This window comes from Bufo bufo, chromosome 4 (genome assembly GCF_905171765.1).
Source record: "Bufo bufo chromosome 4, aBufBuf1.1, whole genome shotgun sequence".
NCBI classification, from domain to species: domain Eukaryota; kingdom Metazoa; phylum Chordata; class Amphibia; order Anura; family Bufonidae; genus Bufo; species Bufo bufo.
In genome coordinates, this window is record NC_053392.1 from 581759271 (window position 1) to 581903449 (window position 144179).

General features: G+C 44.4%; 2 protein-coding genes across 3 annotated transcripts; both read right to left on the reverse strand.

Moving 5' to 3' along the window:
• Positions 1 to 1145: 1145 nt before the first annotated feature.
• Positions 1146 to 66787, reverse strand: LOC120999480 (ring-infected erythrocyte surface antigen-like). 2 transcript variants are annotated; one of them, XM_040430392.1, is made up of 11 exons: positions 66545 to 66787; positions 50173 to 50211; positions 49908 to 49958; positions 3402 to 3464; positions 3005 to 3055; positions 2750 to 2809; positions 2423 to 2461; positions 2024 to 2072; positions 1824 to 1876; positions 1557 to 1668; positions 1146 to 1238 (listed from the first exon to the last, which is right to left on the reverse strand). In XM_040430392.1, the coding sequence occupies exons 1-8, from the start codon at positions 66757 to 66759 to the stop codon at positions 2027 to 2029; spliced, it is 564 nt and encodes a 187-aa protein (XP_040286326.1). In that variant the 5' UTR covers positions 66760 to 66787; the 3' UTR covers positions 1146 to 1238; positions 1557 to 1668; positions 1824 to 1876; positions 2024 to 2026. The 2 variants fall into 2 exon arrangements, with proteins under 2 accessions (XP_040286326.1, XP_040286327.1); XM_040430393.1 differs by lacking the exon at positions 66545 to 66787 and adding an exon at positions 50702 to 50823.
• A 30864-nt stretch (positions 66788 to 97651) lies between these two features.
• SLC30A1 (solute carrier family 30 member 1) lies at positions 97652 to 104875 on the reverse strand. Its single transcript, XM_040430386.1, has 2 exons — positions 103789 to 104875; positions 97652 to 99626 (listed from the first exon to the last, which is right to left on the reverse strand). The coding sequence occupies exons 1-2, from the start codon at positions 104390 to 104392 to the stop codon at positions 98746 to 98748; spliced, it is 1485 nt and encodes a 494-aa protein (XP_040286320.1). The 5' UTR covers positions 104393 to 104875; the 3' UTR covers positions 97652 to 98745.
• Between the last annotated feature and the right edge of the window lie 39304 nt (positions 104876 to 144179).

Genomic DNA, 144179 nt, shown 5'->3' on the forward strand with positions numbered 1-144179 from the left:
CGGCGGATGGCACGGTGGATTGTGTTCACTGACAATGGTTTCTGGAAGTATTCCTGAGCCCATTCTGTGATTTCCTTTACAGTAGCATTCCTGTTTGTGGTGCAGTGTCGTTTAGGGGCCCGGAGATCACGGGCATCCAGTATGGTTTTACGGCCTTGACCCTTACGCACAGAGATTGTTCCAGATTCTCTGAATCTTCGGATGATGTTATGCACAGTTGATGATGATAGATGCAAAGTCTTTGCAATTTTTCGCTGGGTAACACCTTTCTGATATTGCTCCACTATCTTTCTGCGCAACATTGTGGGAATTGGTGATGCTCTACCCATCTTGGCTTCTGAGAGACACTGCTACTCTGAGAAGCTCTTTTTATACCCAATCATGTTGCCAATTGACCTAATTAGTGTTAATTGGTCTTCCAGCTCTTCGTTATGCTCAAATTTACTTTTTCCAGCCTCTTATTGCTACTTGTCCCAACTTTTTTGGGATTTGTTGACACCGTGAAAATTGGAATCAACGTATTTTTCCTTTAAAATGATACATTTACTCGGATTAAACGTTTGATCTGTCATCTACGTTCTATTACAAATAAAATATTGACATTTGCCATCTCCACATCATTGCATTCAGTTTTTATTCACAATTTGTTTAGTGTCCCAACTTTTTTGGAATCCGGTTTGTATTTTTCTTCATGTTTTGATTTGGAATAGAATGTGTAGTGTTCCCAATGCATTTGTGTGTATGGAAATAAAAGCTATTAGAAGGATTTTGAGCTTTATTCACTTTTTTAAACACAACTGTAGGTAGGTGGTGTGAAATAGCACATGAATGCCAGGATCCAAGGTTTCCAGCAGAACATTGCCCAGAGCATTATACTGTCTCTCCCAGCTTGTCTTTTTCCTATATTGCATCCTGGTGCCATCTCTTCTCCAGGTAAGTGACCCACACGCACTCGGCCATTCACATAATTAAGATTTTTTTTAAAAGTGATTAATCGAACCCACTCAGTATATTTTTAATATGTGTAAATAAAGATTGTCAAATTAATGGGGTGTTAGGAGGAAGGGTGGATCACGAGTTGGACTTCTTGCCCCCTTATTTCTTTGTTGCCTGCTCTGGTTCAGTCCATATTGCTCAGGATCCTCCTTATCTATACTGTCGCAGGTCCGGAGTCTCTCTTGTCAATGTTCATTATGATGCTCCATTCTTAAAGATCTTGCATGTTGTTGGTGTTGGTTCTGTGAAAAATCATGTTGATAATAACATGTCATTCTATACCCGGTGGTCCCCCATGTCCCCCTTACTAGAACCACCAGTCAATACTTTAAGCAAACTGGAATTACCCTGTGACAGCCGTGCTTTGCTTTCTATTCCCTCTTTCTATCCCAGGCATCCTCAAACTGCGGCCCTCCAGCTGTTGCAAAACTACAACTCCCAGCATGCCCGAACAGCCTACAGGTATCAGCCTACAGCAGGGCATTGTGGAAGTTGTAGTTTTACAACAGCTGAAGGGCCGCAGTTTGAGGATGCCTGTTCTATCCTATGGCCTCTCTTACCCGTTTCCCCTCTTTTCCTCCTCTGCTGGGTGGGTTTCTTCTAATCACTTTTTATTGATAGTTTGTGACATGTCCAATCATTGATCTTCTTTAAATCTTGATGTTATGATCTCTAAAAGAAAATGGAAGCAGATGAATTACATTTTTGCTTACACATAATCTGTACTTTCACGGGATGACGTTTATCACAAGGGTGGATCTAACAGATACAAGTCTGGGATTGGGGGATGCTCCTAGCGGGCGGATTAGGGGCTCATGAATACTTACATCTCATTTTGATGTTATAATTTTTTCAGTTGTTTTGAACTTGATGTTAAAGTCTGGAAAACAAAGGAAGCAGATAAGGAAATTGCTGGAAATATACAACCTGCACCCAGCACCTACACATCTACACAAAGCCCAAAGGCGGCCATGGCACTATTGAAAGTGTAGGGTGTCCCTGTCTGGAGAGGGTCTCATATACTCACGTTTTATTCTGATGTCTTCCCAAAGCAGCCAAAAATTGTTCTAAAGAATCTAAAAAAAAAAAAAACAAGTGTGAGACTCACATGAGAAGAGACCAGTCTGATGATGACAGTGGTGATTAGTGATTAACGTTAAAATTGGAGAATTCAGGATAAGGTGGAAACCAAGGGATGGGGAGACCTTCCAGTCCCAGGACCCATCTCACTCTCTCTCACACATCCTCACATGGTGGTTGCATGGTCTCCACTCTTCCTCAGTCTCCAGTCACTCCTTTGCCCTCTTCCACAGACAGGAGTGTAACTTTAAAAAGAGGTAAGTGTGTCATTTGTAGTTCACCTCCTTACATGAGTCTATGAGCCCTCGGTGGAACGAAGAATAAAGAAAAAACATTTTCTACCTACCTGGATGCGCGTCTCCCCTCTGCACGGTCTCTGCTTCTGCTGTTGGAGAAAAATATGAATTTAGCACAAATATTACTTCAGTCCAGGAAATAATATACAGATCTTAAGTCATGAGAACAAGGGCAATCATCTTTACAAATCCAAAAAGTAGTAAAGTGAGGGCTCCATGGCAATGTGTGGAATCTTTGCAAAATTTGTGCACCATTTTGCCTAACATACCGTAGATCCTGAAACTCAAGAATTTACAGTGACCAAACATCACCTTGGACTCATGGCCTACATGTCGTATAATTAGAATTGGTTTTTTTTTTCGTGTTTATTACTCACATGTTTTTGCCATTGCTCCTCCTCTGCAGGTATTTTGGCATCCACCATTGTCTGGTAGGTCTAAGGAAAAGATCCAGAAACATAGACTCAGATGCATGAAATGAGTAGTAACTGTTCACATTATCAGTTTTATCCATAGATTTTGTCCTATGTAATGTCCTGGAAACACGGAATGAGGCGTCGCTCAAAGCGGCAAAGGTTGTGATGAGTCTATGGGCACCAGTCATATAAATCCTGATCATTCTATAAACTTACTTGATGGGATCTTGAGTTGTCAATACCAGTTTAGCCTGAGCTGTTATAGGCCTATAACAGAATATAAAGCTCCAGTTAGAACCAGTGGGAAACTCACATATGAAAATATAACAGCTTCCATAGCAAAATTTATATTTCTTAGTAGATGGGTACAAAAATAAAGCTTCATCTAGAGTCATTCATACTTTGACCAACTGGAAATCTACATAGAACATGTCTCTCCGATAATACAAGGGTCCATATACTAATAAATGCTACACAATTGTCATCTGTCCATGGTAGTTATGTTCTTAGCTGGATATACATGCGGCCATGTTTTATAAAATCATCAGCAATGTTCACATATAATGTAATGTTTCTATATAATGTTCTTATTGTATATGGATGTTTTACTTACGCTTCCTTCCTCTCAATGATGTTCTCCTTCTTTGTCTCCTCTTCCATGGTCTCATCCTTCTCACTATTGGACATTAAACATCTTATAAATAAATCTTTTTATAATGATAACTAGTGTTGAGCGCGAATATTCGAATAGAGAATATTATTCGCGAATATCGCAACTTCGAAAATTTGCGAATATTTCGAATATAGTGCTATATATTCGTTATAGAGAATATTCGCCATTTTTTCCCATCTGAACAGTGAACACATGATTCCCCCCTGCTTCTTGCTTGTGGGCCAATGAGTCATTGGCCCGCAAGCAACTTAAGCAGGGAGGAATCATGATGACTTTAGATGGGAAAAAAATGACGAATATTCAAAAAAACGAATATATAGCACTATAGCACTATATATTCGTTTTTTAGAATAGTCGTCTTTTTTTTATCCGGTACAGTTGTTTTGGCATACTCCTCCCCAACAAGCGTCCCCGTCACCATGGGAATGCCTGGTGGTTACAATATACCATTGGATCTGAGTTTTCACGATCTGAGTGAGATTGTGAAAACTCAGATCCGATGGTATATTCTAACCCCCCCAAGCGTTCCCATGGTGAAGGGGACGCTTGTCGGGGAGGAGTATGCGAATATAATGAGGCCGTAAGGTGCCCAGAGGGGTGCTATTTTCATTCAAAAGGTGGCCAGGAACGCCCTCGAGTGCCCAGGTCCGCCCCCCTACAGAGCCCAAGCATGCCTCTCTCTCCTCTCATACACTACGCCCCCAGCCTTGCCATTACTCCTCCCCGACAAGCGCCCCTGTCAACATGGAAACGCCTGGGGGGTTAGAATATACCATTGGATCTGAGTTTTCACGATCTCACTCAGATGAAAACTCAGATCCGATGGTATATTCTAACCACCAGTCGTTCCCATGGTGACGGGGACGCTTGTCGGGGAGGAGTATGCCGGAACAACTGTACAGGATTAAAAAAAAGATGAATATTCTAAAAAAGAATATATTCGCTATAGTGCTATATATGAGTTTTTTCGAATATTCGTCATTTTTTTCTACCTGTACAGTTGTTTCACTTCGACATACTCCTCCCTGACAAGCGTCCCCGTCACCATGGGAACGCCTGGGGGTTAGAATATACCATCGGATCTGAGTTTTCACGATCTCACTCAGATCGTGAAAACTCAGATCCGATGGTATATTCTAACCATCAGGCGTTCCCATGGTGCTGTACAAAATGACGAATATTTGAAAAAACGAATATATAGCACAAATATATAGCACTATATCGAATATAGTGCTATATATTTGTTTTTAGAATATTCGCAAATATAACGAATATTCTACAAAAAAAATCGCGAAATATCGTGACTACGGCCCCTGCCGCTCATCACTAATGATAACCAATATGGAGAGAGGATAATAAAAAGACTAGGGTGAGATGTTCATAAAGACACAACACAATAGAGATGACAGGAGACAAATTCTATGTACTACCAGATAAGTCAATTACAAAAAGCTAAATAATGGTTGAGTCTAGCACTGTCACATCAGCCATGATTATCCTCTATACTTACAAGATTGTATACAGTCCCGGCCATTCTGACACTTCTCCGAATCTTCCAGGTCTATAATATAAAATACAGCTCCTGTTCATTGTCATTGACAAAATATAATTTATTCTTTTCCACTTTCTATTATATTATTATAGATTATCCTCATTGGTGTCTGTTATTTAGACATGATGCCACCCACACCGGAGTCTACTCCTATATCAATCTACAAGAACGACTCATATCCTGACACTAGAGGAATAAGGCGACTTCTGAATAAGACATATACCTTAATACATGCTTAGCCTCCGCCACCATCCTCTTCCATCTGTGGGAGAAAACACAAAGAAATGTCCAATCAGATCACTGCTTGTCATATACAGTATGGGGCCGTGTATGACATATATGATGACCTAGACTATTGGGCCCCTGTGTCATATGTCATTAATTATATTATCAGATATATATATTTCTGAATTTTTATTGTTTATCCTTTAGAGGATTTCACACTATATTTTTAAATCATTAAATTCCAGTATTAAAGGGAGTTTATTATCAGATTATAAAATACATATATATGATTCTTAGATGTTGAGGAGCTTTGTCTCCTGGGAGATTATATGGTAACTATAGGTTCTCAATTATAACAACAGTCTCATAGATCAACTGTTCTAGTTGCCAATAGCAACCATTCCAAGTGCAGAATTCTATTAGGTTGCTATGGACAACAACAATTTTTTTGTTAGACAGCTTCTGATAAATGAGGTACTTGTTAGGGCAAGCAGTCAATATTCTACACAATGTCTTACATCATCAGATCTTCTTCCTCATCCTTCTTCTCCACCTCCTCCTTGATGTTATTCTCTGCCTCCTTCTCCTCCACCTCCTCTATGTTGTTCTCTTCTGCCTCCTTCTCCCCTTTCTCCTCCATGTTGTTATCCTCCACATTGTTCTTCTTTACTTCCTCCACCTCTATCTCCTCCATGATGTTCTTCTCCACCTCATTCACCACTTCCTCCATGCTGCTCTTCTCCACGATGTTCTTCTCCTTCATCACCTCCTCCACAATGTTTTTCTTCACCACCTCCTTCTCTACCACCTCCTCCGCCTCCTTCTCTATTCTGTTAGAGAATAAAGAGGACCAATGAGAATCAAGAACAAGATATATCACTGAACAACAATCTGTAACTCATCTTCCATACAGGCTTCATTTACACTGGACTAATGGATCTGTCTAGTTTACACGACCCTTAAACCCAATATCTACTGATCAATACTAATAGTTAATCTATAGCCTATAAAGACTTGTATACGTACCCAAAACCTACATTACCCACACAATGATACCAATACCCAACCGGCCCCTTTTTCCTAAGATGGGGGTCACACACACAAAGACCACTCATTGGTTTCCAAATTACAACACAATCTCGCAGCCTCACACAATTTCCACTGACTTTTACGGGGTGAATAAATGAGTATTTTAGGGCGTCACAGGTTCAACAGACAGAACATTTATAATAAAGATATGTTTACCTCGCACTAAAATATAAACTCGCCAACACTAATTCTAGAAGAGAGAAAAACATAAAACATTTTACATAGAATACATAACTATTTCCATATTTTATAGGATGGATTAATTAAAGATCTGAGGAAGGTTAGGGCAGGGAACCTCAGACATCTGCACGTTACATGGGGGAAAATAACAAAAAATTATGAACACAACTGGGCCTAAAACACAGTGTACCTACCTCCAACAACAACTACAAACCCTCAACGGAATGTCAGCTCTGCAGCTCCTTATATAATGTGCATGAGGTCATAATGGGCCTGACCGCCGTGGATTCTGTGACATCACAAGCAACAGACAAGACTGGGCAGCCAATCAAATTCAAGATTACTAAAACCTTGTACAAGGGATCACAATGTCATTATTTCTATACAGTAAAGCACAATAGTATATTAATATGACAGAACATAATAGTATATGTATTGTATGGAGGGAGGGAGGGATGGATATTCAGGTATACAGATCAGCACATTATACTGGATATAATACTACTTACTGTACACGATATGGACCCGGCGCTTTATCCCTCTGATATTCACCAGATAAACTACAGGATGAATACATTATTTTCCATATAAATCTGTATCCAGAAGAAAGTGTCATTGTATAAATGATGGGGGTGTTAGTTGGGTGATAGTCTGTATATACAGGATACAGAGTCGGAGCCAGGACCTCTATTATGTGGCTGGTAGCATTGATCATCAGGGCGGCCTGTCTCCGGCAGAGAGACCTGATGGCCATAGCTTCCAGCGGTGTGATCGAGGTCTTGGCTCCAATTGTGGATCCTCATGAAGTGAACACAGGCAATCCTGTATATAGACACAGAGCCACAGGTTCTCTGCCCCATACTGCTCCTCAGCTTCCTGCTATCTCTCATTATGTGAAGTGGAAGGGGCTCTAAGGAATTAAAAAGATTATCCAACCCTGATTGATGACATATCAGCGCTGAGGCCAGTATTTGGCTGCAGCGGTACACATGACCACAGATGGGACGTCACCCTTCAATGTTTAGTAGATGAGAGTCCGATAACCACAGCCGCCTCCTCTACTGCTGATGACGGAGCTGAGGCAGGAGGAGGGAGCGCCCCTGTGGATAGTTGTGGTAAAAATTACTTAACCTGATCAGGGACTGTCTCCATTCCATCAATACATCTACTGACTGTATGTGTATTGTCTACACTATGATTTAGTTTTTCTAATGCATCTCATTTATGTAAGCAGGATATATCCACTGCACAAGTGAGTGTGAATGTGCATGTGTCCCCTGTGTGAGCCGTGTTTTCGCCATGTGTCCTTTATGTGAGCTATGTGTGCGCCACTGCCATGTGTGCGCCACTGCCATGTGTGCGCCACTGCCATGTGTGCGCCACTGCCATGTGTGCGCCACTGCCATGTGTGCATTTTTGGATCTATGTTTCCTTGATTATTTATCTGCCAAACCCTGCAGGTGATTGAAGATCTGCTTCCAACAAGACTTTAATCATCTTTTGCCATAGCAGCCAGTAAAATAAATATCGGCCATGTATAGCAGCAACAAGATGTGGAACCACAGAGCTCAGCAGAGCCCATGCTCGCAGTACAGTCTGAAAATCCACACTTTAACAGGAACACTGCTATCTGGACACTACCGCTTCCATCAGAAGGCAAGTGCCGACAAATGGGGTGTGTATGCTGTGCACGGAGCGGTAAGTCTTAGGCACCTTTCACACGGGCGAGAATTCCGCAGGGGTGCAATGCCTGAGGTGAACGCATTGCACCCGCACTGAATCCGGACCCATTTACTTCAATGTGCAGATGAGCGGTGATTTTCATGCATCACTTGTGCGTTGCGTTAAAATCGCAGCATGTTCTATATTCTGCGTTTTTCACTTAACGCAGGCCCCATAGAAATGAATAGGGCTGCGTGAAAATCGCAAGCATCCGCAAGCAAGTGCAGATGCGGTGCGATTTTCACGCATGGCTGCTAGGAAATGATAGGGATGAGCAACCCCGGACCCCATTAAAGTCTATTCACTGTATTATTTTCCCTTATAACATGGTTATAAGGGAAAATAATAGCTTTCTTAATACAGAATGCTTAGTAAAATGTGCCTTGAGGGGTTAAAAAATAAAATAAATTAACTCACCTCATCCACTTGATCGCGCAGCCGGCATCGTCTTCTTTCTTCTTCTTTCAGGACCTGCAAAAGGACCTTTAATGACGTCATTAATGTCAATTGAGTGGATGAGGTGAGTTATGTTTTTATTATGTTTTAACCCTCAATGGACATTATACTTTGCATTCTGTATTAAAGAATGCTATTATTTTCCATTATTACCATGTTATAATGGAAAATAATAAAATCTACAAAACACCAAACCCAAACTTCAGTGAAGAAGTCCGGGTTCGGGTCTGGGTACTACTTTCAGTTTTATCTCATGCGCGTGCAAAACGTATTGCACTCGCGCGGAAAAAACTGAACATCGGAACGCAATCGCAGACAAAACTGACTGCAATTGCGTGCCTACTCGCGCGGGTTTTCCGCAATGCACCCTGAACGCATACAGCCCTCACCCGCGACGCCCGTGTGAAGGGGGTCTTACTCTACTTATATGCAGGAGATCGCACGTTTGAAGACATCTATTAAGTTAGAGTAAAAGAGCAACACTATCCATCATACTGCCATACATCAGCAAGGATCAGTATACTCAGGGAGATACCAGAGCCGCAATCAGGACAGGGGCAATCAACCGAATACATTGTTACAAACTGACTGACACAAAGTGTATCTTATCAATTCCACCTGGTAACATACTTAACTGTTATTGACTCACTGATTGGAATAACTGCGATCCATGCATTTATATTATCATTGGACATTATACCTAAAGAACTATCATAATCTTTATATTTTTACATTGAACTCTTGTTTATTATTGATCATATTATTTCTCATATTTGGACCTATTTATGTTACAATATTTGCTGGGCCCACAGCCTATATGGTTGTGGACTAATTATATATTTGTGCATATATTTTATATTTAGTATTTTATTGTATAATATTCCTGATTAATAAATATACATTATATATCCCTAGAGGAACTCACTATTTTTATTTAGTTATATTGAACCCTTTCTTTTTCTGTTGGCACCAGAAAAGTGAGAATCCTCAGTTTATATTTTTATTTAATATTTTTTTCATTTATCGCATATCCAAGATTTCCCAAGTGAGCCATTTTCCTTTACTCTGCCCATTGCCTAGCTATACACACCCAATCTGCCCAGTCTCCTTTGTGCCTCAACACATTAGTTATACCCCTGACGAAGCTTGACTGAGCGAAACCCGGGTTGGGTGATTGATCCTTTGTACATTGCTCGTTTTTACCTGTATATTGTGAGTATAATAAACCCTGTTTTACTCCAATTCATGTGACGGTACTTCACTATTGGCTGCATTCTTGGTGTTCCATAGAAGCCTGGAAGGGAGAGGAGGAAAGGCTTCGACTGGCCTGTTTGCTATCCCATGTCCGCGATTATTTGACTGGTTTCGAATGTGGAATTTCTGCTACTCCTGAGGCAGCGCGGTCCAACAAAAAGAACTGTATAGATTAAATTAAATGATCTGGACTGACATTCTGCTGTTTGGCCACAAGATGTCGCTGTTTCCAAAACACAGCTAACAGACTGCATATATTTTCATATTCATGAGAGGTGAAGTTTCAGAGCCTAGGGAAGAAAATGAAGCATCCATTTTAGAGGAAGCTGAGACTGAGAATGAGGAACTGTGTGAGCAGAGAATCCGACGGCATCCAGGTGTGAGAGCATCCCTCAGATACCAGAGCTGCAGCTAAGTGAAGCTGATCGTGTTTAAGACCCTGATCCTGTCCAGAGGAACTAGGATTGCTTCCAGAACGCTGATGAGAGCTGAGGAGCAAAGCTACATACACTGCGGTACCGCATACTTGTTGGAGAGGCATTTGTTCTGTTCAGAGTCACCAGCGGATGCAGAGCATTTTCCTCCCGCGTCCATAGGAGGGCGCCGTGCTGTGCAGCACAAGGGTCTCAGCCTTCGGGTTGGGTGTATGTAAATTGATTGTATGTTCCCAGCATTTTTTGGTTGTGTTTATTGCTACATTTAGGTAAAATTATGTTTTGGCAAAAGCTGGTGTTGGGGTTGCTTTCCTCATTCGTGACTTCACTGTATCCTGGGAAGCCCACCCCGGGACATGGCTAACAACTACTGTGAAGGGGGCATATGTGGGTATAACTACTGTGAAAGGCAGAATGTGGGAATTGCTACTGTGTGGTGGCATAAAGAAAGAACAATTACTATGTGGGTGCATTAAGAAGACTGAGTGGGATTGGGTATGTATAGTTATGTTTTTGGCGGAGTTAGAAGCGTGGCCTAGTATGAAAACGTTTGCCACAGCGTGCTACGTGAGTCAGACATGTTGTCCTTTTTTGTGAGTTTCAAAACTTGAAGGGACACTGACAGGCCCTATAAACATATTTCGATATTCCTATGCAGCCATAGGTCTATTAAAGTGTATTACAATCACATAAGAGTACCCCCTGTCCGCATTTTAAACCATGTAAAAACAACTTTATATTCATCTGTCAATCACATTCCTTTGTGCCCATGGGGCGTTTTTTCTCATACCTTCGTGCCCAGCCGCGCCCCAACTGTCGATTCCTACCGCCGTCCAGCTCATTATTATTCACTGCGCTGGGCAGCTCTTACATTGCCCGATCCTGTCAGATCCCGCACATGCCCGATAGAGACCTCCATCGGACCATCTGCGCATGCGCCGGATACCTGAATCCGGCACCCTCACAAGCCGGAAATTTAATGAGCCTGCGTCCCTTATTCTTCTATGCGGCTGCTCTCTGTGTCTCCTGCGCAAAGTGCCTTTTGCGCTGTGGCATTAGAAGAATTCTGATATCTCTGACTTTTAGTCTAACCAGACTGTCTATTATGGGGTCATGAAAAAACCGTTTTGTATGGATAAAAACACGTTTATTCAAACCATTAAGGTATAAAATCATAAACTTCACTACATATGGTGCGATGATCTGGCAATGCGATAATCTGGCGATATCTTGTGTGCCGTTATTCTAACAATGTCACATCAAAATATATGCAAAAATAGCAGCATTAAATATATAGAAAGATATATGGGAACAATAAAAATAGAAATGATAGCAGCATGAAATAACGAGATAGCAATTGCAGCTATGTTCTAGCGTGCCGGTGTTCTGGCGATGTGCCGGTATTCTAGCAATATCTCATCAAGATGATGACAATATAACAATGTCTATGCTAGTTGTAGCAATGTTCCAGTGACACTGTTTCAACAATGTCGGCACTGCTAGTAACAGTAGCAGCAGTAATAATAATAAAGTGCAATATGGTGCAACGCTGATATAGCCGCAATAGGATTTTTCCTTAATCTTCTATGTGCAGCGATATTTAAAGATAAAACCACGGCAGTTCCTCAATAATTACGGTTCCTCCGTAATTTCACTATTGCTGATGTATAAACCTTATTTGCTTTGCGAGAAAGTTCCTTTCTTATTTCACTTATAATGTGTAAAATGACTTACTCACGGTTTGTCTATCTCCGTACGTGGCGTCCCACACAGTTTTAGAGAACAGACTGACCCGTATCCCGTTGATTTTAGAACCTCCGATCGCAGCTGTCATCCAAACTTGGCGTCCCACGTGTTATGGCGGCGTCTCTGTGTTACTCCGGATTCTTCCGCTCGTCCGTGGATTAGTAGTGGGTTCGCCTCCTCAATGTGCTGCCGGTCTTCCACATGTAGCGAGCTGGGAATGGGGTCAGGTAGCTGTGAATATGTTTAAATTCTTCTTGGAGCGCTCCACCGATATTATTCTGAATAATGGTATACTTGTTCACCAGACATGTTTCGGAGCATGAACTTGCTCCTTCCTGAGTGGTCAAGTATACCAATCGCACAACAGTTATTTATCATGTCAAAATCGTCCGTAAAAATAGGAATGGAATCCTGGATCATCCCATTGAGGTTTTTGGTTTTTTTCATTATACTACTCCAAGTTGAAACGGCTATTCATTCCTACTGCATATCTCCAGTACATTTCATTCAATTATATTAAAATTTTATTATCATTCATTTTATTTATGTTTATAACAATGATATATAAAAATAATTTAAATATAATAAAAAAATATATATAATAAAAAAATATATAATAAAAATATGTGTATACAAATGTATAAAAATGTATATATATGAAAATCCTTCAAAAAGCTTCTTGAATATTTTATCAAAAGGTTTTTTGAAAGTCTTTTCAAAAGTTTTTTCAAAAACATAAACAAATCCTCTGAGAAAGTGTGTGGTTGTATAGGAGGCCCCTTGTCAAGGGAAGACGGGGGTGCTGATAACAAACAGAGACCCCCGTCGTCCGTCAGCCAGGGGCGTCCTATTTATAGAAAACCGAAGATTTTGAGTTCTGCATTCAAACCACTTGGTTGGATGGTATCAAACTCAAATATCCTCCTTGATTCTTGCCGGGACATCGTGGATATATGATCACCTCCCCTCCAATGTTTTGTCACCTTTTCAAATGCTATGAATGTTAAACTTGAGGGGTTCTGATTATGGTGGTGTTTAAAATGTCTGGATAGGGTATGTTTTTCGTAACCTTTCTTTATGTTTGAAACGTGTTCCGCTATTCTTGTTTTTAGTAATCTCTTGGTGCGTCCTATATACTGTTTGCCACAAGAGCATTGAATTATATACAGTACATTACTGGAATTGCACGTCAGAAGATCTTTTATTTCCATCTTAAAATTATTCTGAGTGGATTGCACTTCGGCGGTCTTTCTTTGGAAGGTGGTATGTTTACAATTAGAGCATTTCCCACACCTATAAAATCCTTTTAAATGATTCCAATGTTGTGAAATCCCTTTCTTTCTTATTAGATTAGTCGTCGGTGCTACCTTGCATCCTAAATTTTGGGCTTTTATATATACAAACTGAAGGTTTCTGGAAATCAGCGAACCTATAGATTTGTCATCTAGGATATGGTGCCAATATCGCTTGATAATTCGCTCCACTTTCTTATATTCAGAATTGAAGGGTAAGAGGATCCGTGGAGTTTCTTCTTTCAAATTTGTGACCCAATTTCTATTACTTTCATTCATATTAATATTTTCATTTCCATTTCTATTTTTAGATTTGAAGAAAGTGATTCTATCTTTCTCTCTTATTTTGGATAGAGGTTCCTCTATTATATGTGGGGGATAGTTTTTGTTTAAAAAACATACTTTCATGTCTTCGGCTTCCACTTAAAACTGTTCCTACTTAGTACAGTTCCGCTTTAGCCTGCCAAATTGTCCCGTCGGGATGTTCAGCAGCCATCTTGGAAGATGGCAACTGGTAAATAATATGTAACTATTTCTTGATGTTGGCTTTTGAAAAGTGCTACATATATATCTACCTTCTTCTTTCTTAATCAATAAATCCAGAAATTCGGTCTCTACATCGTTTATATTAGTAGTAAATTTTTAGTTCAGTGGGTTATTATTAATGGTCTCTAAAAAGGTCATAAGTTCCTTTTTTCCACTTTTCCAAATAAAGATAATATCATCTATAAATCTCCGCCAGAGCACCAGGTCCTCTCCCAGTCTTGGGCCTATGTAGATATCGTCCCAATTAGCCATAAATAAATTAGCATAACCGGGGGCAAACTTGATGCCCATGGCGGTCCCCCTTATTTGGCGAAAATATTCAGATCCAAAGAAAAAATGGTTATGTGACAATATAAATTTTACTCCTTCTTCCAAATAATCTATCTGTTCTGCACATAATGTACTGTTTTTTTTCCAATTGTGTTTTCATCGCTGCAACTCCCTGTTCATGGTTAATTACTGTGTATAGAGAGTTCACGTCCAGTGGCGTAACTACCGGCAGCGTGTGTGACAGTTTTCAAGTTAGTTAAATATGATCGATTCTTGTCTTAATGTTCAGGGCCCTTTCACAGCAGCAGCGGACCAGGCCCCCTCGCTAATGTGATCTAATATTACTGTCTCCTGACGTGTCTGGGATTCGAACCCACAACCTCCATGTACCATGTATCAGAGGCAAAGCATTTACCCACACAACCATAAGGGCTGCATTGCTACTGATTGAAAAAATATGAGACTTCTACTGTTATAGCTGGCTAAGTGTACATCTATACACATGATAGCTGCCCCAACACACCCAGCACTGCTATATCTCTATATGACAGCTGTCCCAGCACATTCAGCTCTGCTATATCTCTATATAAGATAGCTGCCCCAGCACACCCAGCTCTGCTACATCTATACACATGACAGCTGCCCAAGCACACATAGCACTGCTACATCTATACACATGACAGCTGCCCCAGCACACTCAGCTTTGCTATATCTCTATATATCTATTTACTGTATAGCAATACTTAGAGATATATAGATGTAGCAGAGCTGGGTGTGCTGGGGCAGCTGTCATATATAGAGATATAGTAGAGCTGAGTGTGCTGGTGCAGCTGTCATGTGTATTAGATGTAGCAGAGTTGGGTGTGCTGGGGCAGCTATCATATATAGAGATATAGCAGAGCTGAGTGTGCTGGGACAGCTGTCATATAGAGATATAGCAGTCCTGGGTGTGTTGTGTATAGATGTAGACTTAGCCAGCTATAACAGTAGAAGTCTCATATTTTTTCAGTCAGCAGCAAGGCAGCTCTTATGGCTGTGTGGTTAGGTGCTTTGCCTCTGATACAGAAGGTCGTGGGTTCGAATCCCAGCAGAAACTTTTCTGAAATACAAGCACTGACTCCATATATGGACATACAGGGCGGGACACAGGAAGAGGCTGCATCGCATCGCTGACATGGAGGTAAGTATAAGTGTTTATTATTATTTTTTTAATACCCGACTGTTACTGCCATGGGGGGAGCAGGAGGCACTTGATACTGGCACAGGGGGGTTGGCACCTGATACTGGCAAATGGGGGGGGTTGGCGCCTGATACTGGCACATGGGGGGGAGAGGGGTTGGCTGGCACCTGATACTGGCAAATGGGGGGGGGGAGAGGCACTTGATACTGGCACTTTTACATGGGGGGAGGAGAGAGGCACTTGATACTGGCACGTGGGAGGGGGGGTTTGGCACTTGATACTGGCACATGGGTGGGTTTGGCACTATAATACTGGCACATGGGGGGAGAGAGGCACTTGATACTGGCACTTTTTTGGGGGGGAGATGGCACTATGATACTGGGACATGGGGGGGAAGAGAGAGGCACTTGATACTGGCACGTGGGGGGGGGGTTTGACACTTGATACTTGCACATGGGTGGGTTTGGCACTATGATACTGGCACATGGGGGGGGAGGCACTTGATACTGCCACTTTTTTTGGGGGGGAGATGGCACTATGATACTGGGACATGTGGGGGGAGGAGAGAGGCACTTGATACTGGCACATGATGGGGGGGCATCTATGGGGACACTTACTGGCACATTATTGGGGGGTATTATGGGGGACACTAGGCCGGCAGCCTATCAGAGGCCGGACACTGAGGGGCATCTACTGGGGCACTATATATGGGGCATTTTATACTGGTACATTATGGGGGGCACTAGCAGGAAGGGTGGAGAGGAGCACTATGGGGGAATTTACTGGGGGCACTATATAGGGGTATTTTATACTGGGACATTATGGGGGCACTATGGGGACATTAGCTCAACTGGGGACATTACAAGGGGGTATTTTTGCACTGTCACATTATAAGGAGAATTATTTCTACTGGGGGGGGGGCATTATGGTGGGCTTTATTACTCCCCCATGGTATGAGCCCCTAGTAGCAGGACCAGCCTCTCCCTGCTCTGCTATCTCTCTGCCCCTTCTCCAAATCCTTATTATGAAATCTTTCTTATTAGGATAAAGCACAACATCAGCTCCGCCGAGCCCCCGACCAAAGTGTGGAAGTGGCGTCCGAGATCCCCAAGGGCCAAGTCAAGTAACTGTAAGTTTTCATATGAAATATGTTTATGTTATAGACATATAGCCTACACTGTGCCACACAATGTACAGTATACCGCTACACTGTGCCCCACAATATACAGTATACCGCTACACTGTGCCAAAGGAGTGGGATTTACACAGGAGGAGGGCGGTGCGAAGCGCGCTGGGGGGGCCCGTACAAATATTTGCTGTGGTGCCCAGTCACTTCTAGTTACGCCCCTGTTCACGTCTAACGTACCCATAATCCATTCTGGGTTACATTCCAGTTTCTCTAGAATTTCAATAATTTGGGTGGTATCTTTTATATATGAGGTGATTTTTTTCATATATTTCATATACTGTGACAAATTCGAAGTTAGTGACCCGATGCCTGAAATTATAGGGCGACCCTGAGGGTTTTGGGGATCTTTATGCACTTTGGGGAGGCAATAAAAAACTGGTAGTCTACGTTGAGTTTTGGAAATGAAGTCATATTCCCGTTTTAGTAGGATGTTTTTCTCTAATCCATTTTTGCAGTATTGTAGGAGTTCCTGATAAAATTGTTCATCTGGATCTCCTTTCAATTGCACATATGTTGTAATGTCCGCCAGTTGTCTCAAACACTCATTATTATATTGTTCTGCATTTATTACTACTATTGCCCCCCCCCCCCTCCCCCCTTTATCCGCTGGGCGTATTACCAAGTTCTCCTGTTCTTGGAGTTGTTTGATAGCATATTTCTCCTGTCTTGTTATATTGTTTTTTGGACCTAGCCCTTCGTTCAGGTTTCATATATCTGAGCTTACACACTGTCGGAAGGCTGCGATTTCATGGCTTATTTCCTGTCTAGGGAAGTTTTTTGAGGTTTCTTTTAATTCTGTAAAATCAAGATAAAGGACGGCTCTGCCTCCTGGTTTGAGATGGTAAGGTGCACCTATCTGATGTCGCACTCAAGGCACCAAAATATTATAACAATAGTAAAGATGGGCACTCTAATATCCAGAACCACCGAGTAGTTTGTTCATAATATTTAATCAGAATAAAACAAATAATAACAATATCATAAAATACAATCAATAAATCCAGTATCTAAAATAGGCCTACAAACAAAATATGAACAATCTTATAATTAATTCTAATAGCCGCTATAGATGGGGTAGATAAAACTGGTGATATGCTGCCACCAGAACAATCTCCGGTTACAATGGTTGAATAAGTCGGGCGGGTATTCAATAGGCACCTGCAGATAATCCCCAAGTGATGTGTTACACAAAGAAAAATATATAAACGTGAAGTGCAATATAATGCAATAATCCAAGTGCAATATAATACAAATAAAACCAAGAAAAGGGGGTAAAATAGAAATAAATAGATTATAGGATGCTGGTGATCACTATTTTCGTGAAAAAAGAGACAAAAAAGTCAATTTAAATTGTGCAATGTTGCTGTATATGAATAGGTGATAGTCAATCACTATTTAAATTGCATATGCTGCCCGTGTTCAACAAGATTTTGTAGTGGCAATTCCACAACTGTAGCTAATACCTCCGGGTATAGCTATTTTGTTCCAATGGTCTGGTCAGTGTTAAATGCTCTCCATGATCAACCAGAGAAAATGCAGAGAAAGTGCAATGTCAATTATTTAACAATCGCTGTGCCTTGTAGTAGTACTCACGCTTGATGATATAGTCCGATCTGTAGCGTGGCTGTAAGAAGGCTTACCTCACATATGATATAAGGAGGTACCTTGCTAGTATGTCTTGACTCTATGGTCCGCTTTCGCTGTTAACCGCAGTTGTCCAGAGCCGACCGTGGTTCCCAGGTTTCACTCTGGTTGAATCAAGGGCAGAATCTGGATGCGTCTGCACTGGGCGTTTCTCACTGCTCCATGTGGTTGGTTTAATTATTCCAGCTGATTTCTGCTATCCATGTGTTACCAGACTATGGCCAGTAGATCTGGTATTGATTTGGTGGAAGCGCTTTTTCTAGATATCAATCATCATATTGAAAATCTAGTTCTGCCGGTTTTCTGCCAGGATTAGTTTCTTATCCGTCCACGCCAGACGCGTTTCGAAGGTTGGACTACCTTCTTCCTCAGTGGCTTTTTCTGAGGAAGAAGGTAGTCCAACCTTCGAAACGCGTCTGGCGTGGACGGATAAGAAACTAATCCTGGCAGAAAACCGGCAGAACTAGATTTTCAATATGATGATTGATATCTAGAAAAAGCGCTTCCACCAAATCAATACCAGATCTACTGGCCATAGTCTGGTAACACATGGATAGCAGAAATCAGCTGGAATAATTAAACCAACCACATGGAGCAGTGAGAAACGCCCAGTGCAGACGCATCCAGATTCTGCCCTTGATTCAACCAGAGTGAAACCTGGGAACCACGGTCGGCTCTGGACAACTGCGGTTAACAGCGAAAGCGGACCATAGAGTCAAGACATACTAGCAAGGTACCTCCTTATATCATATGTGAGGTAAGCCTTCTTACAGCCACGCTACAGATCGGACTATATCATCAAGCGTGAGTACTACTACAAGGCACAGCGATTGTTAAATAATTGACATTGCACTTTCTCTGCATTTTCTCTGGTTGATCATGGAGAGCATTTAACACTGACCAGACCATTGGAACAAAATAGCTATACCCGGAGGTATTAGCTACAGTTGTGGAATTGCCACTACAAAATCTTGTTGAACACGGGCAGCATATGCAATTTAAATAGTGATTGACTATCACCTATTCATATACAGCAACATTGCACAATTTAAATTGACTTTTTTGTCTCTTTTTTCACGAAAATAGTGATCACCAGCATCCTATAATCTATTTATTTCTATTTTACACCCTTTTCTTGGTTTTATTTGTATTATATTGCACTTGGATTATTGCATTATATTGCACTTCACGTTTATATATTTTTCTTTGTGTAACACATCACTTGGGGATTATCTGCAGGTGCCTATTGAATACCCGCCCGACTTATTCAACCATTGTAACCAGAGATTGTTCTGGTGGCAGCATATCACCAGTTTTATCTACCCCATCTATAGCGGCTATTAGAATTAATTATAAGATTGTTCATATTTTGTTTGTCAGCCTATTTTAGATACTGGATTTATTGATTGTATTTTATGATATTGTTATTATTTGTTTTATTCTGATTAAATATTATGAACAAACTACTCGGTGGTTCTGGATATTAGAGTGCCCATCTTCTTTTAATTCTGTATGCACATATTTGTGATTTTTTTTTCTTCATATTGTGAGATTGGGTTTTTCAAAAAATATTTCTTTAAACACAATTTTCTAATTAATTTTTCCACTCCAATGTATGCTTCAAATTTACTCACCTTTGGGTTTGGGTTCAAATTTTAATCCTTTATTTAATACCCTAATTTGTGCATCTGATAATTTTATATCACTGAAATTAATAATGGTATCTTTCTTCTTTATACTCTGTGATAATTTTTTCCTCCGTCCTCTCCTCTCCGTGTCTTCTTCTGCCTTTCTCTTGTCTTTTCTCTCTGTGATATTGTCTCTCTAAATCCTGTTCTCGTATGGGTATCATCCATTGTGTATCTTGTGGGTATTGTGTTCTGTTTGGTTGGTGATTCCTGAAGTGCTGGTGTCTGTGTCGAAGATTATATTGGTGTCTCAGTGGTGAAGGTAAATGGTGTGTCCTGAATGGGGGTGAGTGTTGACGTTTCTGTGAGTCTTGTGATTTCTGTCGTGTCCTTGTTCCAATGTTGGTTGGAAAGTGCTTCATATTTATTTGTGACTGGTATATTATACCTATTCTGTTGAGTACTTTCTAGGATTTTTTCTTCTCTTTTCTGTGTATTTTCTTTAACCTCCGATTTTCCTTGCTCTTCCCTACGGAGATCTGCTCTCCTATTATTTTTATATTTTTTCATTTTTTTTGTTTAGAATTTCCTGTTCTGTTTTATCTAAACTTTTGCATAGTCTCTCTTGCCATTTGATAATCTCTTAATTTTTTTGAAATTTGTCTATTTTTACCTTTATTTGATTTATTTTTTCAGTTGTCTGTTCTAATATTTGGGTTCTTCTTCTCACTATCAGTTTTGTTAAAGATATTGATTGTGTTAGTAACAGGGTATCCCATTCTTCATTAAACTCGGTACAGCAAAGATCTTGAGCTCGAGTTTTAGCTAAAAGTAACCCTTTGGGGACTTTACCTATTTGTATGTATTGATTGAGTGTTTTGATTTCCCATCTCTGGCGTAGCTGTTTCTGTAGAAGATTTTCTACCTCCCTAAAAACCTCTGATTGCATCCCCATTGGTTAAATGTGAACTCTTCTACTTTGAGTCTTTTAGTTTCCACATGATCCCATATATCCATAGTACCTGTGGGAGCTCTGCCTTATGTGGGTGAAAAAATCTTAGAATAATGTATGTGTAAGGCAGCTTACCACTGGTATTTTTGGAAACAGGTCCTCTTGCCCAGGTTGACTCACCCTTGTCAATTGAATTTGTAAATAATGGTAGTAGTGACGGGCAGGCACTCTAATTATGGGGTCATTAAAAAAAAACGTTTTGTATGGATAAAAACACGTTTATTCAAACCATTAGGTATAAAATCATAAACTTCACTACATATGGTGCGATGATCTGGCAATGCGATAATCTGGCGATATCTTGTGTGCTGTTATTCTAACAATGTCACATCAAAATATAGGCAAAAAATGATCACAGATTATAAAGGAGAAAGATGCCATTATTAATTTCAGTGATATAAAATTATCAGATGCACAAATTAGGGTATTAAATAAAGGATTAAAATTTGCACCGACACCAAAAGTGAGTAAATTTGAAGCATACAATGGAGTGGAAAAATTCATTAGAAAATTGTGTTTAAAGAAATATTTTTTGAAAAACCCGATCTCACAATATGAAGAAAAAAAATCACAAATATGTGCATACAGAATTAAAAGAAACCTCAAAAAACTTCCCTAGACAGGAAATAAGCCATGAAATCGCAGCCTTCCGACAGTGTGCAAGCTCAGATATACGAAAACTGAACGAAGGGTTAGGTCGAAAAACAATATAACAAGACAGGAGAAATATGCTATCAAACAACTCCAAGAACAGGAGAACTTGGTAATACGCCCAGCGGATAAAGGGGGGGGGGGCAATAGTAGTAATGAATGCAAAACAATATAATAATGAGTGTTTGAGACAACTGGCGGACAGTACAACATATGTGAAATTGAAAGGAGATCCAGATGAACAATTTTATCAGGAACTCCTACAATACTGCAAAAATGGATTAGAGAAAAACATCCTTCTAAAACGGGAATATGACTTCCATTTCCAAAACTCAACGTAGATTTCCAGTTTTTTATTGCCTCCCCATAGTGCATAAAGATCCCCAAAACCCTCCGGGTCGCCCTATAATTTCAGGCATCGGGTCACTAACTTCAAATTTGTCACAGTATATAGATAGAATGTTACAGCCACCAGTGAAAAAAATCATCTCATAAATAAAAGATACCACCCAAATTATTGAAATTCTAGAGAAACTGGAATGTAACCCAGAATGGATTATGGGTACGTTAGACGTGAACTCTCTATACACAGTAATTAACCATGAACAGGGAGTTGCAGCGATGAAAACACAATTAGAAAAAAAAAACTACATTATGTGCAGAACAGATAGATTATTTGGAAGAAGGGGTAAAATTTATATTGTCACATAACCATTTTTTCTTTGGATCGGAATATTTTCTCCAAATAAGGGAGACCGCTATGGGCACCAGGTTTGCCCCTAGTTATGCTAATTTATTCATGGCTAATTGGGAAGATATCTACATAGGCCGGACCTGGTGCTCTGGTGGAGATTTATAGACAATATTATCTTCATTTGGAAAAGTGGAAAAGAGGAACTTATGACCTTTTTAGAGACCATTAATAATAACCCGCTGAACTTAAAATTTACTACTAATATAATTGATGTAGAGACCGAATTTCTGGATTTATTGATTAAGAAAGAAGAAGGTAGATATATATGTAGCACTTTTCAAAAGCCAACATCAAGAAATAGTTACATATTATTTACTAGTTGCCATCTTCCAAGATGGCTGCTAAACATCCCGAAGGAACAATTTGGCAGGCTAAAGCGGAACTGTACTAAGGAGGAACAATTTTAAGTGGAAGCCGAAGACATGAAAGTATGTTTTTTAAACAAAAACTATCCCACACATATAATAGAGGAATCTCTATCCAAAATAAGAGAGAAAGATAGAACCACTTTCTTCAAATCTAAAAATAGAAATGAAAATATTAATATAAATGAAAGTAATAGAAATGAGGTCACAAATTTGAAAGAAGAAACTCCACGGATTCTGAATATAAGAAAGTGGAGCGAATTATTAAGCGATATTGGCACCATATCCTCGATGACAAAACTATAGGTTTCGCTGATTTCCAGAAACTCTCAGTTTGTATATACAAAAGCCCAAAATTTAGGATGCAAGGTAGCACCGACGACTAATCTAATAAGAAAGAAAGGGATTTCGCAACATTGGAATCATTTAAAAGGATTTTATAGGTGTGGGAGATGCTCTAATTGTAAACATACCACCTACCAAAGAAAGACCGCCGAAGTGCAATCCACTCAGAATAATTTTAAGATGGAAATAAAAGATCTTCTCACGTGCAATTCCAGTAATGTACAGTCATGGCCAAAAGTTTTGAGAATGACACAAATATTAGTTTTCACAAAGTTTGCTGCTAAACTGCTTTTAGATCTTTGTTTCAGTTGTTTCTGTGATGTAGTGAAATATAATTACACGCACTTCATACGTTTCAAAGGCTTTTATCGACAATTACATGACATTTATGCAAAGAGTCAGTATTTGCAGTGTTGGCCCTTCTTTTTCAGGACCTCTGCAATTCGACTGGGCATGCTCTCAATCAATTTCTGGGCCAATTGCTGACTGATAGCAACCCATTCTTTCATAATCACTTCTTGGAGTTTGTCAGAATTAGTGGGTTTTTGTTTGTCCACCAGCCTCTTGAGGATTGACCACAAGTTCTCAATGGGATTAAGATCTGGGGAGTTTCTAGGCCATGGACCCAAAATGTCAACGTTTTGGTCCCCGAGCCACTTAGTTATCACCTTTGCCTTATGGCACGGTGCTCCATCGTGCTGGAAAATGCATTGTTCTTCACCAAACTGTTGTTGGATTGTTGGAAGAAGTTGCTGTTGGAGGGTGTTTTGGCACCATTCTTTATTCATGGCTGTGTTTTTGGGCAAAATTGTGAGTGAGCCCACTCCCTTGGATGAGAAGCAACCCCACACATGAATGGTCTCAGGATGCTTTACTGCTGCCATGACACAGGACTGATGGTAGCGCTCACCTTTTCTTCTCCGGACAAGCCTTTTTCCAGATGCTCCAAACAATCGGAAAGAGGCTTCATCGGAGAATATGACTTTGCCCCAGTCCTCAGCAGTCCATTCACCATACTTTCTGCAGAAGATCAATCTGTCCCTGATGTTTTTTTGGAGAGAAGTGGCTTCTTTGCTGCCCTTCTTGACACCAGGCCATCTTCCAAAAGTCTTCGCCTCACTGTGTGTGCAGATGCGCTCACACCTGCCTGCTGCCATTCCTGAGCAAGCTATGCACTGGTGACACTTCGATCCCGCAGCTGAATCCTCTTTAGAAGATGATCCTGGTACTTGCTGGACTTTCTTGGACGCCCTGAAGCCTTCTTAACAAGAATTGAACCTCTTTCCTTGAAGTTCTTGATGATCCTATAAATTGTCGATTGAGGTGCAATCTTAGTAGCCACAATATCCTAGCCTGTGAAGCCATTTTTATGCAACACAATCATGGCTGCACGCGTTTCTTTGCAGGTCACCATGGTTAACAATGGAAGAACAATGATTTCAAGCATCACCCTCCTTTTAACATGTCAAGTCTGCCATTTTAACCCAATCAGCCTGACATAATGATCTCCAGCCTTGTGCTCGTCAACATTTTCACCTGAGTTAACAAGACGATTACTGAAATGATCTCAGCAGGTCCTTTAATGACAGCAATGAAATAAAGTGGAAAGTTTCTTTTGGGATTAAGTTAATTTTCATGGCAAAGAAGGACTATGCAATTCATCTGTTCACTCTTCATAACATTCTGGAGTATATGCAAATTGCTATTATAAAAACTTAAGCAGCAACTTTTCCAATTTCCAATATTTATGTAATTCTCAAAACTTTTGGCCACGACTGTACTGTATATAATTCAATGCCCTTGTGGCAAACAGTATATAGAGATTACTAAAAACAAGAATAGCGGAACACGTTTCAAACATAAAGAAAGGTTACGAAAAACATACCCTATCCAGACATTTTAAACACCACCATAATCAGAACCCCTCAAGTTTAACATTCATAGCATTTGAAAAGGTGACAAAACATTGGAGGCGAGGTGATCATATATCCAGGATGTCCCGACAAGAATCAAGGAGGATATTTGAGTTTGATACCATCCAACCAAGTGGTTTAAATGCAGAACTCGAAATCTTCGATTTTCTATAAATAGGACGCCCCTGGCTGACGGATGACGGGGGTCTCTGTTTGTTATCAGCACCCCCGTCTTCACTTGACTAGGGGCCTCCTATACAACCACACACTTTCTCAGAGGATTTGTTTATGTTTTTGAAAAAACTTTTGAAAAGACTTTCAAAAAACCTTTTGAACAAATATTCAAGGAGATTTTTGAAGAATTTTCATATATATACATTTGTAACGGTCACGTACACACACAGGGGGGGAGGGAAGTGATCACTGCGCTCCACCCTTACCCCTGGCCCTGCCTACTTGCCTCGCGAGTCCTAATGACAGGGGACAACTGGACGGCAATCCCTAACTTGGAATAAGTGCAGGGATGACAAAGCTACAAAGTACAAAGGATTAAGCAAAGAATGGTCAGGAGAAGCCGGGGTCAAATACCAGGAGAGCAGAGAAGTACAAGAGGAGTCCTAAGAGAGTAGTCAGGTGGGAGCCGAGGTCACAATACCAGGACGGATGCGCAGTACAGGAGGATCAGGCAAAAGGATGGTCAAGGAACAGGATCAGGTAAGTATTCAGCAGTCCAACAGATAGCCAGGAACCTAGAAATTAACAGGCAACCTGTAGCCAGCAGGCTGCCTGTATTTATAGTGGGGAGTGAGGGTCATGTGACGTGGCCAGCGTCACATGACCGACAGACCAACCAGTCGAGCACCGAGTGATCAGCTCGGCGCTCAAGGCAGACTTAGGAGCAGGGAGCCACCCAGCTAGTAAAGCCGCCCTGGGAATGAGGTCAAACACAGATCCTCATTCCCAAAGCTAAGCAACAGGTCTGCGGGCGATGGGGGACCGAGTGCACCTTCAGAACCCCGTGACAGTACCCCCCCTTTTACGAGGGGCCACCGGACCCAAGACTTCAGGCGATGGCTTTTCAGGGTGTTCTAAATGAAATTTACGAACAAGTCTAGGAGCATGAACCTCCCTGGCAGGTACCCAAGATCTCTCTTCAGGTCCATACCCTTTCCAGTGAATCAGGTACTGCAAGGAATTACGCACCTTCCGGACATCCACTATTTTAGACACCACATACTCGACAGCATCATTAACAAGAAGCGGCGGAGGCGAGGCTTTTGATGGTACTACCGGTTCAAAATATTTTTTAAGCAGAGATTTATGGAACACATTATGAATGTGGAATGACTCGGGCAGCTCCAACCTAAAAGATACCGGGTTAATCACTTCCGTGATCTTATATGGTCCAATAAAACGAGGAGCAAATTTTTTAGAAGTTACCTTGAGAGATAGATTCTTGGAGGACAACCATACTTTATCCCCAACCTGAAAGTTTACCCTCCTTGAACGTCTCCTATCAGCCTTGAGTTTCTGAGAACATTGAGCCTTTTCTAGGTTCGATTGAACCCGGGCCCAAACTGTGCACAGTTCGGAGGAGAGTTTATCCGCTTCAGGGTTAGAGGAGGAGACGGACGACCCAGAATGAAAACGGGGATGAAAACCATGGTTACAAAAGAAAGGGGAGACCCCAGCGGAAGAATTGACACGGTTATTCAAAGCAAATTCAGCCAATGGAAGAAATTTCACCCATAATTGCTGGTCATCAGCAACATACGACCTCAAGAATTGTTTGACAGACTGATTAAGGCGTTCAGTCTGCCCATTACTCTCAGGGTGGTAGGCAGAGGAAAAAGACAATGAAATTTTACATTTTTGACAGAAGGCCCTCCAGAATTTGGACACAAACTGCACACCCCTGTCAGAAACAATATTTTCCGGGATACCATGCAATCGAACAATTTCTTTCACAAAAATAGACGCCAGGGTTTTGGCATTCGGGAGTTTAGACAGGGGAATGAAATGGACCATCTTGCTAAACCTATCCACCACTACCCACACTACAGTCTTACCCTCCGCCAGCGGTAGGTCAGTTATAAAGTCCATCGAGATATGGGACCAGGGTCTACTGGGAATGGGTAGGGGTCGTAGGTTACCAGCAGGGCGAGTCCTAGGTGTCTTGGACCTGGCACAAACCTCACAGGCTGACACATAGGACTTGACATCCCTAGTTAGAGTGGGCCACCAATAAGATCTAGAAACCAGATCCTTAGTGCCCTCAACACCCGGATGTCCACAAAAGGCAGAATCGTGACACTCACCCAACAGCTGGAGACGAAATTGTATGGGAACAAACAACTTATCTGTTGGGGTGGATACCGGTGCCAGATGTTGTTCCGACCTAATGCGAGCCGAGATATCCTGGGTAAGAGCTGCTAAGAAGATTTTTGCTGGTAGGATGGATTCAGGTGGTACCTCAGTAGGTTGAAAAGCCTGGAAGCTCCGAGATAATGCGTCCGCCTTCACATTTTTACTTCCCGGCCTGAACGTGATGGAAAAATCAAAACGAGTAAAAAACAGAGCCCATCTGGCTTGACGGGGATTCAACCTCTTAGCAGACTCGAGAAACATAAGGTTTTTATGGTCAGTGACAACAGTTACACAATGCCTTGCCCCCTCCAGAAAATGCCTCCACTCCTCAAATGCCCATTTAATGGCCAGCAGCTCCCTATTCCCTATGTCGTAGTTTCTCTCCATGGGAGAGAATTTCCTGGAGAAGAAGGCACATGGTCTCAGATTAGTGAGGCTAGCAGGACCTTGTGAAAGGACTGCTCCTGCGCCGTCCTCGGACGCATCCACCTCCACAATAAAAGGTTTCTCCTGATCAGGCTGGATCAGAATGGGAGCGCTACTGAATGCCTTTTTTAATTTTTCAAATGAAGAAATGGCCTCAGTAGACCAATTCTCCAAATCCGCCCCTTTCTTAGTAAGGTCGGTCAACGGTTTAGCAATTACGGAAAAATTCATAATAAATTTACGATAGTAATTGGCGAAACCTAAGAACCGTTGTAAGGCCTTTAAGGATGAAGGTCTTACCCATTCCTTAATTGCTAGTACCTTACCAGGATCCATCTTGAAGGCGTGAGGAGTCAGAACATGCCCTAGAAACAGAATCTCCTGCACACCAAAGACACATTTCTCTTGTTTAGCGGATAGCTGATTCTCCCTCAACACCTCTAATACTTGTCTAACATGAGACACATGGGATTCGAAGTCAGGAGAGAATATCAAAATGTCGTCAAGATAGACAATAACAAATTTACCTAAGAACTCCCTAAGAATGTCATTCATGAAGTTTTGGAACACAGCTGGGGCATTGCTGAGTCCAAAAGGCATCACCTGATATTCAAAGTGTCCTACCGGAGTATTGAACGCCGTCTTCCATTCGTCTCCCTCCTTGATTCGGATTAGATTGTATGCCCCTTTCAGGTCAATTTTGGAAAACCAGGTTGCCCCCAGGACCTGGTTAAATAAATCCGGAATCAATGGGAGGGAGTATCTATTCTGGACAGTGATTTTATTTAATCTCCGGTAATCGATACATGGCCTGTTAATCTGTAACGGTCACGTACACACACACACAGGGGGGAGGGAAGTGACCACTGCGCTCCACCCTTACCCCTGGCCCTGCCTACTTGCCTCACGAGTCCTAATGACAGGGGACAACTGGACGGCAATCCCTAACTTGGAATAAGTGCAGGGATGACAGACAGACAAACAACAGGACGTGAACGGACCAAGTCAATACCAGGAAGCTACAAAGTACAAAGGATTAAGCAAAGAATGGTCAGGAGAAGCCAGGGTCAAATACCAGGAGAGCAGAGAAGTACAAGAGGAGTCCTAAGAGAGTAGTCAGGTGGGAGCCGAGGTCACAATACCAGGACGGATGCGCAGTACAGGAGGATCAAGCAAAAGGATGGTCAAGGAACAGGATCAGGTAAGTATTCAGCAGTCCAACAGATAGCCAGGAACCTAGAAATTAACAGGCAACCTGTAGCCAGCTGGCTGCCTGTATTTATAGTGGGGAGTGAGGGTCATGTGACGTGGCCAGCGTCACATGACCGACAGACCAACCAGTCGAGCACCGAGTGATCAGCTCGGCGATCAAGGCAGACTTAGGAGCAGGGAGCCACCCAGCTAGTAAAGCCGCCCTGGGAATGAGGTCAAACACAGATCCTCATTCCCAAAGCTAAGCAACAGGTCTGCGGGCGATGGGGGACCGAGTGCACCTTCGGAACCCCGTGACACATTTGTATACACATATTTTTATTAGATATATTTTTTTATTATATTTATATTATTTTTATATATCATTGTTATAAACATAAATAAAATGAATGATAATTCAATTTTATTATAATTGAATGAAATGTACTGGAGATATGCAGTAGGAATGAATAGCCGTTTCAACTTGGAGTAGTATAATGAAAAAAACCAAAAACCTCAATGGGATGATCCAGGATTCCATTCCTGTTTTTACGGACGATTTTGACATGATAAATAACTGTTGTGCGATTGGTATACTTGACCACTCAGGAAGGAGCAAGTTCATGCTCCGAAACATGTCTGGTGAACAAGTATACCATTATTCAGAATAATATCGGTGGAGCGCTCCAAGAAGAATTTAAACATATTCACAGCTACCTGACCCCATTCCCAGCTCGCTACATGTGGAACACCGGCAGCACATTGAGGAGGCGAACCTACTACTAATCCACGGACGAGCGGAAGAATCCGGAGTAACACGGAGATGCCGCCATAACACGTGGGACGCCAAGTTTGGATGACAGCTGCAATTGGAGGTTCTAAAATCAACGGGATACGGGTCAGTCTGTTCTCTAAAACTGTGTGGGACGCCACGTACGGAGATAGACAAACCGTGAGTAAGTCATTTTACACATTATAAGTGAAATAAGAAAGGAACTTTCTCGCGAAGCAAATAAGGCTTATACATCAGCAATAGTGAAATTACGGAGGAACCGTAATTATTGAGGAACTGCCGTGATTTTATCTTTAAATATCGCTGCGCATAGAAGATTAAGGAAAAATCCTATTGCGACTATATCAGCGTTGCACCATATTGCACTTTATTATTATTATTATTGCTTCTACTGTTACTAGCAGTCCCGACATTGTTGAAACAGTGTCACTGGAACATTGCTACAACTAGCATAGACATTGTTATATTGTCATCATCTTGATGAGATATTGCTAGAATACTGGCACATCGCCAGAACACCGGCACGCTCGAACATAGCTGCAATTGCTATCTCGTTATTTCATGCTGCTATTATTTCTATTTTTAATGTTCCCATATATCTTTCTATATATTTAACCCCTTAGGGACTTAGGGCGTACCGGTACGCCCTGTTTCCCGAGTCCTTAAGGACCCAGGGTGTACCGGTACGTCCTAACTTTAAAACGTGATTGCGGCGCGGCGGGGGTTAATCGGAACAGGATGTCTGCTGAAATCATTCAGCGGGCATCCTGTCACAACGCTGAGGGGGGGGGTCGGCGATCAGCGTGTCAATTCAGACCTGCGGTTTGCGGCTTCTACCTGGTGCAGCAGCGCGGGCTGCGGTGCCATCGGGTCCCCGTGCGGCTGTAGGGGGGACCCGATGGCATGGAAGGCAGCGCGATGTCTAAGGAAGGCATCGCGCTGCCTTCCAGTGATGAGCCTGTGAGATCCAGCCCCCTGGATCTCACAGGCTGGAAACTGTATGAGTAATACACACAGTATTACTCATACAGCCAATGCATTCCAATACAGAAGTATTGTAATGCATTGTAAAGGGGATTGGACCCACAAAAGTTCAAGTCCCGAAGTGGGCCAAAAAATAAAGTGAAATAAAAGTTGAAAAAATAAAGTGTTTTCCCCCCAAAAAATTAAGTTTCAAGTAAAAATAAACAAAAACGTCATTTTCCCCAAATAAAGTTAAAAAAAATTGGTAAACAATAGGGGGGGAAAAAAAGGTATACATATTAGGTATCTCCGTGTCCGTATCGACAGGCTCTATAAACATATAACATGACCTAACCCCTCAGATGAACACCGTAAAAAATAAAAACTGTGCTAAATAAACAATTTTTTTGTCACCTTACATCACAAAAAGTATAACAGCAAGCGATAAAAAAGGCGTTTGCCCACCAAAATAGTACCAATCTAACCGTCACCTCATCCCGCAAAAAATGAGCTCCTACCTGAGACAATCGCCCAAAAAATAAAAAAACTATGGCTCAGAATATGGAGACACTAAAACATCATTTTCTTTGTTTTAAAAAAGCTGTTATTGTGTAAAACTTACATAAATAAAAAAAAGTATACATATTAGGTATCGCCGCGTCCGTATCAACCGGCTCCAAAATAATATCACATGACCTAACCCCTGAGATGAACATCGTAAAAAATAAAAAATAAAAACTGTGCTAAATAAACCATTTTTTGTCACCTTACATCACAAATAGTGCAATAGAAAGCGATCAAAAAGTCATATGCACCCCAAAATAGTGCCAATCAAACCGTCTCAGCCCACAAAAAATGAGACCCTACCCAAGATAATCACCCAAAAACTGAGATTATGGAAACACTAAAACATGATTTTTTTTTTGCTTCAAAAATGAAATCATTGTGTAAAACTTACATAAATAAAAAAAAAGTATACATATTAGGTATCGCAGCGTCCGTGACAACCTGGTCTATAAAAATATCACATGATCTAACCTGTCAGACGAATGTTGTAAATAACAAAAAATAAAAACGGTGCCAAAACAGCTATTTCTTGTTACCTTGCCTCACAAAAAGTGTAATATAGAGCAACCAAAAGTCATATGTACCCTAAACTAGTACCAACAATACTGCCACCCTACCCCGTAGTTTCTAAAATGGGGTCACATTTTTGGAGTTTCTACTCTAGGGGTGCATCAGGGGGGCTTCAAATGGGACATGGTGTAAAAAAAAACTGTCCAGCAAAACCTGCCTTCCAAAAACCGTATGGCATTCCTTTCCTTCTGCGCCTTGCCGTGTGCCCGTACAGCGGTTTACGACTAAAGAATCAGGTCCATAAATATTGAGTTTGGTTTGGCTGTTAACCCTTGCTTTGTAACTGGAAAAAAATTATTAAAATGAAAATCTGCCAAAAATGTGAAATTTTGAAATTGTATTTCTATTTTCCATTAATTCTTGTGGAACACCTAAAGGGTTAACAAAGTTTGTAAAATCAGTTTTGAATACCTTGAGGGGTGTATTTTATCGAATGGGGTCATTTTTGGGTGGTTTCTATTATGTAAGCCTCGCAAAGTGACTTCAGACCTGAACTGGTCCCTAAAAATTGGGTTTTTAAAAATTTCTGAAAAATTTCAAGATTTGCTTCTAAACTTCTAAGCCTTGTAACATCCCCAAAAAATTAAATATCCTTCCCAAAATGATCCAAACATGAAGTAGACATATGGAGAATGTAAAGTAATAACTATTTTTGGAGGTATTACTATGTATTATAGAAGTAGAGAAATTTAAACTTGGAAATTTGCAATTCTAATACATTTTTTGGTAAATTTGGTATTTTTTTATAAATAAAAATGAATTTTTTTAACTTCATTTTACCAGTGTCATGAAGTACAATATGTGACGAAAAAACTATCTCAGAATGGCCTGGATAAGTCAAAGCGTTTTAAAGTTATCAGCACTTAAAGTGACACTGGTCAGATTTGCAAAAAATGGCCAAGTCCAGAAGGTGAAATAGGGCCGAGTCCTTAAGGGGTTAATGCTGCTATTTTTGCATATTATTTTGATGTGAAATTGTTAGAATAACGGCACACAAGATATCGCCAGATTATCGCATTACCAGATCATCGCACCATATGTAGTGAAGTTTAAGATTTTATACCTTATTGGTTAGAATAAACATGTTTTTTTCCATACAAAACGTTTTTTTCATGACCCCATAATTAGAGTGCCTGCCCGTCACTACTACCATTATTTACAAATTCAATTGACAAGGGTGAGTCAACCTGGGCAAGAGCACCTATTTCCAAAAATACCAGTGGTGAGCCGCCTTACACATACATTATTCTCAGACTGTATATTTCTCCGCAATTCCTCTAGGGCCGCTCTATGGAAACAGTAGGTTTAAAGAGCACACCAAATGCTTGAAATAACTTCTTGATTAACTTCAACTTTTCTTCATATATAACACTGCCGCCTCCACAGCAGATAGTCCATATACATAGCATACATAACAGGTGTTGAAAAGGTATCACAAAATGGCGGTATGCATAAGATGGAGGTTCAACTGTTCAATCTTGTAATTCAACATAAAATGGTGGATATATTTCTTTCTTCAGTATCTGTACTCTCACTTTAAGTTATTTAAGCACTTTATGATCTCTCTGGGAGGTTGTCACGGTTGTATTGTTGTTTAACCGTGACGCGGTTGCCGTACAGACTGGTTCCTGGGGGCAACGTGTAGTTTTTGGTTTGCACGCACACTTTCCATTTAAAGTGTGTCCTGCTGTTTGGTGAACGAGGGGTTAATCTTCTAGCTGGTGGGGCTTTAGGTGTGTCCTGGGTGTGGCCACTTTGTGGATATTACCTGTGGCTTCCTGGCTGGAGTCAGTTGTACTACAGCCTTGTTTGGTGATGGAGCTCTGCTCCTCTCCTGGGTGAATCTGCCTTGTCCTTGAGGCCCACCTTGTTGGACATGAATTGTCTCCCCTTGTATCCTCTATGTACCCTCACCTCTCTTGTTGTATGTCTGGTGTTGGTTTATATTCTGGGTGTGGTGTATATCTAGTGCGTTGTTACATGTCTGGTTTGTTGATGTTGTGACCAGCATGTCTGCTAGACATTTCCCTTGTCTGTTGTTTCCTCCGAAAGGTGGCCCCATTGGTTTCCCTGAGGGGTGAACCAGAAGTCTAGGATGTGCAGTTGCTGGAGTGCTGGTTCCTGTGCGTCTGTACATACTGCATCCTTATGGTGTTGGATTGCAGTGCGTTTGTATGGGTTCCAGTTTTCTACGGTGTGTTCTTCTTTGGTGCCTTCCAGCAGTTGCGGCAGGTAAGTGACCAGGTTTACTGTTGTTCTTGGTTCAGTTGTCTCTGGCCACTGATTACTTACCTGTCTTTCTACTTGGTGTCCTTTTCCTATGTTGCTAGGCCTGTGGGAGACTCCGGTTCATCCGTGTCGTGGATGAACCTGGTTGTCTCTTATTCCCCTGCTCCTATGTGAGGGATTATCAGGACGACTCAAGGTCTTAGGTATCCTGGGTATGAGCCATCCTACCATCCAGGTCCGCTCATACGGTGAGGAGCTAGGGCGAGGATTTGGGACGCTTTAGGAGGTGACCTGCTCCCTTTTCCTGGTGTTCTGGCCTAGCTGCTTTCCTAGTTGCTACCCCATCTCCCCCACATTGTACGGTGGGGGGGTTTCCCCCACTATCCACTGTGACAGAGGTATATCTAAGATTAACGAATAGTTCTACTTGCTGAATTTGGTCTGAATTTGCAGTATGCAGTTAGCAGTAACTATTTGCAGATTGGTTGAGTATGATCTGGTTGTATGTAATTTGGATTGCAATATGGAATTTGAATTTGCAATTGTTGGAACTGAAAGTAAACATACATATAACCAGTTCAGTATACAGTTCTAATCACTATAATAACAGTAGGAACATTATATAACTGTTCTTAATACCTATTTTGGCCTCTCTGCTTCCATAAAACACAGCTCTTAGTGGAGTGAATGTCTGTTCAGCTCCTCTCCTCTGGTGTATAATGATTCAAGCAGCTCCTGCTACGGGGATTATCCACACAGGCTGTGTGTGAGGCTAGCTGTGATTGGTCAAAACCTCTGCTGTGTGTGAGGCTGGCTGTGATTGGTCAAGACTCCTGCCCAGCAACAACAGTTTAACTCTATGCTTTCTGTTGTTTCTGTGTCATTGAGCTTACCTTACATCCATATAATGAATCTTAAAGGCATATTATCTTTTCTGCTTCTGTGAACACAATATATAACAGTTATATGACATCCGAACATGAAGTCACTGTAAATAACTCTGCTTTTGTCTTTAACATACAAACATAGGAACTGTATTAAGATTATTGGCAGGTCTAGCTGTATAAACACACAAGCTATATTAGCAACCTAGGACTTGTCTTAGCTGGCCTGCTACACAGATAAACACACATAAAAGCATGTTTTTACTTATAGGCTGCTGCATGTTATCTTCATCCGTGGAGTAAAAAGGACCTTTGAGATGATAATCATCTGACATGCACAACCTATCATATTTGTAAGGTCCTTTACTCTCTCCAGCACACATCTAGGGGTCATTGTATAGCACGGTTTATAACAAGAATCACGCCAAAAAACACAATTCAACTGTATCTGTGTCCTTGGCCTAGGTGCAGGAAAGCCTATCTATACCTCTGCCTTGGTCTACTGCTCCAAGAAATACATCTTAGATGGGAAAATGGATATGGAAAAATGGACTAGAAATGTATTTACATCCATTGTGTGCAGAGTTGGACTAGCCCAACAGAAGATCCACCAGTAAACCAAAGCTCTGACACAATAATGGCCAGCAGAGGTCCAGCAGAAGACTATTTTCTGGAAAATATACAATATGCAATGAAGGGAATTCCACATAATGTTCAAAATGTTCAGCACAGGTGAGCTGAAGAGTGACAGAGCTGTTTGGAGCTGGAGAGGTAAGTTGTGTGAGATGGCACTATGATACTGGCACATTGGGGAGGAAGAAGAGAGGCACTTGATACTGGCACATTGGGGGGAGATGGCACTATGATACTGGCACATTGGGGGGAGATGGCACTATGATACTGGCACATAGGGGAGGAAGGAGAGAGGCACTTGATACTGGCACCTTGGGGGCGGGCGAGATGGCACTATGATACTGGGACATCGGGGGGGAGGAGAGAGGCACTTGATACTGGCACATGATGGGGGGGCATCTATGGGCACACTTACTGGCACATTATTGGGGGGCATTATGGGGGTCCCTTTTTACTGGCACATTATTGGGGGGCACTATGGGGGCATCTACTGAGGGCACAAAGAAGGGGTATTTTATTTTATATGGGGGGGCTCTGTGTGGTACTAGTATTATCAGGGGGTTTATCTGTTTCTGCAGTATTGTATTGGGGAGCACAGCGGCACAGTATTGAGGGTGGTAGGATGTTTTTTCCAAAAGATGCGAGGATGATGGAAAAGTAGTAAACTAAGATTTATTTATTTTTAACTGCAGAGATGAAAAATGGCTGAAAACTGGAGGTCTGATCTGAAGGTCTGAAAGGAGACGAGGAAAGAGAAAATCTACATCAAAGAGAAATCACTGGATGTAAGAGGAATGTGTGCTGTATTACCCTGTATTTCCAATTTTTTCCGAATCCGAATACTTTGTTAAAAAAGTAAGGACTCTTTATTTTTTCATATTAAAAGAATATTGAGTTTGGATCACTTTGTTTCTTACACCGTTCACACAATTCTTATGTACAGGATTCGTAGGATTCGAGATTTGAGAGATTCGAGAACCTTTTCGGATTCGGATTTGAAAAAAATTTAATTCGTCCCACCTTATTAATTGTCTCAGGGTAGTTAGTGCAGTACATCTATATAGCAAAAGTAATAATTTAAATATTGACTCAGCTGTAATCCCTGTAACAGGCTTGGCAAAAGTAGCTTGCGGAGTCTCCTTCTAATATCTGTCTACACTATGTCCACAGTCTAACAGCCAGGTACTGGATATAATAAATTCTTACTTGTAATTAGCAACCCACAGGGCGGTCTCCCTAACTGCAGGCATGAATCCTCGGCTCCATTGTTTGCACTGGTTCCTTTCAGAAACTCTGGTCCACAATGTCCATAGAGGAATGTGGTAATGAACAACCTTGCGCCTAGTCGTCCGGCTGTGTCCAGATGCTTTTAGTCACTGGTGCTGTGGAGTCCATAGGCTAATGCTACTTCTCTCTCCACTAGAATTTTTCTATATCCATAATTCACTTTGGTCTGTGCTAGTGCAGCAACAGCGGTCAACAAGGGGTCCCTTTAAGATGAGATAAGTGTTTTGTGACGCCAGTTGTAATGAAGCAACAACGGGACAGAGTCCCTTTAAGAAATGGTGTTGGTACCCAGGTGTAGGAATGGCCGTGTGATATAGTGTGGCCTATAATGTCCCTTAATGTTTTGTGCATGTGTCACGGTGCTCCTACCTGGATACGCTAGAACTCCAGGCGTTAGCTCTGAAGCAGACAAATAGAGTGAACAATTGAGGGATTTGAAGAAATATTTGAGTCTAGCCCTTGTGATGAAGTTCAATGGCAGCTTTACTTTGCATAAACGTTTCTCCAAACTGTTTACAGATGTTATCTTGGTTCCAGCAGGTTTTAGCATTAACTCTGGCAGGCAAACAATCTCAACTCTGCTACATCGGTTTCTCTTTGGCTCTGCTGTACTAACAGACTTGAATAGAATCTCTGCTTCTGCAGGATGATGCAACTTCTCTCTGTAGTCTGACTCTGGATTATGCCAGGGAATAGGTTAGAATCCTGGCAGCTCCAACATGGAGTCTCAACCAGAACACACCAGAACTCTCTACCTCCTTCTGGTAGCAAATTGGACTGGCCCACCAAGAAAGGAGGGGACAATAGAATGGTGAGTTCCATTCTCTCTAAGTGTAGCTCTGCCATAGTTGCTGCCACCTGCTGGTGAACCAGGCACTTTTACATGAACAATTACATAACATTATTATAAATGCACAGTGTCTAGGGACCTGGAAATAAATGCATGAGATAACATTATATTAGCATTCACAGATAGAAGCAGGGCGTAGGAATGGTAATGCCACTCGGGGGCGTTACACTAGGTAGCTAGAAGGCTGTTCTCCACACTCCCTCAGCTTGGCCAGGGCCAAGGGGCAAAAATGGCAGCTACATACTGGACTTATTCTGCTCTGCTTCTCACTCCTCCACTAACTTCCTCCCTTCTCTCTCTGCCTTAGCACACAAGATATATATATGTGGTGCCAGCACCACCTAGGGATGAATGGATGTAATGACATGGACATCTAAAACAGCCTGTTATAAGGAATTACAGCTATACACAGTAAAACATTGACATGGTTTAATGAATATGCCCAAAGTTATACAGGGCCCCACGACCATCACCGAGTGGGACACTGGAAACACCGTAAAAAAAATTAAAATAGTGCCAAAAATACTTTTTTGGTCACCTACCATCACAAAAAGTGCAACACCAAGCGATCAAAAGGGCGTATATCCCCCAAAATAGTACAAATCAAACCATCACCTCATCCCGCAAAAAATTAAACCCTACCTAAGACAATCGGAACAAAAAATAAAAAAGCTATGGCTCAGACCATGGAGACAAAAACACAGAAATATAGTGGCAATACTGGAGGAGCGGCTCAACCCCTAACACTGTAGCGTGTTTTACATTGGGGGAGCAGCCCCACCGCATGTGGACCGCAGCAAACGACTATCCCCAGCAAAAAATGCATACGGTGGAGGATTTCGGCGCGGTCCACATGCACCACAAGGGCATCCTACACAAAACGGAGCATTGTGCGGATGTAAATACAATCATATAAATCACAGAAAAAATGCACCAAACGGATATGCCACTGACTATACTGGCTAGTCATAAATGCAGATATTAAAAGCTGAGACTTTTGCCAATATATTCCTGTCAGGAAAATATCGGAGCCCTTCATTGCACCACGTCACGGTCACTCAGCATGGCAAATGGTCCTACCACTACGCTACCTATGGTGTGAACACGGTCTGAAGGCGATGTAATCCAGCTCGCAGCCAGGCTTCCACACAAACGCCTAGCAGGACAACTAGTGCAATGTGAACAAAGCCAAGACTGCAAGCCACGCCCATATCAGAGCCTGTGATGGAGGTCACCAGGTGCAAAAGAGTGTTTGAATGCCAGGTAACGGCACATACACTACATATAAAACATCCTCCACCGTATGCACCGTATGCATTTTTTGCTGGGGATAGTCGTTTGCTGCGGTCCACATGCGGTGGGGCTGCTCCCCCAATGTAAAACACGCTACAGTGTTAGGGGTTGAGCCGCTCCTCCAGTATTGCCACTATATTTCTGTGTTTTTGTCTTGTTTTATATGTAGTGTATGTGCCGTTACCTGCCATTCAAACACTCTTTTGCACCTGGTGACCTCCATCACAGGGTCTGATATGGGCGTGGCTTGCAGTCTTGGCTTTGTTCACATTGCACTAGTTGTCCTGCTAGGAGCTTTCCCCGTGGGGGTGGTTTTTAGAGCTGCTCGTACTTCCGCTTCCGTGATTGGTAAATGAAGTGTAGTTAACTGGGCATTTGACAACGTGGGGAGTTTCAAGTGCTCTAGGAAATCTGCCATAAATGCAACTGTTGGTTGAGGGGTTGCAACATCTTCCTTCAGATTATAAAGTTTTGCATAATACGAAGCTATGGCATTAGTGATTTCTTGCAGATGCATTATAGTGTAGTTTCTCTATTCTAGAGTTAACCGCCCGCTTCTTAAGCCTTTGATTGTTTCTACTGTAGGGTGCATCTGGGGGGCTTCAAATGGAACATGGTGTCTAAAAACCATTCCAGCAAAATCTGCCTTCCAAAAACCATACGGCGCTCTGCGCCCTTCTATGCGCCCTTCTATGCGCCCATACAGCAGTTTACCACCACATCTCCATTTTCCTTTAATTCTCGTGGAATACCTAAAGGTTTAACAAAGTTTGTAAAATCAGTTTTGAGTAACTTGAAGGGTGTAGTTTCCAAAATGGGATCAATGATGGGGGGTTTCTACTGTGTAAGCTGAACAAAGTAACTTCAGACCTAAACTGGTCATAAAAGTGGGTTTTGGAAAGTTTCTTAAAAATTTTAAGAATTGCTTCTAAAACTCTAAGCCTTCTAAAGTAAAAAAAAAATATATGACATTTACAAAATTATGCCAACATAAAGTGGACATATGGGGAATGTTAAGTTATAAATATTTTTGAGGTATCACTTTCTGTTTTAAAAACAGAAAAATAGAAATTATGAAATTTGCTTTTTTTTTAAATTTTTTGTTAAATTTGGGATTTTTTTTATAAGTAAAGGTGAAATATATTGACTTAAATTTATGACTGTCATGAAGTACAATGTACCACGAGATGAAAGTAGCAAAATCAGCGGCACTCACCAGTTGCAGTATGTCTTTATTTCTTTATTGCTTTGCAAAAACATCCAGACATCACAGGGCTGAGGCGGACAAGCCTTCACAGAAACAAAAGCCGCATTAGCGGCGAGGGGCAATTTGATACATATGCAAATTAACCGGAGATGAGTCCTGTACGTGAGACGAGTCAGGGACAGGACTCATCTCAGGGTAATTTGCATATAAATCGGTTTTTTTACACAATAAAAGCACACAGAGCTATGGGGACTGGGTATTGCGGATGTGCTAGCGGCCATCTAGCAACCCATGTCCTCAGCTCTATACACAAAATCCCGGTGACAGGTTCCCTTTAAGGCAGTTAGAAGATATAGGGACATATGAGAAGTTATCCAGTAACCCTACTTTTGTCCTACAAATACAATTGAAAGAGTTGCTACAAAAGTACATAGATATTGTTTTTTTTTCCAGCACAGTTATTGAAAAATTAGTACCAGCATATCCCAAAAAGCCTTCTTGGTATTTTTTGCCAAAGGTGCATAAGTCACCGACTCGACCCCCCGGCCGCCCCATTGTGGCGGGGATCGGATCGGTGACAGAACCTTTGTCGAAGTACCTTGATTGGCTATTGAGACCGGCCCTGAAAAAGTCAGTAACTTATCTAAAGGACACCAAGGATTTTCTCCTGGCACTGGAGGATTTCCAGTGGCAGAGTGATTGGAACCTGGTGTCATTAGATGTAGAAAGTCTGTATACCCACATTCCCCAGCATGCAGGAGTGGAGGCGGTCGTGGATATGCTAAATTTGACTGATAAGGATGAGATCTATGTCCAATTTGTGGAGGAGGCGCTACTTTTTGTATTGGGTAACAATACTTTCAGGTTCGGACAACAATGGTATCAACAGGTACACGGCACGGGGATGGGGACGCCAGTGTTGTGTACATTCGCTAACATATACCTTAATAATCTTGAGAGTAGATATGTATTCAGTATAAAAAAATCCCTTTTTGATATACAGGGTGGGCCATTTATATGGATACACCTTCATAAAATGGGAATGGTTGGTGATATTAACTTCCTGTTTGTGGCACATTAGTATATGTGAGGGGGGAAACTTTTCAAGATGGGTGGTGACCATGGTGGCCATTTTGAAGTCGGCCATTTTGAATCCAACTTTTGTTTTTTCAATAGGAAGAGGGTCATGTGACACATCAAACTTATTGGGAATTTCACAAGAAAAACAATGGTGTACTTGGTTTTAACGTAACTTTATAAAAGTCTAAGGGGGTCAGATCGGGAGACCTTGGGGGCCATTCAACTGGCCCATGATGACCAATCCACTTTCCAGGAAACTGTTCATCTAGCTGGCACGTTCCCTGAGTTTTTCCAGCAAGATGGTGCACCACCACATTATGGGTGTCAGGTCCGAGCATTCCTAGTTTCCTGGAAAGTGGATTGGTCATCGTGGGCCAGTTGAATGGCCCCCAAGGTCTCCCGATCTGACCCCCTTAGACTTTTATCTTTGGGGATCATCTGAAGGCAGATGTCTATGCTGTGAAGATACGAGATGTGCAGCACCTGAAACTACGGATACTGGAAGCCTGTGCTAGCATTTCTCCTGCGGTGTTGCTATCAGTGTGTGAAGAGTGGGAGAAGAGGGTTGCATTGACAATCCAACACAATGGGCAGCACATTGAACACATTTTATAAGTGGTCAAAAACTTGTAAATAACTCATGAAAGAATAAAGTTACGTTAAAACCAAGCACACCGTTGTTTTTCTTGTGAAATTCCCAATAAGTTTGATGTGTCTCACGACCCTCTTCCTATTGAAAAAACAAAAGTTGGATTCAAAATGGCCGACTTCAAAATGGCCGCCATGGTCACCACCCATCTTGAAAAGTTTCCCCCCTCACATATACTAATGTGCCACAAACAGGAAGTTAATATCACAACCATTCCCATTTTATTAAGGTGTATCCATATAAATGGCCCACCCTGTACATACAGACGTTTCTACGCTACGTGGATGATGTCTTCATGGTGTGGAAGGGAACACGGGCCCAATGTGAGGAGTTTGTTTCCTATTTAAATCGCGAAAATGACATGAACATGGGCTTTACCTTGAATTTTGGAGGTGAGGTGCTAGACTTTCTTGATGCTCGTGTCATTATACGTGATGGTGAAATAGTTAGAGGGTTTTCGAAAACCTACTGCCTCGAATTCCCTTCTACACCATGGGAGTTTTCATCCAGGGAGCGTAAAAGAGGCCATACCATATGGACAATTTACACGTTTAAGACGTATCAACAACAGGAGGGAAGGCTATTTAAGACAGGCCACTGAATTAAAAAATAGGCTAGTGAAGCATTTGTTAGGGCGGATGGACACACACAATATGAATTATTGCATCAAAGTAAGAGAACAGAGAAAGAGGATAATTTTGTTTTTGTGTCTGTGAAGGTTCTCATTTATCCAGGTCATGGTATATCTGTAAAGAATAAATCAAGGCAACTGGACTTACTGTAGATTTCTTGAAAACGTTTCATTCGTTCTTCCAACGAGCTTTCTCAATTCTGAGTGACTGTACAAGAATTCTCTGGGAATAAATATGTAACTGAATCAACATCTGGTAATTATACCCAGCATGGGGTCAGAGGTCATTATACCCAGCATGGGGTCAAAAGTGTTGATTCCATTATCCTAATTGGAGTCAGTAGGTGATAATGACCTCCCAGAAAAAGGTGTCAAGACAGCTGGGTATAATTACCAGATGTTGATTCAGTTACATATTGATTCCCAGAGAATTCTTGTACGGTCACTCAGAATTGAGAAAGCTCGTTGGAAGAACGAGTGAAATGTTTTCAAGAAATCTACAGTAAGTCCAGTTGCCTTGATTTATTCTTTACAGATATTTTGTTTTTGTGTTCAAATACAGCCCTATGGCTGATCAAATAAAAAAAATCATCCATGATAATTGGGATCTATTAAAGAATAAAAGTAGTCTGGAAAAATTTACAGATAAAAAACCTCTCATTGCTTTCCGAAAAACCCACACTCTGAGGGATCAGTAGCCGCATGAAGTGTCAACAGAACCCAGATCAATGGTTGGGCGGTAAAAAACCTGCAGGTAATCATCGTTGCGGTAATTGCTCCTTCTGTGGATATATCCTCCGGGACAAGATCCTATGCATAGGAGGTATATCCCACAGAATGAGACAATTCAGCACATGTAATACTACATATGTAATCTATGTAGTGAAGTGTAAATGCGGAGCATTTTATATAGGCAAGACAATTAGGCCGATGTTAGAAAGATTTCCATAAGAACGGAAAAAGGCTGCCCCGCCTTATAAATCATGTATGGCAAGAGCATGGGGGGGGATAAAAAATGTTTGGGTTTTGCGGGAATTGAAGTGATTCCATTAATGACACAGGGGGGTGATAGACATCGCCTCCTGCTACAGAAAGAAGCGCGATGGATCATCCGTACGGATGCAATGGGTCCCTTAGGTCTGAATGACCGCAACGATCTTAGTGCATTTGTTTGAGGTAAATACCCTGTTCTTATAATGTAATCTGATTGCTGTGATTTGTTTTTAACAACGCACACAGGTGGTGTCTCTGTATATTTTTTGCCATGCCTCTTAGGGTTAATTACACGCCCCTTTAAAAAGGCTAGCACACCTGTCTGCGTCATACAGATAGCCGGAAGAAGCACGTTTGTGCGAAACGGCCGTTGCTGCCCCTCGCCGCTAATGCGGCTTTTGTTTCTGTGAAGGCTTGTGCGCCTCAGCCCTGTGATGTCTGGATGTTTTTGCAAAGCAATAAAGAAATAAAGACATACTGCAACTGGTGAGTGCCGCTGATTTTGCTACTTTCATTTCGTGGTGGATTGTATTCTGTTGACAGTGTATTATAGCAGGCACCACCGAAAGCTGCACACTACCCCGGTTTACACAGAGGACGATTTATATATGCTCATGATAGCGTTTTTTTTTGGTGTAGTGCCGCCTGAATTTTTCTTTTTTGTGATTTATATGAAGTACAATGTGTCACGAGAAAATAATCTGAGAATGGCTTGGATAAAAAAAAGTGTTACAAAGTTATTACCACATAAAGTAATACATGTCAGATTTTCAAAAATAAGCCTGGTCACGAAGGTGCAAAATGGCCCGGTCATTAAGGGGTTAATCAAGGTCGCCTCTTAGATAAGTGGGGCAAAAGTGCACATGAATGCTACTCCCAGGATAGAAGTGCATTCACACATGAAGGTGCCACTCCAAGACAAATCTAAAAAGTCACTGAAAAAAAGATACATAATATCCTGCATGATATGATAGTAAAATATGCGGCTGTGCATGGCTAAATTTATAACTAAAACTAATGCACTAAAACAATAGATGCAAATATAACATATGGACTAAGCCCTCAATCTAATGATAAAATCTGAGACTTATATTTTGATCAAAACACATCTGTTATGTATCTTTTCTTCAGTGATTTTTTAGATTTGTCTTGAAGGAGTGGCACCTTCAGGTGTGAATGCGCTTCTATCCTGGGAGTAGCATTTATGTGCACTTTTGCCCCACCTACCTAAGAGGCGACCTTGATTAGGTGGTACATATAGGTGTGTGTGCTCCTCCTCTCATTGGTTGCTGATACACATAGAGGTAACTAGGAGCAACACACTATATGTGCAGGGTCTGCGCTCCTGAACCTAGATGCACAACTGCATAGGTAGGTATAGCGTAGGACCTGCCTGACCGGAGACCACCATGGTGCTGGGTAGGTAGGCACAGTTGTGTTTTGATCAAAATATATTGGCTAAGAATCTCAGATTTTATCATTAGATTGAGGGCTTAGTCCATATGTTATGTTTGCATCTATTGTTATAGTGCATTAGTTTTTGTGATCTGAGCGGGGGGGTCTGATCTGAGGTCTTCAGGGATCTGAGTCGGGGGGAGAGGTCTGATCTGAGGTCTGTAGCATTAAAAGGGATCTGATCTAAGGTCTGCAGAGATGTGAAAAAAATGGTCTGATCTGACGTCTTCAGGGATCTGAGGGGGCTCGGATCTGAGGTCTGCAGGGATCTGTTGGAGGGGTGGTACATTTTGGGGTCTGATCTGAGTGGGAGGGTACATGAATATTGGGGTATGATCTGAATGAGAGAAGCACATAAATTTTGGGGTCTGATCTGGGGTCTAGCAAGCATTTGAGGGAAGGATTTCAGGGAGCCCATGAATTTTGGGGCCTGGTCTGAGGTCTGCATGGATGTGATTTAGGGGGACACACAACTTTGAGATCTGATCTCAGATCTGATTTAGGGGTTTGTGGTGGCAGTTATAGGGAGCCAGATTAATTTGAGGTCTGATCAGAGTTTTGCCTTTAAGGGAAGGAGGTTATAGGAGACCACATTAATTTGAGATCTGATCTTAAAGAGGACCTTTCACCGATCCTGACATTGTGAACTAAGTATCATGACCTATACAGTGGCGCCCAGGGATCTCACTGCACTTACTATTATCCCTGGGCGCCGCTCCGTTCTCCCGTTATGTCCTCCGGTATGTTCGGGGACTTGGTTATAGTAGGCGGAGACTTAGGGGATTTGGTTATAGTAGGCGGAGTCTGCCCTTGTTCTGCTGGGCGTCTTCTTCTCCTAGGCTGTAGCGCTGGCCAATCGCAGTGCAGAGCTCACAGCCTGGGAGGTTTTTTTCTCCCAGGCTGTGAGCTCTGCGATGTGATTGGCCAGCGCTACAGCCTAGGAGAAGGAGACGCCCAGCAGAACAAGGGAAGACTCCGCCTACTATAACCAAGTCCCCGAACATACCGGAGGACATAACGGGAGAACGGAGCGGCACCCAGGGATAATCGTAAGTGCAGTGAGATCTCTGGGCGCCGCTGTATATGTCATGATACTTAGTTCACAATGTCAGGATCGGTGAAAGGTCCTCTTTAAGGAGGTTATGAGGGTCACATGAATTTGGGGTCTGATCCTGTGATCTGTATGAATTTGTGGTCTATATAAGTTTGGGGTTTATCTGGGGTTTGTATGAATGTGGGGCTAATCTGGGATCTGTATTAATTTAATAGTCTATCAGGGGTCTGTACTAATTTTGGGGATGATGCCAAAAGTTTGCCTTGGATCCCATCACTTTTTGGTTCTGTTGCCGTGTCCTTGGGCTCTTTTATTTTGGCAGTAAAGTAATGGGGGGGGGGAGGGGTTATTGAGCAGCACTGTTGGCACAGTAATGTGGGCAAAAAGGGCAGCAGCAGGCACAGTATTGGTGGCAGCTACAGGTTGGGCATGTTAAAGGACTAGCTGGATAGGGGGTTCCTTTGTTATAGAGGGTGATGATGAGCTGCAGAAGCAATGAGTGAAGTCAAAGGTGTAACCTTATCTACTAGGCCCTAATGTAAAATCTGTAAGAGCCACCAGAGGGGGCGGTACACCCCTGGCCAAAGACGTCTGCATGTCATGGTCTGGACCAGATGGGGAAGAAAGGGAAAGGGAACAAATGAAATCCGTGGAGACATCACGTGTAAGTCACTGGATTTACATTGGGTATATCTGACTGCTTCTTATAAAATGTGTTTAAATCTCTTTATTGGAAAATAGGGTCAGTGTGAATTGATTCAGGGAGAAAAGGAAGCACAATTTGACTGCTCTGCCTAGAACACCAAAATACCTTGTCCTGGCCCTACCGCAACCCTACCGTTCAGCTGTTCTCTGCAGCCTTTGGCACTGGAACTACCACTATGAATGGAACAGGAAGGACAGGAAGTGAATGGGAGCTGAGCCGCAATACTCGGCATGACCACTACACTATGAACGGAGCTGTCTGCTTCCTGTTTGATTCTAAGTGCTAATTCCAGCTCTGGAAGTGCACAAATGCCAGGATCCAAGGTTTCCAGCAGACCATGGCCCAGAGCATCACACTGGCAGCTTGTCTTTTTCCCATAGTGCATTCGGTGACATTTCTTCTCCAGGTAAGTGACGCACGCCAGCTCCGCCAACCACATTATTAAAAAAATAAACGTAGTTAACCAAACCCACTCAGTATATTTTTAATATTTGTAAATAAAGATTGTCAAATTAATGGGGTGTTAGGGAAAGGCTGGGTCACGAGTGTTGCTTTTCCCATAGTACATCTGATGACATCTCTTCTCCAAGTAAGTGTTCTACACACACCTGGTCGTCCACATGATTAAAATAAACACATGATTGATCAAACCCACTCAGTATATTTTAATTAGTAAATAAAAATAGTAGAATTAATGGGGTGTTAGGGAAAGGCTGGGCCATGAGTCTGGCTTTTTGCTCCTTTAGTTCTTTGTTGCCTCCTTTGGTTCAGTACATGTTGCTCAGCGATGCTCAGGATCCTTCTTATCTATACTGTCCCAGGTCCACAGTCTCTCTTGTCAATGTTGATAATAATGCACCATCCTTTGAAGAACTTTCTCTTCTATGTTGTTGGTCCTATGAAAAATTATGTTGGCAATAAGATATCATTTTATACCCGGGTGGTCCACCATGTCCCCCTTACTAGACCTATCTGTCTCCAGTCAACACTTTAAGTAAATTAGATTTAACTAAATTACTCTGTGACAGCCCTGCTTTACTTTCTATTCTTTCTTTCTATCCTATGGCCTCTCTTACCCGTTTCCACCCTTTTTCTCCTGTGTCCGGGTGGGTTTCATATACACACTTTTTATTAATAGTTTGTGACATCTCTGATCTTTGGTCCTTTTTAGATCTTGATGTTATGATCTCTAGAAGAAAATGGAAGCAGATGAATTACATATTTGCTGATGTTTGTCACAAGGGTGGATCGAATGGATACAAGTCTGAGGTTGGGGTTTAGGGGCTCATGAATACTTACATCTCATTTTGATGTTATCATTTCTTTGGTTGTTTTCAACTTGATGATGAAATCTGGAAAACAAAGGAAGCAGATAAGGAGAATGCTGGAAATATACAACCTGCACCCTGCATCTACACATCTACACAAAGCCCAAGGGCGGCCATGGCACTATTGAAAGAGTAAGCTGTCCCTGTCTGGAGAGGGTCTCATATACTCACGCTTTATTCTGATGTCTTCCCTAAGCAGCAGAAAATTGCTCTAAAGAATCTAAATTAAAACAAAAACAAGTGTGAGGCTCTCATGAGAAGAGACCAGTCTGATGGTGACAGTGGTGATGAGTGATTAGGGTTTAAACTAGAGAATGTAGGATTAGGTTGAAACCTTCCAGTCCCAGGAACTATCTCATCCTCTTTCACACATCCTTACATGGTGGTTGCATGGTCTCCACTCCTCCTCAGTCTCCATTCACTCCTTTGCCCTCTTCCACAGAAGTGCTCCTCAGGGGATATAGGTCCAAGCCTACACTCCATGTCAAAGCAGGTCTCACTGTCTTAACTGCTCATACAGAGACGTCAAGCACATGATTGCATGGGTGCTCCAGAATCTTACCTATAGTTGCTATAGTGCAATGCTTCAAGCATCACAACATCTACCAGAAAGTCACCACAGGACACCATGAAATGGCCCCTCCTGACTGACACCTCATTTTGCAGAATGGCATCCAACAACTCTGTTTCTGGTGTTGTCAGATGATAAGTCATAAAAACAAGGCCAATAATCATCACAAATCCAATTATTGTTAAGTGAGTGCTCCATGGCAATTTTAGGAATCTTTGTAAAAGTCGTGAACCATTTTGCCTAATTTAGGTCATAAAACTCAAGAAACTTAAGAATTTACCGTGACCAAACATTTTAAGAATTTTACCATGACCAATTTTTTTAAAATTTTGTTTACTATGCCTTTAAATTACTCACATGTTTTTGCCACTGCTCCTCCTCTTCTGCAGGCATTTTGGCGTCCACCATTGTCTGGTATGTCTAATAAAAAGATCCAGAAATATAGAATTAGACCTGTGTGATGTCCTTGGGACACTGAATAAAGCGTCATTCAAAGTAGTAAAGGTTGTGATGAGTCTGTGGGCACATATAAATCCTGATTATTCGGTAAACTTACTTGATGGGATCTTGAGTCAATTCCAGTTTAGTTTTAGGTGTTATAGGTCTATAATAGAATATAATGCTCTAGTTAGAACCAGTGGGAAAATTATATACAAAAATATAACAGCTTATAACAACAGAATTAATTTTTCTTAGTAGATGGGCACAACACATAAAAATTTTTGCTTATTGTTGTTGATGCGACTTTAAATTATAGTAGGAAATACGGCTTCAGTTAGATTCATTCACAGATTGACCAACTGGAAATCTACATAGAACATGTCTCTCCGATAATACAAGCATCCATATACTAATAAATGCTGCACAATTGGCATCCGTCCGTGGTAGTTATGTTCTTATCACCAATGTAATCACCAATGCTCACATATAATAATATAATGTTTTTATATAATGATCTTATTATATCTGGATTACTTACTCTTTCTTCTTCTCGATGATATTGTCCTTCTTTTCCTGCTCTTCCATGGTCTCATTCTTCTCACTATCGGACATAAAACATCTTATAAGTAAATCTTTTCATAATGATAATCAATATGGAGATAGGATAATATAAAGAATGAGGTGGGAGAGTTACAAAGACACAACACAATAGAGATGACAGGAGACAAATTCTATGTTCTACCAGATAAGACCATTACAAAAAGCAAAATTATGGTTGAGCCTAGGAGCTCCAGCTCTGTCACATCAGCCATGATTATCCTCTATACTTACAAGATTGTGTACAGTCTCGGCCATTCTGACACTTCTCCGAATCTTCCAGGTCTATAATATAAAATACAGCTCCTGTTCATTGTCATTGACAAATTATATCTTATTATTTTCTACTTCCCATTATATTATTATAGATTATCCCCAATGGTGTCTGTTATTTAGACATGATGCCACCCACACCGGAGTCTACTCCTATGTCAATCTACAAGAACGACTCATATCCTGACACTAGAGGAATAAGGCGACTGCTGAATAAGACATATACCTTAATACATGCTTAGCCTCCGCCACCCTCCTCTTCCATCTGTGGGAGGAAAACACAAAGAAATGTCCAATCAGATCACTGCTTGTACTATACAGTATGGGGCCCTGTCTGTATGACATGTATGATGACATAGAGGATTGGGCCCCTGTGTCATATATCATTAATTACATTATCAGATATATATATATTTCTGAATTTTTATTGTTTATCCTTTAGAGGATTTCACACAATATTTTTGAAATCAGTAAATTCCAGTATAAAAGGGAGTTTATTATCAGATTATAAAATACATATATATGATTCTTAGATGTTGAGGTGCTTTGTCTCTTGGGAGACTGTATGGTAATTATAGGATCTCATTTATGACAACTGTCTCAGAGATCAACTGTTCTAGTTGCCAATAGCAACCATTCCAAGTGCAGAATTCTATTAGGTTGCTATGGACAACAACAATTGTTTTTGTCAGGCAGCTTTTGATAAATGAGGCACTTGTTGGAGCAAGCAGTCAATATTCTACACAATGTCTTACATCATCAGATCTTCCTCCTCATCCTTCATCTTCACCTCCTTTTCTTCCGACTCTTCCATGATGTTTTTCCGCACCTCCTCCATGATATTCTTCTCCACCTCCTCCTCCTCCTCCATGATGTTCTTCTCCACCTCATTCACCACTTCCTCCATGTTGTTCTCCTCCACAATGTTCTTATCCTCCATCACCTGCTCCACGATGTTCTTCTCCACCACCTCCTTCTCCTTCCCCTCCTCCACCTCCTTCTCTATTCTGTTACAAAATAAAGAAGGCTAGTGAGAATCAAGAACATATGTTATCTGCTGTACAGATATATCACTGAACAACAATCTGTAACGTATCATACATACTGCATCATTTACACTGGACTAATGGATCTGTCTAGTTTACACGACCCAAAACCTAATACCTACTCATCAATACTAATACTTAATCTATAGCCTATAAAGACTTGTATACGTACCCAAAACCTACATTACCCACATAATGATACCAATACCCAACCGGCCCCTTTTTCCTAAGATGGGGGTCACACACACAAAGACCACTCATTGGTTTCCAAATTACAACACAATCTCGCAGCCTTACACAATTTCCACTGACTTTTACGGGGTGAATAAATGAGTATTTTAGGGCGTCACAGGTTCAACAGACAGAACATTTATAATAAAGATATATTTACCTCGCACTAAAATATAAACTCGCCAAAACTAATTCTAGAAAAGAGAAAAACATCAAACATTATACATAGAATACATAACTATTTCCATATTTTATAGGATGGATTAATTAAAGATCTGAGGAAGGTAAGGGCAGGGAACCTCAGACATCTGCACGTTACATGGGGGAAAAAATAAATAAAAAAATTGGACACAACTGGGCCCAAAACACAGTGTACCTACCTCCAAAATCAACTACAAACCCTCAACGGAATGTCAGCTCTGCAGCTCCTTATATAACGTGCATGAGGTCATAATGTGCCTGAACTCCGTGGATTCTGTGACATCACAAGCAACAGACAAGTCTGGGCAGCAAATCAAATTCAAGATTACTAAAACCTTGTACAAGGCATCACAATGTCATTATTTCTATACAATAATAGTACATGTATAGTACATGTATTGTATGTATGAGGGAGGGATGGATATTCAGGTATACAGATCAGAACAGTATACTGGATATAATACTACCTACTGTACACGATATGGACCTGGCGCTTTATCCCTCTGATATTCACCAGATAAACTACAGGATGAATACATTATTTTCCATATACATTTTTATTTAGAAGAAAGTGTGGTAGAAATTACTGAACTTGATCAGGGACTGTCTCCATTCCATCCATACATCTACTGGCTGCTCTATAATAATATGTACTGTCTACACTGCAAACACATGCCTTGGTTTTTCTAATGCATCTCATTTATGGAAGCAGGATATATCCACTGCACAAGTGAGTATAAGTGAGTGCGCTGTGCGTCCCCTGTGTGCATTTGTCCTTGAAAAAGGACGATATTATTTATCTGCCAAACCCTGTAGGGGATTGAAGATCTGCTTCCAACAAGACATTAATCATCGTTTGCCATAGGAGCCAGCAAACAAAAATATTGGCCATGTATAGAAGCAACAAGATGTGGAACCACAGAGCATAGCCGATCTAGTATCAGGAGAGCCCATGCTCGCAGTATCAACTAAAAGTCCGCACTTCAACAGGAACACTGCTATCTGGACACTAGGACTTCCATCTGAAGGCAAGTACCGACAAATGGGGTGTGTATGCTGTGCACGGAGCGGTAAGTCTTACTGTACTTATATGCAGGAGATCGCCCGTTTGAAGACATCTATTGGGCCACTGGTGGATCCAGGGGGGGGGGGGCAAAGGGGCAATTGCCCCCCCCCCCCGAGCTGGCGGCGCGGCACTGCTCAGAAGTGGGGGCGGCGGCCGCAGGGCACAGGGAAATGAGCGCTTCCACTGTGGAAGCACTCATCTCCATAGTCATCTGTATCGCCGTCCTCAGGACAGCGATACAGATGGCTGTGCTGAGGCAGGGGAGGGAGAGGTGTCCCTTCCCCTTCCTCTGATAGGCTGCAGGCACTAGGCCGGCAGCCTATCAGAGGCCGGCGCAGGCGGCGCAATGACGTCATCTCGCCGCCTGAGCCGTACAGCGCGGGACATAGGCCGGAAGAGGCCTTCATCGCATCGCTGAGATGGAGGTAAATATAAGTGTTTTTTTTTTATATGTATGTACAATACTTTAACTGGCACATGATGGGGGGCTGTTATTACAGGCACATGATTGGAAGGCTTCTATTACTGGCACATGATGGGGGGGCTGTTATTACTTGCACATGATGGGGGGCTGTTATTACTGGCACATGATGGGGGGGCTGTTATTACTGGCACATGATAGGGGGGCTGTTATTACTGGCAGATGATGGGGGTGCTTTTATTACTGGCACATGATGGGGGGCTCTTGTTACTGGCACATTATTGGGGGCTCTTGTTAATGGCACATTATTGGGGGCACTTGTTACTGCCACATTATTGGGGGCACTATAGGGGCATCTACTGAGGCCACAAAGAAGGGGTATTTTATGGGAGCTCTGTACAGTAGCATTTTATACTGGGACACATTATGATTGGTACTATGGGGAAGGGGGGAGAGGAGTACTATGGGGTCATCTACGGGGGGCACTAAGAAAGGGTATTTTATACTTGCAAATTATGGGGGACACTGAGGGCATCTACTGGGGCACTAATCTGAGGTCTGCAGGGATCTAAGTGGGGGGTCTGATCTGAGGTCTGCAGAGATGTGAGTGAAAAGGGTCTGATCTGAGGTCTTCAGGGATCTGAGGGGGTTCTGATCTGAGGTCTGCAGGGATCTGTGGGAGGGTTGGCACATTTTGGGGTCTGATATGAGTGGGAGGGCACATGAATATTGGGGTCTGTTCTGAGAGGAAGGAGCACATGAATTTTAGCACCTGATCTGAGGTCTGCAAGGATTTGAGGGAAGGGGTTCAGGGAGCCACATGAATTATGGGGTCTGATCTGATTTAGGGAGTAAGATAAATTTGAGGTCTGATCTCAGATCTGATTTAAGGGTTGGTGGAGTGGCTATTATAGGGAGCCACATTAATTTGGGATCTTATCTTAAGTCTGCATTTAAGGGAACAGCTGATCGGTGGGGTGCGGGATGTCGGACCCTCACCGATGGGATATTGATGACCTATCCTGACAGTGCAGTGCAGCCATTTTTGCATTTCTCCTTCCATTTCTGACTCCCCAATCCGTCCTCCCCTACAGGCTTGTGTCCTTGGATATTCGTCAGGCAGAAACCATTCTCACCGAGAAGATACCTAATAAAAGAAAATGCATTTAGCCACATCCCTTTCAATGTTAGCCAGGTGGGGAGCCCAATGAATCGTTACAGAAGCAAAGCATGCTGGGATTGGTTAGAAAATCCAACAGGAAGAAAACCGTGTAAATATCCTGCCGGGATGCAGCGAGAACAAGGGAAGGAAAGTTTATGGGGCAAAAATATGCAGTGTTTGGGGTACTCTGGGCAGATAAAAGAAATGTATTATGAAAGTAGAGAACCCCTTTAATGTCTCATGCACTGGCTTTCTGACACACACTGCATGGCACACTGAGGTATTGACAAAAACTGATTTAAAGGGCATCTGTCAGCAGATTTGTACCTATTGTAATTTCAATAGTTTACTGGCGCTGATGCTCCGTATATTTTGTGCTGCAGTACCGCAAAAGTACCGCAATACCTGCTGCTAAAAATGCCTCACTGTAAAACTTCTCTATTCGGGATACCGCGCACAACCTTCCCCACTAGCCTCCCTGGTTCCCTTGCTTGAGAAGGACCATAGGTGCGTGCCAATATACAAACCAAGATCACCTTGCTATTGAACCTTCCTCTGTGGTCTCTGCTTTTGTAATACCCCAGAGGGGCATTACCACTCTTTTTGCACCCCCACTATCTCCTATGGTTGATCTAATGTCATCTTGCATATTTATTTCTATGTCCTGCATAATGTGTGCATGTAACATAGTAACATAGTACATAAGGCCGAAAAAAGACATTTGTCCATCCAGTTCGGCCTGTTATCCTGCAAGTTGATCCAGAGGAAGGCAAAAAAAAACCTGTGAGGTAGAAGCCAATTTTCCTCACTTTAGGGGAATAAAATATCTCTTACCGACTCCAATCAGGCAATCAGAATAACTCCCTGGATCAATGACCCCTGTCTAGTAGCTATAGCCTGTAATATTATTACACTCCAGAAATACATCCAGGCCCCTCTTGAATTCCTTTATTGTACTCACCATCACCACCTCCTCAGGCAGAGAGTTCCATAGTCTCACTGCTCTTACCGTAAAGAATCCTCTTCTATGTTTGTGTACAAACCTTCTTTCCTCCAGACGCAGAGGATGTCCCCTCGTCACAGTCACAGTCCTGGGGATAAATAGATGATGGGATAGATCTCTGTACTGACCCCTGATATATTTATACATATTAATTAGATCTCCCCTCAGTCGTCTTTTTTCTAAAGTGAATAACCCTAATTTTGATAATCTAATGTATTTCCTATTTTGCAACTGTTACAGTGTAATGTGCCTGGTTCACCAGCAGATGGCGGCAATCGTGGCAGAGCTAGTTTCCCTGGAGTGGAACCTTCTAGTACCATGCCAGCCCTCTCTAGAGAGGGAGGAGTTTAGCTAGTGAAGGTCAGTCTAACCTACGCTCCTAAGGGAGAGGTCGAGTCTAGCCTTTTCCTCCTAGGGGAAAGGATGTGTGAAGGTTTAGCTTACCCCCTGTAAGGGGAAGGCTGTGTTCCCGCCAGCAGAGGACTGCCTGCACTGCTGGGCCCAGAGGCCTAAGCTGAGAGCCTCTTAAGCCAGGAAGAAAGATTCCCTGGATAAAGATAAAGAGAGACAGAACTAAAGAGAAAGAGACAGATCAAGATAAAGACAGAGTCAGACTACAGAGAGCTAAGTTGCAGCCCACAGCAGAAAGCAGAGAGGAAAAGTTCCTATTTATTCCAGCCAGCATAGCAGGGCTGAGTGAGTACGGATGTAGCAGAGCTGATTGTGTTTGCCTGCCAGAAGTTAAGCCTAAGGGTACATGCACACAACCGTATGTGTTTTTGCGATCCGCAAATTGCGGATCCGCAAAAAAAAAACGGATGACATCCGTATGCCATCCGTTTCTTTTTGCGGATCCATTGTAAAAATGCCTAAAACGGACAAGAATAGGACATGTTCTATTTTTTTTGCGGGGCTACTGAACGGACATACTGATGTGGACAGCACATTTTTTGCAGACCATTTGAAATCAATAGGTCCGCATCCTATCCGCAAAAAAAACGGAACGGACATGGAAACAAACAACGTTCGTGTGCATGTAGACTAAATCTGCTGATAACAAAGATAAAGTTTGGAAGATTGTTTCTTGATACAAGTTTGTTCAAGTAAAGCTGTGTTAAACATTTAATACAAGTCTGGACTCCATTATTCCTTAATCATCTAAGTTAATCACCCCCTTTTCACTGCTTCGAACGACCACGTCTGGGATCCAAGAATATCCAGGTAGGAGCACCATGACACGTGCATACAACACCTTCAGGGAGACTGTAGTTCACTCTACACCACTCTGGCGATCCTACATCAGGGTATCAACACCACTATACTTAAAGGGGACTCCGTTCCCTGTTGCTGAAATGCAACTTGCGTCACAACAACTTGCTCTATCAGAGGGACATATATCGTAAAATCCTCTTAAAGGGTAAGGTATACCCCAGACGCTGGCTAAGCCGTCCGTTGCACTTTTCCTCTATTGCAGGCTTGACTTTAGGGTGTAGCGGGTCTGGTATCTTTCTACTGGAGCACGCCCCAGCCGGTGGCGTTGCTCCCTACTAATGAATTGAAAGCTTGTGCTCACGTGGAGCGGCCTAGTGATAGTGATATCACTATACTGTCACTGCCAGCTCTCTGAGAAGGTCTGGCAGACGTTCTTCTGTACCTCTTGCATGATGTTCTTTGTTTTGGTTTCACTTTGTCATCTCCTTTCCTTCTCCCAGCTGTCACCTATTCACACTAATTGCCTCCCTTTATATTCCCTCCCATACTGCCTCACTTTGCGGTTTATACTACTTCCTGGATTGAAGTGATCACTGCTGGAGACTTCTGTTACTGCTTGTTCAGATAAGTCCTTTCTTGTATTGTGTTTCTTTGCTGGCTTGATTCTAGGTGACCCTGACTCCCTCCGTATTAAGTGCAGGGAGCCGGTGGTCGTGTCCCCTCACTATTATAGGATTTTCAGGTGTCACACAGTCTAGGTACGAGGGCATGCAATCGTCTACCTCTGAGACCTGCTTAGCAGTCAGGGTGAGCTCTTAGGGTTTTACAGGGGTCACCTTTATGCTCCTTAGTTTGGGATCAAGCCAGTCGGATGTTTATCCATAACTTCCAGCTATCTGCTATATCATCCATGACATTATAAACCGCCCCGACTGGCTACGGGCTCTGAGTGTCCGGAGTCCACTCGTAGAGGGAGGGGTACTGTCGTCTCTGCTCTTTATCCTGATTTGGAGGCAGAGGTTCAGGCAGCCCAGGCAGAGGCTCCTGATCTTTGTCCTCCTGGGAGGTTGTTTGTGCCTCTCGCGTTACGACACAAGGTTTTTAAGGAGCACCACGATACTGTCCTTGCTGGGTACCCGGGGAGTAGAGCCACAGTGGATCTCATTGCTCGGAGATTCTGGTGGCCGGCTCTTCGTAAGACGGTTGAGGGTTTTGTGGCAACCTGCGAGACCTGCGCTCGTGCCAAGGTCCCTCATTTACGGCCATCAGGTTCTCTCCTCCCGTTACCCATTCCTTCCCGTCCTTGGAAGCATCTATCCATGGACTTCATTGCGGACTTGCCTCGTTCCTCGGGGAAGACTGTGATTCTGGTAGTAGTGGACCGTTTTAGCAATGTCGCATTTCATTCCCTTTCCTGGGTTACCCAATGCTAAGACGCTGGCGCAAGCATTTGTTGATCACATTGTCAAATTGCATGGCATTCCTTCAGACATCGTTTCTGATAGGGGCACGCAATTTGTTTCCAGATTCTGGAAGGCCTTCTGTTCTCGCTTCGGGGGTTTGGTTGTCGCTCTCTTCTGCTTTTTACCCGCAGTCGAATGGTCAGACCGAACGCGTCAATCAGAATCTGGAGACATATCTGCGCTGTTTTGTGGCAGAGAATCAGGAGGATTGGTGTTCTTTTTGGTCCCTTGCTGAGTTTGCTTTAAATAACCGTCGCCAGGAGTCCTCTGATGAGTCACCATTTTTTGGTGCATATGGGTTTCATCCGCAGTTTGGGACATTCTCTGGAGAGGGGTCTTCTGGTTTACCTGATGAGGAGAGATTTTCCTCGTCTTTGTCATTTATTTGGCAAAATATTCAGGGTAATCTGAAGAGGATGAGTGAGAGATATAAGCGTGTGGCGGATAAGAGACGTGTGCCTGGTCTGGACCTGAATGTGGGTGATCTGGTGTGGTTGTCTACAAAGAATATCAAACTGAAGGTTCCCTCCTGGAAGTTGGGTCCTAAGTTTATTGGGCCTTACAAGATCTTGTCCGTCATCAATCCCATTGCCTTCCGTCTTCATCTTTCTCAGACTTGGAAGATACATAATGTTATTCACAGGTCCCTATTAAAACCTTATGTCCAACCCACTGTACCCTCCTCTTTGCCTCCTCCTCCGATTGTTGTTGATGGTAATCTTGAATTTCAGGTCTCTAGGATTGTGGATTCTCGCATTATCCGCGGTTCTCTCCAGTACCTCGTTCATTGGGAGGGTTATGGTCCTGAGGAGAGGATGTGGGTCCCAGTGGCGGACATTAAGGCCACTCGTCTTATCAGGGCTTTCCATAGGTCCCATCCTGAGAAGGTGGGCTCTGAGTGTCCGGAGTCCACTCGTAGAGGGAGGGGTACTGTCACCGCCAGCTCTCTGAGAAGGTCTGGCAGACGTTCTTCTGTACCTCTTGCATGATGTTCTTTGTTTTGGTTTCACTTTGTCATCTCCTTTCCTTCTCCCAGCTGTCACCTATTCACACTAATTGCCTCCCTTTATATTCCCTCCCATACTGCCTCACTTTGCGGTTTATACTACTTCCTGGATTGAAGTGATCACTGCTGGAGACTTCTGTTACTGCTTGTTCAGATAAGTCCTTTCTTGTACTGTGTTTCTTTGCTGGCTTAAATCTAGGTGACCCTGACTCCCTCCGTATTAAGTGCAGGGAGCCGGTGGTCGTGTCCCCTCACTATTATAGGATTTTCAGGTGTCACACAGTCTAGGTACGAGGGCATGCAATCGTCTACCTCTGAGACCTTTTGTATGTGCTTAGCAGTCAGGATGAGCTCTAAGTGTTTTACAGGGGTCACCTTTATGCTCCTTTGGGATCAAGCCAGTCGGATGTTTATCCATAACTTCCAGCTATCTGCTATATCATCCGTGACATATACGAGCTACGGATCATTACAAGTGCCAAACTACCAACGCGTTTTAGACAATGTGTTGTCCTTCATCAGGGGTCTGTGATCCGTCAGCACCGCAAAAAAATAAAACAAGTTCTATTTTTTTTTGATGCGGAGACACAGAGAGAAACCCCACAGAAGCACTCTGTAGTGCTTCCGTGCCTCCGTTCCGTACCGACCTTCCGGATTGCGTACCCATTCAAGTGAATGCACGTGGCCAGTGTTCGCATATTGCGGACTTCTGTTTGCGGGCCACAATACGGGAAAGACCACATAAAGGCCATGTGAATGAGCCCTAACAAGACAGGTTCCACTCAGAACAGGCCTCACCATGGTGGATCAAAGAAGTTTAGTGCACGACTTTATCATCATATCCAGAGGTTGTATGAGTGCTACCAGCATTGCTGCAGAGGTTACAGGGGTGGGGGGGTCAGCCTGTCAGTGCTCAGACCATACGCAGCACACTGCATCAAATTGATCTGCATGGGCCAGAAGGAAGCCTCTTCTAAAGATGATGCACAAGACAAGCAGACTAAGGACATGAATTACTGGAACCATGTCCTGTGGTCTGATGAGACCAAGATAAACTTATTTGGTTCAGATGGTGTCAAGCGTGTGTGGCGGCAACCAGGTGAGGGGCACAAAGACAAGTGTGTCCTGCCTACAGTCAAGCATGGTGGTGGAAGTGTCATGGTTTGGGGCTGCATGAGTGCTGCTGGTTGTGGGGAGCTACAGTTCATTGAGGGAACCATGAATGCCAACATGTGCTGTGACATACTGAAGCAGAACATTATCTCCTCCCTTCAGAAACTGGGCCGCAGGGCAGTATTCCAACACGATAATGACCCCAAACAAGGCTCCAAGATGACCACTGCCTTGCTTAAGAAACTGAGGGTAAACTTGCTGGACTGGCCAAGGATGTCTCCAGACCTAAACCCTATTGAGCATCTGTGGGCCATCCTCAAACGGAAGGTGGAGGAGCGCAAGGTCTCTAGCATCCACCAGCTCTGTGATGTCGTCATGGAGGAGGAAGAGGATTCCAGAGGTAACCTGTGAAGCTCTAGTGAACTCCATGCCCAAGAGAGTTAAGGCAGTGCTAGAAAATAATGGTGGCCACACAAAATATTGACACTTTGGGCACAATTTGGCCATTTTTCCTTAGGTGTGTACTCACTTTTGTTTCCAGCGGTTTAGAAATTAAAATTAAAGAAAACTGTGTAAATTTCTATCCACTGAGCTCCCCCTAGTGATGGCTACAGGCAGCTAGCTTTGTAATAGAAGGGGAGCAGATTTATCAATGTATTTATGGCAGTTGTATAGTTGTCAGAATGAGCTCCATTTTTATAAGGCACCTATTCCACTGTTTCCAACAAAGAATTTGAATAAAGTGGGTGGGGTGGAGAGCGACTTTTTTCTAACAATCTTTTTTATTAAAATTGCTTCTGCTTAATTCAGGCGTATAAGACGACCGTCAACTTTTCCAGTTAAAAATATAGGGTTTGGGCTATAAAACTGGACTTCTCGTGTCCTGTTGTTTTAATTAAAATAGTTTTTCCCCTTTTGGATGGACAGTTTTATTTCCAACCATATCAAAATTCATTCTAATTTCATCCATATTTCCGATACTTGACTGTTAGCCATTTGTATACTGTACTGTATGTACTGGTGCTGTACTGTATGAACCGGTACAGATACTGGTGCTGTACTGTATGAACCGGTACAGATACTGGTGCTGTACTGTGTTCACCACCAAATGTATCTGCTCCCCAGAAATACTCTGTATTTTCACCACAGATAAGATGTACACCAAACTTCATTAGGGATCCGCCGTTCCAACATTAGAATTGGCTGAAGTGCAAATGTTCCTGCTTCCCCCTGCCTTCCCTCAGAATCGCCAATCCAACCCAGTATACCACAACCAGCCAATCACGGCAAGCGATGTACCGGTATTTTCTGTGCTCACTGCATTCAAAGCCTGCTTGCCTGCCCAGCCCTCCCTGGCTCCAAGATGATCCAAGCGGTAGTACGCAATGTGATACTGCCGGCATGAGAAAACCACTGAGAGCAGGGAGATGGGGCTGCATCAGGAGCGGCTGGCCGGGATGCAGCGCACAGTGGCTCAGCTAGAGGACGCCTGTCCCTGAAGCTGGAGAAGGACAGCTTCTCCAGTCCAGCTAGGAAGTAAGTTTCAGCACGCCGTATACCGGCATATAAGACGACACCCGGCGTATAAGAAAAGATTCTGAGAAGATTTTCATGTGTTAAAAAGTCGTCTTATACGCCAGAAAATACGGTATACATTTTCTGAAATGTATGGTTTTTCCCTTTGCATTGCCTGGAAATGATTGTCTCACATGTACTGGGAAACTTTAGGGGGTCGGGGGTCAATACTAAGTTTTACTAAGGGGCCCTATGAGATCTGTGTACTCCCCTGACTGAGGCCTAAGGATATGGCTTATGTGTGAAGATATAATGACAAGTTTTATTGTGCAGACCTAAAACTGACCATGAAACATCTGCATCTAGCTGTAGGATGGGCCACATGAATGAAATGCTCTCATGGGCCCTAAGCATCCTAGTCTGACACTGCAGCTGGGGGTGAGCACTAATCAGGGCCTGCTGCGAAAGAAGTCAGCAGCCTGTGACCCAAAGAGCTGGAGAGAGGGAGGAGAGAGAGTCTGCATCCCTTCACATGTGTCTCTGAAGATGACCTGCATATGAGACGGCTGCAGAAGATGCAATAACCTGCAGAATAGACAGCTGCAGTGAATAAGTAAAAAGCTGATAATTATTGTGGGGAAGAGGGAGTCTTCTTCTCCACCAAAGTCCAGGTTAGAGATACATGTACAACAGGAGAGAAGGCTGGGAAAGGTGTTAATGCTGCCAGGCTTGAAAAGAAGCCATATACCTTGGTCCATGTGTAAGCCCTTGGCAAAACTGGAATAGCAGGGAGATAGATGCTCTGGGAATGTGTGACTAACTACAAAAGCAGAAAGACCCAAAGCTAAGGCACTTGAGGTCTGGCCATCACCCCTCGATCATAGAGGTCCCCTTTGGACAAGTAATTGTGTAAATATGAATTGTAAAAAGTTGCAAGGACTTTACCTCTAAGAAAGCAACTGGCAAGCGATGAGCCCTTTAATAGACGGCATCCACCAAGAGTATTATGTCCTTATATTGAGTGAAATGTTACTGTAAGCTTATGAACTGTGTGGCTATCCTAATGATTTCAAGTCTGTGCACCCCCCAATGTAGATGGAGAACTTTTGTTCCTGCGTGGCCGAGCCCTCCCGACTCATTACAACAGAATTTTGCTGAAATAAAGGAGTGTGTTTTTTTTTTTTGCTCTGTGCAAAATTTAGGTAGGTGGTGTGAAATAACATCAACATGAATGTCAGGATCCAAGGTTTCCAGCAAAAGATTGCCCAGGGCATCACACTGCCTCCACCGACTTGTCTTTTTCCCATAGTGCATCCAGTGACATCTCTTATCCAGGTAAGTGACGCACACACACTCGGATGTCCACATGATTAAAATAAAAACCAGATTAATCAAACCCACTAAGTATATTTTTAATATGTATACAAATAGATGGTAAAGTTAATGGGGTGTTAGAGAAAGGTTGGCTCAGGAGTCGGGATTCTTGCTCCTTTAGTTCTTTGTTGCCTCCTTTGGTTCAGTCCATGTTGCACATCGACGCTTAGGATCCTCCTGATCTATACTGTCCCAGATCCGGAGTCTCTCTTGTCAGCTTTGATTATAATGCTCCATCAATAAAGATCTTGCATGTCGTTGGTGTTGGTCCTGTGAAAAATTATGTTGATAATAACATGTCATTCTATACCCGGTGGTCCCCCATGTCCCCCTTACTAGACCCACCAGTCAACACTTTTTAAGCAAACTGGAATGACCCTGTGACAGCCCTGCTTTGCTTTATATTCCCTCTTTCTATCCTATGGCCTCTCTTACCCGTTTCCCCTCTTTTTCTCCTGTGTCCGGGTGGGTTTCATATACTAACTTTTTATTGATAGTTTGTGACATGTCCAATCATTGATCTTCTTTAAATCTTGATGTTATGATCTCTAGAAGAAAATGGAAGCAGATGAATTACATTTTTGCTTACACATAATCTGCACTTTTCACGTGATGACGTTTATCACAAGGGTGGATCTAATGGATACAAGTCTGGGATTGGGGGATGCTCCTAGCGGGGGGATTAGGGGCTCATTAATACTTACATCTCATTTTCATGTTATAATTTTTTGGTTGTTTTGAACTTGATGTTAAAGTCTGGAAAACAAAGGAAGCAGATAAGGAGATTGCTGGAAATATACAACCTGCACCCAGCACCTACACATCTACACAAAGCCCAAGGGCGGCCATGGCACTATTGAAAGTGTAGGGTGTCCCTGTCTGGAGAGGGTCTCATATACTCACGTTTTTTTCTGATGTCTTCCCAAAGCAGCCAAAAATTGTTCTAAAGAATCTAAATAAATAAAAAAAACAAGTGTGAGACTCACATGAGAAGAGACCAGTCTGATGGTGGCAGTGGTGATTAGTGGAAAGGGTTTAAACGGGAGAATGTAGGATTAGGTGGAGACCAAGGGATGGGGAGAACTTCCAGTCCCAAGACCCATTTCATCCTCTCTCACACCATTCTCACATGGTGGTTGCATGGTCTCCACGCCTCCTCAGTCTCCAGTCACTCCTTTGGCCTCTTCCATATATGTGCTCCTCAGGGACTGACTAATCCCTAGCCTGCAGTCCATGTCACAGCAGGTCTCACTGTCTGACATGTATCTACTGCTTATACAGAAGCACCAAACACATATAGTTTATGTGGGTGATACTAAATCTTACCAATAGATGCTACAGTGCAACACCTCAAGCGGCATAACATCCACCAGGAAGTCACCGTAGGTTCCCTCCTGACTAACACCTTATTTTGCAGAATGGCATCCAGTAAGTCTGTTTCTGGTGTCATCAGCTACACAGGAACGGTGCCACCATGGACATAATGGCTGGACTCACATTAATACATTCAATAGTGTCATATAGTGCACACATAAGAGTGTAACTTTATAAAGAGGTAAGTGTGTCACTTGTATTTTTCCCCTTACATGCCACTATGAGACCCAGGGAGGAATGAAGATTGAAGTAAAAATGAATACATATTCTACCTACCTGGATGGTTGTTGGCGTTCTGCATGGACGCTGGTTCTGCTATTAGAGAAAAATTGCAATTTTTGGAATCTTTGCAAAATTCATTCACCCATTTGCCTAATTTACATCATAAAACTCAAGAAACTCAAGAATTTACTGCGACCAAACATCATCATGGAGCCAAGGCCTACATGTCATACACTTAGAGTAGATTACTTTTTGTTTTCCTATGCCTTTAAATTACTCACGTGTTTTTGCCACTGCTCCTCTTCTGCAGGTATTTTGGCATCCACCATTGTCTGGAAGGTCTAAGGAAAAGTTCCAGTAATATTGAATTAGATGCATGGAATGAGTAGTGACTTTTCACATTATGACTTCTATCCATAGATATTGTCCTGTGTGATGTCCTAGGGACACTGAATGAAGCGTCACTCAAAACGGTAAAGGTTGTGATGAGTCTATGGGCACCAGTCATATAAATCCTGATTATTCGATAAACTTACTTGATGGGATCTTGAGTTGTCAATACCAGTTTAGCCTGAGCTGTTATAGGCCTATAACAGAATATAAAGCTCCAGTTAGAAACAGTGGGAAACTTATATACAAAAATATAACAACTTCTATAGCAAAATGTATATTCCTTAGTACATTGGCACAAGAAAATACAGCTTCATTTTGATTTATTTATACTTTGACCAAATGGAAATCTACATAGAACATGTCTCTCCAATAATACAAGGGTCCATATACAAAAAAATGCTGCAGGACTGCATGTTATTTTCTTAGATGGATATACATGCGGCCATGTTTTATATAATCATCCACAATGCTCACATATAATATTTCTATATAATGATCTAGATGCTTTACTTACGCTTCCTTCTTCTCGAAGATGTTCTCCTTCTTTGTCTCCTCTTCCATGGTCTCATCCTTCTCACTATTGGACATAAAACATCTTATACATAAATGTTTTCATTATGATAACCAATATGGAGAGAGGATAATATAAAGACTGAGGTGGGAGGTTCACAAAGACACAACACAATAGAGATGACAGGAGAAAAAAAATCTATGTTTTACCAGATAAGTCAATTACAAAAAGCTAAATAATAGTTGTGAGCCTAGGAGCTCCAGCTCTGTCACATCAGCCATGATTGTCTCCTATACTTACAAGATTGTGTACAGTCTCGGCCATACTGACACTTCTCCGAATCTTCCAGGTCTATAATATAAAATACAGCTCCTGTTCATTGTCATTGACAAATTATATCTTATTATTTTCTACTTCCCATTATATTATTATAGATTATCCCCAATGGTGTCTGTTATTTAGACATGATGCCACCTACACCGGAGTCTACTCCTATATCAATCTACAAGGACGACTCATATCCTAACACTAGAGGAATAAGGCGACTTCTGAATAAGACATATACCTTAATACATGCTTAGCCTCCGTCACCCTCCTCTTCCATCTGTGGGAGGAAAACACAAAGAAATGTTCAATCAGATCACTGCTTGTCATATACAGTATGGGGCCCTGTCTGTATGACATGTGTGATGACCTAGACTATTGGGCCCTTGTGTCATATGTCATTAATTACATTATCAGATGCATAGATTTATTTATTTTTTATTGTTTATACTTTAGCCGATTTCACACCATGGGGGTCATTTATCAAACAGAAATACGCCTAAATTAGGCATATTTCTGGCGCAGATTGCAGCACAAAAGTCTTTTGCGCCACAATCTACGACTTCATAACTCTGGTAGATCCACCGCCAGGTATAGGGGTTATTAAGACCAGCGTCTAAAACACGGTCTTAATAAATGTGCCCCAATATTTTTTTAATCAATCAATTCCAGTATTAAAGGGAGTTTATCATCAGATAATAAGATATATAAATGGTTCCTAAATGTTGAGGAGCTTTATCTCTTGGGAGACTGTATGGTAACTATATGATCTCATTTATGACAACTGTATAACAGATCAACTGTCCTTGTTGCCCATAGCAACCATTCCATGTGCAGAATTCTATTTGGTTGCTATGAACAATAATGACAATTTTTTTGGTTAGACAGCTTTTGATAAATGAGGCACTTGTTGGGTCAAGCAGTCAATATTCTATACTCTATATTCTACACAATGTCTTACATGATCAGATCTTCCTCTTCATCCTTCATCGCCACTTCCTTTTTTTCTGACTCTTCCATGATGTTTTTCCGCACCTCCTCCATGATCTTCTTCTCCTCCACCTCCTCTATGTTGTTCTCTTCTGCCTCCATCCTTTTCTCCATATTGTTCTCCTCCACATTGTTCTTCTTTATCTCCACCTCTATCTCCTCCACCTCTATCTTCTCCTCCTCCATGATGTTCCTCTCTACTTCCTTGATGTTCTTCTCCACCTCATCCACCACTTCTTCTATGTTGTTCTTCTCCTCCATCTCCTCCACCACCTCCACCTCCTTCACCTCCTCCGCCTCCTTCTCTATTCTGTTAAAAAAATAAAGAAGGCCAATAAGAATCAAGAAGATACTTTATCTGCTGTACAGATATATCACTGAACAACAATCTTTAACTTATACACATACGCATATACGCATCATTTACAAGGATTTACTTGGATTTGTCTAGTTTACAAGACCCTTCCTCAACCATTATGGGGACAGCCATCAGGCCCTGTTCCCATAAGCAAAACCCAATATCCACTCATAAATACCAATTCTTATTCTATAGCCTATAAAGAGCCATATACGGTAGATACCTAAAACCCACATTACCCACTCAATGATATCAAACCCAATACCTACTCATCAATACCAACTCTTGATCTATAGCCTGTAAAGTCCTGTATACATACCCAAAACCTACATTACCCACACAATGATACAAATACCAAACCTGACCCTTTTTATTAAGATGGGGTCACACACACAAAGACCACCCATTGGTTTGTAAATCAGAAAAACACAATCTTGCAGTTTCACACAATTTCCATTGACTTTTATGGGGTGAATATCTGACTATTTTAGGTCATCTCAGGCTCATCAGACAGATCATTTATAATAAAGATATATTTACCTCGTAATAAAATATAAACTCGCCAAAACTAATTCTGGAAAAGAAAGAGAAAAAGATCAAAGATTATATGTAGAACAGATAACTGAGTATTTCCATATTTTATAGGATGGATTTATTAAAGAACTGAAGAAACTCAGACATCCACACGTTACATGGAGGAAACCTACAGGAAGAGGAGGAGAAATAACAAAAAATAATGGACATAACTGGAGCCAAAAACACAGTGTACCTACCTCCAACACCAACTGCAAACCCTCAACGGAATGTCAGCTCTGCAGCTCCTTATATAATGTGCATTAGGTCATAATGGGCCTGACCGCCGTGGATTCTGTGACATCACAAGCAGCAGAGAAGACTGGGCAGCCAATCAAATTCAAGATTACTAAAACCTTGCACAAGGGATCACAATGTCATTATTTCTATACAGTAAAGCACAATAGTATATTAATATGACAGAACATAATAGTATATGTATTGTATGTAGGGAGGGAGGGATGGATATTCAGGTATACAGATCAGCACAGTATACTGGATATAATACTACCTACTGTACACGATATGGACCCGGCGCTTTATACCTCTGATATTCACCAGATAAACTACAGGATGAATACATTATTTTCTATATAAATCTGTATCTAAAAGAAAGTGTCATTGTATAAATGATGGGGGTATTAGTTGGGTGATAGTCTGTATATACAGGATACAGAGTCGGAGCCAGGACCTCTATTATGGCCTGTCTCCGGCAGAGAGACCTGATGGCCATAGCTTCCAGCGGTGTGATCGAGGTCTTGGCTCCAATTGTGGATCCTCATGAAGTGAACACAGGCAATCCTGTATATAGACACAGAGCCACAGGTTCTCTGCCCCATACTGCTCCTCAGCTTCCTGCTATCTCTCATTATGTGAAGTGGAAGGGGCTCTAAGGAAATAAACAGGTTGTCCAATCTTGCTTGGGGACATTATGGAAAGCGCCTTAATAAGCGTGAGGAGACTTATAGGCCATACATGCTCCTCTGGAATTCTGGGAAGAAGGAATGCAAGCAAGCTCTTAACAAGTCTTGCCTCTGATGCCACCACCAGATGTAAGGCAGCTATCCTATAAGTCAATGTTTGACATTTTAAATAGGCCTTGAGACATGACCTGCATAATAAATAAGCTAGCACCTCATCTGCAGACAGCTGTTTCGGGGTGATTTCCCCTCATCAGAGCAGAGATTACTGGCCTAACTGGGTGAGAGACCTAGGTCAGGATATGAGGATACTATATCTCCTTATGGAGAACGCATTAATCGGCCTCTCATCCAGTTAATATAGTTCTCTGTGCTCTGCACTGATGAGGGACAATCAACCCTGCAGATGAGATGCTGGCTTAGTTATTATCTAAGTCAAGTCTCAAGGCTTATTTAAAATGTCAAACATTGGCTTATATGACCTTACATCTGGTGACATCAGAGGTGTAGTTTGCTAACAGCTCATTTGTATACCTTCTACCTTGATTACCATCTCATTTATGTAAGCAGGATATATCCACTGCACAAGTGAGTATGAGTGTGTGCTCCATGTGTCCTCTGTGTGAGCTGTGTGTGCGCCATGTGTCCCCTTAGTGAGATGTGTGTGCGCCATGTGTCCCCTTAGTGAGCTGTGTGTGCGCCATGTGTCCCTTGTGTGAGCTGTGAGGTGCCAATTTGCGTACCATCACACAAGGCTGCCACTCCCAACAAGGTTACAGCTTACCTCTGCTTTTGACTACGAGCAACGGATTCACAGGAAAGACTGGTGCAGCAGTTGCATGGTCCTCACATCAGTGCTGAGCATCATCATAGGTATCATAGATGTTCCACCAACCAGTTGGTTGTTGCCTGGTTCTCGACTGTCTCTTGCAGATGTTCCATCAAGAATGTCAAGTAGTAGGGTGTATAGTTTGTGTCTTGTATACAACATGGTTGCACGCCCATACCACTCTGTTCTATCATACCACTAGGGTGGCCAGACATACAGTTTTAGGCTGGACAGTCTGTTTTCCTGGCTCCCTGTCCTCCTTCCGATGCAGGGTCTGGGAGGAGGCTGGGGTGTCCTCCTTTTCAGTGGCTCCACGCTCAGACATTCTGTGACTGACTAAGGGATAGAGAAGCACTCCGGGCCTCGCGCAACTCACCTAGGTCTTCACATACTTTTTTTTTCTCTTTTCCTGGCAACGAGAGGCATGGCTTAGCTGAATCAGGGGGCGTGACACGTGCCACGGTTCTTGATTCGCCTGCATTTAAGGTGTTGTCCTAGTTAATAAAAAAAAAAAAGTTCAGAAGACCAGCCCTGTATGGAGACTTACTGAACGTGCTTCATGGTATGGACACTTATTGGCAATGTTCCATTGAAAAACAATATACAAAGGGGTATTTCCCAAGGAAAGAGAACCATCCCACTGGCACCACCTTGTGGAAGTGGCTCCCAATGAGTTAAAATCAGATTTTTCCTACTATTATTCCTGGGCGCCGCTCCGTTCGCTCGCTGTGCCCCAGTTACAGTCTCCTGCTCCGTATGCTAATTACTGCGCGGTGCGGCACCTGAGGTGTTAACTGCCGCTGATTTGCTGCCAGTACACGCCTCCTGTATTAAAGGTTAATTATCATTGGTGGCGCAGTGCGCCCCCCTCCCCCCCCAGTATTAAATCATTGGTGGCAGTGGCTACAGAGTCTCCTCCTCTCATTGGTGGTGCAGTGGCAGCTTCTGATCGGAGCCCCAGCAGTGTAATCCTGGGGCTCCGATCGGCGCTACTGAAGCCCTGGCTGCCATAGAGTGTAAAGTTCTATTCACCCTGATAGAGATCTATCAGGGTAAATAGGACAAGGGATGAAAAAATCCGAGGTTCTAGCCCCTAAGGGGGGAAATAGTTATTAAATAAAAAGTAAAAAAAAGAAAAGCCAAAAAAAAAAAACCTTTCCCAATTTTACATATAAAATATATAAACAATAAATAAATAAACATATCACATATCGCCACGTCCGAAATGTCCAAACTATTAAAATAGAAAAAAAATCTATGTGGTGAACGCTAGAACAGAAAAAAAAAAAAACTGTGCGATTCGCCATTTTTAAAAAATGCGGAATGCACGTGGTTTTTTTGGTTTATTTTTTTTCGCATGGTATCGAATGGTATTGAGTATCGCAATACTTTTTTATGGTATCGAAATCGAATCAAAAATTTGTTATCGCAACAACTCTACTTTATTGATACTTTTTACTGGCTGAGCACCACCGTTACTGTTTCCATTTTGACGCGGTGTGACAGACTTGGTGCGGATGAAGACACGTGGCAGTGCCACCCAGCTGTGTACTCTCACTTATATATAAAAACAAAACAATGTTCACCTGGAATCCTAGGTGTCGGTTCACACCTGGCTGAATGCTCAGCCACAGAATAGTTCACTGGCAGGCTTCCAGGTGGCCTGCACGCCTGTTTGCAGTCTTCAGCCTAGAGGACTCCACAGCTTCACTGTCAGATGGAGGAAAATCCACACCACCTAACAGTGCTGAATGCTTTTATAAGCCTGCCAAGACCCGGCCTGGAACATGGGGAGTAGCCACCCACCCTGCACTTTGGCTACTCCCAGTAAGAGCCATCCCGGATCAGCTTTACAGCCATACTAAACAGCTCAAGTGGCAGACTGCAATCTGCAATAATGACACTTCAGGGGGGAAAAAAACGGCTCTTACCTCACCGAGGCCAGGAACCTCGGTGACACGTACCGACCATCAATGATGGCCCCTTGTTCCTTCGTTCAGTAGATATATTATACATGTACTATACTGTGGGGGAGGATATCCCCCATTTGGATTATTTGTAACATCGTTCCCCGGCTATACAAAATTTTCAACTTAAAAATTTGACGCCAATATTTGGTATAATTGACTTAGGGGTAAGTTACATAAATTGCGCTTCATTTAAAAAAAAAATCTAGAGCGCTATATTTTTGCAGCACAAAATGGAGCCTACATTATAGATATTACATATAGTACAGGCACTATTTTGACCACACATAGCAGTCTAATTTTTAAGTTCAGAATGTTATGTATTTAGTTCTTTATTTTGCATTAATGGCAGCCAAGCTAAACCCAGGGGGGTCCAGAGAGGTGTTTACCCAGCTTTCACTGTCCCTGCCACTGTCCCTGCCTCTTCCTTTGCAACTGTCCCTACTTTTGTTTCTTTCTCAGCCTCAGATCTGCCCCCCCCCCACCTCCATCAGTCTCATATCAGACCCCCCAGCCTACATTAGCCTCAGATCAGACTCCCATCAGACCCCCCAGCCTCAGATCAGACCCCCATTAGACCCCCCCAGCCTCAGATCAGCCACCATCAGACCCCCCAGCCTCAGATCAGACCCCCAATAGACCCCCAGCCTCAGATCAGACCCCGTCGAGCCTCAGATCAGACCCCCATTAGACCCCCACCCTCAGATTAGACCCCCCGCCTCAGATCAGACCCCCAATAGGCCCCCCAGCCTCAGATAAGACCCCGTCCAGCCTCAGATCAGACCCCCCAGCCTCCGATCAGACCCCCATCCTTAGATCAGACTCCCATCAGACCCTCCAGCCTCAGATCAGACCCCCAGCCTCATATCAGAGCCCCATCAGACCCCCCAGCCTCAGATCAGACCTCCAGCCTAAGATCAGACCTCCAGTCCAGCCTAAGATCAGTCCCCTATCAGACCCCCCCAGCCTCAGATCAGACCCCCATCAGACCCTCCCCACCCTCCATTTGCCTCCGACCAGCCCCTATCAACCCCCCTTTCCCCCCAGCATCCAATCAGACCTCAGATCAGACATTTAAATAAATAAATAAACGTACCTCTCCAGTTCCGGACGGCGCTGCCACTTGGCAGATTCACTTACCCTCCCTGGTCTTCTTACCGCCATGCTGTACTGTGACCTGACAGAGCCCAGCGTCAGGTCATAGTGCGCGTCTATGTGCACTACGTCCTGACAATGTACGTGTCAGGACACAGCGTGGGGCCGGAAGAAGACCAGGGAAGGTGAGTACAGCCAGTGGAGTGCTGTTCTCACCCTCCTGCATTTTCAATATACTGTATGCTCTGGCAGAGGGGGGCCGGGGGCCACATGAAATGATCCCGCGGGCCGGAGGTTCCCCACCCCTGCTCTATAGCATGTTATTTTTATCATGACTCTGACATTAGTCATGAATTACGAAGCAATATGTGCGGTCGTTGTGACAGAATGATAAATGGCCCCCAGAGCGGATCGCCGTCACGTCGCTAAATATGCAGATCTGGTAATAGATTCAGTAGGTGATGGAGGAAATTAATTAGCAGTTAAACATCAGCGTCACAATTCAGACTGCAATAACCGGATCCGAGATTATAGGTTTCTAGACCGAGCTCAATTATTATGGTGGGAGAATACGTTAGCTTATTTGTCAATGGTTACGTGGGCGACTATAAATTACAGTAGGATTTCTGTAAGAATTATCATTAGGTTCACGTCTCCCTGACTGATGTAATGGGGGGGAGGGGGCGTTCTTCGTGCCCTAGAAATAGAACGTGTAAAGAGATAAAGCTCTCTAGGATAATTCCCAGAGCAATGTAATCCCGGGGAGGGACCATGGACTTGTTTATAGGGGTTGTCCCACAAAAAATATCCTACAGTTTTCAAACCAGCCCCTGGATCTGAATATTTTTGTAATTGCATGTAATTAAAAATGTATTCAATGAAATCTATCTGTATAGCGCCACCTGCTGTTTGCTCTTTTTCAAAATTCTCTGTCCTGCCCACTGAGACGGACGTACATGCTCAGCTCCATCCGTCAGCTACCACCAGCTGTAGCGAAAAGGATGCGCCCCCTGAGAAAGGACACGCCCCTCCTTCCCCCCTTAAACTAACAGCTTGAAATAAATCTAGCAGAACAATTGGAGCAATGAATGGGGAGATCTCTGGAGCCATGTGAGGTACAGGGTTGGTTTTTTGTTTGTCATAAAGAGGTTGTCCTGTACTAGATGATGTATTTTCATTTTTTAAATTAATCATGGGAGAGCCCCTTTAAGTACATACATAAGGGGACATTTATCCAGATCTGCCTTTTTTTCCCATCGGTCTTGATTCCATTTGCACTGCTGAAGGATGCGACAAAGTTATGTAGAGGCGCACCCCTCTATAGATTTGTCGCATCCTCCTGCTTGCCGTGCGACAGTTTAAAATCTAGAAAAAACAAAACTAGAAAATGTCGTGAAAACAGATAAATGTGGTAGACCTGCTGTGATGCCCCCTACCCGCCTCACTACGCCCTCTTTTCTCACCACTTTTGAAAAGTGACATTAAGGGGGGGGGGGGGGGGGGGATGGGACTGCAGATTTTATCCCAACTATGGAGTGCGACAAAATTTGCGACTTTATTATTCCACTATTGTGGCGTAAATCACATAATAAATCTCCCCTATAGACTTTAAAGGGGTTATCCAACCCCTATAATGCCCCCCAAAATGCCCGGGCACCACATACAGGTGTCCCAAATGTCCCTCTTTTGGACCCATGTCCCTCTGTCCCTCTTTGATCTTTATGACCTGGGGAATTAGTGCATAAATGTGCATCAGTAAATTTATTAAATTGCTCCTTGCTAAACTATCTGCATGGTTTCTAGCGGTATATTAGAGCATAACTTCAATATTTGGAGCGATTTGGACTTAAAATATCTATACTCCCATGATCTACGGGCTAATATTTAAATGGATATTGAAGCGCAAGAGAAAAAATTCTGTAATAATAAGAGAAATAAAGGAACTTACACTCACCTAACCGATCCCCAGCTGCTGCAGTTCTGATGGCGTCAGTAATTATGCTTTGGGCGGAGTTAGAGGCGTGGCCTAGTATGAAAAAAAGGGTCCGTGATGCGCAGCGCACATATTTGTCCCTCTTTGCCATTTTCAAAAGTTGGGAGGTATGATGGTGCCAACTATAAGATCTTGGTTTGGGGACCATATTGCAGCAGGAGATTTCCTGGAGAGTGTCTGCCCATTACTGCCCGATATATTTTTAAAGCGTGCCATTCACATTAGACTAATGTCAGCCAAATCCATGGATTTCAGCAGGACCCGTCGACCATGTGTATGTGGCCTCTGGCCACTTTTAACCCTTTAATTAAAAATAATACCGGTTTTGCCCGCAGTGTCTACGCAGACCTGTGCGTCTCCATGGTTACAGACTACAAACAAACCCTGTGTAGTCTGATCGTGCAGTCATTTGCTGGTGGTGGATCCGTTACATTATACTGGGTTCCACCTGACAAATCTGCTGCTTCTGTATCACATACACCCTTTCTTTCAGCGCAATGACTGGTGTCAATATGATCCTATCTAGATAAACAGCAGGATGTGTGACTTCCTGGATATCGGCTGCACTCAGAAGGGAATTTAGATCTAAGTTTGTAGACAGATTCGGATCAACTGTTCCCATGAGCTGCCCATTACTCACCTGACTGAGCGCTGCCAAGTACACAGAGGAAAGAATGCACCGGGTGGGGCACCAATACACACCGCCATCCAGAAACTGCCTGTAAACTGTATCTATCATTTATCTATTTATCTATCTATCATTTATCTATCTTTCTATCTATCATTTATCTATTTATCTATCTATCTCATATCTATCTATCTATCATTTATCTATTTATTTATCTATCAATTATCAATCTATCTATCTCATATTTATCTATCTATCTATTAACCAGGGATGTAGCTATAGGGGAAGCGGCAGCTTTGGGGCCTGAACTCAGAAGGGGCCCACCCAGTAGGAGAACTAATGTTTGGGCCCCCTGACATTATATACAGTAACACTGTAGGAAATGGACGGAGCGGCTGTCGGGCCTCGTCTGAGGCAGGAGTGGGGGTTGCACGGGAATATCCCATATCTATCTATCTGTCTATTTATCTCATATCTGTCTATCTCTTTTCAATATATATCTGTCTGTCTATCTATCTGTATATCTGTCTCTCATGTTCTAATGCAAAAAACGTTAATTGAAAAAAAGTTAGCCCAGAACCTGCACACTACACGATATAACATACCGATGCATAGCTTACAAAAGCAAACACTATAAGTAGCAGCACGCTACCATGTGCAAACACTGCAAACATGAATAAATGTAAATTGCATTACTGCTATCAGTGGCGTACCCCTAAGGTGTTTGTCATCTGGGGCTGGTCCTTTCTCTGATTCCTACCCTGCGGCCCCCACACAGTATAATGCCCCTGCGGCCCCCACACAGTATAATGCCCCTGCGGCCCCCACACACACTATAATGCCCCATTGTTCCCCCACACACAGTATAATATGTAGCTCCCCTCATACAATATAATGACCCCAGTGTGCCCCCCATAAAATATAATGACCCCCAGTGCCCCTCCATACAGTATAATGACCCCTTATGCCCCCCCATAAAGTATAATGACCACCAGTGCCCCTCCATACAGTACAATGATCCCCGATGCCCCCTGAAAGTATAATGACCCAGGTGCCCCTCCATAAAGTATAATGATCCCCAATATCCCTCCATACAGTATAATGACCCCCACTGACCTCCATACAGTATAATGGTGCCCATTGGCTCCTTCACATACCTGTCATTGCTGGGGAGCTGGCAGCCCTTTCACTCACTGACGGCTCTCATCTCCCATACATCATGACGTCACCACTCTGCCAGGCCTGGAGAAGAGAAGGAGCGCGGAATGGATGAGTGAAAGGACCGCCAGCTCCCCGAAATTCTAGCAATGAGCACTTCCATCTGTATTGATGGAAGCACTCCTAGTGGCCGGCACCCCCTGACTGCTAGCATCCATGTGGACCCCCCACCCCCCTTAGTACTCCACTGCTTACTATATGAAAATTAGAAGCTCTTTGCGCACATTTTTTAAATCTAAATGGTGTCGGCCCATCTACCAGCAACAAGGTGTCTTCCAACAAGTGCGCTTTTGCATTGCAGCAGGCACCTGTACTTGATTTCATAATGTTCGGAGGCGCTGGTATAACTTTGTTTTTCGTATTGTACATTTGGGGAAATAACTGCCCCCATTTGGACTGTGCATTACCTGCCCACCTGCCCACCTGCCCACGGCTTCTAACCAGAGTATAATACAGCTGGATTGTACATTGCCCTGAACTTTGTAGGCTTAGGCCCAAAAGAGACAAGTCCGATAGTGTAGGTCCCCTCTGTTGAAAGTCACCTTTTCGCTGGTAGATAGGGCCGACACAATTTTGATCAAAAACGAGTTTCCAATTTTCATATAGTAAGTATAACAGTAAGGTAATTCAGATTCATCTATGTTTCCGGTATTTACAGTACCTCACAAAAGTGAGCACACCCCTCACATTTAGGGTCCATTGCACAGATGTGGACCCATTCATTTTCAATAGGGCCGGAATGTGCTGTCCGCATCCGCAGTTGCGTATCCGCACTTCCGTTCCGCAAAAAAATAGAACATGTCCTATTCTTGTCCGCGGACAAGAAAAGGCATTTTCTATGAGAGTGCCGTTGATGTGCGGTCCGCAAAATGCGGAATGCACATTACCGGTGTCCATGTTTTGCAGATCCGCAATTTGCGGATCTGTAAAACACATACGGATGTGTGAATGGATCCAAATGTAAATATTTTATTAAATCTTTTCATGGGACAACACTGAAGCAGTGGGGTAACTACTGGGGAAGCAGGGGAAGCGGCTGACAAGGGGCCCGGCGCCCGGAAGCGTGTCAGTCAGATTATTTAAAGACTAGGACCTTTAATGGGTCCGGACTTTGTTAACTAGGTAGCAGGACATGTAGAGCGGCGCCCAGGGATCTCCCTGCACTTACTTTTATATCTGGGCGCGGCTCCGTTCGCCCGCTGTGGCCCCCGTAACCGTCTCCCGCGCTGTATGATAATTGTGACTGAAGATATGACACTTTGATACAATGTAAAATAGTAAGTGTGCAGATTATATAACAGTGTAAACTGGACATGCCCTCAAAATAACTCACACAGCCATTAATGTCTAAACCGCTGGCAACATAAGTGAGTACACCCCTAAGTGAAAATGGCCAAATTGTTCCCAATTAGCCATTTTCCCTCCCCGGGGGCATAGAACTCGTTAGTGTTACAAGGTCTCAGGTGTGAATGGGGACCAGGTGTGGTAAATTTGGTGTTATGGCTCTCACACTCTCTCATACTGGTCACTGGAAGTCCAACATGGCTCCTCATGGCAAAGAACTCTTTAAGGATCTGGAAAAAAAAAATGGTTGCTCTACATAAAGATGACTATAAGAAGATTGCCAGCACCCTGAAACTGAGCTGCAGCACGGTGGTCAAGACCATACAGCGGTTTAACAGGACAGGTTCCACTCAGGACAGGCCTCGCCATGGTCAACCAAAGAAGTTGAGTGCACATGCTCAACGTCCTATCCAGAGGTTGTATAAGTACTGCCGACATTGCTGCAGAGGTTACAGGGGTGGGGGGGTCAGTCTGTCAGTGCTCAGACCATACACCGCACACTGCATCAAATTGGTCTACATGGCTGTCGTCCCAGAAGGAAGTCTCTTCTAAAGATGATGCACAAGAAAGTCCACAAACAGTTTGCTGAAGACAAGCAGACTAAGGACATGGATTACTGGAACCATGTCCTGTGGTCTGATAAGACCAAGATAAACTTATTTGGTTCAGATGGTGTCAAGCGTGTGTGGTGGCAACCAGGTGAGGAGCACAAAGACAAGTTTGTCCTGCCTACAGTCAAGCATGGTGGTGGAAATGTCATGGTTTGGGGCTGCATGAGTGCTGCTGGCTGTGGGGAGCTACAGTTCATTGAGGGAACCATGAATGCCAACATGTCCTGTGACATACTGAAGCAGAGCATGATCTCCTCCCTTCAGAAACTGGGCCGCAGGGCAGTATTCCAACATGATAATGACCCCAAACACACCTCCAAGATGACCACTGCCTTGCTAAAGAAACTGAGGGTAAAGGCGCTGGACTGGGCAAGCACGTCTCCAGACCCTATTGAGCATCTGTGGGGCATCCTCAAACAGAAGGTGAAGGACCGCAAGATCTCTAACCTCCACCAGCTCTGTGATGTCGTCAAGGAGGAGTGGAAGAGGACTCCAGTGGTGACCTGTAAAGCTCTAGTGAACTCCAGCCCAGGAGAGTTAAGGCAGTGCTGGAAAATAATGGTGGCCACTAGAGATGAGCGAATTTCCGGTTATGAAATTCGTTTGCGATTCGTTTACTGGTAAAAGGTGAACTGCGTTGTGTATTCTATTACCACGGTCCCGTTTCCGTTATCCAGGAGAGGACTCCCCTGCATAACGGATCCTTTTTGCAGACCATAGACTTTTTATTATGACGGAATGAATAACGGAATGCCTCTAAAGCCATTCCGTCATAGAATTGCGTTATGGTCCGTGGTAACGGAATCCATAACGCAATTCACCTTTTACCACCAAACGAAGCGTGAACGAATTTCAAAATATGAAATTCGCTCATCTCTAGTGGCCACAATTTGGACATTCTGGCTTAGCGGTGTACTCACTTTTGTTTCCAGCGGTTTAGACATCAATGGCGTTGTGTTGAGTTATTTTGAGGGCACACCAAACGTAAACTGTTATACGAGCTGTACACTGACTACTGTACATTGTATCAAAGCGTCAGATCTTCAGGGTTGTCCCATGAAAAGATAGAATATAATATTTACATAAATGTGAGGGGTGGACTGTGAATGCTGTACGTGTGTCGTATCTCTTATTTCTATTTGTCCTGTCTATCTCTGTGGCTATTGGTTTAGTCGCCTGGATTTTCCTGTCTCGGTTCATGTGACAATTTTGTTGCAGAAAGGAATTAGACTAGTAAATCCGGAATGCTCCGAGCAAACTAACCGGGTAGGTCAGAAAACAAGCAGCGTGCCAGTCCCCTCCCCGCCAGCTGCTCCCTCTGCCTCCACATCCTGCACCGCACATTACTGTCACATTTCTGCTGATGAAGCCTCTCACCAGGGATTCGCCGTCACACACAGTAAATGTGCGGGCGCAAAAATTACACGGAAAATTTCAGAGTGGGATCAACTTATTATCAAGTGTGAAGTCGAAATAGAAATTCATGGATTCTGGATTACGATAATAATTCAGCAATTTACACATTTAAGGCCCCATGCACACAACTGTATTTTTTATCCGCATTTTCTGTGGATCGCACACACGGACCGCACAGCGCGTTCTGTCCAAATCCATATGTCCGATCCGCAGTCTCGCAAAAAAGATAGAACATGTCCTAATCTTGTCCGAATAGGCATTGTTACGATGGGTCCATGCGTATTTTTTGCAGACCACAAAATACATACAGTCGTGTGAACGGGGCCTTAAGGGGGTTTCCGTAACTAAAGCAAATTTATTGTGTAATGAAAAGTTCTGCAGCCGTCTAATATAAAATTTGTTTTGAATTCATTGCTGTTTTGAAGATCTCTGGTGACTGTCAGTGAATGGAAGCATTTCCGTTTGCTCACCATATCCAGTGGACACAGGTTTTCAGGCTGTGAATGACAAACAGTAAAAACTGTAAAACTCTAAGTGAATAAAGTTAATAAAAGCTGCACAATGCTCTATGAGCTTCCAGACTGCTACACTGTAACAAACTACCAGAGAGATTTGGGCAGCTGCAGTATATAGCTCACAGAGCATTGTCTAGGCTGGATACAGATGCATTTCTGATTGGCTGCAGCAGTCACGTGAGGTACAGGGAACGTCACCTCTATAGCCAAAACAATATGTCACTGATGTAGAGAGGTGGAGGGGACTGAGCAGCGGTGCTGGATCGGGGCGAGCTCATTTGAGTTTAGCGGGTTTCTCCGGGCTACAGATATTGACCACCTGTCCTCAGGATAGGTCATCAATATCAGATTGTGGAGGTCTGACACCAGGGAGTCATAGCAGTGGGAGCTATACAATATATGGAGCTGAAGGCAGACTAGGGGCCCACCTTGCTCAGGGGCCCTCCGGGAGATTTATCTGTTCCCCATGCACCATTCTGAGCCTGCTCAACCCTGACCAGTCTTACTGTCCCAGCTGGTAAAGAACAAACCTCCAGCAGGATGCTGCCACCACCATGCTTCACTGTAGGGATGGGTATTAGTGTCTGGCTTCCTCCAGACATAACGCTTAGAATTGGCCAGAAGATTTTAATCTTGGTTTCATCAGACCAGAAAATCTTGTTTCTTACAGTCTGAGTCTCATTTGTGTTTTACTAAGGAGAGGCTTCTTTCTGGCCAGATTGGTGGACTTTCTGGAAGTTTCTCCCATCTGCACACAGGATCTTTGGAGCTCAGCCAGAGTGACCATTGGGTTCTCGGCCACCTCTCTCACCAAGTACCTTTTCCCCAGATTACTTACCGTATTTTTCGCCCTATAAGACGCACCTTGGTTTTTGGGGAGGAAAATAATAAAAAATATATTTTTAACCAAAAGGTGTGCTTTTGGTGGGTTTGGAACTAATGGTGGTCTGTGGATGGCACTATTACTGGGGATCTGTGAAGGACACTGTTATGGGGGGATCTGTGGGTGACGGACACTGTTATGGGGGGATCTGTGGATGACGGACACTGTTATGGGGGGATCTGTGGATGACGGACACTGTTATGGGGGGGATCTGTGGATGACGGACACTGTTATGGGGGGGATCTGTGGATGACGGACACTGTTATGGGGGGGGATCTGTGGATGACGGACACTGTTATGGGGGGGGATCTGTGGATGACGGACACTGTTATGGGGGGATCTGTGATGGACACTGTTATGGGGGGGGGTCTGTGGCTTGCACTGTTACAGGGGGATCTGTGGCTGGCACTGTTACAGGGGGGATCTGTGGATGGCACTGTTAGAGGGGGGATCTGTGGGTGGCACTGTTATATATGTGCCATCCACAGACCCCCCCCACCCCAAAACAGTGCCATCCACAGACCCCCCCCAGCCCATAAAAGTGCCATCCACAGACCCCCCCAGCCCATAACAGTGCCATCCACAGACCCCCCAGCCCATAACTGCCATCCACAGATGTCCCCCCATAAAAATGTCATCCACAGATTCCTTCCCCCCCGCCACTCCAGTATACTAATATAAAATGTCTTATTCAATTAATAGTTATTAAACATGCCTCCCAACTCCTAATAGTACCGTACATCCTAACCGCTTTAGTAGAATGCAGGCAGGCAGGCCGGCGCGTCACTCACTGACGTCACTTGCCTGCGCCGCCTGCTTTATTCAAAAAGTAGGCGGCGCAGGCACGTGACATCAGGGAGTTACGCTGCCGCCAGCCCGGCCTGCATTCTAATAAAGCGGTTAGGATGTACGGTACTATTAGGAGTTGGGGGGCATGTCTAATAACTATTAATTGAATAAGACATTTTATATTAGTATACCGGAGCGCAGGGCTATAGTACACTGACTGCACCGCCCCACCGCTATTGCCGGCCTCCAGCTCCTCCTCCCAGTCCCTCCCCCGCTCGCCCGTACATCGCAGCTTGCAATGTAAAATTCTCTAGGAAGAGTCCTGGTTGTTCTAAACTTCTTCAATGTAAGAATTATGGAGGCCACTGTGCACTTGGGAACTTTTAGTGCAGCAGAGAAATTGTTGTCTCTTCTCCAGATCTGTTCCTCCACACAATCCTGTCTGTGAGCTCTACAGGCAGTTCTTTCCTCCTCAAGGCTTCTTTTTTGCTCTAAAATACATTGTCAGCTGTGAGACCTTATATAGACAGGGCTGTGTCTTTCCAAATCATGTCCTATCCACTGAATTTACCACAGGTGACTCCAATCAAGGTGTAGAAACATCTCAAAGGTGATCAAGAAAAATGGGAGGTGCCAGAGCAAAATATCAAGTGGCATAGCAATAGGTCTGAATTTTGCAACTATTTCCGAAATTCTGTTTTCACTTTCTCATTATGGGGTACTGAGTGCAGAATGATGGAGAAAACTAGATTTTTTTTTTATTTTTGCACAAGGCCGCAAAATAACAAAATGTGAAAAAAGTGAAAACCTTAAAGTATCACTTTATAGTTTTTATATACTTTTAGTATAATTTTTTACAAGTTAAAACCAGATACTGATACATATTTGTTAATCTGTTTATATTTTCTGATTGTACATTTTTTATTCTATTTTTTGCACATTATGGGGGCGGCTGTCTTAGGCCTCATGCACACGACTGTATCCGTTTTGCAGTCCGCAAATCTTGGATCCACAAAACACAGATCGCAGCTGTGTGCATGCCACCATTTTATTTCAAACTCCTAGAAATGTTCAATCCTTGTCCGTAAAACGGATGCTCTATGACATGTTCTTTTTTGCGGGACCGCAGGAACGGACATATGGATGCATCTTCTACGGCCCCATTGAAATAAATGGGTCTGCATCCAATCCGCAAAAAATGCAGATAAGATGCGGACCGAAAATACGGTCGTGGCGCATGAGCCCTTACCTGAGCTGCAGTCAACAGCATTTAGAGATATAGGGGGTCATTTATTAAGACTGGCGTTTTAGACGCCAGGCTTAATAACCCCTATATCTGTGGTGGATCTGCCAAAGTTATGAAGAGGAGCCGGGCTCTGCACAACTTCGGCGCATCCAGCGCCAGTCTAAATGTCAGTGTATTATTATGCAATTGGATCCATCAAGGTACATATCTGAAAGCCATTTTGGGGTATTCAGACATCTAGTGGAGGGCTAAAACACGGCATAAACCTAGCCTTAGAGGAAGGTCCTTCACTAGAGACTCCGGAAGTAGAGAGCCACTACAACTGAGCAGAGACAGGGGATCTATAGACTTCTTTGGGGGTCCTACTGTACCTCCATATGCCTCCAGAGGCACACAGAGGCTTTTTCTGTCATAATAAAATCATGTCATTCCCCACGGAAGCTATTCTCTCAAAAAATCAATGCTTCTAGGGAACAATAACCCCAAAATATGGTGCCACGTGGAGCATGGTAAAAGGTTGGACTAGATGTCTCATTATCTGAGCTGATGAGATCTCTCCCATACACAAGGTCAGCAGAGGTCCATGGCCGCCCTTGTCGCCAGTGACCTGCCATTAGTACATGGCTTTCTGAGAGTCTGTCAGTCTCTCACAGCCCCTTTTAGGAGATTACTCCACATAAAGCAGATTAGCATAGATCTGACCCAGGCAAATGGATAACAATCAGGCTTAAGTTCAGCGAGGAGATGCAAGGCTTTGCGTTAGAACGAGTTCTCCTGTGACTCCCCCGTGACCACGGCCGATGTGATATGGATCATAAAGATGTATTGTTGAGGGTTCCGAGGAAATGTCTTCTGCACGCATTCAGTTCTGAACGCTATATACCTAAGGAAACACGGAGCGGACATGGTAAATTTATGGAGGTCCATAGGCTCCTTTACTGAGAGGGACAAGAGATCTATTCAAAGACATGACTCAAATGCTGGGTTCATGCTCCTTCGCTCCCCCAGGCCATGCCGCTCTCTAGGCTCCCGCCTTGTCAATATCCGGTTTGACATGGGTCATGTGGCCGCTACAGCCAATGACTGGCTGCAAGGGTGACATGTCACAGGGTCACGTGAGGCATAGGGGACATGTCAACGCTGCAGCCAGTCATTGGCAGCAGCAGCAGCCACATGACCCATGTCAAACCAGATGTTGACACAGGGTGACGAACTGTAACCAAGAGGCAGGGAGCAAGTAAGTAGGCTTCCCTCTACACGTCTGACCACCTTGGGGGGGGGGGGGGTCTGTCTGAAACGCCTCCAGGGGGTGAACAACCCCTTTAAAAGGGGGTCTACTTTTGGATGATCTCTTTAAGTAAGAAAGGTCCACCAAGGATAAGTCGATCAATGATCTGCTAGGACCCGTAGTAATCAACCATGATCTGTAAGGAAGCCTGGCAGGAAATGTTCAATTCCCCTGCAGCGCCACCACAGGAGAAAAGATGCATTACACAGTTCCCAATGAAATCAGTAGGCTGTCCATGTAATGCATGGAAATGGCGAGTCCTCCAGTGAGATATGCGATCATTGTAGCTGCCCACCACTCTGCCTCATATACAAGGGTCCTGAACAGGTCAGAATTCCCTAAAAGGTTGATGAAGACGCGTAGGGCGTAATTTACGAACAGATATACGGCACTTTTTGACGTATATCTGTCGCAGATTGTGGCACAAAGGCTATTTGCGCTGCAATCTGCGACTTTTTCCCCTTTTCTGCCGCTCACGCCAGGTCTAAAAAAGGGGGCGTGATGTGGCCGGGTAAACGGGCGGGCTGGCAGGCATGACTCATCTTTCATTTTTTTATGTCAGTTTTATCTGCAAAAAAAGGGGGTTAGTCAGCACCTCCCAGTGCGCAGGTGCACGCTGCCGAGGCGAAGACCTAAAGGAAAAAAAGACAATGCAGCAGCATCGTGCAAATCAGATAAAGTACAACAATTCCATAGTCACAAATATTATACTGCTAATGCTACGCTTATTTATAAAGTGAGATGCTTGGCAAATGCATTTTGTACAAAACCATCTGAGCCCGTCTGCCGTACGTCAAGGCGATCTCTGTTAGACGGGTCCTAACACTAAATACTACCTGTTATGCGCCATAATGGCCGCCATAAAATTCAGGGAGTGTTGGATCCACATGCATGCTGGATCCACTCTGCCTTTTACCATTTTTGGTGCCATAATGGCCTCCATTACAAGGGATGCAGGTACCAACATGCATGCTGAGCCCACTCTATACCCTTCCTGGTGCTAGACAGCTCCCAATGAATGTAGTGAGAGCAGGCTACAGCTTTAGGCCTCATGCACACGACCATTGTTTGTCTCCATGTCCGTTCCACCGATTTTAGCGTTTCAGATGCGGACCCATTCATTTCTACGGAGCCGTTGATAATGCGGATAGTGCACCGTTTGCCGTCCGTGATCCGTGGTTCCAGTCCGTCAAAAAAATATAACCTGTCCTATTCTTGTCCGCAAAAAATGGTTCGCGGACCCATTCAAGTCAATGGGACCACTAAAAAACACGGAGGCACACAAGATTGTCATCCGCGTCCGCTTTATTTCTATCATTTGCATGGCAAACCTGTCTTAGACTTTTTTTTTACCTTCCTTTATGTCTGGTGGTCCTCCAAAAATAAAGGAAGACACACGGAAACGGATCACGGAACGACGGAACCCCATTTTGCGGAACGGAACACAACAACGGTCGTGTGCATGAGGCCTTATACTGAAACTAATTAAAATCAGCCTATGGGGCAGACAGGCTAATCAGGAGTGCACGACTCGCTGGAGTGCCACATCTCCAGCATTGTAAATCTGCAAAGAAAGGGGGTTTTCTGCCCCATAGGCTGATTTTCATTAGTTTCAGTATAAAGCTGTAGCCTGCTCTCACTACATTCATTGGAAGCTGTCTGGCACAAGGAAAGGTATGGAGTGGGCTCGGCCTGCATGTTGGTACCTGCATTCCTTGTAATGGAGGCCATTATGGCACCAAAAATGGTAAAAGGCAGAGTGGACCCAGCATGCATGTGGATCCAACACTCCCTGAATTTTATGGCGTCCATTATGGCGCATAACAGGTAGTATTTAGTGTTAGGACCCGTCTAACAGGGATCGCCTTGACGTACGGCAGACGGGCTCAGATGGTTTTTGTACAAAATGCATTTGCCAAGCATCTCACTTTAGAAATAAGCGTAGCATTAGCAGTATAATATTTGTGACTATGGCATTGTTGATCTTTTTGTCTCTTTTTTTTCCTTAAGTCAGTTTTAGGCGTCGAAAATTATCTAAATCTACACCAGCAAGGGAGCTGGAGTAGATTTATCCAAGTGTAAAGTCCGCGTAGGTTTTGTACAGGTCAGCGCCTCTACATAACTTAGGCAGATGAACCGCCAGCGCAGGAGGGACGAAGACCGGCTTCTAAATCACCACTCTTTATAAATGTCCTGCGTAGTTCCTAACATTTGTATTCCTATTTATTTTTAATGAGGTGGTTCACAATAAAAAAAAAAAAAAAACATGGTTGCTTTCTGCTACAAACAGCACCATATCTGTCCACAGGTTGTGCATGAAAAATTATGTTTTAATAATTGGAAATGAGCCTCTTGGAGCAATGGGGGTGTTACCGTTACACCTAGAGGCTCAGCTCTCTCTGCAACTGCCGTGACCTTTCCACTTTGATTGACAGGTCCAGGTAGTGTAAATGTGATCACACATGCTCCGCTTATACAGACTGGTAGCAATGCGGCACAGACTACAGGGATCCTTCATCTCCTGACCTCCTTAAAGGGGGTCCCCAATATTTAATAGTTGACCTATTTTTAGGATAGGTTATCAATCTTACTTTGGCAGAGGTCCGACTCAGGACGTGATTGGGAGCAGTAACCAGGCATGACTATCACACAATGGATGGCGCTCTGTAGTTCTGATTCCTGGTTGCGGGGCCAGTGGGGCGCAGACTTCGGTTTTTAGCAATATTTCCCCATAAATCAGACAGAAGACATCGAATGAGGCTACTGCTGGGGTGCATGATGGTCCCAAAACTGCATAATCTATAGAACAGGTTATAGGCTTGTATGGCAGAATATAATTGTCTCCACTCACCAGTCTCATCTGAAGCAGCGAGCAACTCCACCCAACTTAAAGCATCAAGGTGGTTCCCTACTACTGTGCCAGCTTATCCTTGGTTTACCTGCACGATACTCATCATAAGGCAGGATCAGAGTGCGGATGTCGTTAAGATTTCCTTATATTATCCTCAAGCAACTTCACACAAGACAGGGTTTAATGAAATAGACTGAGACATCGAGGCTGGATGCTACGGCTCTGTACAGCGCAGGATCGCCCCGACAGCGCACCCTCACCATTTTAAACATTACATCACAGTTGTCATTCCCAACCATATGGGAAACCCTGAACGTTTTTTTCCACTTCTCCCGGGTCAGGAAACTATTTCCTAATGCAGTGTCGTCATAGGTAACGTCCCCTTAAAGGGGTTCTCCAACCATATAAAATAAATAAAAAACTGCTTACAATAATATCTACCTTCGCCAAACCAGCACCTTTCCTCTGGTCCCCCGCTAGTTCTTCCTGCTCCAGCAATGATGTTTCAAGGTGACACGACCATTGTGGTCAACTGCTGGCTGTAGCAGTCACATGTCGACACAGCTGAGGTCGTGTCTGTGACCAGTGATTGGCTGCAGCGGTCACATGTTGTGTTGACAGGAGAGACAGAGATCAGCAGGGAACCAGAGAAGAGTCGCTACCGACGCAGGTGGGGAGTGTAAGGCGAGTATTATTTCTTTTGTTATTTTATACCAATGGAGGTCAAGTTCTTTACAGAAAAAATACGCAATATGTAACTAGCTGGGTGTTGTTAGGGACAGTGACTATGTAATTAGCTGGGTGGGAGGAGCTATAAACTAGCTGGGCGGTGCTGGAGCTGTGGCAGAGGAAGAAGAAGTGCATCATGGGTTTGGTTGGATACAGGAACAGGAAGTGCCACATACAGGATGGAAACAAACCAGAGGGATTGGTGTACATGGTGATAACGGGTCGGGAGAGCCCAAACTGGAAAAAAAAAAAAAAAAGCATGGGGAAGATGTACATGAGATAAGTGACTACATGAGCATATTTGTTATACACCATCGTAATCCTGGAAAACCCCTTTAAGGTAATAAACCAGATCCCTGTGCAGAGCAATGTATGGCCCCCATCCTTCCATCTGCTAACATGATGAGTGACCTTCTTCATGGCTTTGTAGAAAATTGACCATTGTTCAGCCCACCCACTGGTAATTGTTGACCACCAATGGAAGTCATAGGATCAGTCCCTTCCGTGCATTTAATGGACAGTACCGCGTTCTAACATTCAGAGTTGTAACTTGAAGCTAATTGGCCCCAATACAAAGTGTCTAACTGGGCCCCACACATACCATGTCCCATCTGGCAAGGGGGGAGTTTGAAGCCCCTCAAGAACCCAGGTGTGACTCCTGCCTCGGCACCTTCTGTCTCTACTCTCCCACTAACATTTTTTATAGCAGCAGTGGGTCCCCTTACAGGTGGCATTATCTTCTATGGTATATTTACCCCTAGGTCATAGATATTGGTGGGACGTCTCACAGTCTATAGCAAGGTTTTTCAAAGCGATGGTCTATCCTCGGTATACCTTAGATAGGTAAGGGTCCAACCTTTGGTACGATCACTGATCGGCTTTTTGAATGGGCCTCAGTGCTCACTTGAGTGGGGGTGCCAAGAATTGGTTGGACACCTGTCAAAAAAATCTGGATAATCCCTTTAAAGATGTTTTCCAAGATTACTATAGTATTTACCAGATATGTTCAAGTAGTTGCCTACCTCATCTATATCTACCCCATGCTTTTTTTATTTATTTTTTCAGTTTGGGCTCTCCTGACCCGTTTTCCATATGTAACCCAATCCCTCTGGTTTGTTTCCATCCTGTATGTAGCACTTCCTGTTGCTGTATCCAACCAATCCTATGATGCACTTCTCCTTCTTCTGCCACAGCTCTAGCACCGCCCAGCTAGTTTTAGCTCCTCCCACCTAGTTAGTTACATAGACACTCCCCTATCACTGCCCCGCCCCTGGACATAACATCACATGAAATTAGAGTTGCATGGACACGGTCATGTGGCCACAACCCAGAATGGGAGAAATAAAGGTAAAAGAAATACATTACAGAATTACAGCTGCCTTCATAAAAGATTATTTTGAAGGCTGTTGCTGCAAACTGGAAAACCCCTTTAAGGCTCCATTCACACGTCCGCAAGTGTTGTCCGCACCTGTTCCGCAATTGTGCGGAACAGGTGCGGACCCATTCATTCTCTATGGGGACTGAATGGATGCGGAGAGCACACTATGTGCTCTCCGCATCCGCATTTCCGGAGCGCGGCCCCAATCTTCCGGTCCGCAGCTCTGGAAAAGAATAGAGCATGTCCTATTCTTGTCCAAAATTGCGGACAAGAATAGGCATTTCTATAGGGGTGCCAGACGGGTGTATTGCGGATCCGCAATGCACTACGGACATGTGAACCTGTACATACAGTAGTGAGAAAACAAGTGCAATATGACACCACAATGGAATCTACAAGTCACAAGACCCCATAAATACATTCCTGCCTCCTCTATATTTAATATCCCCACGTGGACGCCCTCCCCTATATAAACATATCCATGTGACCTACAGCCCATACAGTTTTCTCCCACCACCTGCTGTACGGTTCAGTACATTTTCATGCAGGTTACACGTGTGACATCTGGACTTTGCACCCGCTCAGGGCAAGATATGGTTTTCTTGGAATTTATCAGTAATTCACGGCTACACCTTTGTGCACCGCTATATGCTGCTCCCTTGAGTTAGGGCTCATGCGCACAACCGTATGTATTTTGCGGTCTGCAAAACACAAATCCGTAAAAAATACGGATGATGTCCGTGTGCATTCCGTATTTTGCGGAATGGAACAGCTGGCCCCTAATAAAACAGTCCTATCCTTGTCCGTAATACGAACGGACATATGGACATATACGGAAACGCAATGCACATGGAGTCATTTCCGTTTTTTTTCGCTGCCCCATTGAAGTGAATGGTTCCACATACGGGCCGCTAAAAAAAACCTGAACGGACACGGAAACAAAATACAGTCACGTGCATGAGCCCTTATTGTGTTCTCCCGCTCTCACAGTGCTTGTAGGAAAGAACGCATCCATCAGGTGGCGCAGTTTTTTCCTACAGAACCCGTGAGAAAAAAAACATAAAATGCGGGCAAAAATCTGGGTACAGTATTGGCCTGTGGGCCGCACAACGAAGACCATAAATATGGCCATGTGCATCAGGTCTAAAATGTAGCTCTGGTTTGACGGCACTTTGCATACTATTCCGTCATTTTAAGGATAATCCCTATTTTTGAACCAAATCCCTATTTTTTTTTTCCTCCAGAAATTATCCTTGTGAAATTAAAGGGGTTGTCCAGATCCTTGAAATTTTCTTTACCAAAAGCATACAATGCTACAATATCATAAAATGAGTAATATCTTACCTACTGTCCGTCACTCTCGTGGTGCTGCGTCCCTGGCAGCGGCGGTAAGCTCAGCTGTGTCTGCTGCAGCCAATGAGTGGTTGCAGCAGTCACATGTCCGTGTCACAGAGTCATCGATGAAAGCGAGGAGACTGGCAGGGGACTCAAACTAGTAGTTTATTTGATACCATTCCAAGGGGCTTGAACACTCACACATTTATGAATGAATTGCCAGCAGCCTGGTGTTACCAGTTGGGCAGCCCGACAGTGGCATCACCATGCAACGACCCCCCCAACTGGACTTTAATTGAAGACTGCTGGCAATTCTTTCATAAACTTCTAGTGGGAATAATAAAGAGATGGAACAACAAAGACTCAAGTGAATAGATGCTCCAGAATTGTTATTCCATGGGGAATGCAAATAATGACTAAATCAGACCTGTCAGGAGCGGCGCTAGGTCCTCTTTAAAGGGGTTTTCCAGGTTAAATGTTAATGGCCTGTCCTTAGGATAAGCCACTGAGGTCTAACCTCCGGAACTCCAGCAGTGGTGAAACAACGACTCCCAGCATGCTCCATTCATTTCTATGGAGTTCGGAGAACAGCGAAGCAAGTGTACATCTTGGGAGTTGTAGTTTTATCACAGCTGGAGGGGCGGAGGTTAACCATCACAGGGATAAGCTAGATCAGTGTTTGATTGGTAGGGTCTGACCGGGCCTTGTTTATATAGGCACAGCACTACACATAGGAGTGTGGCTGTGCCTGGTACTGCAGCTTGGTCTCATTGAAACGTATGGCACAGACGACCATGGTTATAATACACTCAGGAAGGGTTGGCACAATGCCCTTGACTATTTCTCACGTGTATATATAGAAATTGCAGTATTTTAAGTGTCATTTGGATATCCTTTCAGAACCACCCCGGACTAATTATTTTACCAACTGACTTGTACATGGCAATAAACAGTGGTTCGTGGCAGCGAAACCAGGGGAGGTAACGCCATAGACCAGCTCTTCAGAAGCATGAGCAGAAAGGACTCTTTATATAGAGAGGAAAGGCTCAGAGTAAGGACTCATGCACACGACCGTTCCGTTTTTTGCGGTCCGCAAAACACGGAAGCCGCCCGTGTGCCTTCTGCAATTTGCAGAACGGAACAGGCGGCCCATTGTAGAAATGCCTATTCTTGTCCGCAAAACGGACAAGAATAGGACGTTATTTTTTTTTTTTTGCAGGGCCACAGAACGGAGCAACGGATGCGGACAGCACACGGGGTGCTGTCCGCATCTTTTGCCGCCCCATTGAAGTGAATGGGTCCGCACCAGAGCCACAAAAACTGCTGCTCGGATGTGGACCAGAACAACGGTCGTGTGCATGAGGCCTAAGGGATCATGCCCACGACCGTGTGCCAGCCGGGCCTCTGTTGCAGACCGCAAATTGCGGTCCGCAATGCACGGGCACAGACAGTGGGGCCGCCGCATGTGGATTGTGGACCCTTTCACTTGAATGGGGTCCGCAATCCGCATAGACAGTCCGCACCGTAAAAAAGTAGTGCATGCACTACTTTTTTGCAATGCTGAGGCACGGACAGAAACCCCACGGAAGCGCTCCGTAGTGCTTCAGTGGGGTTCCGTGCCCCCCCAGTTCTGCACTGACCTTCTAGATTGCAGACCCATTCAAGTGAACAGGTCCGCATCCGAGATGTGGTGCCAGAACGGCTGGGGCCATGAGCCCTAAGGCCGCATTTACACAACTGGAAAACCGCCGCGTGACATCACAGCACTGAGAACGTCAGGTCCTGCTGCATCAAGTGAATAACGAGAATTGTCCCCGTGCGTTCAACTGGATGAGTTTTTTTTTTAGGTCCTCGGGATAGGTCATCAATATCAGATCGGCGGGGGTGCGATACCCGACACCCCCGCTGATCAGCTGTGATCAGATGATGTCGGGCAGGGACACACAGCCTTATACAATCATTATAGTGCTGTGAGGTCACGCCCCACTGGTAGCTCGCTCTCCTGAACATGGCCTAATGCTTCTTATGGAAGTATTTTATAATAATGGGATCAGGACCAGAAAAGTAAATTGAGATCAGCGGGGGATGGAACAGTGATTACTTATCATTTTGACGTAGCCATTAGGGGGAAAAAATATATATATTTCACATCAAAGAGGGGTCCCATTAGGTGTGTGTGATCTAGATGCTCCTCCATGGACGTTACCATTACCAAAACTCTCCATTTTCTGAGGAAGAAACCAAGGGGAGTCGGCCATTATGCACACAGGGATGCCACAGATTTTTTTTTTTTTATGAAGCCTTATCTCTGTATGCATAGACAGGGTTTTATTTTTTTCTTAAATTTTGTACAAATCTGACAAATTCTTGCCACTTTCCTCTGTAGAGCTCCATACAAAGGAGCCGCTTCCATGGTTCCGTGTACATGAGTCTTTAGTCAGAATTGTATTTTTTGGACACTAGGTCGACAGCATCCATGAGAAATCTAGTTTCTCGTGGCTGTGCTCCTGAAACCATTTAGGGCAGTGGTGATCGGACAAGGCCTGCTGCAATGTACCGATGGCTGCCACAACAGCCACGGACAGGACAAAAAGAACTAGAAATGGTCATCCGATGCCAGCATGAGTTCTCCGACTAGAAGGCCCGATGCACATAGCCCAGGGATCAGCCACTCCAGCTGTTCTGAAACTACAACTCCCATAATCCTTCTTTCACTTCGAGGGGAGTTACAAGAATAGCTGAGTAAGTGGGCATGCTGGTGGGAGTTGTAGTTACACAGCAGCTAGATGCCAAAAGTTGCTAATCTATGGGCTAGGCCATCGATATCAGACTGGTGGGAGCCCGGCATCCCAGGAATCCCCTTTATTGAGTTTGGCTCATCCCACAAGAGATGATAGATATCTGATCGAGGGGGGGGGGGGGGGGGGGGGGGGGGGGTGTAGCCGTGCGAATAGAGCATGGTCGCACGCTGCCGCACTAGTCAAACTGCAGAAAACCAGCCAAGCACAGCGATTGGCTATACCTAGAGTTAAATGGAACGGCAGCGTACACGTGTGACCTTCACTCGGGGAACGCCAGCTCCTTATCTACTGGTGAAGTGGTCATGGTGGTGGGATCTATAGGTCACCATATCAAGAGCAATCTACATGCACTAAACCAAAAACAAGCAGACAAGTGCGGTGCGGGTCAATTCAAGCTCCCCATATTTAATTGGTCCCAAAAAAAAACCTGCAATTACAAAGGATCATGGGCTTTAACGGCTACGGAGGCCAGTGAGAATATCATAGAAGCACCATACAGTCTGGAGGCGAGTGAAACAGTAAAGGGGTTGCCGCTACACGTAACATATTACATAAAGATCAGGCAAACACAAAGCCGGCAAGACAACATTCCCCAAACGGCTCACGCTCTGCAAGGCGAGGGCTACATCTGTGGTCGTCCAGGCCAGACACCAGGCAAATGCCACCAAGAAGGGTTGTTTTTTTTTTTTTGTCCCATTCAAGTAATTTATAAAATGATGTGTCCAAAAGGACCGTAAAAAGACATTTTTTTTACAAATACAAGCACTACTGAAAAGGTATGTAGCCGAGATGCAAATGTCCCGACAACATATGGTTATTACATTCATGAAAAGTTGTCGGACCCGTCACCTACAGGCGGAGGGGTCAGCCGTTCTGGGGTCTACAGTGCTCAAACTCCATCGTGTCACCAGGCAGCCCATCAAACAGCTTTGCCTGGCAACAATAAGTGGGTGACTACACCAGTGTGCTGAACTTCAATAAGGAACAGGGTAGTCACCCACCACTGGTGGCAGCAGACACATGAGCGCACGCACCGGAACCCACAAAACGGCTGCCCACCAAAGAGTGTAGGTGGCAGCTCCGCTTTAAAGGGTCACTGAGCCGTCACAGGTTTTTGATAGGCGGGGGTATGACTGCCGACAACTCCACTGATCGCTAGAACGAGGAGAGAGAAGCCCTCACACAGCGCGCTATAAGGCTAAATGCACAGGATCAGGATTTATATGCAGACAATCCGCACTTAAATCCGCATCAATTACTTCAATTGAAGTAAATCCGGTCAGGAAAAGAAAAAATCAAATAAAATTGACGTGCTGCAGATTTAAAAATCCGCACCGTAGGTCAAAATCTGCATCGTGTACATGAGAATTTAAAGCTCTCATACAGTATCTATGACCTACGGTGCGGAAAATCCACAAGCAATCCTGATCGTGCGCATTTACCCCAAGAGATGGAAGCGCGCCCGTCTCCTGCCAGCGCTTCTCAGACTCCGCCGATCGCACCCTCGGATCTCTCCGACGGATCAGAAGTTTTGGTGAAGGCTCAGCTACCCTTTAAACGTGCTTTGGCGATACATGACTTAACCCCCGAAATTCACAATTCCTCTGTGTGCAGTAGCAGTTTGGTCTAGGGACGAGAGTGGTGACCTCATGGAAGTGCTCAGCACCGATAACATGGCTCACGCGTGATCTCTACAGGATTTAGTACAGACCCGGCATTGGCGTGCAAACAAGAAAAAAAAATAAAAATATACAGGTTAGAACTTTGAACACATAGAAACTATAGAAGTGCAATTTAACTTGATCGGTATTTTGCATAAATATGTGCACCCAAGGCTTCCGATGGGAGACGTTGCCATCTTTTTTTTCTTTTCTGAAGTGCATTAGGAGTCACAGAGGTCACTAGAGAAGCCATCGATGCAGCCCTGACAATGAAACCATTCTCAAAAGTGCTTTACTAGTCAACGTGGAGCCGTCCCCTCTCCTGACACGTCTGTCTCCTCGCATCCTTAGAACGCTGCATTGTGCTGTCCCTCCGTTACTCCTCCCGAAAAAGAATGGACAGCCTCGAGGCAGTCGGCCATCATAGGACAGTGCTAGCATAAGGAGACGTCCCATTTTCCAACGGAAGGGACTGTCAGTTTAGTCAGACATAACAGAGGAACAGCACAAAGCCGAGATCCAAGAGATGCTCCACAGTTATCACTTTATGGGGAAACCAAGTATTTCCTCAGAGGTGTCAGGGGAGGCGAACGGTCCCGTTTAATGCTATCCTCCCAAACAGAGGGGATACGCTTGGATTTTATAGCGCCGCTCAAAATTTGATCATTTTACATTTTTTTAACAACGTAATTATAACGCCGAGTGTGTCTGCTGCACCGTGACCGGTCCTGATCGCTGATAGTCTGGGATCCTACACCATTCACACCAGCAAGCTACCGAGCTCTGCTCTCCCAGCAGCCCCTACTGGTTCAGATTCTGCTGTCAGCATGCTGTGGTATGGCACATGCAGTTCACCTGTAACAGGTCTGATTAACTTTGGTGGTCTGATCTGAGATCTAATGAAATATTTTCTTATTGTCCTCCTCTAAAAACTAGGTGCGTCTTATAGGGCGAAAAATACGGTACTTTAGTAATTGCATTTCTTTATAAATGTATTACAGCCACTGGAGTTACTGACTGAAATCTATCTGTACAGCGCCACCTGCTGCTTGCGCTTTTTATAATTTGTCTGTCCACCTCCCTGAGATGGACGCACATGTTCAACGCCCCCCCCCCCAGCTGACAATTTGATATAAATCTAGTAGAGCAATGAATGTGGAGATCTCTGGATCCATGTGAGGTCCAGGGCTGGTTGTAGCTTTGTTAGAAAGAGTTTGTCATGTACTATGTGATATCTGATAGTTTTTTACATTAATCATGGGATGACCCCTTTCCATGCTCAACATATAACACCTCTAGGATCTGCCCCTATGTGGAAAATGAAGGTCCTCCAACCGTCGGCAGTCATGCCCAGACAGAATGGACAGGTGGCAGCCACCTCATCAGGTGGCACAGGGGTCCGAGGACCTTCATTCTCAGCATTGGAGCAGGTCCGAGAGGTGGGAGCCGCAGTCTTTGAATCATACTTTTTTACTAATGGAGGTATCCGTGTTGAAATTGCCTCAATGTTTCACTGTGTACCTGAACCTCAGGGTACGGGGGTCCATAGAAAGGGGTCACCAGCAGATGGATGTGTGACCATGGATGGGCTGATACCACCAGACTGAAGATGTTCTTTACAATAGGTTCTCCACTCTGTACCATAGAAGGAGGGGGTCCTTTCTCCGAAGTCCATAGGACATAAGGAGGGGGGGTTGTCCTGGGGCGATAGCCTCTAAGCAATTCCTATTTTACTTATGTTTTTTTGCAGACCATGCTGTGGTATGGCACATGCTTGAAGATGCAGGTCACCTGTAACAGACTATCATGGAGTGGCATGCAGCAGGCCAGGACTGAACCATAGCTATAGGTGGCCATGCATATCGGATGAACGTCAGTCAAAAGCACCAATCCCACTGGAACTGGCAGTCCATCTAATGTGTAAGGGCTGAGGGGGGGTTCCGACAGAGAAGCATTAGGCTAGGTTCACACTTGCATTTGTCGGATCTGGCAGAGAGAACAACCTGCTGGAGTTCACCGGATCTGGCCTAGCCAGATACTGCCAGACCCACTGACCATAACGGGATCCACATGGTTTTTAGCATGACTGCCGCATTTCAGCCAGACAAAAACCGCTGCATGCACCGTTTAGTTTTTTTGCTCGGCCGAAACCCAGCACTCACGCCAGAGACTGTCCAGATCCCATTAGAGCAAGTGGGGTCCAGCACTAGCACTAAACAGTAGTATCCGGTGAACTCCATCAGGCCGTTTCTCTGCCGGATCCAATAAATGAAGTGTGAAACTAGCCTTAGGCAGGTTGAATTACGCCATGGCCGATCCTTTGGTCCTCAACCAGAACTGGCTGATGGTGGCTTATTCCTCTATCCCTACTGAGAGCCAAGCAAGCAGGTTAAGGGAGAAATCGTGGCCTGCCAAAAGCCCTCTCAAGGTTTAGGCTACATTAGCACGAACGTATTTTTGTTTCAGTGTCCTTTCTGTTTTGTTTTTTTTGGTGGATAGGATGCAGACCAATTCATTTCAATGGATCCGCAAGAAAGGCGGACAGCACACCGTGTACTGGCGGCATAAGTAAGTCCATTCCGTAGCCCTGCAAAAAAGATGGAACATGTTCTATTCTTGTCCGTTTTGTAATGGATCCACAAAAATAAAAAGGATCCGTAATTTGTGGACTGCAAAACACATACGGTCGTGTGAATGTAGCCTTAAACTTTCAAGCTAAGCCCAAGATAGAGAAGTGCCCGATCTGGTGGTGGTGGTCTGTCCACCGGATTCAGTCCGTTCAACTCGATGGGAGTTAGAGATAACTGAGCACTGTGCTCGGCTTCTTTTTTGGCATTCCCATAGACATTTTCGGAGTGGCAGCATACATGCTGAACCGCTGCTCCATTAAAACAGAGGGTCCAGGAGTCTTATTTTTGAGACTGGCGGTCAGACCCCCACTGATCAGGCATTAATCAGGATCCACAGGGTAGGTGATAAGTTTGAATCTATGGACAACCATTTTAAAGTGGAATTCCAGCATAGAGTTCCTTTTAAAGCAAGCCCCCTACTAGTGTGTGGTACGGATTGAAAGAATCACCCAGCTGCCCGCCTCCGTTCGGCGACCTGCGCACATGACCCCCGTGGGAAGTAAAGGAGCCAGAAGATCACCAAATGGACTGCCAGTGAGCAGGCGAGCGGGATTCTCTTTCCTTAGGTGCCACATGCTAGGGCGCTAAGTTTAAAAGGAACACCCCTTTAAGATCTGTGTCCACCAGCCTAGACCTTACAGACCGATTGATAGATGGGCTACACGACAAGACCTGTTCACAATGCAGCAGAGAACTGACATGGCGATCCAGCACGGCAAATGTAAAGTGCTCAAAAACGGAACTACACCCCAAATACAAATGCCCAAGCGTTTCGGGCCGAGTGTCGATACTGCTGCCGGCAACGTCTGGACTTTGTTAAATAGCATCAGTATAAAGTAAAACGAGGACTAAAAGCAAAATAAAGTCCACACAACATTACAGTCTAAAGCGATCTGCGTAGCGGTAAAAGAAAACCTGTAACATTGAAAACGTGGTGGAACATCTACTGAATCAAACACTAGGCAATTTCATCTGAACAGAAACCATCCCGGATCCAGTCCAGTTGTGATGATCGATATTACCAAACTGCAAGTTTGGGGAAAAAAGGGAGTCGGGAACTGGTTTCCCTTTTGAATCTTCCCCCAGGTTACAGCCAATAGTCCTCAAACCCTGCTCAGACAACGGAGTCCATGTCTATCTTCAGTTCATCGAGAGGCTTCTCAGAAGCATTAGTTCTCTTGGTTGTATGCTCAGGAGATTCACTGATCATTCCTAAGGTGGCCGCTCCACAGCTGCTCTTCCTGGCCGAGATGCTCTTCTCCGAGTTCCCGCAGCACTGCTTGGGGGCGCACTGCGTTCTGCAGGAGAGTTCACACAGCGATATTCTAGATTCAGATTCGACAGCGGAGAATTCCGGTTGAATAGTGGTGGCGTGGATTCCTTCATTGTGGAAGAAGTCTTTGATGCGCTTGGCTACCTCCATGTAGGCGGTGGGGTCCTGGCACTTGATGTGAGCTGTGGCAATGATGCGGCTCTCGGCTAGCTGCCAGACGTGCAGCTCGTGGACAGCCTGGACGCCTTCGAGGCTTCGGAGCTTTTGCTTCAAGGAGGAGATGTCGATTTGTTTGGGGACGGTCTGCAGCAGGATGAGAGCAGACTCTTTAAGGAGGGGGTAGGTCGTATACAGCAATATGAAGACCATGATCACACACAGAGAGGGATCTAGGTATAACACCCAGCAAGGTCCAGCCTCCATCAGCGGGACTTCTGCGCTGTCATTCAGGGCAAGCGAGGTATGATTGAGTTCTGGATGATCGGAGCAGTGGTCGTGAACGCAGGGGTTGATGCAGTTTTCACCAGTTGGACAAGGGTTAAAAACAAAATAGAAGAGCAAAGCGTTCACCACCACGATGACCGAGCCCAACGCATCGCCCAGGACATGGAGGAACACGCCGCGCATGTTGAGCTCAGAGCCATCCTCGTTGACTTCAGACACGTGGTTCTGCACAACGCTGCCGTTCAATCGGTGCTCGGACACGTTGTCTGTCGAAGGATCTGTCAAGAGAAGAGAGAGATCAGTTATAGGCCGGGCGGTCAAGATCCATCAGAAATAACTATAAAAATGAGAAGTCACAAGCCTAGGGAGGACCTGTCACACATCCGTCCCTCCTGGAGGAAAGCCTGCCAGAGTTCTCCAGATCTGGCATTGCCCGCCAGGAGCATTTACTATAACGAGGTCTGGCAGAGATCCGGCCGCTACCTGGCAAATATGCCGGGAATCGGACAAAAACAGCTGCACGCAACGTTTTTTCCCCCCCAGCCAATTTCCCAGATTCGATGCCGGAACAGCCTGACGGAAAGCGCGCAGCACATCTGAAACTAGCCCTAGAAGTCTATATAGTCCCGTTCCTCCTAAATTTATGAATAAATTGATAATTGGGCGTTACTAGTAGGGGGTGAGTTCATCCTGTAGCAGGGATTAGCAACCTGCGGCACTCCAGCTGCTGGTCTAACGCCCAAGGAAGTGAATGAAGCATTCTGGGAGTTGTAGTTTCTGGAGTTGGAGTGACGGAGGTTGCCGATTCCTGTCCCATAGTCTTAGGTCGTGCTGCTCAAGCCTGCAAAGGTGTATAGAAGCAATCCACAAACTGGAACAATTTTAAAAGAAGCATAAAAAAAAAAATATAAGAAAGAAAAATAAATAAATTTAAAAAAGTTATACATTTTGGCAGAGGCTGGTTTTTCACAGAAATGTGTGACTTTTTTCAATTTTACAACTTTTTAAATAAGGCTGGGCCCATATCTGTATAAAACACCAGTTGTCTTCATAAATCCCCATTGGGGATGCTGTGTTCTAGTGTACAGGCAGCGGGCGCTCTAAATACTGAAGACCAGGGTTATTTTGCATATGATAGAAAGAGGAAATGTTTTGGATGTAATCCCAGCTAGACAAATCCCAAAAGCCATCACGCCACTCCACTTAGAAACTTCCTGCTGGCACTGGTGATGCCTACTATGAAATGCGCCTCATACCGGCTCCCTAAGTCAACAGCGTCTGGTTACATTCACACTTAAAGGGGTTGTCCAACGAAATATATTCTACACATTTCAAACCAGCGCCTGGATCTGAATACCGCATTTTTCGCCCCATAAGACGCACTCTCTCCCCCCCCTTCCCCAAGTGAAGCGGCGGTGTCCGGAGCAGGAGAGGTAAGTGGATTTTTTATTTTGTGATCCGAGGCCGGCGGCGGCTGCTGCAATGAGGCCGGGGGTCTCATCTAAGGTCTCAATGGGGGTCATGCACATTGGGGTCTGATCTGAGGCCTGATTAAGGGTTCTATTAACATTGGGGATCTGATGTCTGATTAAAGAGGACCTTTCACCGATTCTTACCCTATGAACTAAGTATACATACATGTGGAGCGGCGCCCGGGGATCTCACTGCACTTACTATTATCCCCGGGCGCCGCTCCGTTCTCCTGCTATGCCCTCCGGTATCTCCGTTCCCTAAGTTATGGTAGGCGGAGTCTGCCCTAGCGCTGGCCAATCGCATTGCAGAGCTCACATCCTGGGAGAAAATAACCTCCCAGGCTGTGAGCTCTGCGCTGCGATTGGCCAGCGCTAGGGCAGACTCCGCCTACCATAACTTAGGGACTGGTATCTCCGCCTACTATAACTTAGTGAGCGGAGATACCGGAGGGCATAGCAGCAGAACGGAGCGGCGCCCGGGGATAATAGTAAGTGCAGTGAGATCCCCGGGCGCCGCTCTACATATCTGTATAGTTAGTTCATAGGGTAAGAATCGGTGAAAGGTCCTCTTTAACTTTGGTGGTCTGATCTGAGATCTAATGAATCTCCCCGAGATGGACGCACATGCTCAGTGCCATCCTTCAACTGCCACCCGCTGCAGCAGAAAGGCCACGCCCCTGAGAAAGGCCACACCCCCTAAGCTGACAATTTGAAATAAATCTAGCAGAGCAATGAATGTGGAGATCTCTGGATCCATGTGAGGTACAGGGCAGGTTCTAGCTTTGTTAGAAAGGGGTGGTCATGTCCTATATGATGTCAGATTTTAATTTTTAACGTTAGTCATGGGAGAACCCCTTTAAAAGGCATTTCCATGCTCCACATTTACAGCATATAAAACCTCTAGGATTTGCCCCAATGTGGAAAATGAAGGTCCTCCAACCGTCAGGAGTCATGCCCAGACAGAATGGACAGGTGGGTGGGACAGGGGTCCGAGGACCTTAATTCTCAGCATAGGAGCAGGTCCGAGAGGTGGGAGCCGCCATCTTTGAATCATATACTTTTATACTAATGGAGGTATCGGTGTTAAAACCGCCTCAGTGTTTCACTGTGTACCTGAACCTCAGGGTACGGGGGTCCACAGAAAGGGGTCACCAGCAGATGGATGTGTGACCATGGATGGACTGATGCCTCCAGACTGAAGATGTTCTTTACAATGGGTTCTCCACTCTGTACCATAGAAGGAGGGGGTCCTTTCTCCGACGTCCATAGGACATAAGGAGGGGGGTTGTCCTGGGGCGATAGCCTCTAAGCAATTCCTTTTTTTCTATTTTTTTTTTTTTTTTTTTCAGAACAGTATCTGCCCCGTACCCCCTCGGCTCAGAGCTGGGCGCTGCCCACCATCTGCATTCCTCATGTAACTTGCTGCACGGATCACTACAAAATGCCAGAGGAATCACAAACCAGAAAACAGTTTCACGAGACGGAGCGTGACCAATTAATTAAATGGATGATCCTTGGCAGTGCAGCCGTCTGTGCCCAGAGAACGCTGCCATTAAAAAGAAAAAGCATTCTCAAAACCGCGGCCACCATCCTGGCATCGAGAGGACTTACCCCGACCGTGGCGAGACAGAACTAGCCGATAGACAGAGCACTGGTGAAAATATAGAGCATTTCACTTTGTATAGGATGGGGGACTGCACCCACCAGAAGACGGCTGCCCCCATGTACCACCGGGGCGACCTGCACCCACCAGAAGACGGCTGCCCCCATGTACCACCGGGGCGACCTGCACCCACCAGAAGACGGCTGCCCCCATGTACCACAGGGGCGACCTGCACCCACCAGAAGACGGCTGCCCCCATGTACCACAGGGGCGACCTGCACCCACCAGAAGACGGCTGCCCCCATGTACCACAGGGGCGACCTGCACCCACCAGAAGACTGCTGCCCTCATGTACCACCGGGGCGACCTGCACCCACCAGAAGACGGCTGCCCCCATGTACCACCGGGGCGACCTGCACCCACCAGAAGACGGCTGCCCCCATGTACCACAGGGGCGACCTGCACCCACCAGAAGACGGCTGCCCCCATGTACCACAGGGGCGACCTGCACCCACCAGAAGACGGCTGCCCCCATGTACCACAGGGGCGACCTGCACCCACCAGAAGACGGCTGCCCCCATGTACCACAGGGGCGACCTGCACCCACCAGAAGACGGCTGCCCCCATGTACCACAGGGGCGACCTGCACCCACCAGAAGACGGCTGCCCCCATGTACCACAGGGGCGACCTGCACCTACTAGAAGACCGCTGCCCCCATGTACCACCGGGGCAACCTGCACCCACCAGAAGACCGCTGCCCTCATGCATGTATTAGACTACCCAGCACCCATGTATGCGATATAGGAGAGGGGTGGGCAGTGGCCGTCAGTAGCCACCCCTGACATTATATAAGCCAACTGATATAATATCTTCACACATTATGACATCACAGATCAGCCATGTGTAACGCTGTGATGTCATCAGGTAATATAAAGATGACACGTGTATCCTGTGATATCTACTACAGGACCTACCACTGTGTGTAACGTTCTGTATACACCGGCGTTATTACATGACGGTATATTACAGGCAGTATATAACCCACATCCCATTACACATCACATGTATGACGTCACAATAGCACTATAAGGACGTCATATAGCATAGGGCAGGGCGATAATATCTAGAATACTATATCTCACCTACAGAATATTACATCGGCTTCGTGACATCACCAGTATGGTAAGCCCTGTGACGTCATAGTCCATATATGACATCACCTACAGAGGCACATGACATACAAGGCTCTACAGGCCACATGACTTCATATCACTAATATTAGGCCGGTTATGACCAGCAATGTGACGTCACGTATCCCTCCTACTATATAAGGCTCTACGGGTGACGTCATGGGCTCTCCTCACCGTGTAGTTTCCCGGGCCCCGCTTCCAGGCCGGGCCCGTTGGAGCCAGTGCAGTTCTCCACCAGGTTGTTGGTCTCCTCCCGGTCCAGGGCGGCCCCGTCTCCCGCCGCCCTCTCCCGGCTCCGGTGACTCTTCTTGGCTCCGTGAGAGTGTCCGTGACCGGAGCCTCCGCCGTGCGAGTGTCCGTGGCCGGCCCCGGCGCTATCCCGGAACATGCACAGCCCGATCAGGTTGATGAGGAGGCCGCCGAAGCCGACCCCGATCACCACCAGCGGCTGCTCGATGGCCCGCGGCTCGGTGAAGCGCTCCACGGCCTCCAGGATGATGGTGAAGCATAGGGCGGTGAGGAAGATGGCGTTCACCAGAGCCCCCATCACCCCGGCCCGGATCCAGCCGAACGTGTTCTTGTCGGTCGAGCGCGTCTTCTGCGCGAATCGCACGGCGATCAGGCCGACCAGCAGAGCGATGACATCGGACAGCATGTGGAAGGAGTCGGAGAGCATGGCGAGCGAGCCGGTGATCCTGCTCACCACCACCTCCGCCACGAAGAAGATGAAGGTGAGGCTCAGCATACATAGCAGCCGCACTCGGTTAGATTCCCACATCTTGAATGAGATAACCGGGCAGAGGAGTCGGTCCAAAGGTCAGCGAGGGGACGGGACCCGGCGGCTGAAGGAGGCCGCGACCGATCACAGCCGGGGGCGAGAACAACGACCGGAGCCAAGCAGCGGCGAAGGCTTCTCCCTCACTGGGCATCTCTGACGTCCGGAGCAGGGAAATAATACAAACTTTTGCACCCGAAACCGTCTTTTCCACACGGAGCAGAGATGACGAGGCCCCGCCCCGCTCCACGCCTGCCGGGGATTGGCTGAGCCGGGACGCGCTGTGGTACATAGCGACAGCCGCCATTACACAGGCTGAGGGGGGGGGGGGAGGTTACTATAGGAACCAGCGATGAGTGCACAGCCTGCCGCCCCCCCACTGCACTGGACATCTCTGCCATCCGCCATGCCCTCCCCCCTTCCCATTCTCATCTGTATGGTGAGCGTGCCCCGAACAGCCAATCAGATATCAGCTCTCGTTTGTGTGAGGCAGGATGGTAATTTAAAAAAAGAAGTGATCTGATTGGTTGACCTCGGCCGTGTTAGCCCCCCCCCCCCCCCATCAAAAATTTTGAACAAAACCTATGCAGTTGATTAGATCTTTAGATCAATTGTTGTTTGCGTTACATCTCATACAGAAGTAGAGATATTAACAGTTATTGGGGGGGGGGGGCTAACCCGTCATCAGCCCCCCCTTATCAAAAAATTATCCAAACAATTAGCTATTTTGGAAGATATTTGTTAGATCCGGTATGATCAACTAGTTGTTTTGTTAGATCTCACATAATTACAGACTTATTAAGTGATTAATGAGGGGGAGGCTAGCTAATAGGCCTTCGTTAGATCCGGTAAGATCAAGTGGTTTCAACGTTAGATCTCATATAATTACAGAGATATTATGGATATTTGGTATTAGCCCCCTATTCAATACTACCTAATATCTGTGTTTTCATGTGAAATATCTCTAATTATATGAGATCGAACGTCGAAACCACTTGATCTTACCGGATCTAACGAAGGCCTATTAGTCTGAATCAAATTTTACCAGAAAATTCCATGTGGGAGGGGGGGGGGGGGGGGGGGCTAGCACCCCTATTTAAAGAGGTTCTGTACTTTCATTCAACTGATGATCCTCTGGATAGATCATCAGCTTCTGATCGGCGGGGGTCCGACACCCGGGACCCCCCGCCGATCAGCTGTTTGAGAAGGCAGCGACGCTCCAGCAGCACTGCGGCTTTCTCACTGTTTACCGCCGACCCAGTGACGTCACGACTAGTATCAACTAGCGTGGGTGCGGCTAAGCTCCATTCAAGTGAACAGAGCTTAGCCCCGCCCACGCTAGTTGATACTAGTCGTGACGTCAGTGGGCTGGCTGTAAACAGTGAGAAAGCCGCGGTGCTGCTGGAGCGCCGCTGCCTTGTCAAACAGCTGATCGGCGGGGGGTCCCGGGTGTCTGACCCCCGCCGATCAGAAGCTGATGATCTATCCAGAGAATCATCAGTTAAATGAAAGTGCAGAACCCCTTTAATACTACCTAATATCTGTGTTTTAATGTGAAATATCTCTGTAATTATATGAGCTCTAACGTCGAAACCACTTGATCTTACCGGATCTAACGAAGGCCTATTAGTCTGAACCAAATTTTACCAGGAAATTCCATGTGGGGGGGCTAGCCTCCCCTCATTAATCACTTAATAAGTCTGTAATTATGTGAGATCTAACAAAACAACTAGTTGATCATACCGGATCTAACAAATATCTTCCAAAATAGCTAATTGTTTGGTCAATTTTTTGATAAGGGGGGCTGATGACGGGTTAGCCCCCCCCCCTGCAAATAACTGTTAATATCTCTACTTCTGTGTGAGATCTAACGCAAACAACAATTGATCTAACAAAGATCTAATCAACTGCATAGGTTTTGTTCAAAAAATTTGATATGGGGGGGCTAAGACGGCCGAGGTGATTGGTTGCTGATATATAACTTTATCAGCCCGAATCAACTAATTAGATTTCAGCTCTCATTTATGTGAGGCAGGTTGGGAAATGAAAAAGCCAGTCTGATTGGTTGCAACAGTCAGAGGGTTTTAGGCATTGAAAACTATGAGCTGTTAACAACCAATCAAATGTCAGGTTCTCAATTTCGTGAGGCAGGTTGGAAAAGAAAGAGGTGATCTGATTGGTTGCTCGTTGATAACCATTAGCCAATCATATTTCAGCTCTCGTTTATGTAACGGCAGGTTGCAAAATGAAGGAGGTGATCCGATTGGTTGCTATGGGTCACCGGCGTATATGAGGGCTTTAGGCATTGATAACCATAGCAGCCAGTCAGATTTCAGCTCTCAATTTTGTGAGGCAGGTTGAAAAATGAAAGCGGTAAACTGATTGGTTCCTATAGGTCACTGATGTACTTGAGCCCTTTAGGCATTAATAACTATGAGACGTTAACAGACAATCAGATTTTAGCTCTCATTTATGTGACGCGGGGTAGAAAATGAAAGATGTGATCTGATTGGTTGCTATGGGTCACCGTTGTACATGAGGGCTTTAGGCATTAGTAAACATGGCCTCTTTCACTGGCATCTCTCATTCCGTATTTTAAGGTGCAGCTACTTACACGGGCATGTTTTTGATGTACACCTTGCAAATATGCGATTATTTCGGTGCACATATTTGCACTTTAAAAGGAACCTAAAAAATATGATATCGCTTATTTCCATTTCTATTAACAGTCGAGTCCCTTTATCCTGACCACTTTCTACTTCCGACGTCGGCAGTGTGTAGCTCATGAAGGAAGTCCTGTGTGGTGAGCTGGCTCGGTGGGTATATAAGGTGTGCGATAGGCTCTGCACACATATCCTACTGTCATGGGTAAAAGGGGCGATTTATCAGAGTTGTAAAAAGGGATGATTATTGGTTTTCTGGCCCCGGGTGGCGGTATTTCTGACTCTGCAGAACAGAACAGTGTGAACTGTTCTCCGCTGCTGTGGTGAAAGTGTATGGTGAGTGGAGAAATGGCACCGTTGTGAATAAGACACGTTGAAACTGCGGAGACCCCGTGCCACTGATGTAAGAGGTGAACGTTGGCTACAAAAGTGCGCAAGGGTGGACCGACACGCTACAGTGGAGCAGCTCACTGACAAAACGAACCAGGGGGGCACCAGACGTGTGTCTAAGACAACATTTCAGAGAACCCAACTGTGTATGGGGCTCCAGAGCAGACGGACGGTCACTGCTCCTCTGATAATGAAGCTGCATCAACAGAAAAGGCTTCAATTTTCACAGCAGTATCGGAATAAGGGTACTTTCACACTTGCGGCAAAGGATTCCGGCAGGCAGTCTGGACGCAAACCGATGCTTTTGTCAGACGGATCCGGATGCAGATCCGTCTGACAAATGCATTGCAATCCCGGATCCGTCTTTCCAATTGTCATCCGGAAAAACGGATCTGGTATTTATTTTTTTTCTCATTTTTAACCCCTTAAGGACACAGCCTTTTTACACCTTAGGACCAGGCCATTTTTTGCAAATCTGACCAGAGTCCCTTTAAGTGCTGATAACTTTAAAACGCTTTGACTTATCCAGGCCGTTCTGAGATTGTTTTTTCGTCACATATTGTACTTCATGACACTGGTAAAATGAAGTAAAAAAAAATTTTTTTTTTGCACCAAAAAAAACCTAATTTAACAAAAATTTTAAAAAAATTGCAAATTTCAAAGTTTCAGTTTCTCTACTTCTGTAATACATAGTAATACCCCCAAAAATTGTGATGACTTTACATTCCCCATATGTCTACTTCATGTTTGAATTGTTTTGGGAATGATATTTTATTTTTTGGGGATGTTATAAGGCTTAGAAGTTTAGAAGCAAATCTTGAAATTTTTCAGAAATTTACAAAAACTCAATTTTTAGGGACCAGTTCAGGTCTGAAGTCACTTTGCGAGGCTTACATAATAGAAACCACCCAAAAATGACCCCATCTAAGAAACTACACCCCTCAAGGTATTCAAAACTGATTTTGCATACGTTGTTAACCCTTTAGGTGTTGCACAAGAGTTATTGGCAAATGGGGAGGAAATTTGAGAATTTCATTTTTTTGTCTAATTTTTCATTTTAACCCATTTTTTCCACTAACAAAGCAAGGGTTAACAGCCAAACAAGACTGTATATTTATTGCCCTGACTCTGCCGTTTACAGAAACACCCAATATGTGGCCGTAAACTACTGTACGGCCACACAGCGAGGCGTAGAGTGAAAGGTGCGCCGTATGGTTTTTGGAAGCCAGATTTTTCTGGACTGGTTTATTTACACCATGTCCCATTTGAAGCCCCCTGATGCATCCCTAGAGGAGAAACTCCCTAAAAGTGACCCCATCTAAGAAACTACACCCCTCAAGGTATTCAAAACTGAAGGGTTAACAGCCAAACAAGACTGTATATTTATTGCCCTGACTCTGCTGTTTACAGAAACACCCCATATGTGGCCGTAAACTACTGTACAGTTTTTGGGCGATTATCTTAAGTTTGGTCTCATTTTTTGCGGGATGAGATGACAGTTTGATTGGCATCTATTTTGGGGTGCATATGACTTTTTTATTGCTTGCTATTACACTTTTTGTGACGTAAGATGACAAAAAATTGCTTTTTTTTACACCGTTTTTATTTTTTTATTTTTTACGGTGGTCATCTGAGGGGTTAGATCATGTGATATTTTTATAGAGTCGGTCGATACGGACACGGCGATACCTAATATGTATACTTTTTTTTTTATTTATGTAAGTTTTACACAATGATTTCATTTTGGAAACAAAAAAAATCATGTTTTAGTGTTTCCATAGTCTAAGAGCCATAGTTTTTTCAGTTTTTGGGCCATTATCTTGGGTAGGGTATGATTTTTGCGTGATGAGATGACGGTTTGATTGTTACAATTTTGGCGTACATGCGACTTTTTTGATCACTTTTATTACCTTTTTTGGGAAGTAAGGTGGGCAAAATTTCAATTTCATCATAGTTTTTTATTTTTTATTTTTATGGCGTTCACCGTTCGGGTAAAGTAACATGACCGTTTTATATAGATCAGGTCGTTACGGACGCGGCGATACCAAACATGTGTAGGGAATTTTATTTTTTTTCATTTTTAATCAGTGATAAATGTGTTTTTTGATTTTTACTTTTTTTTCACTTTTATTCACTTTTTTTTTGACCCAGACCCACTTGGTTCTTGAAGATCCAATGGGTCTGATGTCTGTATAATACAGTGCAGTACAATATATATTGTACTGCACTGTATTTTACTTACACTGAACAGATCTATGCCTTTTAGCACAGATCTGTTCAGCACCATGGACAGCAGGACGCCTGAGACGTCGTCCTGTTGCCATGGGAACCTTCCCCGTCTGCTCAGTACTGGTCAGAACTGCGCAGACGGGGAAGGGTAAGGAGGGGATCTGTAGGGGGGCTGTCTGGGGGCTCTCTCCCTCCCCATCGGGGGGCTGCAAAGGCACAGCAGCCCCCCGATGGGAGAGGGAGGGAGCTCCCTGCGCTGTTAACCTTTTCCATACAGCGGTCCGTACGGACCGCTGTATGGAAAGGGTTAAACGGCTGACATCGCATCGCAGATGTCAGCCGTTTATACCAGGGTGCCAGCAATGTGCTGGCACCCTGGTATACCCACTAGAAGCCAACGATTATACAAGGGGAGGCGGGCGGGGGATCGCGATCCCGCCTGCCGCACCTCCCGCACCGCCCGCAACCCTCCCCCTGAACCTCCCACCACCATAAAATCATTCGGGGGTGCAGGGGGGGGTGAATAAAATGTTATTTTAGGCATATAAAGTTTCTGATCCCCCGCGGTCAGGGACCGCGGGGATCAGAAAATGCAGAAATCGCAGCAAACCGCAGGTCTGAATTGATCTGCGGTTTGCCGCGATCGCCGACATGGGGGGGTCACGGGACCCCCCCGCGCATTTAGCCTAGGTGCCTGCTCAATGATTTGAGCAGGCACCGGGTTCCGATCACTGCCAGCCGCACGGCAGTGATCGAAAATACACAGGGCGTACATGTACGCCCTGTGTCCTTAAGTACCAGGGCGTACCTGTACGCCCTATGTCCTTAAGAGGTTAAAGGTCTGCGCATGTGCAGATCGGGAAACCGGATCCGGTTTTCCAGAACACTAAGTACCGGATCCGGCATTAATACATTTCGATGGTAACTAATGCCGGATCCGGCAAGTGTTCAGGATTTTTGGCCGGAGAGAAAACTGCATCATGCTGCGGGATTTTCTCCGGCCAAAAAACGTGAGAGGGACTGAACTGATGCATCCTGAACGGATTGCTCTCCATTCAGAATGCATTAGGATAAAACTGATCAGTTTTTTCCGGTATTGAGCCCCCTGTGATGGAACTCAATACCGGAAAAGAAAAACGCTAGTTTGAAAGTACCCTTAGACCTCCACTGTTTGGTAACAGGTTGTCTTCTGCAATGAGTCACATTTTCTGCTTTATGGAATGGATGGATGGTGGCGTGTCAGGAGAGAAACATCAGAGAAGAAACACCCTGCAACCATTGCTGGAGAAGACAAGCTGGTGGTGGCAGCGGTATGGTCTGGGGATGTTTCCCTGGCATTCTCTGGGCCACTCATCCATGTGGAAGGCACATACTGTATCACTGATTTGGGTATGAATCCATCCTTGCAGATCACATACACCCATACATGCTGATTGTCTTCCCTGGGGCGGATGAGAACTTCCAGCGAGACAATGCAACATGTCACATTGCTAGAAATGTCTGACATTGGTTGGAAGAGCATGACCAAGACTTCCAAGTACCACCCTGGCCCCTAATTCCTTGTTACTGAAAAAACAACAACTTTATAATGGCAGGTCCGGATTGGTAATGTGCCCTACCAGCAGGTTCCTGGTGGGCTGGGCAGTTAGTGAACCGCCCCACTGTACAGTAGAGCATATGTGCGCACACAGGAGCGTGGCTATGCAAGTATCTATGAGTTCCTGTGCAGGTAACAGGGATAAGCGGCGCCTCCTGCTGCCACTACCCAGCCACCTATATTACAGTAAAGCGACCAAACTGGCCTGCTACATATCCAGCCGGTCTGGACTTTAGAAAATGCGGCCATACGTGGATGGGAGTCCTGATGTCAGCAAGAGGAGGTGAGCAGCACGTGAGGACCTGAAAAAGGAAGGGAGGCAGCGCTGAGGAAGAGAGAGGTTCTGAGGACTGTGGGGACACTGGGCATTTCTGCCAACATTGAAGGGGACATTAGAACACTGTGGCTGACACCTAAAGGGACTTTGAGGCTAACACTTTAGGGTGACCACCTCTCTCTCTCTCTCTCTCTCTATATTGTAGGGATTTGCTCTGGTAGGCAGGGTAAGCGGACACAATACAGAGGCAAACCACGGTTGAAAAAACAAAAGTCCAGTGTTTATTCACACAAAAAGGCAGAAAAGAAAAACAAATGCATCACAGGGTCCGGGTGTTCTTAAACCCCAGCCCAAAACCTGGCCTGGACGTGGGGAACAGCCACCCACCCTGCTCTTTGGCTGCTCCCAATAAGAACCGGCCCGGATCGGCTTTTCAGCCACACTAAGTAGAACAGTGTCAGCGAGCACTAGCTGCCGCTATCACAGAAAATTACTGATTCTTATCTCACCGAGGACAGGAACCTCAGTGACACGTACCTTCCATCAATGATGGACCCTTGCACATATATATATATATATACAGTGGATAAAAAGAGTCTACACACCCCTGTTAAAATGTCAGGTTTCTGTGATGTAAAAAAATGAGACAAAGATAAATCATTTCAGAACTTTTTCCACCTTTAATGTGACCTATAAACTGTACAACTCAAGTGATAAACTAACTAAAATCTTTTAGGTAGAGGGAAGAAAAAATATAAAAATAAAATAATATGGTTGCATAAGTGTGCACACCCTTAAACTAATACTTTGTTGAAGCATCTTTTGATTTTATTACAGCACTCAGTCTTTCTGGGTACGAGTCTATCAGCATGGCACATTTTGTCTTGGCAAGATTTGCCCACTCTTCTTTGCAAAAACACTTCAAATCTGTCAGATTGCGAGGGCATCTCCTGGGCACAGCCCTCTTCAGATCACCCCACAGATTTTCACATGGATTCAGGTCTGGGCTCTGGCTGGGCCATTCCAAAACTTTAATCTTCTGGTGAAGCCCTTCCTTTGTTGATTTGGATGTATGCTTTGGGTCGTTGTCATGCTGAAAGATGAAGTTCCTCTTCATGTTCAGCTTTCTAGCAGAAGCCTGAAGGTTTTGTGCCAATATTGACTGGTATTTGGAACTGTTCATAATTCCCTCTAGCTTAACTAAGGTCCCAGTTCCAGCTGAAGAAAAACAGCCCCTTGGCATGATGCTGCCACCACCATGCTTCACTGTGGGGATGGTGTTCTTTTGGTGATGTGCAGTGTTGTTTTTGGGCTAAACATATCTTTTGGAATTATGGCCAAAAAGTTCAACCTTGGTTTCATCAGACCAGAGCACCTTTCCGCACATGCTTTTGGGAGACTTCAGATGTGTTTTTGCTAAATGTAGCCTGGCTTCGACACTCTACCCCATAGCCCAGACATATGAAGAATACGGGAGATTGTTGTCACATGTACCACACAGCCAGTACTTGCCAGATATTCCTGCAGCTCCTTTAATGTTGCTGTAGGCCTCTTGGTCGCCTCCCAGACCAGTTTTCTTCTCGTCTTTTCATCATTTTTGGAGGGACGTCCAGTTCTTGGTAATGTCACTGTTGTGCCATATTTTCTCCACTTGATGATGATTGTCTTCACTGTGTTCCATGGTATATCTAATGCCTTGGAAATTATTTTGTACCCTTCTCCTGACCTTTTAACAATGAGATCCCTCTGATGCTTTGGAAGCTCTCTGTGGACCATGGCTTTTGCTGTGAGATGCGACTAAGAAAATTTCGGGAAAGACCAACTAGAGCAGCTGAACTTTATTTGTGGTTAATCAGAGGCACTTTAAATGATGGCCGGTGTGTGCTGACTCCTATTTTACAGGATTTTGAATGTGATTGCTTAATTCTTAACATCCCCAGTTATAAGAGGGTGTGCACACTTATGCAACCACATTATTATTATTTTTTTTTTTTAGTTTTCTTCCCTCCACCTATAAGATTTCAGTTTGTTTTTCAATTGAGTGGTATAGTTTATAGGTCACATTAAAGGTGGAAAAAGTTCTAAAATGATTTATCTTTGGCCTCATGCACACGACCGTTGTTTTGGTCCGCATCCGAGCTGCAGTTTTTGAGGCTTGGATGCGGACCCATTCACTTCAATGGGGCCGCAAAAGATGCCGACAGCACTCTGTGTGCTGTCCGCATCCGTTGCTCCGTTCCGTTGCCCGCCAAAAAAATATAACCTGTCCTATTCTTGTCCGTTTTGCGGATAAGAATAAGCAGTTATATCAATGGCTGTCCGTGCCATTCCGCAAATTGCAGAACGCACACGAACGCCTTCCGTGTTTTGCGGATCTGCAATTTGCGGACCGCAAAACACACAACGGTCGTGTGCATGAGGCCTTTGTCTCATTTTTTAAAAATAATTTTTATAGCACAGAAACCTGACAACTCCTTAATTGACCCAGCCGATTTTTGGATTTTTTGTTTTTTTACCTCCCAAGAGCGATACCTTTTTACATTTTACATTCCCAAATTCATTTTTTTGTGGTGCAAGTTGTATTTATTTTTTTAATGGCACCATTTAAACCCTTCCCAACTGCCACCGTGCATGTACAGTGGAAGTCGGCATAGTGGCGCCATAGCTGCTTTAAACAGCAGACACTTGGCGGCAATAGGGTAGATTTATCAAAACTGGTCTAAAGGAAAGTTGGTTTAGTTGCCCATAGCAACCAATCAGATTCCACCTTTCGTTTTCCAAAGGAGCTCTGAAAATGAAAGGTGTAATCTGGTTGCTATCGGCAACTAAGTCAGTTTTCCTTTACACCAGTTTTGATAAATCTCCCCCAATGTGTGTGATCGGCGATAACGACGATTACAGACATTTAAAGTCCTCTGATGACATGGTCATTAAATATTAACATATTTATCCTGTATGGTAAATGCTGTAACGGAAAAATAATCCAAAATGTCTGATTTGGTAATTTTTTGGTTGCTTCACCTTCCAAATTTTTTTTACAAAAAGTGATCAAAAAGTCCACTCCAAAATGGAGTGAACACAAAAAACATCACCCCACAAAAAATAAGCCCCCAAAGTTTTTATTTTTTTTTAGTATTAAAACACAAGAAAAAACAATATAAATGTGGTATAGCTGTAATCTTACAGAACCGACTGGGGAGGAATTTTTTTTTTTTCAAATTCTCACCCTTTTGGAATTTTTTTCCAGCTTCCCACTAAATGCAATATTAAATGGTGTCATTAGAAAATGCAACTTTTCTCGAATAAAACAAGTCATACTGCTATGTGAAGGGAAAAGTAAAAAAGTTATCTCTCCGGGACAGCAGGGAGTGAATAATGAAAACTCAGAAACAGAAAATTGCCTGGTCAGGAAAGGGTTAATTTTCCATAGCATGTATTGGAAAGTAGGGAAAAAATCTTTGTGGGGTGAAACTGAAAAAAAAAAAAAAACGCAATTCTGTCATGGTTTTTTGTTTTGACATTGTTCAGTATGCCTTAAATGACATGACGATCTTTATCGCAGATCTATACAATTACGGAGATACTACATTTACCGGTTTTTTGATCACTTTTTATTTATTTATTTTTATAGAGGCAAGGTGACCAAAAATGGCAAATTGCACATTTACCATGCAAGAAACATATTATTTGAATAGGTTTTGGACGTGGCAATACCAATTATGTTTTTTATTGTTTATTTTTATATGTGAAATTAGAAAAGAGGCTGATTTTATCTTATTTTTTTTTTTTTCTTAACTATTTTGTTAGTTTTTTATTTTTCTGTGATTTTTAATCCCTTTAGGTCACTTATACATGCAATCTTCTGATCAATTGTACCATAGACTGTAACAGAATGCTATTGCAGTCTTTGGGACTTTAATGGACTGCCTGTCAGGCCGTGCCTCAGGCATGGCTTTAAAGTCAGTTCGCTATGACAGGCCTGGGAGCCTTCACAAGTCCCCAGGCTTTCATAGCAACCGATCAGACCCCCGCAATTTTGTTGCAGGGGCTCCAATTGGGGAAAGAGGGAGTCCCATCCCTTTGTCTAACCCCACAGATGCAGCGGTTGCTATTGACCGTGACATCTAAAGGGTGAAATGACTGGGGTTGGGGTTGGCGTTATCTCCGATCCCGATCATTATGACCGGGTGGCAGTTGTATTATACAGCCAGCACCTGCTGGGTATGTAGTAGGATCACCTCATGAGCCCACTTTAAATATGCTTCACCCACTCATGCCCATAGCTCCAGACCAGGTCACAGGGAGATGGTTCTGGGACCAACGGGTCACACTGGAGTTTCAGAGGGGAAGGAAGCAAAGTCCATGTGCTCCTTCTTCTTGGGCCTCAAGTTCAAGATCCGAGATGGCGGCGCGTGCACCATGCGAGGCCCAGCGTCTCCTCCGATTTTGCAAGTTAGCAGTGTTATTCCTGCTCATTTCGGGTCTGTTCATTCAGAGCAGCTTCGCTTTTACAAACCGGATTCCAAAAAAGTTGGGACACTAAACAAATTGTGAATAAAAACTGAATGCAATGATGTGGAGATGGCAAATGTCAATATTTTATTTGTAATAGAACGTAGATGACAGATCAAACGTTTAATCCGAGTAAATGTATCATTTTAAAGGAAAAATACGTTGATTCCAATTTTCACGGTGTCAACAAATCCCCAAAAAGTTGGGACAAGTAGCAATAAGAGGCTGGAAAAAGTAAATTTGAGCATAACGAAGAGCTGGAAGACCAATTAACACTAATTAGGTCAATTGGCAACATGATTGGGTATAAAAAGAGCTTCTCAGAGTGGCAGTGTCTCTCAGAAGCCAAGATGGGTAGAGGATCACCAATTCCCACAATGTTGCGCAGAAAGATAGTGGAGCAATATCAGAAAGGTGTTACCCAGCGAAAAATTGCAAAGACTTTGCATCTATCATCATCAACTGTGCATAACATCATCCGAAGATTCAGAGAATCTGGAACAATCTCTGTGAGTAAGGGTCAAGGCCGTAAAACCATACTGGATGCCCGTGATCTCCGGGCCCTTAAACGACACTGCACCACAAACAGGAATGCTACCGTAAAGGAAATCACAGATTGGGCTCAGGAATACTTCCAGAAACCATTGTCAGTGAACACAATCCACCGTGCCATCCGCCGTTGCCAGCTGAAACTCTACAGTGCAAAGAAGAAGCCATTTCTAAGCAAGATCCACAAGCTCAGGCGTTTTCACTGGGCCAGGAATCATTTAAAATGGAGTGTGGCAAAATGGAAGACTGTTCTGTGGTCAGACGAGTCACGATTCGAAGTTCTTTTTGGAAATCTGGGACGCCATGTCATCCGGACCAAAGAGGACAAGGACAACGCAAGTTGTTATCAACGCTCAGTTCAAAAGCCTGCATCTCTGATGGTATGGGGTTGCATGAGTGTGTGTGGCATGGGCAGCTTGCATGTCTGGAAAGGCACCATCAATGCAGAAAAATATATTCAGGTTCTAGAACAACATATGCTCCCATCCAGACGTCATCTCTTTCAGGGAAGACCCTGCATTTTTCAACAAGATAATGCCAGACCACATTCTGCAACAATCACAACATCATGGCTGCGTAGGAGAAGGATCCGGGTACTGAAATGGCCAGTCTGCAGTCCAGATCTTTCACCTATAGAGAACATTTGGCGCATCATAAAGAGGAAGGTGCAACAAAGAAGGCCCAAGACGATTGAACAGTTAGAGGCCTGTATTAGACAAGAATGGGAGAGCATTCCTATTTCTAAACTTGAGAGAATGGTCTCCTCGGTCCCCAGACGTCTGTTGAGTGTTGTAAGAAGAAGGGGAGATGCCACACAGTGGTGAAAATGGCTTTTTGGGGATTTGTTGACACCATGAAATTCTGATTCAACATATTTTTCCCTTAAAATGGTACATTTTCTCAGTTTTTAAACTTTTGTTCCGTGATTTATGTTCTATTCTGAATAAAATATAAGTTAGATAGTGTCCCAACTTTTTTGGAATCCGGTTTGTACATCCTACACCCGACAAGAGCTTTTGGATATAGGATTACACAACTCTGACTGTTTTATCAGCAACCTTCGACTCATCCCTGAAATAACAAGAACACCCGACGCTTCGCAGGCTACTCGGCTGACCGGAAGTGCTCTAAGACGGCGCAGGGACCGCAAACAGAGGCGGGGGAAGCGCGGCGGGCTAAAAGCTAAGCTAAGGCTAACACCGTATCGGCTTTCTTTACCCAGCATTTTCCTTGTTAATGTGCGGTCCCTGGTGAACAAAATGGATGAGTTACAACTATGGATCACTGACAACCGGATACTTATGGATTGTAATGTCATGATACTCACGGACACATGGCTACACAGCAGAATATCTGACAATGCTGTCGAGCTGGTCGGACGCCATACTCTGAGCAAACTTCATGCGGTCATCAGCAGACAACAATCTGCACACCCTGACGCTGCATTTATTGTAGCGGGTGACTGTAACCACTCCAACCTAAAGTCAGTGCTACCTGAGTTTCATCAACATGTCTCCTGCCATACCAGAGGGGATAAAACCTTGGACCATGTCTATACAAACATTGTTGGAGCCTACAAGACAACGACCCTCACCCACTTGGGACAGTCTGATCACCTTTCTTTGTTTCTCACCCCCATGTACTTGCCGCTTATCAACCGTGTGAAACCATCATTGAAGACAATTAAAGTGTAGATTCTGTACTCCAGGACAGGTTTAAAGACACGGACTGGAGCAGGTTTGCCTCTCAGGCCACGTACTCGGTACTGGAGTACATCAACACCACAATTGACAATGTTACCACAGAAAAGCAGATCACAATGTACCTAAATCAGAAACCATGGATGAACAAGGAAGAGCGGCTTCTACTATAGGCACGTAACATTGCCTTCAGATCAGGTGATGCTCAGGCCTATAGTACGTCCAGGGAAGACCTGAAGAGGGGCATCAAGAAGGCCAAGCACAGATACAAGCTAAAGGTTGAGGAACACTTTGTCAACTCTGACCCACGACGCATGTGGCTGGGCATTCAGGCCATCTCTGACTATAGGCTCAGCAATTCCACACAGACAGCCATGACTGTGTCCTCCCTCAATGAGCTGAATGATTTTTACGCTCATTTTGACAAGGACAATAAGGAAAAGTTTGCCAAAACCTACCCTCTGATGACTGACATACCTTCACTCTCACTATTACAGATGTCTATAACGCACTGAGAATTTTAAACGCTCACAAGGCTGCTGGCCCTGACGGCATTAATGGATGTGTGCTTCGAGCATGTGCTAAGCAGCCTGCTGGGGTCTTTACTGACATCTTCAACCTGTCGCTTGCCCAGGCAGTAGTACCAGCGTGCTTCAAGACCACCTCTATTGTGCCAGTGCTGAAACACTCATCACCAATGTGCCTGAACGACTATCGCCCTGTAGCACTCACACCTATAGTTATGAAGTGCTTTGAGCGACTGGTCCTGGCACATCTAAAGTTATGCTTGCCCCCAACACTGGATCCTCACCAATTTGCCTATCGAAGTAATAGGAGTACAGAGGATGCTGTATCTACAGCGCTTCACTGTGTACTCTCACACCTGGACAACAAGAATACTTATGCAAGAATGTTGTTTGTTGATTTCAGCTCAGCATTCAGTACAGTCATTCCCTCCAAGTTGATCACTAAACTTGTGGATCTTGGAACCCTATCCGTAACTGGATCATGGACTTTTTGACCAACAGACCCCAGCATGTTATGTCAGGAAATAACTGTTCCTCCACCATCACACTCAACACTGGCACTCCACAGGGCTATGTGCTGAGCCCGTTCCTCTACTCCCTTTTCACCTATGACTGCAGGCCTAGGTATGGATCCAACTCCATCATTAAGTTTGCAGGTGACACCACGGTGATTGGTCTCATCACTGACAACGATGAGTCTGACTATAGGGAAGAGGTAAAGCACCTAGCTGTGTGGTGCGCTGACAATAACCTGATCCTGAATACCAGCAAAACTAAAGAGCTCATTGTGGACTTCAGGAAGGAGAAGAGACACCCATGACCCTATCCACATAAATGGCATGGCTGTTGAACGGGTTTCCAGCTTTCAGTTCCTGGGGACCTACATCTCTGAGAATCTGTCGTGGTCAACCAACATCTCCAGCCTGGTCAAGAAGGCACATCAGTGCCTCTTTTTTGTAGGACACTGAAGAAAAACCACCTGTCTTCTCACATACTGGGTAACTTCTATCGCTGTGCGATAGAGAGCTTCCTGACCAACTGTGTTACAGTCTGGTATGGGAATTTCTCTGTTGCTGACCGCAAGGCACTGCAGCGGGTGGTGAAAACTGCACAACGCATCACAGGGACTCCACTTCCTACTATAGAGTATGTTTACAAGAAGAGATGTCTACGTCAGGCACGCATCATTGTTAGGGACTCCTCTTATCCTACCAATAAATTCTTCCAGTTACTTCCTTCAAGAAGGTTCTACAGGACCCTTCAGACTAAAACCAGCAGGTTTAGGAACAGCTTCTTTCCCACAGCTGTCACCCTACTGAACTCAGTCCCCCGCTGAACCTCTTCATCCACACTCACTTAACCCTTTACACATTGGTTACTGCTATAGTTGGGACACTGTCATAGCATAAGTCTCTGCTATAGTACGTACTTACACTGTCCAGTATTATAGTCTGTTCATAGCGCTACTCTTCCCCTTCTGGAGCTATATTCATAGCATTCTGCAGATCTGTTTACTATATATCTGTATACTTGTTCATAGTACATCTGTATATTTGCCGTCTGTATAGCAATATAGAAACAGTTTATCTGTATACATCAGCACATCTGCATATCTGTATATATGTATACATCAGTACATCTGTATATTTGTCCATAGTACATCTGTATATTTGCTCTCTATATAGCAATATAAACACCTGTATAATTAATTTATCTGTACATAATCTGTATATAACTATTCCTACTTTCTACACTATCCTTATCTGTATATACTGTAACTTTGTTTTTTATTGCACTTGCGGCTCTTTGCACTTCTGGGTGTCCCCATAGCTCTGGTGGAATAATGTTGACATAGTGTCCACAATATACTGGAAAAGGAGCAACCTGTGCTCGCTCTTCCGAAATGTTCCCATTTAATCAAACACGATCACTAAAGGCAACTGGTCTGTACTGGTTCCTGTCATATCTTTCAGTCCAATCTGAAACTTTAGTCAAGTTACTTGCTTGTAAGAAATTGTACTCTTTCCAGTTTGCTTTCCCTTTCCAGTCTTTCATTACTTTCCATTCATCACCTGAACACCACAAATGAAACAGGTCAGTCCTGAAGTAGTATTGTAGGTCCTAAAATTCTTGGACAGTCCGTAAAAATATGGGACTCTCTTCCAGTGTCCGTGAAAAAATTACATGTGTCTGTGATTTTTTTATTTTTTTTTGTGGCTGGTGGTATTTGAGCAGTTCACTTTGCAATTCTCAGCATTTTAGAGCTCACAGTAAATGCTGGTAGTATTTTCACTAGTATGTGACCTATAGACTTGTATTACTTATAATCATTTTAATTCATTATAGTTTTCAAAATTGGTTGTACAAAATGTTGGCTGTTTGTGATCTTTGGATAAATTGCCCAGAAAAAAAAAAAGAAATGTAGGTTGACAACCCGGTTGTAGATGAGGCAAAGGATTCTAGAGTATAGCCCATTGGTGGTGAATCCAACATATGTCGGTGGGGGCCTCAAATACAACCTTTGACTTAATAAACGGAAAATATAGTCAAGAAAAAATTATACAACACAAAATTTGCAGATTATTATTAAAGTGCCATTTCTTAGATGCTGTAACTTTGAAAAGTGGTATACATAATACTAAACAAGTACTATACGCATGAACAAGACGAGTGACAAACTGGTACAGGAGGGGAGAGGGCCCTGCCCTTAAGGGCTTACAATCCACAAGGAATGGAAGAGGGATACAGTAGGGGAGGGATGGGGAAGGCACTGCACGGTACACCAGTAACAAAGGACAAAACGGAGGAACTCCTTTTTTTATGGTAGGGCAGATACACTGTGTACCAATACCTCACCCGTGTGTGAACAGCGCTGAATGCTCTCCTGTCGCCAGTTGGGCATTATGCAACATGGTAGATGACTTTGGAGAGTGAGTGAGGTTATCGTGGTGTAGACCATTGGCCAGTAGGACAGTAAGTAAAAGCGGCAGTCTATGGAGAAAAAAAAGACATAGGAAAGTACAATGTTATAAAGCTTTAGGTCATTGGACAATCAAAGATCACGTGTAGGTGCTCATTAAAGGGGTTGTCCCATCTTGGTTTATCAGGGTTGAGATAGAAATAACCACTGTAAGTACCGGGCCAGGGTGGTCGGAGTTATGGAAACATCCGAGTGGTAATGGTGAACCCAGGACCAACATATCAATGACCTATCCATAGGATAGGTTATCAATATGAGATTGTGGGAGATCTGACATCCAGCACCAGAGCTCTTCCGTCCTGCATCTTTTGCCAGTCCCCCGTCTCATTGATTATCAGGGCCAGGAGAGGCGTCTGTAATCTTGTAACAGCACCATATTCTATGCTATCAGCGTGTAGGCAGTGAGTGCATGGCGCCCTGCTTCTACAATAGTGAAGATGGATACTGCATATGCACTGATGACATCATCCTCCACCCAGATGGAGGATGACCTCATTGGCACCACCGGTCGGGTCCACTTGTTTACAGTATGCAGTGGTGACGCCGGTGACGTGCGGCCGATCACTGTCTGCAGAGAACACAGATTGGCTGCACTGGTGATGTGCCATACACCTGCACATCACTGTGAATGTTCTTCAACAAGTGTGCCTTCAGATGTCTCCATCATCATCTGTTCTCAATAGACAAACTTATCTGTTCCAGAACGTTTTTCTGTCTCCGTCATTCTTTAATGTGCCTCAACCTGATGTTTTCATTCCTGCACTTGATGCGGTTATCCTTCATTACATCACCTTCACTTAAAGAGGTTGCCCCAGAATGACAACTTATCAACTATCCACAGTATAGATGATAAGCGCTTCATTCACAGATGGGACATGGAAACCCTGTTCTCGTGATCAGTGGTCTTCTCAGCAATCGGACCTCCACCAGTTAGACAACTATTGCCTATCCTGAGGACAGTTGATAAATTGTCATTCTATTGTGCCAGATTGTGTCAGTGAAAACTGATCCGTCCTCATTGACTTACATTGTGTGTGCAAGCAGCGTTTTGGTGTCCGCCTCCAAAGCGGAATGGAGACCGATCAGAGGCAAACTGATCCTTTTCCATTCAGAATGCATTAAGGGCAAAACTGATCCGTTTTGGACCGCTTGTGAGAGCCCATGACTGATCTCACAATCGGAAACCAAAACGCCAGTGTGAAAGTAGCCTAAGGCCTCCTCCCTGAACGTTATTTACCCAGGCCAGAAAAATGCTATGTATTTTTCCATGACCGTCCTGTCATTTATGATAATCGCACATCTTTCAGGACCCGTTGATCTAGTTTATACACACTGCATGCAGTAAACAATCCAAGTACATAAATCACGGGGTGCATTAAATCCTTCCCGCCTGTCTGTACAGTGATCGGCCTTCTTCAGGGTCATAAAGCTCTGGGGGCTAATTCTTCTTGAAAGCACGGGTCCTTGGAGCAGATGAATGTGACGCACTGCGAGTAAAATCCCCTTCTGTGCCTAATGAAAATATCGCCCTAGGTCTTTACAGGGCCCCGTCCTGAGAACATGCTTAATTATTAACCCCTTGTCTCACGATGCAGGTCTCAGTGAGCAGCTATCCTCCAGATTAACCGTGTCAGCACAATATAAAAACCTCTGCCTCATTACACAATCTGTGCTTTGCTCTCGGCTTCCTTCCCCATTCGAGCTGAAGTTTGCACTGGGAACCACTTTTTTGCAAGTGGCACAGAAACCGTAACAATGGGTTTTCCACACTGCCCTCTCCTGTTATGACTCAGCAGCCGTAACTACAGTGAAGGAGCAGCCGATGCGTTTCGCCTTTCACATTTATGAGCACAAAGGAATGCAGCATTTTCCGTATATATATTTTTTATGTAGCTCCACCTTCAAGTGGCATAGGCTGTACCGTGATCCTTGTAATAGAGCTTTTCTTTGCGCGTTTTTGCATTTTTTTCTTTTTATTTGCTTTTTGGTTATATTCAATTCAGTTAGGCCGTGTTCAAACAGCAGTGGGAAAAAAAGCCTGTTCATTTTCTTTGTGGGGGGGCTGTCCGTCCATGAAAACCCCAAAAAATAGGACATGTTTTTTAACGGTCGGTATTCACAGAAAATAGGACATATTTTTAATCGTCAGTATTCACAGGCTGTCAAAAAAAAAACTAAAACGACTGTGTGACAACCATTATTCTTGTGATGGACGTTAAAAAAAATGTCCATCACACGGCCGTTTTTCATGTGGCTGTAGCCGGCCGCGTGCACCCCGCACAGAGGTACAGACCCTTCCGCGTGCTTCCGGGTCCATGTGGCCGCGCAGCAATAGATAGAACATATCCTATCTTTGGCTACATCTTCTGGATTGCGGACCTGTTGAAGGTAATGGGTCTGCACCGCAATGCAGGGTGCACGCGGGCAGTGTCCGTGTTTTGTGACTCCTCGGTTTGCGGTCCACAAAACAGACACGGCCGTGTGAATAGGGCCTTGACGCACTGAAACCAAGTGCCTTCAGAATCCAATCGATGGGGGGGTCTGACAACTTTGACTCTTGACAATTGCTAGAAGGGAAAGTAGTAATGACCCTAGGAAAGCTCTGTGCGACTTGGCTTTTTCCGGGGAATGCACGGTTGGCTGATTATTGTCACTGAGACATCCCTCTAGGGAACCGTTTAGAGGCACAAACCAGGGAACTAGACAGAAAGGATCACAGATCTATCAACATTTTATGATGGTTTACAGGTGGCATTAAAGGGTTTCTACCACCAGAAATACTGTTATGTAGCTGACTGACATTGGCGATTCGCTAATGTCAGCACTACATAACAGTATGTTTCTAACATTAGTCCCTGCAGCTGTTTTTGTTAAAAAAGCATTTTTATAGATATGCTAATGAGCCTCTAGGTGCTATGTGGGCGTAAAATCACCACCTAGAGGGCTCCGTCCACTAACCATTTCAGCCACCCATCGCGTCCCTCCAGCCCGCCCCGCTCCTGTTGATTGACGTGAAACTTCTCAGTATCTTGTACCAATGCCTGCGCCGTGCGCTTCTGTATTCGGCGCAGGCGCAGTGAGTGAATGCCGCGCTCCTGGGGACGGCTTCCTCATTGAAACGTAGTTGGCGCAGGCGCAGTGAGGAAGTCGGCGCCGGGAGAATACAGAAGAGCACGGCGCATGCGCGGGAATTGGTATGAGATACTGAGAAGTTTCACGTCAATCAACAGGAGCGGGGCGGGCTGGAGGGACGCGATGGGTGGCTGAAATGGTTAGTGGACGGAGCCTCTAGGTGCTGATTTTACGCCCACATAGCACCTAGAGGCTCATTAGCATATCTATAAAAATGCTTTTTTTAACAAAAACGGCTGCAGGGACTAATGTTAGAAACACACTGTTATGTAGTGCTGACATTAGCGAATCGCCAATGTCAGTCAGCTAAATAACAGTATTTCTGGTGGTAGAAACCCTTTAAGGAGCATAACATTTTTAATACAAAGGGCAGAATGGGTTTAAGTAAAAAAAAAAAAATGCATTTCTCACCTCCCTAATTCCCCGCTGATCGTGTTCTGATGCGGTAACTCTCCTCAGCCAGCAATAGAAAAAGCATCTTCAAGCATTTCCCTTGTATAGCACCAGGACCAGGAAGCGGTGGTGACCAGAGACCCAGTAAGAGTTGGAATGGCAGTGGTGGGGGATCAGTAAAGTAAAAGTGGTAGCTGTTGCTGCAGCTGCTGTTTTTTAGGGTAATCCTGACGACACCCTAAGCAACTCAAATTGGAAAACACTGCTGTAAAGAGTACAAAATAAATAAAATAATGATAATTACATTCATATAGCTCAAAAATATCCCACAGTTCTATGGCATCATATCCCACAGTTCTGGCCTTTAGCTTCAAAAATCCAGAAAGTAACAGATCTCCATGATGCTCTGCTTCTGCTACAGCAATAGAGGAAGAAAGACAAAATTGGGGAATCTGCATAGCCAGGCGAGGAGTCAGTCAGCAAGGTAGTCCACATAAAGCTATCCAGATCCTGCTGCTGTGGAGGGCTAATAAGTTAAGACACCCCACACACCTCAGGAATGACTTGGCCAGTCATATCTTTGAACCTGCAAGCCGCCATGGGAATTGCAGGCGTTATTGTTAGAATACAATCAGAAGCCAGAGATTTAAGTGAGAGAGATTTTAGCAAGAGATAGTGTAACCAAAGGAAAATTGCATCCAACATTGCCGAGCTCATGCACAGACATGTAGGGAGAATTTGCATTGTGTATAGTAAGGAAGGGCACCCTGAACTACCAATAGCACCCCTCTGTGTATCACACCTATCAATAGCACATCTATACCAGTAAAACTAGCGTTTGGTGTCCCTAACAGCCTGTCCCTGCTCCACACAGCAACCTCTCCCTACACTGGCAAAACACAGAATGTAAAATGGCGGCCAGATCAGGTTTATTTATAAGGTAGGGGGTATGTCCAAGTGCTGAAACGTCTCAATTGGCTGTCCTGTACCACCTGATGGATGTGTCATGGGTCAAAGTTCTTTACAATGTAAAAGAATATGGCTGGCGCGAATATCTCCATCTGTTCGCATGTTCGGCGAATCGCGAACACGCAAAGTTCGCCACGAAACGACTGCCGGGCGAACCGCAAGGCCATCACTAATCTCTAGATCTTGCATGTAAAACGGGTCGTAGCAAGACCAGTGACACCATTCATCTCTTCTCGGTAGTAAAGGGAGAGCTGTAGGTTGGATGTTATGATACAGTTTTGTATAGTGAGGCAGTGGGAGTCAGTATTCATCAAAACAGGCTCCATGATACACTGCATATCTGGTGCCTGCAGTATGTCCTCTGCAACTGAAGTGTTGCATGACAGCAAGGGTAATAATTTTTGAATAAGCTGGCAATAGGCACAGAGCGGTTGTATACATGTCAAACTCTCTGATTTTGGACAACATGCAATACTTGATTACCCCTGTGGAGGCGCTGCTGGAGAACTGAGCACTGCTGTCAGGTTGTACTGCGCTCTCTGCAATCCCTACTACACTAGGGGAAAGATAAGCAACAATTATGATTTCAAGCAAATTATCTTTACCTGTACTTTTTCTAAAGAATTTTTGCTAATTGTGATCTTTATACGCCTTTGTCCAAATCAACTGGTGACAAGTAGTCTAGAGTATCTATTCCTCTTCTGCCATATAGTTGGATTTCCTGTAAAATAACCAATTTTTTCTTGGAATAAAGCATTGTGTTGATTCTCTGTTCTTCCTCCTGGAAATACAGCCAGGTCCATAAATATTGGGACATTGACACAATTCTAACATTTTTGGCTCTATACACCACCACAATGGATTTGAAATGAAACAAACAAGATGTGCTTTAACTGCAGACTGTCAGCTTTAATTTGGGGGTATTTACATCCAAATCAGGTAACCAGTTTAGGAATTACAACAGTTTGCATATGTGCCTCCCACTTGTTAAGGGACCAAAAGTAATGGGACAGAATAATACTCATAAATCAAACTTTCACTTTTTAATACTTGGTTGCAAATCCTTTGCAGTCAATTACAGCCTGAAGTCTGGAACACATAGACATCACCAGACGCTGGGTTTCATCCCCGGTGATGCTCTGCCAGGCCTCTACTGCAACTGTCTTCAGTTCCTGCTTGTTCTTGGGGCATTTTCCCTTCAGTTTTGTCTTCAGCAAATGAAATGCATGCTCAATCGGATTCAGGTCAGGTGATTGACTTGGCCATTGCATAACATTCCACTTCTTTCCCTTAGAAAACTCTTTGGTTGCTTTTGCAGTATGCTTTGGGTCATTGTCCATCTGCACTGTGAAGCGCCGTCCAATGAGTTCTGAAGCATTTGGCTTAATATGAGCAGATAATATTGCCCGAAACACTTCAGAATTCATCCTGCTGCTTTTGTCAGCAGTCACATCATCAATAAATACAAGAGAACCAGTTCCACTGGCAGCCATACATGCCCACGCCATGACACTACCACCACCATGCTTCACTGATGAGGTGGTATGCTTAGGATCATGAGCAGTTCCTTTCCTTCTCCATACTCTTCTCTTCCCATCACTCTGGAACAAGTTGATCTTGGTCTCATCTGTTCATAGGAGGTTGTTCCAGAACTGTGAAGGCTTTTTTAGATGTCGTTTGGCAAACTCTAATCTGGCCTTCCTGTTTTTGAGGCTCACCAATGGTTTACATTTTGTGGTGAACCCTCTGTATTCACTCTGGTGAAGTCTTCTCTTGATTATTGACTTTGACACACATACACCTACCTCCTGGAGAGTGTTCTTGATCTGGCCAACTGTTGTGAAGGGTGTTTTCTTCACCAGGGAAAGAATTCTTCGGTCATCCACTACAGTTGTTTTCCATGGTCTTCCGTGTCTTTTGGTGTTGCTGAGCTCACCGGTGCGTTCCTTCTTTTTAAAAATGTTCCAAACAGTTGTTTTGGCCACGTCTAATGTTTTTGCTATCTCTCTGATGGGTTTGTTTTGTTTTTTCAGCCTAATGATGGCTTGCACAGCTGAGAAGGCAATTGTCCCATTACTTTTGGTCCCTTAACAAGTGGGAGGCACATATGCAAACTGTTGTAATTCCTACACCGTTCACCTGATTTGGATGTAAATACCCTCAAATTAAAGCTGACAGTCTGCAGTTAAAGCAAATCTTGTTCGTTTCATTTCAAATCCATTGTGGTGGTGTATAGAGCCAAAAATGCTAGAATTGTGTCGATGTCCCAATATTTATGGACCTGGCTGTATATGCGTAAATAGACAAGCAATTGTTACAATGCCCCTTGTTTAAACGTTTTACTCAACTATCTGGAGGACTTTCTTCCCTTTTTGTGTGTGGGCAGCAGCTCATAAGATAGCTGTATCTCCTCGAATGTATTGCAGTTGGATCTTGTTAACCTCTTACCCTGCATAGAAAATAGTCCCTTACATATGGCCCCAATGATACATATGGTGTGTAATGCCCCCACAATTTCCTTATCCGCTTTCTAGAGAGCGAAATGGATATACAGTATATTTCTATGAATTTAGTGGGGTTGAATGAATCAAGCGTGTCTGTGCCGTTTCACTATGCCAGGGGAGGGGAAGGGAGCAGGCAAACTACCTAGTAATCGGGCTTCGTTCACATCTCCGGCAGGTAACTCCAGTAGTCTTTTCCAGCAGGGTAACAGACTACCGGAGACTGAGTTACGGTATTCAGCTGGGCACCACCAGATCTCCATTGACTATCATGGGATCCGACCGGTTTCTGGCATAAATGCCGGCACTCTACATGTAGCGGTATTTGTCCTTCAGAATGCCAGCAGTACCCGGTGTGTGTGACAGTACTGGGTAAGATAACTCCAGAAGTTTGCTCTTCTGTTGGACAAACTACCGGAATTATGTCCCGCCGATATGAGTCTACTCTTAGTCCACCTCTGAATGCAAGAGAAGGTGGACCAAAAAGATAAACAGCAGGGGGCACTAGGCGAGGGCGAGAGGAAAATGTAATGTACATAAAAAACTGAACCATATTTTTATTACATGTATATTGCAATAATACTTGATTTGATATACGCTATTCATTGTATAGAATTATGAACAATTATGGGTCGCTTCCTCAAGTCCTACCTTTATGTCTACATAACAGTTTATTCAGTTTGGTCCACTACAGTCAAGGAAATTTACACCTACAGTAAGCTGCAAAAGAAAATGTTGAAAACCACAGCTTAGAGTAAGACAGGAATGTATATAGCTGGCACAATCTATTATTTCACAGTGATTAATCTCGGCTTTCATCAGCTTCTACCCCCCCTTTATGGCACAATTATAATGATAACCTTTCACCCAGAAAATTAATGTAAACAGCCAGGAATGTAGACCCCTCCTGCGCTCCTCAGCAAAACTATTCAACGTCCTTTTCTACTATGGATTTTGTATATTCGTTGGCGCTCCAAATGTACAAAATAACAACCTTGGGTCTCACGCTTCTCAGCTGTCTCGGAAGCGGCCTTGTTATCGAGAAGCACAGAAGTATCCAGAAGACCTTCAGTAGGTTCAAACGCGGGCAACCAAAATTACAAATGGAATGGTTGGACTACATTGCCACTCACAAGATCATTAAAGGGGTTCTCTGTCCATTTTAAATTTATAAAAAAAAGGTTCTGCTTGGTGTAAAATAATAAAATAAGTGTTATTGGTCCCCGACACCCTTGTTCCGACACTTAACGGATCATCTGCCGGTTTCTGCTTCCTGACTCCTCTGATCATTGGGACTGGACATTGGCTAAGCTGTCATTTCCAGTGTTTTGAAAGAGACCTGCGGGGACCACAAAACATCGGAATAGTGGAGCTTTTTCTTGTAAATTTTAAAAATCTAGACAACCAATTTAAAGTTTTTTCCCGATACTGTAATATTGATGGTCTATCTGGCTCCACTACTGCCGCCGATCAGCTAAATGAAATGGCCGCAGATCTTCGGTGATCACTACTGGCTGCGCCTGGTATTTCAGCTCAGTCCCATTCATGTGAATTGTAGCACCAAGTAGGGCCACAGTCACTGTGCTCTCCATGGAAGCCCACCCCCTCACTTAGCATGACGGGAGGGGAAGCAGGAGTTGGTAAAAATCAAAGAGAAAGCAAGCCTTGAGCCTTCATCAGTTAGCTTCATTCTTGTGACTGTATACTGTGTCATCAGGGCAGCGGTGGACATGGAACCTAAATGCTGTAGGAAGATCTAAACTGAAAAACAGGGTAACATCGGTAGGCTGGGTCAGCAATACCATAGCGCAAAATAACATCCCATTAGAACCAAATACCACAGTGCAGCATAATATACTGCCCCAAAGGCTCTCCTTGTGTTATGGTCATCAATAGCTGCCATTTTCTGTCCTCCTCCTCCGGTTGTCCCTGATAAAGATATGGAGATGGGGGCTTAGCAGGTGAGATGTGGGCCACAGCTGTTAAATTCAGGAGGTCATGTGTGGTCACTGGTCATGTACATAAGTACCTGATTCTAACAGCGTTAATTACCGCTGATAGTTTATGTCCCCATCCAAAGACAGAGAGCAGGGCTCTGGTGGCCCCCTGGTCATCGGCCCACCAGGAATTTTCCCTGTAAGGTCTATGGTCAGTCCGCCCTATATCAGGGGGTAACTAGAGGAGCCTCAAAGACGTAGGTCCTGGAGCTTGAGAAGACCTGAAAGGTTCCTCTGACCTGAAAGGACACTAGTACTATAGATTATGCCTGATCATTCATGGCCCTGTTACTGATTTTGCATTGAGGAGCAGGAGCTTGAAGTTACCCCTCTGTGTATAAAGATATATTCCAGGTACCATGCATATCATGGAGGATTGAGCATTGGCTGCTTTATCTGTATATGGAATGAACAGGGGTTTATCATGGTCACCAGAGATAAGGATGAAGTGCACTTTGCTGACACTGACTTTGTGTTTGTTCCTGTGTAAAGCACAAAAAAAGAAAAGAAAAACATCATCCTTTTCGGGAACTGTTCTGCTGCAGTGAATAGTTTTATATACACAGCATAATAGAAGCAAGAGTTTTTATGAAAGCTTGACAAACAGCGTGCAGGACAAGCAAGAAAATATGTAAAGCTTCAAAGGAATGTCCCATAAAACAGTACTTAGATGCGCAGATGATTCCAATAATGTGACCTGTAAATGAGCGCTCATGACAATAATATGAGTGTCTGTAGTAACAACATAATGGTTTCCAACCATTGACTGCCCGGCCCATTCGTCACAAATTTTCTTTGTCACTTGAGTGCTCATAATATACATACGAAAGCATACATATGCTGTTCAGTCTACTCAAGTGAGGCCGGACTAAAAGCAAAGCTAAAGGGAGGCTGGTTTGGTTGGCGAGGAGTCAGGCGGTGGAAGGGTTAATTAGGTTTGCAGCCGGGAGATGGAGGGGTTGCCGGGGTAACAAAAGGGGGTGTGGTGAGGGGTATATATAGTATGGGGGAAGAGGGGTTCGGGGTGCCATTTTGTTTGGGCGGTTTAGCCAACTGACGTACCTGACTCCTCACCATGTCAGTGGAAGAAATGCTGGCGCACATCAGGATGGAGGCGGAGGCCCGGGGACCCGACTGGTTGAGGGAGCAGTTAGGAGGCCTGCTTCAGGGACCCCCAGTGGCGGCGGTGATTCCTGAGGTCGGGGATAGACGGCCGCGGCGGGCCCTACCGCCGGCGCGCTTAAGCCCGGATGAAACCCCACGGGTCAGACGCCGATTGTGGAGCCCCTCCGGGGACCCTTCACGGCGGGGAGCGGCGCAGCAGGCTTCAGTCAGGCGTCCCTGCCGTGGGAGGAATCCAGTGCAGCGGCGGGCCCATGAGCAGAGCGGGGATGTAACCCCCCTCCCTCCGCTCTCTGCAGCAGCGTCGGCCGGATCCGGACCAGGGTCTGCGGTTTCCCCCAGTGTGTCCGGTTCTGGGGGGGCCGCTCAGCGTGGGAGAGGGTCCGCTGTCGTACGGGCTGTGCAGGAGGCTCCCCAGGATTTGCACAGGCCCCATGCTTCCAGTGATTTCGGAGATGGCCACGCCCCCCATTTGACTGTTGCCATGCCAGGCAGAAGCTGGAGGGATGCTGAGGGAGAAGTAACAGTGCGGCCTGAAGACAGATGCAGCGCGGCAAGTACATCTGCGGAACGTCCTGTTGGTGAAATGGAGCGTCTGGATGCCGGATTAGCGGCGGCGGGATTCACAGCACCCGCGCGCCCTGGTGAGATATCATGGGGTCCCTTTTTGTCTTTACTGGGCTGTCCGGGGGGCGTCGGGGGTGCAGGACGGCCAGAGGAGGTGGGTAGGAGCCTGGGTAAGATCTTGGGTGGAGTAGCTGGGTGGTTGTCGGGGGTCGGGGCGGGAGGAGAATCGCCGCTGCCGGCTTGGGGTGTGGGGCCTCGGGCCGGGGGGACGGACACGGGGGCGAGTTCGGTGTCAGTGGGGTCGGCGTCAGTGCAAACTCAGGCTGGGGGTGAGGAGGATAGGCCGAGAGTGGATGACGGTGCACGGGGTGAGGTGTACGTGTGTTTTGAGGGTCCTTTAGGGGCGCACTTAAAACAGGAGGTTAGGGAACGGATCTGGAGGGGGGAGTATGTGGAAATATTTTCCCTGCTCCCGTTGGAAAGGTTTCAGCTAGATAAGGTAAGGAAGGATGAGGGTAAAAAAGAGGAGGATGAGAAGCGGCGCTACCGCTTGATTCCGCGTACGTTTGCTAACTGGTTGCAGGCGTTCGCAATTTTGGCTAGCGTCATTGGTGAAAAGGCGCCGGAATGTTGTTCGGCGCTGTTTTGTTATATGGACGCGATTGGGGAGGCATACCGGGTTTATGGGGGTACGGGTTGGCTCCGATATGACGAGCAATTCCGTCAGAGGAAGGCGGTCCGGCCTAACATACGGTGGGACCACAAGGATATTGGGCTGTGGTTAAGGGTAACAGCCCCGGTACGGTCTGGGCAGCCCTTTCGGGGGGGGTCAGGTCAAGGGAATTTCGCGGCAGCTTCAGCAAGAGGGTTGTGTTTCTTGTTTAATGACGGAAACTGTAAATTTGGTGCAAAGTGTAAGTTCAAGCACGAGTGTACCAATTGTGGAGGGTCTCATGGAGCGAATCGATGCTTTAGGGGAGGTCGGCAGAGAGGGGGGGACAATGTTGGAAAAGGGTCTGACGCCGGTGCAAGTGGAAAGGATGGCACGGTTTCTAAATAGGTACCCGCGGCGGGAGGCGGCAAGGTTGCTGGCTGAAGGTTTTCGAGTGGGTTTTGTTATTCCGTCAGTTTCGGGGCAAGGGTATGGGGTGCCTAAGAATTTGAGGTCAGCTTTAGAGCATCGGGAGGTCGTTTCTGAGAAATTGGCCAAGGAAGTGATGTTGGGTAGAATGGCGGGGCCGTTTCCCGTTCCGCCGTTGGTGAACCTGAGGGTGTCACCGTTAGGGGTGGTTCCCAAGAAAGAGCCGAATAAGTTTCGGCTTATTCATCACCTTTCTTTTCCAAAGGGGGCGTTGGTCAATGACGGGATAGATCCTGAATTATGTTCGGTGATTTATACGTCATTTGATGCGGCTGTGGATTGGGTACGGAAGTTGGGCCCGGGAACGTTGCTGGCAAAAATAGATATTGAGGCGGCGTTCCGTTTGTTACCGGTGCATCCGGAGAGCATGCACCTGTTGGGCTGTTGTTGGGAGGGGAGTTATTTTGTGGATAGGTGTTTGCCGATGGGGTGCTCCTTGTCGTGCGCCTATTTTGAGGCATTTAGTTCGTTTCTTGAATGGGTGATAGTTGAGGTGTCCGGTTGCTCTTCAATTATTCATTATTTAGATGATTTTTTGTGTCTAGGCCCGGCAGGTTCGGGAGTGTGTTCGTTGCTGTTGCACACGGTGCAGGCAGTTTTTGGTGAGTTCGGGGTTCCGTTGGCGGAGGGGAAGACAGAGGGGCCAGGTACTGAGTTGTGTTTTTTGGGGATTGTTATTGACACGGTGAGAATGGAATGCAGGTTGCCGGAAGATAAGTTGGTGAATTTGAGATTGGTAGTCGGTAGGGCAAAACGGGTGGCAAAAATTAGGTTGAGGGATTTACAGTCTTTGTTGGGTAAACTTAACTTTGCATGCAGGATTATGCCAATGGGGAGGATTTTTGGCAGGCGTTTGGCTCTCGCGACTGCAGGGGTTAAGTCTCCTCATCATTTTATTCGGCTGGGTAAGGAGTTACGGGGAGATCTGGAGGTGTGGGCACAGTTTTTGGAGTTGTATAACGGGAAGACGTTGGTGATGGGGGGGGTTGTGAGTAATGTTGATTTTGAGCTGTTTTCGGATGCGGCTGGGGGGGTTGGTTTTGGGGTGTACTGTCAGGGCAAATGGTGCGCGGGAAAGTGGCCGGACTCTTGGGTTGCTAAGGGTTGGGTCAGGAATTTGGCGTTGCTGTAACTGTTTCCAATTGTAGTGGCGGTGGTGCTGTGGGGGGAAAAATTTGCGAACAAAAAAGTGCGGTTCCATTGTGACAATATGGGAGTGGTGCAAGCAATTAATAGTCTTTCCGCGTCATCTCCGCTGGTTGTGAAGCTGTTGCAGTTTTTAGTGCTTAAATGTTTGTCCATCAATGCTTGGATTGTGGCGGTCCATGTTCCGGGAGTTTCTAACTGTATTGCGGATGCCCTTTCTCGTTTTCAGTTGGATCGGTTTCATCAGCTGGTTCCGGAGGCGGAGGCCGAGGGGTTGGATTGTCCAGCATGTCTGTGGGAAATCTTGGAGGAACGGTAATGGGGCTGGTTCGGGCTTCCTTGTGTCCTGGCACCTGGGCTGCGTATGGTAATGCATGGGAGGATTGGGAGAGTTGGTGTGTGCAGTTAGGTTTACAGGAAGGGGACTGGGAGATGGCGTTATTGTTATTTTTGGGTCACATTAGGGAGGAAGGTTGGTCTGTTGCACGGTTGAATAGGTGTGTGGCAGGGTTGGCCTTTGGGTTTCGGTTGAGGGGTTATTTGGATTTTACAAAAACATTTTTGGTGAGACAACTATTGAAGGGGTGGAGGAGGGAAAAACGGGTGGAGGATGCTAGAAGACCAGTGTCTTTTCAGTTGTTGATTGATATGGGGGCTCAGTTGGAGGCAGTTTGCAGGTCTAGATGGGAGGTTTGCTTATTTAAAGCGGCTTTTTCTTTAGCTTTTTTTGGGGCATTTCGGTTAGGGGAATTGGTAAGCAGTAGTGTATCGAGGGCAGGGGGTTTGCGGTTGGAGGATGTGGATTTGTATGTGGATCGGGTGGAAATACGTATACGGAAGTCGAAAACGGACTGTGAGGGCAGGGGAAGGCGGTTGTCTCTGTTTGAGGTTCCGGGATGTCCGCTTTGTCCGATCAGGTGTTTGCGGGAGTACGCTGGGGGGAGGGGCATAGGTATTGAGCCTTTTCTGAGACACGAAGACGGGTCATTCCTGTCTCGTTTTCAATTCTTGGCAATTTTTAAGCGGTGCTTGAAATTGTTGGGGATGGATGCGGTAGGTTATACAGGGCACTCTTTCAGGATTGGCGCTGCGACAGAGGCGGCAAGATGGGGATTGAGTGAGGAGGTGATAAAGAAGATAGGGCGTTGGGAGTCCGTTTTCGCTCGTATGTGAGGATTGGGAGATTGTGATGGGTGTAGGAGGTGTTTCTGTTGTTAATGCGGCTGTTTTTTTGTTGTTGTTTCATTCTAGGTTCACAGGCGGCCTTGGTGTGGATACTTGGACACTCGTTCGTGTTTTGGGGGGCAATAAGAGCGGATGTCCGACAGAACGGGCGGCAATTGGGATTTGCACACGAGGTAGCGGTGTTGCGGTGGCTCGGGATGAGAGGTATGCTTTGGGGTGGGGTTTTGAGGGAGGTGCATAGGTTTGTGCGCTTGGATCGCCCCCCAGACGTTTTGGTATTACACGTTGGGGGGAATGATTTGGGTTCGCGGCCGTTCAGGGAATTGATTAGAGATATTAAATTTGACCTACTGAGGTTATGGGCTTTGTTTCCAGGCATGATTACGGTTTGGTCCGATATTGTGCCTAGGCGGACGTGGAGGGGTGCGCGGTCTGTGGATAGGTTAAACAAGGCCCGCATTAAGGTAAACAGGGTGGTCGGCAGGTTTATGGCTAGGAACGGGGCGGTTGCGGTGCGGCATGCTGAGCTTGAGGATGGTGTGGGCGAGTTTTGGAGGGCTGATGGTGTGCACCTTAATGCGGTGGGAATTGATTTATGGGCGTTAGGAATCCAGACTGGTATTGAGGTGGCTCTGAGGATGTGGCGGAGCGCGCATTCTTAAGGTGGTCAAGTTGCGCGCTGTTGGCGGTGGGAGGTCCTAGAAGTTGGTGGATATGGTGTTAGTGGAGAATGGGAGGGCCCCCACGGGTGGGGCTGGACTCTCATCGGTTATCAGGAATCAAGGATTAGGCGCCCATCACCTGGTGCCTCCGAGCTGGCGTTCATCGGCTGGGGGCAAGATGGAGTTGCCATTTGGTTTGGTAATTTATCTTATGTGGGCTTCTAGGACTTCCCTCGTCATTTACTTGGTATTGGAGTTAATGTTAAATTATTCATGTGCTGTTATGTTATGTAATAAAACGGCTGCTGTGGCCGAATTTAATCCAATTCTTGAGTTTGACTCTTATTTGGTAAACGGGGGGTTGGTAAGAGGGGTAAGGATAGGAAGACCCGAGCAGTCTAACCAATACCCTAGTCAAGTGAGGCCGGACTAAAAGCGGAGCTAAAGGGAGGCCAGCATGACGCTGGTTTGGTTGGCGAGGAGTCAGGCGGTGGAAGGGTTAATTAGGTTTGCAGCCGGGAGATGGAGGGGTTGCCGGGGTAACAAAAGGGGGTGTGGTGAGGGGTATATATAGTATGGGGGAAGAGGGGTTCGGGGTGCCATTTTGTTTGGGCGGTTTAGCCAACTCCCACCCACCCGCCCTTATTTGCAGGGTATCGGGGGGACGGTATTTTTTAAAGTTATAAAAAAAAAAAAAAAAAAAAAAAGCATGGGGATAGTGAGCGAGGGTTGATAATTGGTGGCATGGAGATGGTGTGGTATTGTCGCGGCAGTCGTGGCGGTGGGAGGTCCTAGAAGTTGGTGGATATGGTGTTAGTGGAGAATGGGAGGGCCCCCACGGGTGGGGCTGGACTCTCATCGGTTATCAGGAATCAAGGATTAGGCGCCCATCACCTGGTGCCTCCGAGCTGGCGTTCATCGGCTGGGGGCAAGATGGAGTTGCCATTTGGTTTGGTAATTTATCTTATGTGGGCTTCTAGGACTTCCCTCGTCATTTACTTGGTATTGGAGTTAATGTTAAATTATTCATGTGCTGTTATGTTATGTAATAAAACGGCTGCTGTGGCCGAATTTAATCCGATTCTTGAGTCTGACTCTTATTTGGTAAACGGGGGGTTGGTAAGAGGGGTAAGGATAGGAAGACCCGAGCAGTCTAACCAATACCCTAGTCATGTATAAATGTTCCTTCTGTGGGTTGCCTACAGGCCAAAGCCTAGAGTGCCAGCCCTGATAATCACAGACTTTCGACATGAGGGGTTGTACAATGCTAGCATATTGATAACCTATCTTCAGCATAGTTTGTGACTAGGATGAAACATCTGAAGTCGATTCGCATAAAACTTTGTTTCAATTCTGTACGGAGCGAGCGCTTGGTATCACTTGGAACCGAACCTGAGTTCGGGAAATGTTTTTTTACAGTAGAAATCAATTTATGAAGTTATTACGCGAAGTCTCTTAGGCTTATCGGAGCCAATACATTCTAATACTGTACGGAGCGCTCGCTCCGTACAGTATTGAAACAAAGTTTTATGCGATATGCTCATCCCTATTTGTGATGATTTAGTCGGTACTCTGGGACAAAGCACGTGGTGCTCGCTACTAGGGAAGGCGTCCCATGTAACAACAGCAAGAGAAGACCGGCACTCATTTTATCTTGCAAAAATCTTCTTAGTTTATTGTCATATTGCATCAAACATACACTGACGAGCAAAAGGGCAACAATGTTTTGAACTTTTGACTTTCAAGCTCCATTTCTCACCATCCACTACAGCTGAGAACATGAGACTACCATAATTTTATAGACAATCATCTTGGCTATCTCATACATAAATTGGACTCGCAACTATTTAGCATATGATTAGTTATGCAGATTCTTGTCGTGTAACTGCATTGTTACTGTTTTGCTCGTCAGTGTAACTGTCACGGGTATCAAGATAGAGCGGAGGTGCACCCCCTGAGCTGCCACCCGGTCCCCTGTCCCTGCCTACTTGCACCACCCGCCCTAGGTGACGGAGCGCAACTGGGCAACAGTCCCTAACCTACTAAGTGCAAGCAGAGAGAAAGAGACAGCAGGGAAGAGGACAGCCACTGAGAAGTTACAATAAGCGGACAAGAGGTAGAACAAAAACGGAAGGCGAGGAGGGTCAACTAGCCGAGGTCAGTCCAGGAGGTCACGCCAGAACAAGGGAAGAGGCAAAGACAAATCCGTAAACAAGCCAAGGTCAAAATCCGAGAGGTAGCGTCAAGGTACAGGGAGCAGGCAGAAGAGGTGTCAAGAGGCGGATCGAGGTTCAATTCCAGAGGTAGCTTAATAGCAATAAAGTACACAGCCGAAAGGACGAAAATCACAGGCAACCTGTAGCTAGCAGGCCGCCTGTATTTATAGTGGGGAGTGAGGGTCATGTGACATGGCCAGCGTCACATGACCGACAGCCAGACAAGTCGAGCACCGAGTGATCAGCTCGGTGCTCAAGGCAGACCTAGGAGCAGGGAGCCTCCCAGCTAGCAAAGCCGCCCTGGGAACGAGGCCAAACACAGATCCTCGCTCCCGAAGCTAAGCAGCATTTCTGCGGCTGATGGGAGACCGAGTGCACCTTCGGCGCCCCGTTACAGTAACTGCATTGTTACTGTTTTTCTCCTGGTAGTGGAACAACCTTTTTCTTCTTGTATACTACAAATTACAACCTGTTGGGACTACTTAAAAGGTGCATTATTGAAGGCAACAGAAAATTGCATTAGACTTGTCAGTAAAAGCAAAAAAAGGAGGAGACCACTGTGGTACTCAGCAGAAGTGGCCCAAATCATTAAAAATAAAAAGCTAGCATTTTGTAATTATAAAAAAACCCAGAGCAATGAAGATAAGGAAATCTACAAGATTAGGCAGAGAGAGGCCAAGCAAGTTATAAGAACTTCTAAAGCGCAGGCAGAAGAAAAACTAGCTCAGTCTATGAAAAAAGGGGATAAGACATTCTTCAGATATATAAATGAAAAAAGGAAATTAAAACAAGGAATAACTAAATTAAAAACAAAGGACGGAAGGTATGTAGAAGAGAATAAAGGGCTAGCCGACTGCCTTAATGAATACTTCTGTTCACTTTTTACAAAAGAAAAAGGAGAAGGACCTCCACTAGAAAGAATGACTAATAAATCGTTGGATGCATGTATCTTTACAGAGGAAGATGTTCTAAGTTTGCTGTCTAAGGTGAAGACAAATAAGTCACAGGGGCCTGATGAGATACACCCAAAATTATTAAAAGAGCTTAGTGGTGAGCTGGCAAAACCGTTAACAGATTTATTTAACCAATCATTAGTAACAGGAGTCGTCCCGGAAGATTGGAAATTGGCAAATGTCGTGCCCATTCACAAGAAAGGTAGTAGGGAGGAATCGAGCAACTATAGACCAGTGAGTCTGACATCAATAGTAGGCAAATTAATGGAAACCCTATTAAAGGATAGGATTGTGGAACATCTAAAATCCCATGGATTGCAAGATGAAAAACAACATGGGTTTACTTCAGGGAGATCATGTCAAACAAATCTTATAGATTTTTTTGACTGGGTGAATAAAATAATAGACGGTGGAGGTGCAGTAGACATCGCATATCTAGATTTTAGTAAGGCTTTTGACACTGTCCCACATAGAAGACTTATCAATAAACTGCAGTCATTGAGCATGGACTCCCATATTGTTGAGTGGATTAGGCAGTGGCTGAGTGACAGACAACAGAGGGTTGTAGTCAATGGAGAACATTCAAAACAAGGTCATGTTACCAGTGGGGTTCCACAGGGATCTGTACTGGGACCAATTTTGTTTAATATCTTCATAAGTGATATTGCAAAAGGCCTCGATGGTAAGGTTTGTCTTTTTGCTGATGACACAAAGATATGTAATAGGGTTGATGTTCCTGGAGGGAAACGCCAAATGGAAAAGGATTTAGGAAAACTAGAAGAATGGTCAGAACTCTGGAAACTGAAATTTTATGTGGATAAGTGCAAGATAATGCACCTGGGGCGTAAAAAACCAAGGGCAGAATATAGAATATTTGACACAGTCCTGACCTCAGTATCTGAGGAAAGGGATTTAGGAGTAATTATTTCAGAAGACTTAAAGGTGGGAAGACAATGTAATAGAGCAGCACGAAATGCCAGCAGAATGCTTGGATGTATAGGGAGAGGTATAAGCAGTAGAAAGAGTGAAGTGCTTATGCCGCTGTACAGAACACTGGTGAGACCTCACTTGGAGTATTGTGCGCAGTACTGGAGGCCATATCTCCAGAAGGATATAGATACTCTAGAGAGATTTTAGGGAAGAGCTACTAAACTAGTACATGGATTGCAGGATAAAACTTACCAGGAAAGGTTAAAGGACCTTAATATGTATAGCTTGGAAGAAAGAAGAGACAGAGGGGATATGATAGAAACTTTCAAATACATAAAGGGAATCAACTCGGTAAAGGAGGAGAGCATATTTAAAAGAAGAAAAACTACCACAAGAGGACACATTTTTAAATTAGAGGGGAAAAGGTTTAAAAGTAATATAAGGAAGTATTACTTTACTGAGAGAGTAGTGGATGCATGGAATAGCCTTCCTGCAGAAGTGGTAGCTGCAAATACAGTGAAGGGGTTTAAGCATGCATGGGATAGGCATAAGGCCATCCTTCATATAAGATAAGGGCCGGGGGCTATCCATAGTATTCAGTATATTGGGCAGACTAGATGGGTCAAATGGTTCTTATCTGCCGACACATTCTATGTTTCTATGTTTCTATGTTTCTATGTTTCTCACATTCCCTAATAGCTCAGTGTCTTATTAGGTTGATTCCCAAGTGAAAGGTCACTGGTTCGAATCAAGGAGCAGCCATGAAGAATTCCAAAGAAAAGAGCATTATCCAGCTCATCTATAGTGGTATCTCGGCCAAGAAAATTGCCAAACTGCATCATGTGAGCGACAGCTGAAAGAATATGAAATGAAGTCCGTCCATGCATTATAAAGTCAAGAGGTGGACGTCCAGGCAAAATATTGGAGTCAACAAGTCAGCTCATTACAAGGTCTATCAGTTCTGGCATGACAAACATGGCAGTGGAGGTGGCTCGTATGCTTTGTAGTAGTGAGATCACAGAGGTCCATGCAAGAACCGTGCAACGCGCATTACACAAGTCTGGAATGGTGGCCCGAAAAAAGGTGACAAAGCCTTAATATCGTCATAACATCGACAGCTTGAGTTTTCAATAAAGTATGAACAGTAGAAAATTGGAAACTGGAGCGAAGAGACAAAAATCAATAGACTGGGCTCTGATGGGTGCAAATGGGTCTCGAAGAAACAAGGGAAAAGGGGGATCGAGAAATTGAGTGAACTGTCAAGTTTGGTGGAGGAAGCCTGATAATATGGGGTTGTTTCACAGCCAAAGGTGTTGGATATTTGATCAGGATCGATGGTAGTCTCAGCTATATGTGAGTATCCTACAAGACGAGTTACTTCGTACACTCGAGTACTATGGGTATGAAAATTACAGCATAGTGTTCCAGCAGGACAATGACTCGAAGCATGCGTCGTGATTTGTGAAGAAATGGTTCAATGACAATGAAGTAGAGGAGCTGGATTGGCCCCCACAGTCCCCGGACCTTGAACGCTTGTGGGTAGAGTTGAAGAAAAATCTGTATTCGTACCCAAGTGAGTTGACCAGTATGCACCAACATTGGGAACGTATGGAAGAGACCTGGGAACATAATTCGGTCGAGACATGCTTGAATCTGACCGAGAGCATGCCCAGGAGGATTCAGGCAGTGTTGAAAGCCAAAGATGGATTTACAAAATAATAATTAAAATTTAGAATTTTAGGAGCAAAACAGTAACAATGGAGTCACATGACAAGAATCTGCATAACTAATCATATGCTAAATAGCTGCAAGTCCAATTTATGTGTGAGATATCCAAGATCATTGTCTATAAAATGATGGTAGTATCAAGTTTGAAGCTGTAGTGGATAGTGAGATATGGAGCCTGAAAGTCAAAAGTTCAAAGCATTGTTACCCTTTTGCTCGTCAGTGTATGTACAGGAGGACCAGGAAGCGGTGAAGGATCTGTACTCACCGCTTCCTAGTCCTTGGCTCGGCTATCGGCTGTGCAGGGCTGTGCACAGCGTGAGGTCGCTCTGTGACCTCACACTGTGTGCCGCGATACACAGCCAACTATAGGATGAAGAGGATCGCGATGGTGACCAGGAGCAGGAGAGGTAAGTGGTTTTTTTTTATTTGCCCTGGGGGCTGAGATAAGGGCTGATGGCTGACATAAGGGGCTATTAGCTGACATGGGGGGGCTGGGGGCTGATGGCTGACATAAGGGACTGATGGCTGACAAAAGGGGCTGACGGCTGACATAAGGGGCTGACGGCTGACATAATGGGCTGACGGCTGACATAATGGGCTGACGGCTGACATAATGGGCTGATGGCTGACATAGGGGGCTGATGGCTGACATAGGGGGCTGGTTGCTGACATAGGGGACTGATGGCTGACATGGGGGCTGATAGATGGCTAAAGTTTGGGGGGTTGATCTGAGGCATTGGGGGTCTGATCTGAGGTCTGATTAACAATGGGGGTCTGATTGCTGGTCTGACCTGAGGTGTAATGAAAAATATTTTTTCTTATTGTTCTACCCTAAAACCTAGGTGCGTCTTATAGGGCGAAAAATACAGTACAGTGCAGCAGAGACCCTAGTCAGTTTATATGGTCGTTATATAGTGTTAAATATTTTAATATGCACCTTGTGTTTTGTTATGCGCGTGAATCGGTCAGCGCCGACTAGCAACCCGTAAGCCCCACCTACCCCCTAAGCCCAAAAAAGGTTGGGGACCACTGGTCTATAGCGTGAGATATGTTTGAAAAAGGCTCATGCTAGAGCCGAAACGTGTCACATGTTTGATGCCATATGACAATAAGCTAAGACGATTTTGCAAGATACAGTAAGTACCAGTCTTCTCTTGCTGCTATCATCAGCATAGGTCATTAATATCAGATCGGCGGGGGTTCCGACACTCTGCACCCCGCCGATCAGCTGTTTGTAGAGACGGCGGCACTCATGTGAGTGCTGTGTCCTCCACTAAATCACTGCAAGCTGTATATCTTGTAGCTTTGGTGCGGTGTAATTACAACTGCTCATCACTTCAATGGCACATGCATTGAATCCTGGAGGCAGGGGTGGACTAGCCATAGACCCTATAGGGAATTTCCCCATAGGGCCACACAAGCCTTTCTCACTGCCACTGGTCGGGTACATACTATTGGGGGAACTATAGAGGTCTTTATTAGAGGAAGTCTACTTATGTAAATTTGGACCCGCCTACAACATTGGGGCCACTTTTATATTTTTTTTTTTCAGAGCTCCTTTTTTAAGTTCCCAATCCGCCCCCCGCCCGGAGAACACGTCTTTCTCCCAGCCTTGCTTCTCTCTCTGGCCAGCTTTAGAGTTACATACTGCTCATATCTTCTTATGTGTATGACTTCTTTTTTCTGCTGTACAGACGTGTTGCCACCTGTTAAACTAGTTCCAC

Coding starts and splice junctions, on each gene's coding strand:
- LOC120999480 (XM_040430392.1), bottom strand. CDS start 66,759: ATGGAGGAGGAGAAGATAGAGGTGGAGGAGATAGAGGTGGAGATAAAG. Junction 2,810..3,004: donor ACAACTCAAGATCCCATCAA/GTAAGTTTATAG, acceptor TCTTTTCCTTAG/ACCTACCAGACAATGGTGGA. Junction 2,073..2,422: donor GAGGGGAGACGCGCATCCAG/GTAGGTAGAAAA, acceptor TTTTTTTTTTAG/ATTCTTTAGAACAATTTTTG.
- SLC30A1 (XM_040430386.1), bottom strand. CDS start 104,392: ATGTGGGAATCTAACCGAGTGCGGCTGCTATGTATGCTGAGCCTCACC. Junction 99,627..103,788: donor GGGGCCCGGGAAACTACACG/GTGAGGAGAGCC, acceptor TTCTCTTGACAG/ATCCTTCGACAGACAACGTG.